This window comes from Cricetulus griseus, chromosome 2 (assembly GCF_003668045.3).
Source record: "Cricetulus griseus strain 17A/GY chromosome 2, alternate assembly CriGri-PICRH-1.0, whole genome shotgun sequence".
Classification (NCBI taxonomy): domain Eukaryota; kingdom Metazoa; phylum Chordata; class Mammalia; order Rodentia; family Cricetidae; genus Cricetulus; species Cricetulus griseus.
This window is the reverse complement of record NC_048595.1, coordinates 28,077,139-28,179,476: the sequence shown is the minus strand read 5'-3', so window position 1 is coordinate 28,179,476 and position 102,338 is coordinate 28,077,139. Positions and strand designations below refer to the sequence as shown.

The 102,338-nt window shown below is 49.1% G+C and overlaps 3 protein-coding genes across 6 annotated transcripts; 2 read left to right on the top strand and 1 right to left on the bottom strand.

Moving 5' to 3' along the window:
* Window positions 1–1,649: 1,649 nt before the first annotated feature.
* Window positions 1,650–37,029, top strand: Epha10 (EPH receptor A10). The gene is made up of 17 exons (XM_035438916.1): window positions 1,650–1,755; window positions 3,616–3,680; window positions 5,375–6,053; window positions 14,132–14,287; window positions 14,699–15,049; window positions 20,929–21,062; window positions 23,924–24,095; window positions 26,630–26,738; window positions 33,096–33,154; window positions 33,268–33,393; window positions 34,285–34,470; window positions 34,915–34,976; window positions 35,167–35,370; window positions 35,645–35,794; window positions 35,973–36,166; window positions 36,568–36,723; window positions 36,915–37,029. The coding sequence occupies exons 1-17, from the start codon at window positions 1,650–1,652 to the stop codon at window positions 37,027–37,029; spliced, it is 3,024 nt and encodes a 1,007-aa protein (XP_035294807.1).
* A 6,043-nt stretch (window positions 37,030–43,072) lies between these two features.
* On the bottom strand, window positions 43,073–59,494 carry Cdca8 (cell division cycle associated 8). The gene is made up of 10 exons (XM_027399231.2): window positions 59,174–59,494; window positions 58,936–59,064; window positions 56,589–56,629; window positions 51,677–51,749; window positions 48,897–48,979; window positions 47,256–47,320; window positions 46,501–46,593; window positions 45,242–45,368; window positions 44,551–44,637; window positions 43,073–43,694 (listed from the first exon to the last, which is right to left on the bottom strand). Exons 1-10 carry the CDS (start codon window positions 59,265–59,267, stop codon window positions 43,650–43,652), a joined length of 837 nt encoding a protein of 278 aa, XP_027255032.1. The 5' UTR covers window positions 59,268–59,494; the 3' UTR covers window positions 43,073–43,649.
* Window positions 59,495–59,625: 131 nt separating this feature from the next.
* On the top strand, window positions 59,626–67,182 carry CUNH1orf109 (chromosome unknown C1orf109 homolog). Of its 4 annotated transcripts, none has more exons than XM_027399234.2 (5): window positions 59,626–59,937; window positions 61,419–61,693; window positions 63,357–63,536; window positions 65,461–65,579; window positions 65,714–67,182. In XM_027399234.2, exons 2-5 carry the CDS (start codon window positions 61,419–61,421, stop codon window positions 65,791–65,793), a joined length of 654 nt encoding a protein of 217 aa, XP_027255035.1. In that variant the 5' UTR covers window positions 59,626–59,937; the 3' UTR covers window positions 65,794–67,182. The 4 variants fall into 4 exon arrangements, with proteins under 4 accessions (XP_027255035.1, XP_027255034.1, XP_027255036.1 ...); XM_027399233.2 differs by having other exon boundaries at window positions 61,416–61,693; XM_027399235.2 differs by having other exon boundaries at window positions 59,626–59,971.
* The last annotated feature ends 35,156 nt before the right edge of the window (window positions 67,183–102,338 follow it).

Here is a 102,338-nt window from a genome sequence, read left to right as displayed (position 1 = left end):
CCTCAGAGGGCTTCAGTATCCCACAGTGTCTCAGCCCTTCCTAATAGCATTTTTCCCCAAGAGCATAGGAAACCAATCCCCCTATCCACTTCCTTATTACTACTGTCCAACAGTTATATCTGTAGTAAGCAAGATCTTTTACACACACACACACACACACACACAGAGAGAGAGAGAGAGAGAGAGAGAGAGAGAGAGAGCGAGAGAGAGAGAGAGCATGAATGTGGCTTGTGAATGACCAGTGATCTATGTACATTCGTGCCCAGAGGTATGGGATGTGACAGAGAGGAGTGACTCATCCAGGTATCCTCAGCAGAGAGTATGGTGCCCAGGAAGTGGTAGCTAGAGGGCTGAAGAGTACGAGTCTAAGCAGAAATGTACAGGCACTGGGACACCACAGCCAAGTGTATAGGTGGCTCACACTCACACTCCAGGCTTCTCTGACGGTGGCACCTAAAAGGAGAGGGGCTCCAGCCCCCCATAAAAGCCACAAGGTGGGTAGAGCTTCCTCCCCTCAAGTTCAGTTCAAATGATGAAGCTCAATAGCTGCTTCCTTCAATCTAGGGCTCCCAGCCCTCCCCACACCACCAAATGGTTAAACCTTCAGCTCGCACATAAGTGACCTTCATTAAATAGAGGTCGTGTCCCACGTTTCCTTGTGGCTTCTTCAGCTCTGGCCGAACTCTTCGAGGACTGCTCCGCCCCTTTCACCGGGACCTCAGATTCCCGGTGCTGCATTTCTCAACATTCTCTTGGGGTGCTCATAGGGGAACCCCAGATTGAACAAATTGTGTACAGAGGTCGTGGGGCGTGCTGCTATATGTAAGGACGGCAGAAGCGAGAACCCGGGTGGCGGATTGTTCGTGCAAAATCGGCCACTGTCCCCATCTCAGCATCCACATGGTTTCCCAGCCTCGGAAGCGGTGCTGGTAGGGTGGGCCCCTCTCTCCGGCTTGACTCTCTTTTCCCAAGCAGCTCTCAGGATTGGGTTCTGCGTGTGTGTGTGTGTGTGTGTGTGTGTGTGTGTGTGTGTGTGTGTGTGTGATGAGGGCGGGAGAAAAAGGAGGAAGCATCGAACCATGTAACACCGGGAGCCGCAGACACAGGAAGAGGTCAAGGGCTGGGAGATACCGGAGCTCCCTAGAGCTTGAGGTCAGGATATCAGAGTCGGAAACCCCATGCAAGTCCTGGAAACAAGGGTGCTCCCAAGAATAGCTAAGAGGCTGCAAGTGTCGCCCGCTTCCCCGCGGACCGCCCCTCCGTAAGCCACGCCTACAGCGCCTACTTCTCAGGATGCAGAGAGCTAAGGTTTAAGGGTCTCTGGTCCACCGACGCCAGCTTGTCTCGCTCTCCAGCAGCCTGCTAGCTCTCAGGGCTGCCCTACCCCCACGGTTTGGAGGTCTGCGGGACCCCTTGGTTTCCCCCTCCAGCTGGGCGTTCCGCCCCTGGCCTATGAAACTCCACCTCCTCATTCTTTGCTAGCCGGGATTGGTGGACCTCCCGCGGCGATGCCTAGCGATTGGTTCCCATGGATGATGGTGACCAGCGAGACTCCGCCCCCAGCCGGCGCTGGGGTCTGGGGGCACTGCTCAGCGGTGCTGGGCTGGCGAGGCTTGAGCCAGCCGCACTGACAGCTCCGTCTGTGGACCATGGAGACTGGCGCCGGTCCACACCCGCTGCGCCGGTTCGTCTGCCTGATGCCACTCTGCCTTGCTCTGCTTCTGGGACCTGGGCGGCCCGGGACCGCCGAGGAAGGTAAGGTGGGTTGTTCCTGGGAGCCTGAAATGCCCAAAAATAGGGAGTTGGGGGTCTAGGGCACTGGGGGAAGGAGTCGTTGGAGAGACTACTCCGTTTTGGAGCTTGAAGCAAGCAGGCAGCAGGGCGGGAAGAACTAGGGAAAGAGGGGAGGTTGGCTAAGCGATAGAGAAGAGAGGGGTATTGAGGAGCTTAGGTCTGGAGACCTAGGAGGCTAGGGAAGAAAGAAGCTGGGGACCACAGGAGCCGGAGGCAGCAGTTCAGGGGCCGTTGAGATGGGCAGGCTGAATGGTGGGAGGTGGGAGGTGGGAGGTGTGGGGGCGGGGAGATGATGGGAGCAGGGAAGCCGAGGGGATGCGGCGAGACCTGAGCATGAGGTGTGTGTGTGTGTGTGTGTGTTTTGGGGGGGAGGCCAAGAGAATATTGGTGTGAACAGCCGGAGTCTGGCTGCTAATCATCAGGGTTGAGTCCGGGCGCTGCCCGAAGTGCTGATCGTGGAACTGTCCGCAGTGCTGAATTGGGATCGAGTCACCACTCGAGGTCCGCGTTGCGGAGGATTTGGGGCGACATTAGAGCCGGGGTCTTGCCTCTGCTCCCACACCTCTGGGAGCTGTACACTCAGTTGAATCCGGAAGCGACACAACCAGGTGCAGAATCCTGAGATGCTGGAGCAGACTCTGCCCTCAGGGTCCGTCCTGGCGCGGGATGGCAGATGCCTGCCTGTATGCAATTCCCAAGCACTGTCGGCGGCCCTGCCCACCATAGCAGCTGCCTCTAGAGCCAGTCCCTCTTGGAGGCCCTCACCTTGGGAAGCCCACCGCTTCCTTACCACTCTAGGGAAGTCATTTTCTGAGGTTTGGGGATGGCCTAGCTTCCTGTAAGCAGAAGGCTCTGCTATCCAGACCCGGGCTTCTCTGAGCCCAAATGATGAAAGGCTGCCAACCTGTCACATCCTGAGGGAATAAAGTGACTCCAAGCTTTTCTGGTGGGGAGAGGCTGGAGAGGGTCATGGATGATTCGTGAAAGGGCCCACGGCATTCTTTCAAAGGCAATAGAGGTGGCAGCCTCTGGGAAAGGGGCTGGGTAAAGGGCCAGAAAAATTCTGATGTTTCCTCTTGCTAAGTAGTCTTTCTACTCCCTTTTCACCAGAGGCCCCAGGAGGCAAATGCAAAAGGTTTCTGTCTCCTCCATGACTGGTGAACTGACCTCAGATCTGAGTGGATTTTGGGTGCACCCAAGAGTTAGTTCCCAGATCCACTACTAGTTGACAGTTAAATATAATTCGGGGGAATTTGGGGAGGGTGAAGAGGGTCACTGCCTTCTATCCCTAATGTGAAAGCTGACCTTGGAGTATTTGCCATGGCTCTGTGGGGGAGGCAGAAATAACACTTCAACAACAGCCAGGTCCTAACCCCACCCCCAAACTTAATGTTACCTTAAGTGGTAAAAAAGGACAGGCAGTGTGAGTGGGGATTTGACATGAAGAGATTAATCTGGACTGGATGAATGGTTCTAGTGCAACCACAATGGGCCTCATATGAGGGCAGCAAGACTCCGAGCTAGAGGAGAAGGCAACATGGTCATAGAAACGGAGGTTGAAGTCAGGCACTGAAGATGGGAGAGAGGGCCATTAAGCCATTAAGTTTGTGGTCTTTTGTCACAAGGGTCAGGGAATGGATACAGGTGATCTTCATTAATCACCCTGGCTGCCCCTCTCTAGACTTGAGCTACTCTGGTCTCCTTGAGTTTGGCTTTGTTCTCCATCACCTCCTGTAGCTATCTGTGGCAAACCCAGCAAAGGCTCCCACCCTTTTCATCTGAGTGTGCCTTTCTGATATCTGTGTTTTCCCCTTTCCTTAGTTATCCTCCTGGACTCCAAAGCCTCCCAGGCTGAATTGGGCTGGACGGCACTGCCAAGTAACGGGGTAGGTGTTAAAGTGTCGCTCCATCCCAAGGGTCTTCTAGTAGACCAAGACTCAGTCCCTTTAGCACCCTGTGATCGCCTAGGATCAAAATGTACCACAGAAACTCCCCACCCACGCTCATGTAGGCAACATTAGTTAAATGCAGTGGGCCATACACACAAAGATATGTGAGCAGGAGGGGCACTTGCTGGGAAGAAGGTTTGGAGGGGAGGATATAGAGAGAATAATAAGGAGATATGGCTAAAGCACATTATGCATTATGAAACTGTGAAGGGATTTAAATTTTTCAATCTACATTTATTTATTCATTTTTGTGTTTATGTATGTGTGTATATATGTTGGTGCCATGATGTGTGCATGTGGAGGTCAGCACCATCAGTGGGAGTCCATTCTCTCCACACACCATGTGGGTCCCGGGGATCAAACTTAGGTCAGGCTTGACGGCAAGTGCCCTTACCCACCGAGGCGTCTCAGCTGCCCCAGGAAAGAATTTTTGTTTTGTTTTGTCTTTCCACACAGGGTTTCTCTGTGTAGCCCTGGCTGTCCTGGAACATCCTCTGCAGACCAGGCTGGCCTCAAAATTCTAGAGTTCCATTTGACTCTGCCTTTTGACTGCCTGGCCCCATGAGAGATTTTCTAAAGATATGCCACAGAGTTTGTATCTTCCAGAACCCTTGGTGTCAAGCCAGAGTGGCTCTACTAGAAAACACCAAAGCTTCGGTTAGTCAGTCAAATACATAAATGAGAGAACTGGCTGTATCTAAGAACAGAAATGTGAGTTGGATGCTGGGCATTACTTCACACACAATAGACCTCCAAGTAGCTATCAATTATTGACAGAGTAAGCAAGGTGGGGTGGGATGAGGTGGAAGGGTCACGAACAGAGAGTTGAGTGACCCTAGGTACCACCCCCATCTCTGTCATTAACTCACTGTGCCAGTCAAATGGCTCTCCCTCTGCAACCTCAGTTTCCTCAGCCACAAAAATAAAGATTGGGGCCAGGTGGTAGTGGCAGGCGGATCTTTGTGAGTTTGAGGCCATCCTGGTCTACAGAGCAAGTTCCAAGACAGGCTCCAAAGCTATACAGAGAAAGCCTGTTTCGAAAAACCAAAGTAAATAAACAAATAAATAATAAGAAAAGAGAAAGCCAGGTGTGATAGCTCATGTTTGTAATCCTAGCATTCTGGGCCTGAGGGAGGAAAACTGATGTGGGTTCGAGGCCAGCCCAGGATATACAGTGAGATCAAGGCCAGCCTAGGCTATGGAATGAGATACTGTCTCAAAAAATTGTCAGATTGGCACCAGCCTCGTGCCACAGGCCTGTAAGCCTAGCTACTCGGGAAGTTGAGTCAGGAGGACTGACTGTAAGTTCAGCTTGTCTGATCCACAGAGTAAGTTCAAATCCAACTTGGACAACTTAGTTGATGCAATATCAAAATAAAAAGGGGAAAGAGGTCTGTGGTAAAAGTGCTTGCCCAGCAAGGCCAGGGATCAAGGTTTAATCCCCAATACCGGGAAGAAAATGGATTTGACTCGTTCATTTCCAAAGTGCCTCTTCTTCTCTTCCTGTGTTTTGTCATATTTTGGGGCTTTATGGTAGGGGGCGGGAAGGCGGGAGATGTGGGAAAAGGTGGAGAAGGGCTAGTGCTTAAGCTCCGGACTCTAAGGTGTCCACCTCTGTACTGTTGCCTCAGTGGGAGGAGATTAGTGGCGTGGACGAACATGACCGTCCCATCCGCACCTACCAAGTATGCAACGTGCTCGAGCCCAACCAGGACAACTGGCTACAGACTGGCTGGATCAGCCGTGGCCGTGGGCAGCGCATCTTCGTGGAACTGCAGTTCACGCTGCGCGACTGCAGCAGCATCCCTGGCGCTGCGGGCACCTGCAAAGAGACCTTCAACGCTTACTACTTGGAAACCGAGGCGGACCTGGGGCGTGGGCGTCCCCGCCTAGGAGGCAACAGACCCCGCAAGATTGACACAATCGCAGCTGATGAGAGCTTCACGCAGGGTGACCTAGGGGAACGCAAGATGAAGCTGAACACAGAGGTGCGTGAGATTGGCCCCCTCAGCCGTCAAGGCTTCCACCTGGCGTTCCAGGATGTGGGTGCATGCGTGGCACTGGTCTCGGTTCGTGTCTACTACAAGCAGTGCCGCGCCACAGTGCGGGGCCTGGCGGCCTTCCCCGCCACAGCAGCCGAGAGTGCCTTCTCCACACTAGTAGAAGTGACTGGAACGTGTGTGTCCCACTCAGAAGGGGAGCCTGGCAGCCCTCCCCGCATGCACTGCGGCGCCGATGGCGAGTGGCTGGTGCCCGTGGGCCGCTGCAGCTGCAGTGCAGGATTCCAGGAACGTGGTGACATCTGTGAAGGTATCCAGGGCGCCTGGAGGGGTGGGATGGGGACATAGCATGCAGGTGGCAGGAGAGAGTGTGCCCTCGATGAAGAAGCAGGAGCGGAAGTGGAGAAGCCATACATAGGAGGAGTTGGGAGTCAAGAACATTTGTGAAGTTCTAGTGGGCTTAGCCAAGACCAACTCAAAGAGGTGATTTGATCCCATATAAGGATATACTAGGAACCAGGAGTAGTGGCATATGCCTGCAAAATCCAGCCCTCAGATGCTGAGTCAGGAAGATTGTGAATTCAAGGCCATACTGGGCTACACAGTAAGATGCTGTCTTAAGCAAACAAGCAAAAACAAAACAAACAAAAAGCAAACGTAGAAACCTGTATTTCAGGCAACATGATAGGTTCCCATTACCAAAGAGATGAGTACCTACCTCACTTGCAAAGTTAGGAAATGGTAGTCAGGATTGAAATTCAGGTTTGCCTGGATCTGGGAGCCTATTGCTCCACCATGCCTCCTTCATGCATAAAGAAAAAACTCCACAGCAGTTCAAACCTCAAACCTCAGGCTAGCGTTACAGAGACTTCACCTTTGACCATATTCAAGTCAGGCTGTCAGGGGCATCTCAGAGCTCAAGAGTGGTAGCTTGTACTAGATGGCCCCTAGGAGAGCCCACTCAGCTTTCTGAAGTAGAATCACTGTGTCACTAGGGGTGTTTTCTGGGTCTGTGGCTTTGAAGCATCAGAATAGGGTAGGATCTAGAATGTGTGCATTTAGTCAGAAAGTTCAAAGAATGTGTTTCTGAGCGATCACGAGCACATGCATGAGAGATAGAGATAGAGATAGAGATAGAGAGAGAGAGAGAGAGAGAGAGAGAGAGAGAGAGAGAGAGAGAGTAGCCCTTGGGAAATGGGAATCAGTTCTATCCTCCCACACGGGTTCTGGTATTGGACCCAGATTGTCAAGCTAAGCAGCAGTTGCCCTTTCACACTGAGCCTTCATTACCAAAGGATGCACCTTATAAGGCAGGTCTTTTTCTGGTTAATGAATCAGACACAGCCCCAGCTCTTGAAAGGCTCACATCTACATGGAAAGGGGCAAAACTTTATTCTCCAATTCATAAGAAAGAGATTTGTAGGGCTGGAGAGGTGGCTCGGGGTTAAGAGCACTGACTGCTTTTCCAGAGGACCTGGGTTCAATTCCAATCACCCACATGATGGCTCACAATGACCTGAAACTCCAGTGCCAAGGGATCTGACACCTGCTTCTGCCAGGCTCACATGTGATATGCAGACAAAAACCCCATGCATATAAATTAAAATAAACATTAAAAAAGAAAGTAATATGTGCTATAACAGGGCTATAGGATGGTAGGAGACAGAGGAAGTGACTAAGATTGATGTTTGTTATGAGCATTCTTTCCCTCCAGCCTGGTCTCACAGCCGTGTCAGTCCCAAATGAACACACAAACGCTATATTAATTATGAAACTGTTGGCCAATGTCTAGGGCTTCTTATTGGCTAGCTCTAACTTAATTTCTAACCCATCTCTTCATATCGAAGTGTTTCCACGTAGTCTTATCTTACTGGAGAAAGGGTCTGGACCTGTTATTCTTCTCACATCCTACATGGTGACTGACTGTGCCGATGTTTCCCAGAATCCTCCACTTCTCTTAGTCTCACCTACTTTGCTTCCCTAATGGCCAACTGTGCTTTATTCATTAACCAATAAGAGAAACATATTTACAGAATGACATCCCCTGTCAGTTGTCATTTCACTATGCTATGACAAAACATGACCAAAAACAACCCAAGGGAAGAAAGGGTTTATTTCAGTTTACAGGTCACAGTCCATCACTGAGAAAAGTCAGAGAAGGAGCTCAAAGCAAAAACCATGAAGGAAGACTGCTTTCTGGTTCAAATGTTTAACTAGCTTTTTATACAGCCTAGAGCAGTCTGACCAGGGAATGGTGCCTCCCACAGTGGGCTGGGTCCTCCTACATTAAGACAGACATCCCACAGTCAATCTGAGCCGCTGATTCAATCATCCATTCATATGAGCTGAGGATACCAACCGTGTTGCATATTTCTTGATATCTGTGTGGATGCATGAGACCTTCTCTTCTCTGGGAAACTGTGGCTAACATGAAAGAAGCAAGAACCTGAGCTCTCCCAAGCATCCAGTTCTCACCAAGTCCTCTATGCCTGTGCTACAGTGGTATACTGACATAGATGTGTATAGGGGTGTGTTTCTGAGCTCAGGCATTAATCTCAGCAGCCCCAGGGTCCACTGCCGGCCGTGGGATGTGGTAGATGCTCAGTGGAAATGCATTGACCATGTGTCTTAGTTTCCTTTCTGCTGCCATGACAACATAGCCTGACAAAAACAACTTAGGGGAGAAAGGGTTTATTTGTCTCATAATTCTGTTACATATGGTCTATCGTGGAAAGGAAGCCACAGAGGCAGGATCCTGAGAGAACCTGTCACATCATATACAGTCAAGAACAGAGAACAATGAACTGATGTGTGCCTACTAGTGCTCTGCTGGCTTCCTCCATCCTGTACATTCCAGGACACTTGCTCAGGAAATGCCACCATCCAGTTACAATGGGCCTTTAATACTGGAGAGGCGGAGACAGGCAGATCTCTATGAGTTCAAGGCCAGCCTGTTCTACATAGGGAGTTCCAGGATAGCCCAGATAGGGCTTTGTAAACAGACACTGTGTCAAAACAGAGATAGGTTTTTCTACCTCAAATAACTCAGTCAAGACAACCCCTCACGGACATTCTCAGAGGCTAACCTTATTCTACACAGTCCCTTACAGATGTGCCTAGATGTCAAGCTGACAGTCAATGCTAAACCATAACACCGTGGGTGTGTCACATCCCCAGAGAGCCCAGTTCTGAGGACAGGGAGAGTTTTCCAAAGGAAGGGAGGTTTTTCTTCCTGGCGGCTGAGACATTCTGCAGAGGCATGGTGACAGAAAGGAACAGAGTAGTTGGTACTAAATAAGTCATCCAGAGTAGTTACTGCAGAGGGTGTGTGTGGGGTGTGAGAAGTGATGAGCTGGGAGAGGGCGGGGCCATGAGAGAATGATGAAATACAGACTCTATGCTTTAGGCCAAAGAGGAGGCAAGCCAGCACTTTCAGATTTATATTTTCAAAAGACCACTCAAGCCACCAATAGCAAAGACAGGATCAGGTTGGGAAGCCTTGGAGGACAGCAGGGAGGAAGGAAGGCGACACAATAGTCCAGGAGACAGACTGTGAGCTGTGAACTGAAGTGGTGGCAGCTGTCCTTAAGTGATGAGGATGGATGTGATGGGGGGTGGGGTACAATGCTGAATGCCTGTTATCTCAGCACCCAGGAGGTGGAGGCGAGAAGAACAGGGTTCAAGGCTATTCTCTGCTACATAATGAATTTGATGCTAGCCTAGGCTACGTGAGACCCAATCTCAAAAAGAAACAAAGGAAAAAACTCAAAGAGGCAAGGTGACTCAGCAGGCAAAAACACTTGCTGTGCAACTTATACACAGCAAAAATAATTTTCTCAAAGTGTTCGGCGCATGTCTTTAATCCAGTGATTCTCAGCGTTCCTAGTGCTGCAACCCCTTATGTTGTGGTGACCCCGACCATACAATTATTTTCATTGCTGTTTCACAAGTGTAATTTTGAAACTGTTATGAATCATAATGTAAATATTTTTGGAGACAGAGGCTTACCAAGGGAATTGTGAGCCACGGGTTGAGAACCACTGCTTTAATCCTAGCACTTGGGCAGCAAAGGAAGAAGGCAGATAATTGTGAGTTCCAGGATAGCCTGTTTGAGTTCTAGGATAGTCAGGGCTCCATAATAGACCCTGTCTAAAAATAAAGAGATCGGAGGAGGCATGCTGAGAGGGTAAAGGGCAGAAAGGAGAAGGTGATGACATGATGGCTCGTGGAGATGAGTATTCAAGAGACAGCAACCTATAACATTGCGAGCACTCAGGCATGTCAAGGGCTGGATAGTGTCCACTTGGTCTTGACAAAAATAATTTTAATGTAGCAATGGAGAGAACAGGCTGCAGTCAGCTGAACAACAAAGAGCCCGGAGGAGCCAGAGTCAAAGAATCTAGAAGTCTAGTACCTCAGATAGCTCAGTTGGTAGAGCATCAAACCTAGGGATGTGGCTCAGTTGGAAGAGTACTATTCAGTTAGCATCCACAAAGCCCTGGGTTCTATCCCAGTACCACAGAAACCAGGCATGGTCATGGCAGTACATGCCTAGAATTCCAACACTCAGGAGGTGGAGGCAAGAGGGTCAGATGTTCACAGTTATCCTTAGCAGCACGGTGAGCATGTGAGGCTAGTCTGAGCTATGTGAGACACCTGCCCCCTCACACACACACACACACACACAAGCATGCACAATTGCTAGGAAAGACTCTAGAAGCCTGAATTTGGAGGGAAAAGAGACAGCATCTTCAGCAGGATGTTGGGTTGACAGGATCTTTGTGTATGAGCATGTTGTTTGAACAGAGAGAGGGCTTTTATTGCAGACCAGAGACACTTGCGTACATGCTGGGAATCGGGGAAAAGCCAGTGGCATACCAAATGTATGTGGGGAGCAATCTGTTCAAAAGGAAGGAGTGTTTTATTACTGACGCAGGTTAAAATTGCTGACGCATGTTGCTAATAAAAAAGCAGGACAACTTTTAGTCAGTTTTAGGATTGTTTTAAATAGTCTATAGTCAGAGAGCCCTTATGCCTGCATGGAAATGGACTGCTTTTCTGTTCCACCCACTAGTGACATCACTGGAAAGAGGCAGTAAAGAGGGGGTTGCAAAGACCCATAGGGGAGGTGACAGATGGAATGTCGACTTTGGGGGAAGAGAGGGTGAAAGGCAGGGGTCCAGAGAGGAGATGGTAAGTTACCCTTAAACAGGGGGTGGCTTGTCCCCACCTTTCAGACTGTAGGAGAGGAGATGTGGGTCAGATGGAGATGTTTGTGGTTTCCATAGCCAGATGTTGGGAAGAATTACCAACTCATGGCCTCTCTGTGTGCTCTGCCAGGTGTGGAGGCGTGTGTGATGAGGCAGAGACTGTCAAATTCCTGTCTACTTTATGGTGTATCTTTAGAGCCTAGAAGAACACCTGGCTTCTAACAGATGATAAAACCGTGGGTGCTTAAGAACTTGAGATCTCTGGCTTGTGCCATGCTCCCTTCCTTGGGCTGAGACCAGATAAAAGTCACCTGTAATGGTGTCACCTCTGCCCAGGGCAATGAGGGAGCTGGGGAGAATCTAGGGCAAACTTCCCAAGGGAGATGCTGTTGGAAGAGAACTTTGGAGAACTCAGCGGCCAAGGGGCAGAGTGTGTGGGACATCACCGCCAGGAGCCAGAAGCTCTCTGTGATGTTCAGAGTGGGCCTAGTGGGGGCTGCTGGAGAGGGTTAGGAAGGGAACAGAAGTATTTAGGCTTATTGTGGTACGTTCGGGCAGTCCAATTGTCTCTTGCAGCCAGGTGGACCCGTTCTCAAAGCTGGAGGAGGAGAGAGAGTTCCGATCCCCCAACTCTTTCCTTTCTTTAGTGACCTTCATTTTGGTCCTGTTGTAGCCAACATAGGGATCAATGAAATCATCTTCCCTTCGGGGACACGTCATGCCTGGCAACTTATTATCAAGTCTCCTGTGGGTCTGTCTGCTCGCTGAGACTGTACAGATTACTGGGGCCCCTGGTGGGATGCCAGGGGTGACTCTACACAGAACACCCAACTTAGGCTCTTCCTATGAATAGCTTTCTATATGGTAGCAAAGGGGAAAGAAGGGGAAGATGTCCCCATCATGAGGTATATGAGCAAAGCTGGTGAGAAGTCTCTGCAGAGCAAGGCCAATGGGAGCTGAACTAGATGACCTCCTAAAATCTGACTTTGACATTGAAGAGAGGAAGGTATTAGCTGTCAGGGAGTCCCTTTCTGAGTCTGTCTTTCAACACACCACTCTTCTAGACAGTGCCTCTCCAAGTAGGGAGGGCCACAATTGCCTGTGATGAGCCATGATGGCCACAGCTAGGAGAACAACCCTCTTCCACTCAGAGCTAGGCACCGCTACATTCCTCCTAATACCCCAAGAATTATACTTAGGGTACTTGTCCAGGCCCACACCCCTCTATTTCAGCCCTCAGTCAACGGCCTGTGATCACAATTCCCATCTGGATGATGATTTCCTCAACCCAGAGTGGCAAAGCCAATATTGCACCAGGCTTTCAAGTCTTGGCTTTGACCACCACCACACCCATAGACCCACAGGGGCCTTTGTGCTAAAGCAGTGGTTCTCAACCTTTCTAATGCTGTGACCCTTTAATACAGCTCTTCATGTTGTGGTGACCCCCGACCATAAAATTGTTTTTGTTGCTACTTCATAACTGTAATCTTGCTATGACTATGAATCATAATGTAAATATGTGTTTTCCAATAGTCTTCGGCTATCCCTGTGAAAGGGTAGTTTGACCCCCAAAGGGGTCACAACCCACAGGTTGAGAACCACTGTGCTAAAGGAAAGGGGCTGCTGGGCCCCTTCTCCCAGGGATGCCACAGCAGGCTCTGGGCAAGATGGGACCCTCCCAAGTCCAAGCCTTTCAAACAGTACAATGGTTCAGTTCTTCTCAAAAGAGTGCTCCCCAAGGGTTAGTCTTCCTCCCTGCTGTTGTTCTGTCTTCTTGGGTGCGGCCTGCCACCCTATGCTAGACTGAAGGGAAGGGCCACAGAGTCAGGTGAGGGTCAAGCAGAGAGCAGGAGCCGGGAGCCACTGCCCCAACCCGACTGAGACCCTTTTAAATGGGCACTTAGGACAGGGAGATGGCTCAGTGGGTAAAAGTGCTTGCTGTAGAGTCTGAAGACCGGAGTTGAGATGCCACATAAAAGTTAGGCACGGCAGAGCTTGTCTGTAACCCCAGCACAGGAAAGGGGAAGCAAATCCCAGGGGCTTTCTGTCCAGCTCAAATAGCTGATTCCGATAGAGACACCAGCTCAAAAAGGAAACTGCACAATGACAGAGAAAAACACTTGACATGGACCTCTGGTTTCCACATGTTCACAAATAGCCATGTATACCCACCCCCCCTACACACACAAAATAAACAAAATAGGTGTTCAGAGTATGGTCATGTCTGTAATCCCAGCTTTCGGGACAGGCAGGACCGACAAAACTTCAAGGTCAGTCATCAGCTACACTGTCAGTCGGAGGCTGGCTTGGGTTGCATGAGATTCCCACCTCAATCAATCAGCGTGTGCTTACTTGTCCCCTCTTGGGGCCTGAGAGGAGAAATAGTATCGTTACTATCACTGTAACAGCAGCCCACACAGAAGTAGATCATATCAGTGTTTCATCTCAGTCAGTTCTCCAACAATCTTGCTGAGGAAGCTAGTCTATACAAGGTGCAGAAAGATTAACCAACATCCCAAGACCACACAGCAAATAAGTGGGTGATGCAACTCTGCTACAAACCAGTTTGAGTTTCAGTCTGTTCTTAGGCACTGTGATCTGGGTTAGGTGAGTGGAGGCAAGGGTCGCAAGGTTCCTGAGTAGTGTAGGATTAGAACTAGCCTAGGAAGCCACATGTTCGGCTTTGCTTCCAAACTGGAGTCCACCGTGTGAGTTGAAAACGGTTTAGGATATTAAACGGTTTAGGACAGTGGTAGGAGAATGAACTTTGCCACACATGTGTCTGTCTGTGGGAGTGTGTATCTGTCCCAGAGTAACAGGGACCAGCCCTTGGTGGCCTTACCCTTCTTTTCTCTTGTCCACATCGTCTGCATCTCAGAGCAGTGTTGTCATGGCTCTGAAAGGGCTCAGGCTGGGGTGGGAAACCCACTAACTGTGGGGCACTGAGCAGCTTAGCCTCTCCCAGCCTCACTTTCCTCTTTTTAACCCTGGAGACGAAGCCAGGGTGACAGAAGTGAATTATGTCAGCGTCCCCTGCACACAAGCATTTGTCAAGGGCAGGGTGAGACTGGGCTAAGAGCTGTCACCCCACTTCCCCTACCCTAGGCCAGAAAAAACAGGAACGCAGGGTGGTGCATGGTCAGGGAGGAGACTCCTCCTCACCAGCCCCTTCCCACAGCCTGTCCCCCAGGGTTTTTCAAGGTGTCCCCAAGGCGGCCCCTCTGCTCACCATGCCCGGAGCATAGCCTGGCTCTGGAGAACGCCTCTACCTTCTGCGTGTGCCAGGACACCTACGCTCGCTCGCCCACGGACCCGCCCTCAGCCTCCTGCACTCGTGAGTGCCCCTCCTGGCGGGCGGTGGGGAATTGGACTGACAGGGCAAAAAGGGAAGCCTTGTGTGGGTCTGGGCACCCGGGTCTGGGACTGGGGGAACCCAGAAGGATGGAGATGGGGTCAAGATTCTCTGTGGGTGGCCATCTCCCCACTCCCCTCAGCTCTCCCTGGGCCTGCCTGGGACGTCCCTCCTCTCTTTCAAGTCCTCTGTTCCAGGTGACCATGTCCCCATCCCAGTCCCCTCCATGGTCCCCTTGCCCTCGTCTCAGTTCCTGGCTGCTCGCCCACGTCCCCATCAAGGGCTGCCTGCTCCCATACTGCTATCCATGCACGGTGCCCACGCCCACGCCCCCGCACCCCCCGCGCGCTCCCGCCCCCTCCCGGCCCCACTCTGAGCTGCCCCATGTCGCAGGGCCGCCGTCCGCGCCACGGGACCTGCAGTACAGCTTGAGCCGCTCCCCCCTGGCGCTGCGACTGCGGTGGCTGCCGCCTGCGGACTCCGGCGGTCGTTCAGACGTCACCTACTCGCTGCTGTGCCTGCTCTGCGGCCGCGACGGTCCGGCGGGCGCATGCCAACCCTGCGGGCCACGCGTGGCCTTCGTCCCGCGCCAGGCAGGGCTGCGGGAACGCGCCGCCACGCTGCTGCACCTGCGGCCCGGCGCGCGCTACACCGTGCGCGTGGCCGCGCTCAATGGTGTCTCAGGCCCGGCGGCTGCCGCGGAAGCCACCTATGCACAGGTCACCGTGTCCACCGGACCCGGGGGTAAGGCCACGTGCCCCAGTGGAGACCGTCCCCCACCCCAACCGCAGCTCCCGGTATGCATCCTAAGCCATTCAGGAACCCATGTGACCACACCCCCCTGACCCAAGTGGCGCCTGTGTGTCCCCTTCTCCCCACCACCCCTTTGCTGACTTGGCCACCCACATACCCGGCCCTTGAAGGAGCAGGGACGCAGGCCAGTTAAGAACGCAGGCGACAGAGTGGTTGCCTTACCCGTTTCTGAGTCTCGAGTGGGATGAAAACCACCTTTGAAACGATACCCTCCGCATCCTTGACATTTACTTCTGATTTGTCTCTCCTCTGGTGCACACTTTCAAGTAATCCCTCGAGTGCCCTTTTGCAAGATGGGTAAGCTCGCGCTGTGGCTTCTGAGTCTTTCCTGTCTGATTGGCGTGTGACCCTTCTTCCCTGTCTTCTGTGACCCTACCCTATCATTTGGGTTTCCAGCAAGGCTTGGGATGATTTTCATTCTTTTGTAAGTACCTAGGGGATATAGATGTGCACACCACAGGGGTGTTTGAATAATTTCTTAGCCTGCTGATGGAAATGAAAACGTAACCAATACGGATTTCCTGTCACTCAGTCTGTCTGGAGCACAGTAGGCCCTTAGATCCGCACTTCTTTTTTCATTTTTGGGAAAGTTTTCTTTGGCAGCTGCTTTGAGTAGAGCTCCCACTGTATCTCTTAAAGTGATCTCTAAGCCTTAGGTTGTACATCTATTTTCTGATTCTCACAACTAGTCACTTCCTTTATCATTTTTAGCTCTTAATCCCTTTCCTAGGACTTTTGAGAGATTTTCCAATCTACCTGGTTTTCTGGGACACTTCTGGTCTTTATTATCTCTATTGAGATTTAACCCTTGCTGCTGCATTCACATTTTTAACAATTCAAGGCTTGGGAATGTAGCTTGATGTTGCAGTATTTCCCTAGTACGCTTGAGGCATTGGGTTTGATCACCACTACAAAAGAAGAAAGAAAGGGAGGGAAGGAAGAAAAGGTAGGAGGGAGAGACAGAAGGAAGGAAAAAAGAAAGAAAGAAAGAAAGAAAGAAAGAAAGAAAGAAAGAAAGAAAGAAAGAAAGAAAAAAGGCAAGCCTGTAACCCCAGCACTTGGGAAGTGGAGGCAGGAGTGTAAGCATTTGGGCTGATCGGATGGGACAGGTATTCTGGCACTCGGGAGTCACAGAATACTGAGTATTGCACAGCTCAGATGGAACGATATCCTGGAGCTCGGGAGCCAGGGAATACCACAGGTCACAGTAAGCGCAGCAGCTTACAGCCCTGTTTCAGGGGAGGCTTCCCCGGTTTATCAGCTCTGCTCTAGCAGGAAAGGGGTTCCTCAGCGAAGTTGTTACAGTTCAGCTCTAGTTCCCCGGAGAGCGAAGTGTAACAACTCCGCTCTGTCAGGGGAAGTTTTCCTCTAACAGAAGTGTTACAGCAGTGCTTACTATTCTCTGCCACTCTGCTCTGCCCAGGGTCGTCTCTGCTCTGCAGCAAAAGAAGGTCTTCATCCAAAGTTTGTCCAAGGGGTTTATTGGGAGGGAAGAATCCGGAAGGACCATGCACAAGCTGAACAGACATGGGGTTTATATAGAGATTCTTAGGCAGTGGAGTTTTTCCAGGGGGGTGGGGGATGGGGATTGGTCAGATTTCAATCCCTGAACTCAGATTGGCTAGATCTCATGTTCAGGGATTGGCTAGTTTTCTGCACAGGCTTGGGGTCAGACTTGGCTCTGGTTTCAGGGCCAAAGTGTGTTTCTTTCACTGGTCCTTTATAGCCTTTTGGCTCTAGTTTCAGGGCCAGGGTGTATTTCTTTCACTGACTCTGATTCCAGGGACAAAGTGTGTTTCTTTGGCACTGGTTTCAGGGTTTTGGTTCTGGTTGCAGCGCCAAAGTGTGTTTCTTTGGCTCTGCTCAGGGTGTGTTTCTTTGGCTGGCCCTTTTTCCCTACAAGGAGGATCAGGAGTTCAAGGTCATTCTCAGCTATATAGTGAATCTGAGCTCAGCCTGAGCTACATGAAATTTTGTCTCAAAGACTTAAAGTATGGTCAGGTATCAGGGGAGGGTGGTGGTGGTGGTGGTGGTGGTGGTGGCACATGCCTTTAATTCCGGCACTCAGGAGGCAGAGGCAGGCAGATTTCTGTGAGTTTGAGGCCAGCCTGGTCTACAAAGCTACACAGAGAAACCCTGTCTCGAAAAAACAAAAACAAAAAAAAAAAAAAAAACAAGGTATGGTCAGGCATGATAGTACATGCCTTTAATCCTAGCATGTGAGAGACAGACAGATCTCTGTGTATTGTCATATTTTTTTCTTCTCATGACTATTTCTATAAAACCCCTTTAATGTGTATTATGTATATGCAGGGCCTTTATTTTTCATTATTTTGTGTTTATGGGTGTTTTGTCTGCATGCATGTCTGTATACCATGTTCATGTCTAGTAGCAGCAGAGGCCAGAAGAGGGCACTGGATCCCCAGGAACTGGAGTTAAAGACAGTTGTGAGCTGCCATATGGATGCTGGGAATGGAAGCCAGGACCTCTGGAAGAGCAGCCAGTTCTCTTAACCACTGAGCCATCTCTCCAGCCCCAGGCAGGGACTGGCCTCACATTCACTGTATAGTTAAGGATGATCTTGAGTTGTTACTGTCTCTACCTCCCAAGTATTGGAATTTCAGAGGTGGCTCAGTTTAAGTGGTGTTAGGAAGCAAATTAGGGTTTTTTTTTTTTTTTTCTTGCATGCTAGACAAATATCCTACCAATTGAGACACATCCAGCCCTCACGTCTCCTTTTGTGAGTCAGGGTCTCATTATGCAGTCCTGGCTAGCCTGGAATTTGCTATGTAGATCAGGCTGGCCTCAGACTCACAGAAATCCTCTTGCCTCTGCCTCTTGAGTGCTGGAACAAGTTTTGTGCCATTATGCCTTAAAAAATACTTATTTAATTTTAAATGTGTGTGTATGTGTGTGCCTGAATGAATTTATGTGCATCATATGCATATGCATGAAGAGGCCGCAGAGGCTAGAGCGTGTCTGATTCCTGAGAACCGCAGCATACGTGGCTGTGAGACACCTGATGTGAGTACTGTAAGCACTCTTAACCACTGTGCCCTGTTCCAGCCACCATGCCCCCCTTTTAGAAATGAAACAAGGCCATACATACTCTTTACTTTTTAGCCCAGGCTAGTCATTTTTTTCCCTCAAGACAGGGTTTCTCTGTGTAGCTTTGGAGCCTGTCATAGGACTCACTTTGTAGTGTGGCCTCAAACTCAGAAATCTGCCTGCCTCTCTGCCTCAAGAGTGCTGGGACTAAAGGCATGTGCCACCGTCACCAGCCTTTTTTTTTTTTTAAGATTTACTTATTATGTATAAAGTATTCTGCCTCCAGGTATGCCTGCTTTCCAGAAGAGGGCACCAGATCTCATTATAGATGGTTGTGAGCCACCATGTGGTTACTGGGAATTGAACTCAGGACCTCTGGAAGAGCAGCCAGTGCTCTTAACCTCTGAGCCATTCCAGGCTTGTCTTAAATTCATAGCAATTCTCCTGCTTCAGGTGCTAGGAGACTACAGGGGTGATTGCCAGTCAATTTGCCATGACTCTGATACTTTTTTCTTTTTTCTTTTTCTTTTTCTTTTTCTTTTTCTTTTTTCTTTTTTGAGACTGAGTTTTCCTGTGTAGCCCTGACTGTCCTGGAACTTGCTCTGTAGACTAGGCTGGTCCCAAATGCAAAGATCCACCTGCCTGGGATCAAAGGTGTGCACCACTACACTCAACCACAGGTATCTCTTTAAAGGCAAGAAACCTCTCTTAGAACCTTTTCTCTTAGCTAACATTTTTTTATGGGCTACAACAGAAGTAAACCCAACCCTAAACCAACAGTACAGGGAACAAATGCACACTAATGTATTAGAGTAGCCATAGTTGACCTGCGTATCCCCCAATCGAAATCAGAGCTCAGTCGATAGGGCAGGCAACAGGTTGCTGATAAGATTTCCTAGACGCTGCTCTGTGGCCTGATGGGCCCGGTCAGCCACAATCTACAGCTGGACCTTGGGGCTCAGGCTGAGGTTTTACTTTGATTCCTAGGATTTTTTTTTTAGTGTGTGTATATATGATTGTGTGTGTGTGTGTGTGTGTGTGTGTGTGTGTGTGTGTGTGTGTATGTGTGTGTGTGTGTGATGTGAAGATCAGAGGATACCATCTAATGTCTGTCCTCACCTCCTTTGTTTGAGAAAGGGTATCTTTGTAAGCCAGGCTAACTGTCCAGAGAGCTTCTTGTACCAAAGTGTTACATGTTTTCTAGGGATTTGAACTCATATTCTCATATTCTTGTATGTCAAGCACTTTACCCACTGAGCCATCTTACCAGTCCTTCATTCTCAGGGTCTGTCAACCTTTCATCCAATATATCTCTGAGGGGCCAATATGGAACCATGTCCTACTGTGGATCCCCTGGCCATCTGATGCTCTTGACTAAGAAAGTTCAAACATGACATTTCTCGACTCTCCCTGTCTCTGCCCCAATCTGGGTCTACAAAGGGCCTTTTTCCACCTCCTAGGAAGCTTCATCACTTCTTTCACTTTTATGCCAGGTCCAAGTGAATTCAGCCTGAGGCGCTGCTGGGGGCAGGGGACAGTACTGGCCTTAGAAGCAGCTGTGCAATGGAGTGACAGGCTGCTATTGTCCAGCTCACAAAGACATTACTTTTTTCAAAGGGTCAGGCACTGGGGAAAGACTAAAGGATTTTTCAAGTTATTTTTAGGACAGGAGGCAGTACTGCACTATGGGTAGTGTAGCCCGGGGTTCACTACAGACACGTGGGTCCATTCATTCCCACTGGCTTTACAGAGGTTAAAAATATGATTCCCTGTTCCCTATTTTAGCAATCAGCTGTCAACTGTGGGTTTTCAGCTCCTTCTGTATCCATAGTCATCACTGGAATTTAAGAGAGCAGAGAAGGCCAGCTGGACACGAGTACCGAATGAGACCGGAAGCCATATTCAAGTCCTTGTCAAAGGGCAGGCCGTGTGTGCTGGCTCTACTTCTGTCCCTTGCTATCTGATATCTATTTTCCCCAACTCCCTGGTATCCCAGAATCATGCTACTTTTTACACCATTTCACGGACCTCTTGCCAGCCTCTCTGACTGGTGAACTTGACCAAGCTCTTGACTATGTCAAGTTTCAACCCAAGCCCTTCATATACAATTCATCCTGTCGTGAGGTCGGCCCACTGAGAGTCCTTTGTGAACTCTTTATAAGGTTTTCCACGTTAAGATCTTGTCACCCCAGAGCAAAGGTACCTTTGCCTTGTCCAGGCCGGGGATCTTTTGTTTGTTTTTCTTGCCTGGTTGCTCTGGTAGTGTTAGGCACTATCATGGCTGGAAGTGAAGCAAGTGGTCACCCTGCTTTCTCCAGACAGGAGAGAGAAAGTTTCCAGTCTTCCTCTTGAATGTGATATTCTCTGTGGGCTTCACACAGTTTTTCTTTATCATGTTGGAGTGATTTTTTTGTAATATTTGCTTGCCTGCGACCAAACCATGGTGAACAAGTCAATCTTGGCTACACACTCTATTATGTCTTCAAACCACAGAAAGGCTGAAGGATTAGAACCAAGCAGGATGAGGGAGACTGGGTTTAGACAACGACAGTGGGAGAAGCCTTGATCAGAGATTCTTTCTCCTTAAGCTTCTGCCCCCACAAAGACTCTGCCCTTCAGGCCTGGTCAACAGTCCCCATTGCCACCCACAGGCCACGCCCATATCTACAATGAGCCCAAGTGCATGTCCCGCCCCTCCTGCCTTCACCCTGATCTTGTGGGCAGTGGGTCCTGGAGGAGCGTCCTACTCTTCTTACTTTCAGCACCCTGGGAAGAGGATGAGATCCGAAGGGACCGCGTGGAGCCCCAGAGTGTGTCTCTGTCATGGCGGGAGCCTGTCCCTGCTGGAACTCCGGGAGCCAATGGCACAGAGTATGAGATCCGCTACTATGAGAAGGTGAGTCTCGGCTGGAAGCCATCTGGATCCTGGCCTGCCTGACTCCTGCAGTCTTGTTCCTCTGTCATTCCAAACACAGCTGCGGCCTCCTGAGTTCTTCCTTCCTCCGTCCCTTCCTTTCTCTTCTCTCCCCTTCCTCACCCATGGAGATACAGCTCTGTTTCACCTCCTTGGTTTAGGGTTTAGAGGAGAAGAAGAGCTTGCTGTGGGGCAGGTCTGTTTTGTCTGGCTGAATTTCCAGATACCATCTGCAGACCCCTTTGGAAAGGAAAGCCTCACAGAGATAGCCATGTGACCACAGGAGCACATTGCCAGGCTGGAGGGGTATGTTCCAGAATGGTCACCTGCATTCCTGTGGCTTACTATAAAAGGGTGAGAGTGGTGAATCACTTATGAAACTCATGCACATTTATGTATGTTAAAATACATACATACTCGGCCGGGCATGGTGGTGCACGTCTTTGATCCCAGTCCTTGGGAGGCAGAGGGAGGTGGATCTCTGAGTTTGAGGCCAGTATGGTCTACAGAGCAAGTTCCAGGCCAGCCAGGGATGGACAGAAAGACCCTGTCTCAAAAAAACCAAACAAATAGAACACACTCATCATGAACTCCATAGAGCTATTTTTACTTTTGAGGTAGGGTCTTGCTATGTAGCCCTCCCTGGCTGTCCTTGAATTCATAGCAGTTCTCCTGCCTCAACCTGTTGAGTAGTAGGGTTGGACCTCTATCCCCAGCTTTTCATATAGCAAACAGTCCCTTTCTGTTTGCTTTGGGTCAGTTCTGTCTGCTGAGCCTTAGTTGATCTGGGATTCACTATGTAGCCGAGACCGGCCTTGAATTTACCTTGACCTCCAACCTTTGTGACCCCAGAGCTGGGGTTGAATGTGTGCATCACACTGTCTGATTTTGATATTCAGATGATACTTTTGTTGATTCTTTTCTTTCTTTTTGTTTTTGAGACAGAGTCTCCCTCTGTAGCCTTGGCTGGCCTCCAACTCTGTGGCTCCTCCTGCTTCTGCCTCCTGAGTGCTGGGATAGAAGGTGTGTGCCTCTACTCCCAGCCCTTTGCCGAGTTTCTTGGCTTTTCTCCCCATCCCCCACCTCCCCCAGGCTGGCTCAAGTGCCTTCCTGACAAATAGCTTTATAGTCTCCTCATCTACCCCCTCTTTCATTGGTGGTTCATTTGCTTATTTTTATTTTGAGATACATAGCTAGCCCCCTGCCTCTACCTCCCAAGTGCTGGGATTACAGGCTTGTGCCTCCCACCTTTCTCCTCTTGTATGTTTTTTTTTTTTTTTTTTTATCTGTGGTAACAGTTCTGCCACAAAGTGATGAATGGAATTATTTCCCAACCCAAGCTCCTTCCCCATCAATTTGGTGTCTTTAACTCTGAGATGTGATCTTCTGTGAAACAGTGCCTCACTTTTATGCAAATTAATTCATTAAAGAGAAACTTCTTCCTGCTGGTGACAGAATTCCACTCCCTCAGCAGCATGTAGGGCTTTGCTGAATCAGATAATAGCTTTTGATTACTAGAAGTCTGTTAAGAGCTGTGATAGTTGGGGTGTCCAGGAAAAATAGGGTCACTGAGTCACTTTTGAATGCATGGGCCTGGGTGACCAGAGTATGGGGAACTGCTGGCTGAGGTGGAGGAGCACAGAGGAGGGGGAGCTGCTGGCTGAGGTGGAGAAGCACAGAGGAGGGGGAGCTGCTGGCTGAGGTGGAGAAGCACAGAGGAGGGGGAGCAGATGGGGCATGGTCTTGCTCTATATGAGGCCTGTAGGCCATCCAGGTAGACATCCTATATGTCTGAAGCTCTTATCAAAGCTGTGGGCTGGAGAGACGGGGTTGAGTGAGAACTTTGACATAGAAATGGCAGCTGAAGGGGAGGTGTCTGTGAGAAGGGTGGCCAGGACAGAAGGAGCCAACATTTAGGTGACAGTGAGGGCCATTGGGAGAGAGCGGTGTATACAGCAGGTGCTTAGAAGCACACACACACACACACACACACACACACACACACACACACACACACACGTAAATGAACCATCACACCAAAGATTATTTGACTGTTCAGATGTTCAAGGGAGATGGAGATTCTGATGAGTTCTTATTGAGTCAAAGTCTGCCTGGTGTCATGAATGTCATTGTCAAAGAAAAAGAGGACCACAGAACATAGACAGACATTAACTCTCCAGTCTGTGGGTGTGGCAGGAACTCTAGTAAGGTGTGAGCAGAAACAAATGATAAGAGGAGCCTCCTGAGGACTTTTGGGTGTCAGGTGTACTGGGGGTACAGAAAAGGGCAGACCTGAAGGATTTAGAAGTGCCCCTCCCCACCCTCCCTTAATAAGGAGAGAAAAATGTTGACTCTGGGGGGCTGCATAAGGGCTGTAAAGGGTGTGTGGCCCAGCACAGTGGCTGGCAACCAGTAAGCCCTCACCAGTCACAGCCACCATTTTCCCCTGTCTCCAGCTAAGCAAGTCCCAGGGTCCTCATCCATGAAACAAAACAGAGCAAAGCCAACAAGATAATCTTTGCTCTCCTTTGCTTTACAAATCAGATGTTGGGGTGAAAAGTGTCAAGACAAGACAGGTGGCAGTGTGTGGCTTGCTTGGGTTCTGGCCTCCCTCACCCCTGATAGTCACCATCTGGGTACTCCTGCCGAGGAGGCTCTGGCCTATTATGGCATGAGTCTTGAGGAAAGAGGCGATGGATGGGAAACCTAGGGGAGAAATCTCTGCTGTCTCCCAAGATGATCTGGGTCAGGTTACCCTACCCAGCTTACAGGAAGTCCCTTTTCTCCCTGTACCCCTCCTCTCAGCCTCCTGGGTCTGGGCCTCTCTGATCTATCCTCTCCAGGGTCAGAGTGAGCAGACTTACTCCACAGTGAAGACAGGGGCACCGGCTGTCACTGTCACCAACCTGAAGCCTGCCACCAGATACGTTTTTCAGATCCGGGCGGCCTCCCCAGGGCCTTCATGGGAGTCCCAGAGCTTCAACCCAAGTATTGAAGTGCAGACCCCAGGGGAAGGTAAGTGGTGTGCACTGGGAGAGCGCTGGATGCAGGCAGGCTGTAGAGACAAGTGTCTCAGAAAGGGAGCCACAGAAGAGACTGCTACTTAAACAGTTTGAGCACCTTCCCTGGAGCACACTGTGGGGACCTCGGGGCAGCTGGTGCTCTCCTCAGAGAATGTATCTTCAGTGACCCAGCCTCTTTCCTGGGCTTCTCAAGGTCACCTCTTCCTGGACTTTGCCGGATCCTTCCAGCTGTTCTTCTCTCTGCCATGACAAAGATCCTCCTTGGGGCACTGTCTCCCCCCCCCCCCAGGCTTAGCCTGTGAAAGCAAACTTCCCTGAAGGGGAGGGGCACCTGGAAGGGATCAATCAAAATGAACCCTGTACATTTTAAATGGAGCCAATGCAGGCTGGATGAGGTGGCACAAGGCAGTAATCTGGGCATTTGCAAGACTTGAGATCAGAAAATCAAAAGTGTTCAAGGCCAAGTGCCCCTACACAGAGTTCAAAGTCGGCCTGGGTGGCATAAGTAAGTAGATGAGCTGGTGGTGCAGACCTATAGTCCCAGCACTTGGGAGGGAAGGAAAACCAAGAGTTTGAGGCCAGGCTGGGCTATATGAAATCCTGGCTCAAGAAACAAGAAAGAAGGAAGGGAGGGAGGGAGTCAGGAAGAAAAGAATGAGAGAAGGAGGGAGGGGAAGGAAGCTGGAGAGAAGTGAGAGGCAGAGGCGTGTAAATTACATCTCAAAGTTGTAACAACAAAAGAAAAGCTGAACTTGAAATTCCTGGTCTTGAAATGGCCCCCTTCCTGGTGTTGTGCTTGCCTGGCCTTCTCTCCCCTGCCTCTGCCCTTCCCTCCCCTGCCTTCCCTTCCCTCCCCATCCCTTTTCAGAGTGCCAGCATCTCCCTCTTGTTGCTCAGCCTTCTTTGGCCCCAGCCCTGAGGACCTCACGTCTATCTATCCTGCGCAGTTCATGGAAGTATTTTCCCCAACAAAGGCAGCTCCCCCTAAGAGGCATTCTGGCACCAGCTGTCAAGATAAGAATTCTTCCCAACCTGCTACATGACTCTAATCCAAGATAGGAAATTCTGGGAGCCCCCCAAAGGAGGTGAAGGTGAAGATAACACGTGAAGGGAGACCAGGTCTGGGAAGGTAGACAGCATGTCTTGCCGGAAGAGCCATCTGTGCTTGGCCTTAGGGCAGGTGCTGCCAAGACTAGATTAGAGCTGTGGCTTAAGGCTGCGGTCTATTTGAACCAGTGGAAGTGAGCAGAAAAGGCTTGAGCCGTTCTCCTCCTCCTTCCTCACCCTGAAGCTGCTACGGCCAGCCGTCTTTCTACTCCTTTAGTGTCCAGTCCTTCCCCTCCCTAATAGTTATTCTGAACCTTTTCTTCCTCAGTCACTTCCTCTCCATCCTCACTCCAGCTCCACCGGCTGCCTGTGCCCTTTCCTCTCGGGTCAGGCAGGAATCTGTCGCCACTCCTAGTGAGTCTCCGGGAATTCTTTCTCCTTACCCTGCAGCCAAGGTTCTCTAGTTATGCCTCTCCAAGGTCCCCCCGAACCCCGCCTCAGTTTCCACCTGTTAGGCTCTGCCTCTGGACAGCGTAACCTCCGGTTTTGTGGGCTGCTTGCTGTTTCCCAGGCCCTGCTTGTGCATCAGGGCCTAGTCTTTCAGAGTTCCAGCCCCCAGCTTCCTCAGGGATATCAGGAAGGAAGTGTCGGCTTCTGTTCTGCTCCCCCCCCCTTAAGTATTGTTTATTAACGAACTTAGTTTTGTCTCTCAGTCTGAGCCTGTGCACTTCTTTAGTCAGATTGGGATTCTATGGGCGTCTGTCCAGGCTCAGAGCTGCTTTGGCATCAGGCAGAGTGTTTGGGGGACAGGTTCCATTCCAATCTTGGGTTCACCTGGCTATCGTGGCATGTGACTGTAATCTCAGCACTTGGAAGGTGGAGTCAGAGGGTCAAGAGGTCAAAGTCATCTTTGGTTACATGAGTTGGAGGCCAACCAATGCTACATGATACTCCATTTCAAAAACAAAGCAAAACCCCACAAAATCCTGTGTTTGTCAACTTAGGTAGCTTTCTTCAATCCATCTCCTCTTCTTGAACTGGACACAGTAACCCTTGCAGGAGTGTTGTGTGAGACAGGACAATATAGTTCAGCACAAGCAGCCTGTCTCAGACACTGCTGTGCTCAAAGTTAATGTACTGCTGCTGGCAGACACTCTATGTTGGGAAAGGAACTCCGAACAGAGGCTGTGACCCCGCAGAGCTTCTGGAATTCTCTGCCCCCGTGAAAGGCATAACGGGAGGCCAGCCCCAGCTGCTTGGACTCTTGCCTCCTCTCAGAGCAGGCCTGAAGCAGAGAGGCCCTGCCTGTAGACAGAGGTGTTTGGCACTCCAGTTGTCACTATGGGCATTGGTGCTACTGTGTGCCCAGAGGCTGAGGGATCTTCCTAATGGCTGAGACAAAAGTCTCTCTTAGTGTTTGCCCAGGGGCCTAGTCTTCTGCCTGCCTCAGCCCCCTGCTTTGTTTTGTTTTTCCCCTAGTTGCCTCAGGGTCCAGAGACCAGAGCCCCGCAGTGGTTGTCACTGTTGTGACCATCTCAGCCCTCCTGGTCCTGGGCTCTGTGATGAGTGTGCTGGCCATCTGGAGGAGGTAGGTAGTTGGTTTCATCCTGGTGACCTCTGGTGGGTTCTGTCCCCATGCTTATCAATGCACCTGCCACCCCCACCCCCAATACACACATACACACATAGGCAAGTTTACAGACTCAAGCACATTGCTACATAGATCCCAATGCCACCTGGGAACACGAGTGCCCACAACCCCCAGCACTTAGGAGATGGAGGCAGGAGGGTCAGGGGTTCAAGCCCTACTTCAGCTACATAACATACAGAATTTGAAGCCAGCCTGTGCTACAGGAGACCCTTGTCTTACTTCCCCTCCCTTCAAAAAAGATACTAGTGTGGTGAGTACGGCCCCTCCCCCACGGCTGCTCATGCACCAGCTGCAGGCACCGCAGCTAGCTCAACCGTGCTGGGATGAAGGGGATTTAGCTCCTTAACTCATTAAATGTCAGAAGGCATCACTGAGGATGGAATCAAGCTCCAGCTGCTCGAGTGTGATTAGGATTCTCCCTGAGGCACTCTGAGGCCCCCAGCTCTGGCCCCCAGGGGATCTGGAGCCCCTTGAACACAAGCAAAGAGGAAAAAGTCAGTACTTGGGTGGGAGAAAGAGGGGAGGGGAGGGAAAAGAAACTCATCAGTCTGAGCCATGTCCCTCCCCACACAGAAGCTTGCAGGCAGAGAAAGAGTGTGGGGGAGACAGGGCTGCCTGGTTGGGTCTGGATGAAAGAAAATTCCATTTCCTTTGGACAAAGCAGAGGCTTTGTGTGCACTCCCACCCCTCCCAAGAGCATCCTGCTATACCCAGAGGTCCCAGCAGTCGCAGTCTGGAGCTTCGGTAGAGCTAATGGGTTGGAGTTGTGTATAGAGGAAAAGTGGGCTGGCTGGGGACCCACAACTCAACAGTCTGAGATCCAGAGGGACAGTGAGGGTTTCTTTGACACCAGCTATTTGTATGGCCTTGACCAAAGCACTGGTAGTGAAGGAAGAGAGTGACTGTCCTGCAGATCTAGGAGCCATTTGTGCTTAGGTAAGGTAGATCAAGAAGACAGTACAGGTTGGGCTTAATGACATACGCCTTTAATCCCAGCGTTCAAGAGGCAGAGGCAGGTGGATCTCTGTGAGTTCAAGGCCAGTATGGGTCTACATAGACAGTTCCAGGACAGCCATTGCAGGGCACAATAGAGAGACCCTGTCTCAAAAACAGGACAAGAGTAGGGAGCTCCTTCCTTTAGGTCCATCCACGTTCTGGGCCTGTTGGAAAAGCAGGGACGGGCAGCTGCAGGGAGTATCTCATCCGGGCTTTAACTATCAGGGCTGTGGAGGCAGGAGCAGACAGGTGTACTGGAGCAGGCGGGGGAGACAGCTGTAGACTTCAAGTCATACTGCCCTTCAGTGGGGAGGACCAGGGAGCAAATTACCATACTAAGTAATGGATTTAATTTCTAAGTAATGGGTTTAATTACAAGATTTTCTTTTTAAAGACTTATTTTTGTTTATGTGTATGTATGAGATTGATGGCCCGTGTGTGCACGTGTGCCCTCTCAGGAGCACATGTCCTTGGAGACCAGTAGAAGACATCAGATCCTTTGAAGCTAGAGTTACAGCAGTTGGGAGTCACCTAATGTGGGTGCTGGGAACTGAACACCGGTCCTCAGGAAGTGGACTAAGACATCTCCCCAGCCCTCACTGTAACATTTTCATGTAGACTTTGTTTCATGGTTAAAATGATTACTTGTATTGTTCTATTACTAAATAAAACTTAGGAGTCAGATATTGGGGTAAAAACCTCATAGACCCAAGGAGCAACAAAGGAAAGATCAGCTGCCCCTCCTCCCCACTTCCAGATAGAGAAGACCTCACATCTTTCTAAGTCCCTCTCTACTACTTCCTGTGCCCCCCAATCTCAGTGCTCCAAAACCTCTATGGCTAAATCTTGGTCAGCCAAATGTCGACTCCACCCTTTGCTTCAAGGTTTAACTTTATTGCCCGTCTTGAAGTGACAGTGAGAACAAATCTCTTGCAACACATAGTTTTTAGTTCTGGTTCCCCTGTCACTCTTGCGTCTGCTCAGCCTTCCTCATCTCTCCTCCTCTCCTCTGGATGCCTCCTGTCATGAGTCTCATAAGAATCCCATCAGTCATCACTCTAGGTGACTTGAGCAGCCACTAGGTGGCCAGCCTGGCCTCTTGGTTTCTCAAGGTTTTATCCCTAAATCCCTGTCTTGTGTGGTAGCCCTCTGCTTATTCCTTTGGGAATGCTCTACCATCAGGTACATAACACAGTTCTACTTATGCCTGCCAAGGCCCGGTCCTTGTCACTTGCTCTGTCAGCCATGCCTGTGGCCCTACTCTCCAGCATCATCAATGGCCCCTCAATGTCTCATGCTCAAGGCTGCAAACCCTGCCTGCCTCACAACAAGCATTCTCATTTCTTTGCTCTAGAGAAGGAACCTTCCTCTTAGGCAGGATGAGCCCAGCTACTCAGAATGGAGCCCCAGCCCCTCCTACTGCTTCAGGACACATCACTACTCATAATGCCCCTCTCGTCCCCCCACACAAGAGCACTGTGTCTCAGTTACTTCTCTATCCCATGACCAAGGGGTCTTAGTTAGGGTTTTATTACTGTGAAGAGGCACCATGACCACAACAACTCTTATAAAGGAAAAACATTTAATTGAAGCTGGCTTGCCATTCAGAGATTAAGTTCATTGTCATTGTGGTGGGAGGCATGGCCACATGCAATGGTGGGAGGCACGGCCACATGCAATGGTGGGAGGCACGGCTACATGCAATGGTGGGAGGCACGGCCACATGCAATGGTGGGAGGCATGACCACATGCAATGGTGGGAGGCACGGCCACATGCAATGGTGGAAAGCACAGCCACATGCAATGGTGGGAGGCATGGCCACATGCAATGGTGGGAGGCACGGCCACACGCAGGCAGACATGGTGCTGCAGAGGTAACTGAGAGTTCCACATCTGGGTCTGCAGGCAACAGGAAGTGACTATGAGCCCCTAGGCAGGCTTGAGATTCTGAGACCTCAAAGTCCACCCCCCTAGTGGCACACTTCTTCCAACAAAGCCACACCTACTACAGCAAGGCCAAAGCTCCCAAAAGTGTTGCTTTCTGTGAGCCTATGGGGGCATTTTCTTTTTCTATTTTATGTGCATTGGTGTTTTGCCTGCATGTACATTTGTGTGAGGGTATCAGATCTTGGAGTTACAGACAGTTATGAGCTGCCAGGTGGGTGCTGGGAATTGAACCTGGGTCCTCTGGAAAAACAGTGCTCTTAACTGCTGAGCCATCTCTCCAGCCCTGGTCATTTTCTTTCAAAATGCCACACAAGGCAACTTAAAAGAAAGAGTCCATGACCATCATAGAGAGGAGCACGGCAGCAGGCAGGCGTGCCATGGAGCAGATACTGAGAGCTTATATCTGATCCACAAGCACACACACACACACACAGAGAGAGAGAGAGAGAGACAAAGAGAGAGAGAGAGAGAGAGAGAGAGAGAGAGAGAGAGAGAGAAACTGAGAATGGTATAGGCTTTTGAAATCTCAAAGCCCCTCCCCCAGTGACACACCACCTGCAACAAGGCCACACCTACTCTAACAAGGCCACACCTACTCTAACAAGGCCACATCTTGATCATTTCCAAACTATTCCACTAATGGGGACAAAGCCTTCAAATGTAAGAGAATATGGGGGTCATTCTCATTCAAACATGACACTCTGAGGCTTAGTAAGTGTGCTAGCTCTCTGTTGCTGTGACAAAATGTACAAGGTAGTCAACTTACAAGAAAAAAGTTTTTTGAGGCTCACAATTTCAAATGTTTGGTCCATGACCACTTGGCCTTGGTCCTAAGGGTGGCAAGTCATCATGGTGGGATGTAGCAGAAACAGCTGCTCACCTCATCGGCAGCCAGGAAGCAGTGAATCAGGAAGGTACTGGGGTCACAATATTCTCCTAAAGGGCATGCTGCTAGTGACCCAACTTCTTTCTCCAAGACCACACTCCCAAAGGTTCCATCCCTCCTTTTATCACCCCAGGCTGTGGACCAAGTCATTTATCACTTAAGCCTTTGAGAGATAGTCCAGATCCACACTATAGGCAGGATGTGGTGGCACACATCTTTGAGGTCAGCCTGGTCTACAGAGTGAGATGCAAGGCTGCCAGGACTACATAGTGGAACCCTGTCTCAAAACAACAAAGCCGGGTGGTGGTGGCACACGCCTTTAATCCCAGCACTTGGGAGGCAGAGGCAGGAGGGTCTCTGTGAGTTTGAGACCAGCCTGGTCTACAAGAGTTAGTTCCAGGACAGCCTTCAAAGCCACAGAGAAACCCTGTCTCAAAAAAACAAACAAACAAACAAAAAAACAAAACAACAACAAAAAACCAAACAAACAAAAACCAAACAAGAAAACAAAAAGAACAACAACAAAAAAGAACAGAAGTAGGAAAAATCCACATTATAACAATAAGATCCTTATTACCATGATGCTGTTAAGCAGGGCTGTCTTTATCATGATTTTATTACAGAGAAAAGCTGAGTCACCCATTCCCACTGCCACAGGGTGGGGGAATGCTTGGACGCAAGAGCACACAGTCAAATTGTAAAGGGCGTGAATCAGAATCCTTTCATGCCACTATCTCCTGTGACATCTCCCCTTTGCAAACTGTTCCCCAACCCTTCGTCCTGTCTTCATGAGACCCTGTCTCATCTCCATCACTGCTTTCTCCTTCCTTGGTTCCTGTGACATCTCATCTCCTGTTCCCTTCTATTTCTTATCCTCTTCCGAAGCTGCCTCCCCTCAATCCAGCCTAATTATTCCCAGTACCTCCTTTCAGGCTGCCTCATCTCCCTGGGCAAAATTCACAGTCAGTGTGTTTGTATTTTCAGAGCAGACCTACCTTCCAAGAGTGAGAAACATTCACCAGACTGCCTACTCGTAGATTCCCCCTGCATTTCCCACCACCCCAGGAGCCCAGATGTCCAAGCCTGACCTTCCCTTGCTCTGCTTGACAGTGGCTCTCCATGAGCTCTCTGGGCAACTCTTCAGTCTTCCTTGCAGCTTCCTGCAATCGTCAAGCCCTACCATCCTGTCATAGGCTTGTTCCTCCACATTTCTCTCCCCTCTGTTCAGGACTGGCCAACCCATAGCTCGAGCTACTGCCATCTCCTGAGGGAACCCTAGAATGGCAGCCAGGATCTTCTTTCTCAAATGCAAGTTGGAAAAAAAAATCATATAAAATGTAAACTGAATCAGGGCACTTCCCTGCTTCAAGGAAAGCCTGCCTCAGGGTGTCAGATCCAGACTGCTGTGGGCTTTGCTTCTGGCTCAGGATGGATCAGCCTGTTATTCCTCACAGGGTAGCATAGGGCTTTGTGCCAGGAGTGTAGGCTTGCACACCTCTGGAGTTTGTCTTAAAACAGAAACACCGGGAAGGGTGATGGGATTGAAAGGCTAGCGTTCTGGGCTTAGGATTGTCCATGTGCTGAGGGAAGAAGGATGTTGGACTGCAAACCACAAAGAAGCAACCGAGGCAGCAAAAAGTGAAGAGAGAAGGGGAGGGAAAAGAGGGGAGGGAGAGGGAAGAAAAGATAACCTTCAGTGAGGTGGCTCAGTGGGTAAAAGTGTTTGCCATAAAGTCTGTTGACCAAGTTCCATCCCTGAAACCCACATGATGGAAGGAGAGAAGCTATTCTCTCAAGTTGTCCACAGGAGTGCCAATAATAGCATGTACACACACACACACACACACACAGAGAGAGAGAGAGAGAGAGAGAGAGAGAGAGAGAGAGAGAGGGAGAGAGACAGAGACAGAGACAGAGACAGAGACAGAGAGACAGAGAGAGAGATGCAATTTAAAAAAGATTACATCATTTTTAAAAAGAAAAAGGGGGTGGGGTTGTAAGATGGCTTAGTAAGCTGGGCATGGTACTGCATATCTTTAATCTCAGCACTTAGGAAGCAGAGACAGGTGGGTCTCTGTGAGTTCGAGGCCAGCCTGCTCTACAGAACAAGTTCCAGGACAGCAGAAACTGCACATAGAAACCCTGTCTTGAAAAACCAAATCAAAACAAAACCAACCAAAGATGGCTTAGTTAGTGGATAAGGGCACTTGCCATGAAGCTGACGGCAAGAAGCCACAAGGTGGAAGAAGAAAACCAACTTTTGCAACTTGTCCTCTGAATAAATCGGAAAATAAATTGAAATTTAAACCGAAAAGAAGCCTCCCAACCAGCAGGACGAGAAAGTCCCTCTGCAGAAGGGCACAGAGCTTTTCTTTCTGAAGGGACCAGGAGGTGCTGCCCCGGGTGCTGGTGAAATGGGAAGGGCTGGGGTGGCCTGATGAAAGGGTGTCTCTGCGTCCCCACAGGCCCTGCAATGGCAAAGGAAGTGGAGACGCCCACGACGAAGAGGAGCTGTATTTCCACTGTGAGTTGTCTGTGCCACACACACCTCTGTCTTCAACCCCTTCCCAGCTGCCACCTCCTATTACCCCAGCAATGAGACCTCTTCCCTCAGTCTCCCTCTCTGTCTGTTCTCAGTCAAAGTTCCGACACGCCGCACATTTCTGGATCCCCAGAGCTGCGGGGACCCACTGCAGGCTGTGCACCTGTTCGCCAAGGAGCTAGATGCCAAAAGCGTCACCCTGGAGAAGAGCTTGGGAGCAGGCAAGCCCTAGAAGTCTGGATTCGTCAGGGAGCTCCGCCCACTGGATAAACCCCACCCACCAGGCAACACCCACTGGGGAAAGCCCTGAGTCTAGGCTATTCCCATCTCTTTTCAGCCAGCTTCCCCTTCCAGTCCCCACCCCATGGCCGGAAGCCCCGGCTCTGCGCCAAGGGTACCCTTTCCCAGAAAGTCCCGCGCCCACTAGAGGCGATCGTGGTTCTGCCCTCTCTCCTCTGTCCCCTAGCTCACCATGGGACACCTGCATTCAGGACCTTTCCCAGATACCTTCCCGAGAGGCTCCGTTTAGCCCCAGGCTTTTATGGGACGGTGGGAAAGGGTCTTTACAGTAAGGGGCTGGTCAGACACGCCTGAGGTCCGTCCATGGATTAGCTGAGCTAGAGGCTCATCGTGAGCCTCAGTTTCTCACCCCCCAAAGGGGCGTGGCATCGCCACCCTGAGTGCTGCTGTGGGAACTCCGCAGGCAAAGGGCAGGGCTTTGCGGGTTCTGAGCATCATTCTCCTCTTGGCTGTTCACAACTGTCAGTTACCAAGGAGCAGGCCTCGCCCTGGAACCTTCACAAGAGAAGTCAGGAAGGAGCTGTAGGGCAGAGTAGATCTCATCGTCATCTGCCCTTGGCTTTGCTGGGTTCAAGGACCTTTGATGGATAGGCAGGTGCAAAGTTCCTGTCTCTCTGTCACAGAGAAGGGAACTAAGGCCAAGAGGACAGAGATGAAGCCCAAGGTGACACTGCTGCTACTCAGCATGCTAGGATTCGAACTCTGGAGCTTCCCACAGCAAGCTGGAATTGACCCAAATCCCAGAGTCACCTTCTCCTTGGTTCAGCTTACCCCATTTGCTGGCGGGACTCTGAGGTGCTGTTTCTTCACAGGCCGATTTGGGGACCTGTGCTGTGGCTGCCTACAGCTGCCTGGTCGCCAGGAGCTGCCCGTGGCTGTGCACACTCTGAGGGATGGTTGCTCTGATTCCCAGAGGCTCAGCTTCCTGGCTGAGGCCCTCACCCTGGGGCAGTTTGACCACAGCCACATTGTGCGGCTGGAAGGCGTTGTCACCCGAGGTAGGCCTGTCACTGCACATGCCTGTACTTAGCTGGATTCTGGGTGGATTCTCCTTCCAGGCTATGGGGTAGACTCGGGCACAACCTTAGTTCACTGCTCACTTTCTCTTCAGTGACTCAGGGTGGCCCCTCTCTTGGAGAATGGCCTTTCCAATTTGCAGTGACATTTGGGGAGTGGATCACTTTCTCAGCTGACTCTGCAGCTCTGACATGGGCCTCTGTCCCGCTATGGACAGTTGACTTTTTTTGTACCTCAGCACTAGAGTGGTAGATAGGGGTGGGTGTGGTGGAGCTGAGTGGGTGGAATTAATGGGCTGGCTGGCGGGTGGCGAGATCAGAAAAGTTGGCTTTGCTTCTGGCTATCTTGGCTGAGATGGAGCTGGTGTGGGGAAGTGTGTGCATAGGGAGAGCCAGCAACTTAGTGTGTCTCCATCCCTGGCACAGGAAAACCCTTGATGATTGTTACTGAGTACATGAACCTCGGAGCCCTTGATGACTTCCTCAGGGTGAGTGGCAGGAGACCTGGGTGGGGAGTACCCATGTCATACTTTTCTTGTCCCTTCCCTTGGGATTGACGTTGCTCCCACTGGGCAGGCTGACCTGCTGCTTGTGCTACACTGACTCCCAGAGGGACTTAGTGACTTCCCGGGTGATCTGAGTGCAGGGTCGTGGCTTCAGTCCTCACCCATTCCACAGCATCACGAGGGGGAGCTGATGGCTACACAGTTGATGGCTCTGCTGCCTGGGCTGGCATCGGCCATGAAGTATCTGTCAGAGATAGGCTATGTGCATCGGGGCCTGGCTGCCCGCCGGGTGCTGGTCAGCAGCGGCCTCATCTGTAAGATCTCTGGTTTTGGGCGGGGTCCCCGGGACCGAGCTGAAGCTGTCTACACCACCATGGTAAGGAGCTCCCTTCTCTGGTTCCACCTGCTGCTTCTCCTGCTGGCCACACCCAGCAGCCCCCTGGTCTCCATACCTCTGCTCTGCCCCCTTCCCTGCTGCTGCTGGTCCTTCCCTACCTGGTCCCTCCCCTGTGATGGCACCGTCCCCATGTCATCCCTATGTCAGTTGGGCTGCTTCCTCAGATGTGAAGGGGGTGGGGGAAGACGTGGGATTGGCTGTGGGTGCTGCTGGTCTCAGTGCTTTCCTGCCCTGCTTTGCTTACCCGCCATAGAGTGGCCGGAGCCCAGCGCTCTGGGCAGCTCCCGAGACCATTCAGTTTGGCCACTTCAGTTCTGCTAGCGACGTTTGGAGCTTTGGCATTGTCATGTGGGAGGTGATGGCCTTTGGGGAGCGGCCCTACTGGGACATGTCTGGACAAGATGTGAGTGACCTATGGCTCCAGCTTCCTGACCTCTGCCTATCGATCCTTGACCTCTTAGCTCCAGACCTCTCTTCTACCCCCATCCTTTTTAGAGTCCTCCCCCGGAGGGTGGTGGTGATGGTGGTGGTGGTGGTGTGTGTGTGTGTTGGACAATCTGCTCCCCATCTCTGGAGCCCAGGTGATCAAGGCTGTGGAGGATGGCTTCCGGCTGCCACCCCCCAGGAACTGTCCCTCCCCACTGCACCGACTGATGCTTGACTGCTGGCAGAAAGACCCAGGTGAGCGGCCCAGGTTCTCCCAGATCCACAGCATCCTGAGCAAGATGGGGCAGGAGCCAGAACCCTCCAAGTGTGCTGCGAACACCTGTCTCAGGTACATCCTACCAACCCCTGAGCCAGATCAGCCAGCCAAACTCTCACTTGTCTGTCAGTGTTCTCCCAGTGTCCCAAGTGCAGCCAGCCGCCCCGTCCTGTTCAGGTGTGAAGCCCAGCCCATTGTCCAGACAGACCTGACATCCCCACCTGCTTCAGGCACATCTCACCTCATGTCACTCATGTCCTGGCTTTTGCCCTTTACTTGGCTCAGCTCTCCACTTGCTGGAGAGTACTGACCCGCTCCCTTCTTTGGGGCCTTTTGTGTGCCCCATTGGAGCCACAGTAAGCCCTGGGTGTGGTCACCTTACTTTCCCCTTGTCCTTTCTTGCTTCTCAAGAGAGTGACTGGGTCTGGTGCCACACCCTCGTTGTGACTGACTGCGGCCTCTCTGCTCCCCAGGCCTCCCACCCCACTGGCGGATCGTGCCTTCTCTACCTTCCCCTCCTTTGGTTCTGTGGGTGCTTGGCTAGAGGCCCTGGACCTGTGCCGCTACAAGGACAACTTCTCTGCAGCTGGCTATGGGAGCCTAGAGGCTGTGGCTGAGATGACTGCCCAGTGAGTCTAAGGAGCCAAGGTCAAGGCCGGGGTTCAGGGAACCCAAGAGTGTCCCTATCTAGATGGGAAGGCCCTATCTGCTCTGGCTCTAGGCCTTTCCTTGTCCAGAGAAGGGGAAGGAGAGGGTTGGCTTCCATGGGAAGAGCAGGAGAGGGATTGGGTCAGCTGAACATGGCTGCTTCTCCTTGCAGGGACCTGGGGAGCCTGGGAATCTCTTCTGCCGAGCATCGAGAAGCCCTCCTGAGTGGGATCAGTGCCCTGCAGACTCGAGTGCTGCAGCTACAGGGTCAGGGGGTGCAGGTGTGAGCAGCTCAGTCCTGCCCAAGGACCTGCAAGCTACACCCCTGCTTAGGTGGGAGGAGGGAGTGAGTGCTTTCTTACTCTTAGTGGGCCCTGAGCTGGTTGGTGCCATATTGTCCCCCCATTTCATATTTCCTCTCAAAACCTTTCTGACCTAGTGGTCCTAAAAAAGAGGTTCAGATCCCTGGAGAGGACCCTAGAGATAACAGTAGGAAGAAATTTAGGGTGTCAAGGGCAAAGCTGGCTGGGGAAGACAATCACTTTCAGTTGTCCTGCCTCAGGCCCCTTGGTCTTCCATGCTCACTTGGGGTTGGGCCTACTCAATGGGCATCTCCTTTCCCCAGAGAGCTTTTGGCCTGCCAGGCAGTAAGAGTCCCTGAGAGAGACTCATTGGTTGTGGCAGAGGCCACAGCTGCCTGAGCACCTGAGTATGGAACCCTGGGCCAGTGGGTGGTAGCCTTTACTTCCTATGCCTTGGCTAGGTCTGTCTGAACCCTGGTGTCAAGGCCCAAGCAGGAAAGTGGCGCTGAGCTCAGGGACTGGACCCCCAGGCAGGGACTCCAGAGCTGATGGCTTCCTGCCTTGGGTTGGCAGGTTTGGATGAAGGCCAGCCTCCTAGTAGGTCACACCAGGTCCTGCTGCTCCCCCTGGGCCTGGCTGTCTCATTTGCTTTGGAACTGATTCAGAAGGGGTAGGGGTGGGGGTTGCTGTGCATTCTGGAGAGTGGAGAAGAAAAAGAGACTGAGGAGGGAATGGTTTTGTCAGGCTGGTCCAACCCCACTGTATAGATGGGGAAGTCAGAGTCTATAATCTCAGAGCCAGGGCTGAAGCCAGACCAAAATCCGGGGAGCAGGCTGGCTCTGGAGAGAGCTTACCCTTCCCCTTGGCACCCGCACTCTTCCCTGGGCAGCCCAGTGAGTCCTCGCTGGGTGAGTCCCTTCAGGCTGCTCTGCCCCTGCACTCCATGCTTCCTTTGTAGAGTGCCTCCCTGTGTGCTCTACAGAGCCCTTGAAGGAGTGTGGTGCTGAGCAAGGGTCCTGGCAGCTCTGAGAACTTGAGATCAGGGCCATCCTGGGAGGGCAGGAAGGCTGCTGGATGTGGACAAGACCACTACATCACTCTTGATGGATCCTGTCTGTTTTTGCTGTGCTAACGAAGAGGGGTGGCAGGGGCTGGGACAGAGCAGGTGGGAGTGGAGAGAGGCTGGCAGAATAGTGTCCCTTTGGAGGGATCAGACTAGGAGGGGATTCCCCCTGGGGAACAGGGAGAATGGGCAGGTGGATCATTGAGATGTATGTGTTGAGGGATGTCCAGAAGGCTTCTTAGCTGAAGTCAGAATTGAATAAGGCCTTGAGGGGTAGAGTGTTCTCTCCCTAGGGTGGATGGAGTTATCTGCAGGCTCAAAATCCAAGCAGGGGTCTCTAACAGAGAGTCTGGGGGCTGGAAGCCACAGCATCTTTGGGGCGTACCCCATAGTGGGGGCAGTGACTCTCAGCAGTGCCTTTGGCCGTGACCTGTCAACAGCAGCTCTTCCCTCGTCAGAGCCTGCCCCAGAGGCCCCTGGATCTCTGCTCCCTGAGCACCTGCCTGAGCTCAGTGACTACAGGGATGCTGGGGTAGACTGGGTTACTGCAGCCACCTTTGACAGAACTGGGGGAACTGATATGCCCCCACAGGCTCTTCCTTCATTCTTCCTCCAGGGAAAACTGGCCCAACATCCAAGACGCATGGGGACCAGTGCCCTGTCTTGGGTGATCAGAACCTTGTCCCCATCTCCAGCCACATCAGTCATTGTCAAGGTCAAACTCCTCCCAGTTGTCTGCAGAGGGGTCCCTGGTTGTGTTGGCAGGACTTCGGTGTCCAGGGTAGACCTCCTCTCTGATGAGGAGTGAGGTCCTAGAATCCTGAGGAGTCCCAGGCCTCAGCCCTGAACAGGCACCAGCATGATACAGGGTGCTGGGTCACTGGGGGCCCTCCACAGGTCTATTTTTATACATGGAACTTGTTGCTGGACAGAGGAAGGTGTCCTGGAACCCATATTGCCCTGTATGCACCCACCCAGGGAGGAAGGGGCTGGTTGTGGGTGAAGGCTCCTTTGAGGAACTCTGGAGATGTTTTTATATTTCTTGGGTTCTATATGCAGTACAAAGTAATAAAAACTTGTCTGTGCTATGGTCCTTCTGTGTGGCATTGTCAAACCACTGAGCAGTTGTGCGTGGAGATTCTGCACACAGATCCTGGGTGTGTGCGCCTGAGATTTTTCTGATACGAAGAATGCTGCTGTCTAGTGGAGACACAGAAATGGGACTGGACGAGGGCCAGGAGCACATAGGATGCACTGGGTGTCACAAGCCTGCTTTACAAAACCAGGCAAGCAAGGAAGCTGTGTGCTGGAGGAAGCGGTACCCGGGCAGGTGTGGAGCTGGGGGAAGCGGTACCCGGGCAGGTGTGGAGCTGGGGACAGGAAATGACCAGCTGGATTTGGGGTGTGCACATGAGATGCGTGGAGACTGTTTAGGACATGGGTAGATATCTAAGCCTGGACCTTGGAATGCAGATGTGAGCTAGAGACTGACCTCTGGGTTCATTGCCACCCAGAGGAAGGTTGAAGCCACCATGGGAGGGAGGCCACCCAGGGAGCACAGAGAGTAGAGGGGAGTCCTAGGGAAGCTCTAGCGTTACAGGACAACTTGGATGGAGGGGCACAGGAGCCAGACTACAAGGAGAAGTAGAAAGGAGAGGCTGGAGCGGGGGTTAAGAACACTAACACTGGATGATCTTCCAGAGGACCAGGGTTCAATTCCCAGCACCCACATGGCAGCTCACCACTGCCTGTAATCCCAGCTCCAGAGGATCTGCCATCTCACACAGACATACATGCAGGCAAAACACTAATGCACATTAAAAAATAATTAAAAAAAACATCATAGGAAGGAGAGGTCAAAGTGTGAGTGGGTGTCAGATCCAGAGGGTAGGGGCTGTTGGGAGATGACATTGGTGACTACAGGGATCTTCCAGGCCACTGGGTGTTGTACACAACGTGCTTATTATCTCACGGCTCTGGAGCTGGAATGCCAAGGTATTACTTCCTCCTGAAGACTGAGGGGAACATCCCATGGCTATCTTCAGTTTCTCTGCATCTGATCCATACCAGCCCAGCCCAACAGCCTCATTTAAACTTAATTATTTCTTCAAAAATGCCATCTGCAAATAGAGTTATGTTCAGCTATTGGTGTTAGGATTCCCACACAAGAGTGTGAAGGGGAATTACCTAACTCCTAACAATGCCCTTAATTTTAGGGGTGCAGAAGTCATAAGAGAAGGATGGGGGTGGAGCTGAAGAACTTAGACTGTAGCAAAGTGCTCCCACAGTGTAGGCTTACTACTAGCAGGGAGAGACCCCAAGTAGGTACAGCGGATGGCTGGAGTGGAAATGGTCCTCTCTGGGCAGTGAGCCTGACCTGGCTTTATGAAGCAGCCTCCTGTTCAGCCAGTGTGCACTAGACACCAGACACCTACTAGTGGCCAGCACTGGAAGCTAAGATCTAATTGCTTATTGCACAGTCAGATATGGAAAGAATGAGGCATGAGTCTAGCTAGGCACTGTGATCTCAGGAGGTTGTGCCTTGCCTACTCTCTGCTCCCCTGAGGTGTGTGTGTGTGGGGTCCTCCCAGGGGAAACTGAGTAGTGAGTTTACTGCTGTTGCAAAGCAGGGCCTGATCTTGCATTTCTGCATCTCCCCTCCTGACCTCACCCCCATTGCACTGCCTACCACAGTGTGTGCCCCTTTGCCAGTTAAGTGGAAATGCATGAGACAATGGAGAGAAATCAGAAACCATTTGGGGTCATGGATGACCTAAGATGTCTACAGCATGTTAAGTGTGGGCAGGGGAAATATTTTGACCAAGGCCACTTTATGTAAGACAAACCCAGAATCCAGACCAAGCTTGTATCTGAATCGTGACTACCCTCCCCGACCCCCAGGTGGTTGGTTTCCTTGCACTCCTTCACACACTTTTTGAATTGTCTGCAGTCAGGATGAACTTCACCCAAGCAACCTTTGCAGTTCATTTGGGCATCCATTCTGATGGTTCTTGGCATTACTGTATGAGAAATTGCAGGCATTGAGTGTGGGCTGCACACGTTTGATAAGATGATGCAGGGGTGATAGCTGGAGATGGTGGTGGGTCCAATTCTGACTCAACCTCTTCAACTGGGTCTCAGTCCTTCCCCTCTAATGCCACATATATTAGTTTTTGAGACCCAGGCTGGCCTCATATTCACTAGCAGAGGATGACCTTGAACTTCTGATCCCACTTTCAACCCTCACATTCTGCAAAAATGACAGACAGGTACCACCACACCTACTAAATTGTCTTGAGTATGTCACACTGAATTTTGGGTGTAGGCCAACAGCTATCACAGAGTGTAAAAAGTTGGCAGATTTAGAGGGTGGACATTTTAACAGAGATTTGCTTTGCTTTTCAGAGGTCCTGGGAACACCCCGAAGATGGAAGCCCTGTGTTGGCATAGGAGTAGCTTCTGGCATTCAAAGAACAATGCCTTGATGTCCTCTCACTGATGAACTACTTCACAGGTGACCTTGTTTCAAGGCAAGGGGCCTCTCCAAAAACCAGGGCCCCTGGAGGACACCTCAGTGCATCCGCCCTCCCACCCTGAGCAGCTCTGGTACACACTGTCCAGAGGGATCAAGTAGGTCAGATGTCACCTCTGGGACTGCTTTGAACTAGAAAACCATGTCTCAGCTCCGGCTGACTAGGTTAAACTGCCATACCTTATTTCTGGAGGCTACTTCATGGTATCTTCCTGTTTTTTTTTTTTTTTTGTTTTTTTTTTTTTTCATTTTTCAAGACAGGGTTTCTCTGTGGCTTTGGAGGCTGTCCTGGCACTCACTCTGGAGACCAGGCTGGCCTCGAACTCACAGAGATCCGTCTGCCTCTGCCTCCCGAGTGCTAGGATTAAAGGTGTGCACCACCAACGCCCGGTTATCTTCCTGTTTTTAAAATAAGTCATTCAGGGCACTGGGTGGAGTGGACAACTCAGCAATTAAGATCACTGGCTGCTCCCCGAAAGGACCAGGGTTCAATTTCCAGCACCCACATGGCAGCTCACAACTATCCGGTCTCAGGGGATCCGAGGGCATTGCACACATGTGGTGCACAGACATATACTGTGCATAGCCATGTACAGGCAAAGTACTCATATACATAAAATATAATCAGGAAAGCAAGAATTACCACCAAACTAACACAAACACTGAGAGTGCAATTTGTTTGACATTATCCAGCCCATTCTTTGAAACACTGAGATAGGGAACTCAACCTTCCACGCCAGGCCCTTCCTTAGGAGCAAGGACTAGTGTAGCTGAAACACCTAGTGTGTACTGTGCATTTTGTTCAAGTGAGTTTCCCCTGCCAGTGTCAAAGGAGGAGGACATCACTGTAGACCTGGCTCTGGGTAGTGTGGAATCTCACTGGATCCCTGGGGGACAGGCTCAACGCTGAGAGATGGAAGCCTCAGATGTGGTTAATCGTAGGCTGTTACTTCTCTCTTCCAAATTCCACCACTGAACAGAGGCAGCGTTTCTATACAGTGCATACCGAGCAAGCCCAGCAGTGATTCCAGTTCTTTCTCAGAGTCCTCCACCCCAGCATTGAATGCACCCCATCAGTGTGGCCAGCTGGAGGAAGGCAGAGCCCTGCCTGAGCCCCAGAACTGTGAAATGAGCAAGAAGCATGATGGTGGCCCTGTCACTCCTGGCCAAGCCCCACACTGGTTTGCTTGGATATCTTTCAGTTCATCCTCCTTAGCTCCTGGGACAAAGTGTGGAGAACACAGCTGTGAGGGACCACAGTCCTGGAACTTGGGAGTCCCTTTTGGAGATCAGTGCTTTTGCCCATAGGAAAGGTTTCCACACTCCTTTCCTGGGTTGGCAGCTGTCCTGGGTTGCCCACTCCAGGAGCTGAAGCCACCCCCCCACCCCCGACCCATGAATGCAGCACAGCTGGAGACAACAGGTAGGCTGAGTACTGATTTAAAAACCAAAGCAAACCAAGATTTATTGGAAACAACAATCTTTCAGTAGGACAACTCAGCTGAAATGCCACTGTTCAGAAGATAACAGGGATGAAAACCTCAGCAGTAGAAACCCCCTGAAACAGCTGCACCTATAGAAGACTGAAATAACAAGACTAACAGGGAGAGCCGTGCACTCACGCCTGTAGGGAGCACAGGACCTGTGCTCTTTGTATAGCCTCCCTGTGCTCTACTGGTAAGTCCTTCAGGACAATGCTCCAAGCAGTCTACAGATCTGGTGGGACCATGAACCACAGACAGCTCATAGTCACCTGCACCAGGCACACAAAGCCCTCGACTAGGCCTGTGTTCCCTATCCAAATGACTAGAGGTATGCAGCAAGACACCGGAGCTGTCAAACCAACACGAGGTCTTTGATAAACAGAGATAGACAGAAAGCACCACTCCCCGTGTCAACAGCTGAAACTCTACATCCAGCACCCCCAGGGTGAGGGAAGAGGACAGATGTGCGTGTTCTGTGGTCACACTCCACAGTTCCTGCTGCCACCTGTGCTGCTCGGCCATCTTCTCATTTACCAGTCCGTATGCTGCTGCAGATCTGGGCAAGGCGGTTCTAAAGGAAGAGAGAGGTTATTTCAAGACATGCCTGACACTCCAGCCAGTCAGCTCTTGGTCTACTGAAGCACAGGATCACTTTTTTTTTTTTTTTTTTTTTTTTGGTTTTTCGAGACATGGTTTCTCTGTGTAACTTTGGAGGCTGTCCTGGAACTAGCTCTTGTAGACCAGCCTGTCTCGAACTCAAGAGATCCGCCTGCCTCTGCCTCACGAGTGCCGGGATTAAAGGCGTGCGCCACCACCACCCAGCTACAGGATTGCTTTTAAAGGCTGATTTATTTTTATTTTATGTGTGTCAATGTGTCTAGTGTTTAAGGAGGCCAGAAGAGGGCACTGGGTCCCCAGGAACTAGCATTACAAGTGCTGTGACCTGCCATGTGTGCTGACAGCCATACCTAGGTCCTTTGCAAAAGCAAGCAGTCCTGATCACAGAGCCGGCTCTCCAGTTTCCCGGGCTTAGATCTGAGTGACTCTTCCTTCTGTTCTTTATTTGTATTGGAAACTAATCAGAGACTAATTAGAGACTCATCTCTTAAGTGAGACACCGATGCTGGGAGATGAGTGCCAGTGTCTATGAGACCTTAGTGCTTATTTAGGATTCCAGCTCAAGCTTGCCTATTCCTGATGTACATAGAGTGGGCCTCCAGCAGCTATGTCTGTACCCTAAGCTCCTGCTCACACCAAAGCACGGCTGACTGGGCTGTAGGTTGGCTATTCCTCTTGAGAATTTAAACTAAGAAAAGGGAATAGTGTTGACAGTGGAACACTAAAGAGTTGGGCAGCACTCTGCAAAGCCCCACAAAGGCCAGTGTCAAGGGCAAGCTCCTCCACGTGGAGATGAACTCAGGACTCACCGAGAGTTTCTTAATGTTTCCTAGGGTCTCTGGATTCAGCTGAGCAATATCAAACCTCTGCAAGTCACTGGCCAATAGCCGCAAGCTCTGTATGGAAGGAGAAAGGGTTAAATGACATGTTCTTCCAGATTGGAACTGCTACCAGCAGCCAGTGTACCCAGGGTCCCCTTGATATTCTGCATGTGGTGACATAAGACAGCTAGGATGGAGAAATGATAATGTAGGCAGTATGTTAGACCTCAGGAAACAATGCTATCAGTGGACCACTGGTTGGGTTACACAAGTACAATGCCAAACAGACCAAATCTGTGGTCAGTCCCCCTCCCCTCATACAGGCTGGTAACCCGCTCTCTGCATCACTGAGGAGCCAGGCCAGCCTGTTCCAGAATCTCAAGACCCCAACTGTGCCTTCCTCTGTGCTCGTCTAATAGCCACCACTGTAACACCACAGACGGTAGGTAGCATTCCAAACCTGCTGTACCAACTGAGCCGCTCCTCAAGACAGCCGAGGAACAGATGGAACCCAGGGTTGGGCATGGGTTCTCCCAGCTGGGCCTCGACTCTGGCAGTGTGGTGACTAGGGTCCACTCACTGAAGGGACTCTTCAGAGTCTCTGGAGCAGGTGTGGGGACAACTCAGGGGAAAGAACACTGCAGCATTCTGGGGCCTGGCTTCCCAGGGTGCCACTTACCGCACCACCACCCACAGGCACAGTGAGGGAGATCTCTTTGCTGTCAGCAAGGGGGCTGCCATTGATCGAGACGTTGTAAATCTGCTCTCTGGCTGCTGGAGTGCGCAGGCCTGGGGTCTTGAAAACCCTACAAGTTGAAGAACTCTGTGAAGATGGCCTGGCAGACTGAATAATGACACTAACAATGAGCCCTTCCAACCCCATCTGGTCTCAAGCTGCAGTTTTCAAATCACATGTTTCTACGAAGGCAAATTCTAAATTTAGGGAAAACATTTTTCAAGCTGTAATGACTAAACACAGCTGGAGAAAGGAGGCTGCAATTATCAAACATACATCCAGCAAAAGTCAGCTCGTACCCATGTAAACTGAAGGCCAAAGCTCCGTATGGGTGGCTGCCCATCACCCACCCATCCACAGAACCAGAAACACACTGGCTCCTGTGCTTCCAAGTGTTTCTATCCCAAGGAACTCTTCAGGGTCAAAGGATGGTGATTCTGAGACAGGACACTTATCCCTGAGACATCCTTCTCTACACAGAACTCTGCTATGTATTTCTTCCAAAATGGCATTAAGTAGATGTCACTGGAACCAGTGGAATACAAATCAAAACAAAAAGTTGCCAGGCGGTGGTAGCACACACCTTTAATCTCAGCATTCAGGAGGCTGAGGTAGGTGGATCTCTGAGAGTTTGAGGCCAGCCTGGTCTACAGAGCAAGTTCCAGGTCAGCCAGGAATGTTACACAGAGAAACCCTATCTTGAAAAACCAAAAATAAATAAATAATAAAAAAGTGGAAAGTCTCCCTCATCTGAGATAACCACTTCTTGTTCTACTCCTTAGAAGTTACTGGCCTTAATCCCTTGTTTTTCTATATGTACAAAAGCAATAGGAACATATGGTACACCTGGAGGCAGCCTGGGAGAACTGGACACACACCATTCTCTATTGGCTTCTGCTATCAATAGTCTTGTCATGTTGGCTTCAGGAAAGGTGCTATCAATTTTCTTCTTCCCAAGGGTATAGCAATAAGCACCTACTCAGCTTCCAATATCATCTGACTAGAATCAGAGAAGGCTAAAAGCACAGGTCTTCTAGTCATCACAACGCTCTCTCCTTCTTGTCAGGTAAGGAATTGAAAGCCGTGTCAGGGGAGGGCCAATGGTGGGAAGCTCAGCCCAAAGATTCAGGAGCATCACCTATATTCTCAGTGCTGTTCACAGCTAGACTCTACCCAATCCAAGGGCTTCTCTTGGTACTCACCTGGAATCAAACCTAGGTGTCACGCCTGGGGTTGGTTTCACCATAGACGGCTCCAGCCTGCTCACAGCTGGTGTCACAAAATCATGGCTTAACCTGCAGATAAGAAACAGCCATGAGGGGTGTCAAGTCACAGGTGCAAGGATGGCAGCAGCCACAGCAGCAAATGCTGCCCTGCACTCATCTTTTGTGGAACCCTCTGTGTTGCTTGGGACGGGTGCACTATTTGTATCCATTTATAGCTACAGATACTCATCACAGTAAAGAACTTCCCCAGATCACACAGTAGAGAAGAGCAGACAGGCTGAAGAACCTGGCAGCCTGTGGGGCAACATGGGACTTCTCAGCCAGGTGGAAGAGTCTGTGGACCACAAAAGTAACTGGTCCTCTCTAGGCAGCTGGCTAATGTCTTTGTCAGGACATGGCCTGCCCTCCTTTAGAGACAGGCAGTCCCGTGCCCAATCCCTTAAGTTGTTTCCCCTCCTCACAAAGAGTTTACAGTGGAGGCCACATGACCCATTTCAGCCCATGGAGATTCTTAACTAAGCAGGACCAGGACGACATTTAAGAAACTAATTATGGAGCGGGAGAGGTGGCTCTATGGTTAAGAGCACTTCCTGCTGTTCCAGAGGACCCAAATTCCCAGTGCCCACATCAGGTGGCTCCAGCTGCTATTCCTCATTCCCCAGAGCTCTCTCTGCTTCTATTTCTGCCAAGCTGAATGGAGTTCTCCAACAAAAACAACAGGACACCATCACCTTTTGCTCCTGCTTCTTCCTTGTATGGACTGGGTTCTCTTCTTGGATGGAGGGCATCTTTTGACCTAAAGGCACAATCAAACAAACCTGAAGTCACACAGAGCCTAGCAAAAAAAGCTAAAAACAGAGGGGAAGGAGAACTGGCTTTTGAAAAGAAAAGTAAAAACTCAATATAGGAAGGTTCATCGAAGTTAAACACAGTGGCCCATGTTGGTAATCCCAGCATCTGCAAAGCTAAGGCAGAAAGACAGTAAGTTCAAAGCCACCAAAAGCCAGACCAAACTCACAAGGGCCACTGTAGAGAATTTAGTGGTTAAAATATTGCCAAACTTGAGGACTTTGAAATAGAAGATATGGGCCAAGATAAAGGGAAATCCTGTGTGTAAATGTGGATGCTGGGTGTTTCCCTCTAGTGCTCCTCCCCTTAGTGTTTGAGACAGGCTCTCTTGCTGAACTTGGAGCTCCCTGATTGGCTAGTTAGGTTAGCTTGTTTCCACTACTTTCCTTAAAGTACCACTATGGTGGTGGTTTCTCAGGGCATCCCAGGTGCCTGAGCCAGGGACTCCTCTGCAGTCCTCACCTTGCTGAGTCCTGGGAATGCCTGACAAGAATCCCATTCTCTCCTTGTTCTCACTTCTGACCCCACTGTTCTTCTTCTTGGCCATCGGTGGGAGTTTTCCCCAGGACCTCAATTTCTACCTCCCCTCTAGTACACATGGGTAGCTCTCCCCTCTGCTTGCTCTCCAGCACAGGCTTCCCACCTAGCCTAGAATCCTGAAAAGTACTTAACTCAGCAGGGCAAGCAATTAGCAGGTGCTCCCTGGAAACTTAACCAGCGGCTCTGCCTTTTCAGGGGTCCTACAGTCACTGGGATGGCAGCTATCTAGTCTAGGCCAACCAAGCTCCCCTTTTCTTGTTAACACTCAGCCCAAAAATCATCCCTACTTTTTTTTTTTTTTAAATAGGCATTTACTTCAGACTATCAAGACTATGTTCCTTGCCTTCCCTTTTTCCCCTCTTCCATTTATTCTGAATAGTTTGAAATATTGACAGCACTTACTAGTGCCTAGCTGACAGAATGGAAACTCAAGCTTGGTAAGTTGGGATTTCCATTATCTGGTCTCTACTTTTCTCCATTACTCTCACAGCTTCTATTCCAGCTATACCAAACCACTTCCTGCTCCTCACAAAGACTTTCCTTGCCTGTCCCAGTGAAGCTTGATCTGAAAGGATTGGCTGGGTGTATCCTTAAGCTTCCTCCTTTTCCTGATCCACACACTTTACACCTATGTCTACAGTGACATGTTATTTGACACACAAAGTGTTCCGTCTGTGAACTCTGCCAGTAACACTGTATTCCACATTTTAAAAAATCAATTTATTTGTACAGTGCTGTGCCTGCATGTATGAATGTGTGCTACCAGTGTGCCTGGGGGCTGTGGAGGACAGAAGGTGTCAGATCCCTTGAAACTGGGGTTTCACACAGCAGTGAGCCACCACAGGCACTAGGAATTGAACCAGGGTTCTCTGCAAGAGCAGCCAGTACACTAAACTGCCACACCATCTCCCCAGCCTCACCCCACATCTTTCTGTACTTGTTTAACCTGTCAGCATTTATCCTTAACTTGAATTCCTACTTACTCTAGTAGATCGAAGATTCTTAGGATTCTTTTCTTCTTCTTCCTCCTCCATTATCACTTCATCCACCTGGACCACCTTCCGCTCTGTAACAAACAGTTTTAAGGGTTACTTCTGTTGGAACCTGTCTGCCTCAGAGGAGTCCATAGCACTGCCTTAAGAGCCCCTTCATTGCCGTTGGTGGCGCACGCCTTTAATCCCAACCCTCGGGAGGCAGAGGTAGGCGGATCTCTGTGAGTTTGAGACCAGCCTGGTCTGCAAGAGCTAGTTCCAGGACAGTCTCCAAAGCCACAGAGAAACCCTGTCTCGAAGAAAAAAGAAAAAGAGAGCCTCTTCATTATGAGAATTTGTTATTTCTGCTGGAATCATTCATTTAACACATCTTTGTATTCCCTGTTCCTCCTAAAATAATTATAATTGTATTTGCAAATAGCAATGTAATAACTAGTAGTTTTTGTTTCTTTTTTTGGGGTGTGTGTGTGTGTGTGTGTGTGGTGGGTGTCTCCGAGACAGGGTTTCTATGTAGCCTTGGCTGTATTCACTCTGTAGATCAGGCTGGCCTCAAACTGAGATCCCACCTGTCTCTGACTCCCGAGTGCTGGAATTAAAGGCATGTGCCGACACCACCTGGCTATATCTAGTAGTTATTAAAACTTGTGTTTTGCCAGGCACACGCCTTTAATCCCAGCACTCAGGAGGCAGAGGCAGTCGGATCTATGTGAGTTCAAGGCCAGCCTAGTCTACAGAGCTAGTGCCAGGACAGCTCCAAAGCTACAGAGAAACCCTGTCAAAAAAAAAAAAAAAAAAAAAAAAAAACAATAACAACAACAAAAAACAGAACAAAACAAATTATCACCAATAAAAATTTTGCTAAGTAAATACAAGCTAGGCGCTAGAAAATCCTGAGCAGGGGTTACATAGAGAAAATTCAGGTATTTAGTCATGGTGGTGGGGAAAACCAGACTAAACCACTGTAGCCTTTTTTACTGGCCATGACCTTGACACATAAAATATTTGTGTGTGTGTGTTTTCTGAGACAGGGTCTCAGGCAGCCTAGGCTGGCCTCATACTCATTCTGTAGCTGAGGCTGAGCTTGAGCTACTGATACTCCTGCCTCCACTTCCCAAGTACTGGGATGATAGGTGTGTGCCACCACCAGTGCTTCTCTTCTTTGTCTTTTCTTCCCCCCCTCCATCCCCTCCTTCCTCCCTCCCTCCCCCCCCCCTCTCTCTCTCTCCCTCTCTCTCTCTGTGAAGCTGAGAGGTCAAAGGATTAAAGAACACTTGTTAACTGCTGGCTGATGATGGGCCTGGTGTGTTCAGTTCCACCTGCTAAACATCAAGTAAGCCAAACTTAGGGGAAAGAAAAAGTGGTATTATCTAAACACAGAAATGACAGTGAAGGATGGACCATGGTGGTGCACATCTTTAACCCCAGCCCTCAGGAGGCAGGGGCAGGCAGATCTCTGCCAGTTCAAGTCTAGCCTGGTTTACATATAGTTATAGGATAGCCAGGGCTGTGTAGACATGCCCTGTCTTAAAACAAAACAAAATGCCCAAACCAACCAATCAATAAAAGATACAGAGTGACCTAATAGACTGAATGTGGGGCCAGGCACTCTAGGCCAATTTCATCCTGTATGCAGGGGACAAACACCTCATGCTTTCTTTACTCTCCAAGGCAGGTGTGATAGAAGCTGTCACCATTAGCAATGGTTCTGCTTCAGGTGAGTGTCAAATGCCCCGTGGAGAGCAGCCTGCACATCCAGGCCATGGTAAGGTTTGCCCCTCACCAGGATGGGATGCGTCAAGCTGCCACCAAGCCATGACAGTGGCATGTATCCAGTTCTTTTTATAAAAAAAGGTCTATTCCTTAATTCACCCAATCTGATCCCATGTTCATTAGTTATTGCCTGGTTTCCCAAAGAACTGCTTCTGAGTTGGCAAGATGGCTCAGGTCATGAGTCACCAAGCCTAATGACCTGAGTTCAGTCCCTTGGATCCATACCTCTAGTAGAAGAGAAGAGAATCAATTACTTTAAATTGTCCTACAAGTACACACCACCCCATTCCCAGACAGATGGGCTGGTTTTGCTTCCTTCCTTCCTTTCTTTTTTGGTTTGTTTGTTTTTTAAGACAGTGTTTTTCTGTGTAACCCTGACTGTCCTGGAACTCTTTATGTATAGACTTTGAACTCAAGAGATCCACCTGATTCTGCCTCTGCCTCCGGAGTGCTGAGATTAAAAGCATTTGCCACCACCTTCCACAGATCAGGTTTTATACTTGGCAGAGAGAGGCACACTAATGAAGCCTTGTCTAAGTAGTCAGCAAAGCTCCCTGGACCTCAACTCTCTGTTCTACAAGGGGCTTTGAAATGTATTCACACCAGGCATGCTGGCACATGTCTCTAACTCCAGCACTGAGGTAAGAGGATAGCCAGTTCCAGGCTCTCTTGTGTTGCAAACTGAAAGTCCCATTCAAACCACTAAAGGTCTGGGGATATGGATCAGTGGATAACGTGCTTGACATACAAGCAAGCATGAGGAATGGAGTTCAGACACCTAAAACCTAGGGAAAAGCCCCATCTGTAATCCCAACCCTCAGGGGGTGGAGAAAGGGCATGTGGCAAGCTGGCTAGCTAGACTGGCTGAAGAGGCAAGATCTGAGTTCAGCAAGAGACCCTGTGTCAATAAAGTGACATAAACACCCAATGTCAGCCTTTGCCTCCACACATACATACCATAAACATACATATACAAAATTATATAAAAGAAAAGTACTCACTTTTGACAGATTTCAAAGGTGTCTGAATAGCTTCAGCTGTTAACTTGTTTATTTCTGTGATGTCTACATCAGCCTGTGACAAAGCCAGAAAGCAGCAGGCTTAGTCCAGTGTGTACAGGAAACAGTAAATTAAGGTACAAACTAATTATAAACCCACCCTCACAACTCAAGACCTAAGACCTTGCCAATAACTTGCTTCTGGCTGTAAGTTCTTTCCTTGTGCTGTTTGGTTGTCTCTCCTGTCATTCCTCAGAGGCAAGCCATGATTACTTCATTAATTTTTTTTTGTTTTTTGGGGTGGGGGAGTTTTCAAGACAGGGTTTCTCTGTGGCTTTGGAGGCTGTCCTGAAACTAGCTCTTGTAGACCAGGCTAGTTCCAAACTCAGAGAGATTCCCCCTGGCTCTGCCTCCGGAGTGCTGGGATTAAAGGCCTGAGCCACCACTGCCCAGCTTACTTCATTAATTTAAAGGGAGTTTATGGATTTGGTTGTAGCCACATATATATGTATGTGTGTATACATGCACACACACACACACACACACTTTTTCAGTTGTTCTTGCATATTGGTATTGTTGGTTTGTTTGAGACAGGGTCTTCCTACACAGCCAAAAGGAGACTGGATTTGAAGTTAGGCCTTTCTTCATGGGACTTCACGGAAGTCCGACAAAGCATGACTGACACAGGATTGTTAGATGGACTGGTAAAATTCTGAGGCTGTCTACATTCAGCAAGAAACAGTTCTAACAGATTAGTGATGTCTACCAAGCTAATAAAAAGAAAGTGGGGCATTTCTGCCAACTTTGTACCATCTCTAGTAATGACTGGCATGCTGGCAGGCTTTGAACTCACTATTAGTGGCAGGCCATGGACACAGTGCAAGAGTTAACACTGCAGCCTGACTGTGAAGTTGGACCTTGGGTGGCTTCTGAGAATGAGGATTTCAGGATTCCTTACCCAGCTAACAATAGCTCTCTGTTCTTTCCTTAAACTTAGTGCAAATAAACATAGTTTAGGCAGCAGATGCCCAAGTGACTAGTCCTCATAAAAATCAATATGGAGTCTTGAGTGAGCTTTTCTGCTAAGGAAACAGTACACATATATTGAATTAAACTTGCCTTGCAACTCCACTGGAAGGGGACTCCTGGAAGTTTATACCTGGCTTCCTCTGGTTTGGTTTTGTTAAGACAGGGTCACTCTTATGTAGCCCTGACTGTCCTAGAATTCACTATGTAGACAGGCTGGCCCCACAGGAATCTACCCACCAATGCTTGGATTAAAAGCATGTACCACTATGCCTAGCTGCTTGGCTTCCTCTGAACTTGAGCTCATTCTGCTTTGTATTCTGTGATAAGTCATTGCCACTGTATAACTATATGCTGAGTCCTGTGCATCTTCTTAGGGAATCACCAAACCTATACCTGCAGTGTTTGAGAGGCTGAGGCAGGAGGATCAACATGTTTAAGTAAGTCTGGCCGCACAGTGGTCTTGAGAGCCCCAATAAACCTAGTTAGGATCTTTGGGGCCAAAGTATCATTTCATCCTCGGATTTCAAATCAAAGCTAAATTGGAACTCTTTCAATTTGGTGTATAATACTGGATCTCCCACATTGCATCAGAAGGTTTATTTGCAGTTCCAAATATATGACTAATTAAAAATGAGAGAGACATATTAGCTAATGAGCAAGATTCAGCTAGAATGTTTTGAAACATTAATCTGGGTCTCTGCAGGGGGATGAGTCATGCGAACGTATTTTAATGAGAGAGCATGGACTAAGACTGCTGTACTGGCTTCTGGTTTGCTTTGTGTGTTTCCACCCTTCTACAGCACATATCCCTGAATACTTCAACAGCTGGCTCCTAATTAACTTCTGAAGCTGATGGAAACCTGCTACTCAGTGAGGCTGTGAACCCTCAAGTCACTGTATCCTTTCAATCCAAGACTCCAATTTTGATGAACTCACACAGACTATGGTACACTTTCCCCCCAAGAAAATAGGCATGTGTACACACTGCTTCTGCATGGTTTTATCATGCCTAGACTCTGTGAAGGCCAGTGCTGCACCAGTTCCCAATTCTGTTCAATAGTTCTTTCTGAAAGGACACAAACAAATCTCCCTCTGTGCTGTCCAACATGGTGGCTGCTGGCCATCACAGATATGGCTGGTGTCTGAAGAAATAAATCCTTCCTTTTTTGCCTCACACCTTGCTGCCTTCAGTCTTGGGGGTGATGCTAGGAAATGTACGGAAAGGGTTACAGTGTGCTAAGTCTATGAGTTTTCAACAATGTGGCATGATAAGAACAATCTCTGTTTCTCAGTCTCCTAGGCTAGGTCACAGCATAATAAAACTTCATTTTTTTTTCCCCCATGGGACAGGGTTTCTCTGTGTAGCCTAGCCCTGGCTGTCCTGGAACTCACTCTGTCAACCAGGCTAACCTCAAACTGCCACATCTGCCTGCCTCTGCCTCCCAAATCCTTGGATTGAGGGTGTGCACCACCATGCTCGGCTGAGCCTAAAAGAGCTAAAGAAACTTAGGTTCTAAGGCTCTCCACTTCTACAAACTTCAGGATGAAGGACTACAAAGAAGCTGTCAAAATGGATCAGATTCCCTCTGATGATTTAGGATCGAAAATCCACCCTCTGCTATGATACTCTGCACAATATGGAATGTGTCTGTGATCAACTGTGTGGGCCTTCCCCTAAACCAAGCCAGGATTCTAGGATGGACACTATTAATTCAACCCTGATACTGTCTATCTGAGAATATCATCAGAACCGGGGAAACTTCCCCTACTACCCACCTAACAGCCCTAAATTACCCTACCTATGACTACAGATGGGGGTCCCTACAACTGTGCACACCTGGAGCTGCTCTCTCAAACACAGAAACAGTTCACTATGTGTACTTATGTGTATGTGCATGTGCTCTTATCCCACCAGAGGACAACTTGGATCTACTCTCTCCTACCATGTGGGCTTTGGGTGTCTAACCCAGGCTGTCATTGTGCCAGCCCTACATTTGGCAGTTTATGATAAAAATTATTACAAAGGGTACAGAGAAAGAGATTGTGGGGGAGTAAAAAGTCCCCTCCCACATATACTTCTCTGGCACATTTTGAGTTGGTTACTCAGAACTGCAGACTTCTATGGGTGGACACAGGCTGCCTCTGAGAAGCCCTTATTTATTTATTTATTTATTTATTTATTTATTTATTTATTATTTTAGTTTTTCGAAACAGGGTTTCTCTGTGTAGCTTTGGAGCCTATCCTGGAGATACTCGCTCTGGAGACCAGGCTGGCCTCGAACCCAGAGAACCGCCTGCCTCTGCCTCCCGAGTGCTGGGATTAAAGGCGTGCCCCACCAACGCCCGGCGAGAAGCCCTTCTTTGGTGACAAACTCTATACCCTGCATTAGCAAACAGCAGAGGCAGGCGGAGCCTTTCCACCAGAGGTTCCCATTGCCTAAGAAACTCTTTGCAAGACTAACAATGCCTGGCCTGGCAAGAGGTTAGACACATGGTCTCCGTGGGATGTTTCCTTAACCTCTCAGAGTTTGCACTCCCTCTTTCCACCCAATGGTCTCAAGTCCCTGTTTTTAAGCCTCTACTTTAAACTGCGCCCCCCACCTGAACTTCACCTTGTTAGTTTGAGGATGTATGGAGGTACATAGGCATGACTGACTCATCATTATCATTGGCGATCAGTTTACATTTAGCTCTTCCTTCCACAGGAGGAGGTGCTCTGAGCCCCAATCCTCTGAGGGTATAGTTGAGTCTCCTGGTAAACAGGACCCCATCCAGTGTTGTCTCAGGACTTTCCATATGTCACTTCATTAACATAAACCCAGGCATGCGTCAAAGGTGCTTGTTATGCCTAGCAAAGGTCTCTCACCACTGTAACCATGGAGTTGCACAGGTTAAAAAGCCAAATATTCTGATATAAGATGGTGTTCTTTCTCTTGTCTTATGAAATTTGAAGGGGGCATGGAGAAGGGACTGGAGAGGTCGGCAGGAAGACCACAGTTCTAGGCCCGCTTGGGTGAGACTGTGTCAGGAAATCAAAAAGTAAATAAAATGGAATAGTGTTTGCATATAACATAAACATGTGCCATAATATATTTTCAACTCTCTCTAAACAAGTCAAGACACTTAACACCAGCTAAATACTATGTAAACAGTTGCTATCCTGTGGTGCTTAGAGAGTAAGTATGTATATATCCAGTGTGGATGTAATCTATTTTTTTCTGAATATTTTTGACCATGATTGGTTGCAAGATGAGGAACTCACAGATGAAGGGGACGGGGTGTCACATAGCACACTCCTTTTTAAGGGCTGAGATCTACTTGGATCATTTATGCTGTGTCCTGACACAATTATATTTTTTCATTTGACACAGATAATGCCCCCTGACAAATCATTTTTTAAAAGAGATATATTTATTTATTCATTTATTTATTATGTATACAGTATCTGTTGGCATGTATCCCTGCAGGTCAGAAGAGGGCACCAGATCTCATTATGGATGGTTGTGAGCCATCATGTGGTTGCTCGGAATTGAACTCAGGACCTTGGGAAGAGTAGTCTGCGCTCTTAACCTTTGAGCTATCTCTCCAGCCCAGCAAAACCTTTTCTACACACCCAATAGTTGGATTTTTTTTTTTTTAAAGATTTTATTTATTACGTATACAACATTCTGCTTCCATGTATATCTGCACACCAGAAGAGGGCACCAGATCTCATAATGGATGGTTATGAGTCACCATGTGGTTCTGGGAATTGAACTCAGGACCTCTGGAAGAGCAGTCAGTACTCTTAACCTCTGAGCCATCTCTCCAACTCCCCAATAGTTGGATTTTATGACAGAATTAGACTTACAAACTAACCAACTCAAAAGCAAGGTGGTTCACTTACCGTTGCTGCCTCTTCCAGGGCCTGTTTGTTCCCTCCAAGGGCTTTAAAAAGAAAACCATATTTAGTAACTATCAGGTCTGAATGAGGAATTGTCTTTCCCAGTACTATCAATTACCTTTCTCAAACTAGATCAATGAAACCTTGGGTCTAGCACTGCTTTTTACATTCTTCCAGTTTGACCCCTTCCTGTTGTAGCTAGTTATTCTACCTTCTATGTCCTCAAAGTTCTTGTTCCCCAAAAATGCAACTGTCCCATGACTCAGTGCTTTGATATTAAGTATTTCTCCTGCTTAGTACAATTCTCTGCACCCTACAAATTTCTACTCATTCTTTAAAATTCAGCTCAAACGCCACACTTTAACTGTTAATCTTTCTATTATAATAGACTGCTTCAAACTGTAAATACATATATACATAGTATAGCAAATTACTCAAAATCTACTAAAGCTATTTAGGTGTCTACTCCTGCTTGAACTGAATTCTAGAGGTAATATCCCTTGGTCCTGGTAAAAACCTAGCATAGTAAATGTGCAAACTAAGAAAAAGGACTTTGTTAGATCTAGATGTAGAATGAGAACTTAGGTTCCCTCCTTTTGTTAGAAATCCTCATGGAATCCTGTGTACACAGTTAAGATCTTGGGCCTTATAAACAGAATGCCTGGGGCTCAAATATGAGATCCCGAGTAATGTATCTCTCTCTGTCATAATCTTATCATTCTAAAATTGGTCCACTGTCTGGCATGGAAGCACAAACCTTTAATCCCAGAACTCGGGAGGCAGAGGCAGGTGGATCTCAAGACACTTTATCTAAGTAGAGGTCCAGGACAGCCAGGGCCACAAAGGAACCCTGTCTCAAGAACAAAAACAAAACTGGCCTACTATTATGATTAAGTTGTACTTACTGGCTATTACTTCCATCTTTTTTGTAGTATTTAAAATTCTAATTCTGCCAGGTTGTGGTGGTGCTTGCCTTTAATCCCAGCATTCGGGAGGCAGAGGCAAGCAGATCTCTTTGTGTTCAAGGCCAGCCTGGTCTACAGAGTGAGTTCTGTAGTTCTGGGACAGGCTTCAAATCTACACAGAGAAACTCTGTTCTCAAAGACCAAGAAAAAAAATTCTACTGCTATATGATTTTTTTCCCAAGACAGGGTTTCTCTGTGTAGACTTGGCTGTCCTGGAGCTTAATTTAGACCAGGTGTGTGCCACTATCACTCAGCTTCTATGTGAATTTTTAAACGACCCTTCTCCAATAACCTATAAGCTTCTAGTGTGGGAACAATATATGTTTTATCCCTTACTGCATCTTTAGTACCTAGCATAGGGACTGACACTCAACTTTGTAGAAATGAACACATGGATTAATGAGGCATGTCAGAAGAATCACAGCTCTTGTGAGCAAAACATGTACTTCCACCCAGGAAGACACACACCCTGGTAGCTATCAATGATGAGGAAAATGGAGAAAGCACCAGCCACCTAGTGGATGGGAGAGGAAGAAGCCCCCATGTTGTACCGGATGTCTAACAAGTGGTGGGAAATGGGTTGGGATTTTCCTCTGGTCAGAAAAATACTCCTGTCTTTGCAGTTCACATGTGACTTGCTTGCTTTTAAATTGGCAATTTCCATAAGAAAGAGCTATTTGAGGATACTGTTCTACTTGAGCTATGACAAAGCCCAATCATTTTATTCTTAATTTATTCATTTTCAAAAGTTTGAGTATACACAAGTATTTCCTGATGTGTGAAAACTGTGTGAAATTGACATTTCAGTGTGCCCAGAAATAAATTTCATCAGTTCCAGAAATCTAAAACATTTGTTACCTAAGCGTTTGCCTACCCCATGGGCTGGATGACAGTCCCAGGTAAGACTGGGCAGTAGGGTGGATTCAGACCACAGACCCCTCTCTTCCTCCTCTAAATAGGGATATACCTCCCCAACTCTCTCCTTGGACAGAGACATGACAAGAAAGAGAGAGTGATGTGCTGTGGCCTTGCAATTCTGTCCCTCCTCTGTAAAGCTGCAGGACAACTTTATATTCATTCCTAGCTCCTGTGTCCTTGCTTATTAGCACATAGGCTAGCATAACTCACCTCTCTCTCTCTCTCTCTCTCTCTCTCTCTCTCTCTCTCTCTCTCTCTCTCTCTCTCTCTCTCTGTCCTACTAACGCTCATCTGAGGGGTAATTCATGCCAGCTTCCTTTCTACGGGCCTGTCATTCTTCCACAAGTTACGACAAGCGGCAATTCCCCACGAGTGGTTATGCTAGTCCTCATTAAGATCGAGTCCCTACAAAAGCTTTTAAGATAAGCACTAGTCGGCTACCAGGAAAAACCGCTAGCGGCTCTTACCAAAGTAGTCAAGCCAATTCATCTCGCGCAGCGCCTTGGGGAGCCGAAGGATCTCGATGTTGTATAGGTTCTCCACCTCCTTGAGGAGGTTCTGTCTGTCGGACTCGATTTGATTGATTCGAATTTGCACTGCGGAGAGATCAAAGCCGACGGATCCAGTGTCAACAAGAGGGCGAAGCCATCGCACCCGCGCCCCAACCCGCCCGAAATTCTCGAAGGCCGCGGATCCGCCCCTTACCCTCGCGGTCGAAGTCCTTAAGGAAGGAGGCGAGCTTGCGGCTCCGCAGCGCGTTAGCTCTGGCGCCCCGGCTGCTGCCCTTCTTGGGAGCCATGGCGCCGGGGTGAAGGCTGCGTCGAACGAAGGACCGAGCAGCCGGCTCAGCGGCTGAGACGGGGAAAGAGGACGTGAGCGCTCACGGAGCAGCGGGGGTTCAGTCGTTGGAGTCTGGTACCCAGAAGTCTGCGGACGTGTCCCTGCAGGCGCCGAAACACAGACCCAGGAAACCTCGCAGCTCCAGCTGAGGGAGAGGTTGCGCCTCCGCTAACCGCCACCCAATTCAAACTCAACGGATACAGGTTGGCCAATAACAAGTCGCCGTCTTGGGACGGTTCTCTCACCGCCCAATCACAACAAAGCTTCTTCATCCCGCAACCAATCTCTATAGAGGACTTCAATGCCCAGAGGACATTGCGGCCTACGCTTTCTTTTCGCGACTCCAGAGTCGCGCTAAGTGGAACTAGACTGTAGGGTTTGCTTTTGAGCATGTGCAGAGAGTGCCAAGCGCAGTGTGGTTCTTGGTGTCCACTTAGCTTTGGCTACCCAGGATTTGAGTTTTCCTGCGGATTTAGGGACACGGCTGGCAGTCTCAGAGGAGATAAGACCCTGGCTCCAGAAGCAGGAGTTCGAGGAGAGACAGGCCCCAGGGACTCGCAGTCTAAAGCGGAAGGTTGCCCTGTCCTTTGGAAGCCTCTTTTGAAGACTTCTAGGACCCCCTTCCTGAGGTGAGAAGCAAGGGTCCTTCTGCAGAGAGAGCTGGTAAGAGGATCGCCAGAGCCTCCACTCTTGAAAGTCAGCGGTGACAAGACAGAGCCACAGCTTCACCCTGCCACCCTCAGCAGCGTGAGGCGTTCCCCTAAGCTTTTAGAGACTGCAGCCCAGTTGGTGGCTTTGAAGCTGCAAAGAATTCAGGGCTAGCCAGTTTAAGAAGCAGAGTTATGGGTGGGAGGGGGAGCTGTGGTTGGAATGTAAAATGAAATTAAAAAGTTAAAAACATGGAAAAAAGCAAAATCACACACACACACACACACACACACACACACACACACACGAGAGTAGGAATGTAACACTGTCTGGCCTGGAACTCTCTATGTAGACCAGGTTGCCTCTATCTCAGAGACCTGTCTGTCTCTTGACTCCTCAGTGCTGGAATAAAGGTGTATGCTACCACGCCCAGCCTAAAGTTACTATTAATTTTTTGTTTGTATTTTGAGACAAGGTTTCTCTGTATTGTTTTGGAGCCTGTCCTGGAACTCGCTCTGGAGACCAGACTGGCCTCGAACTCACAGAGATCGGCCTGCCTCTGTACCCTGAGTGCTGGGATTAAAGGCGTGTGCCACCAACGCCCTGCTTTTTTTTAAAAGTTATTTTTAATACAGGCTTAAGGACGAGGCTTAAGAGAGAGGCACCTAGACAGAAAATAAAAGACACTTGCAGGCTACTCAAAAAATTAAGTATGAAATAGCGAAGTGGGTGTGGGCTTCTCAGGGAGAGGCTGCAATTGATTGTCTTAACATTAACCATGTATAACTTTGTTGACTTTCAAGATATATCTCAAGAGGGTTTCTTAAAAAAAAAAAAACGTGGGGGCTGGAGAGATGGCTCAGAGGTTAAGCGAACTGACTGTTCTTCCAGAGGTCCTGAGTTCAATTCCCAGCAACCACATGGTGGCTCACAACCATCTATAATGAGATCTGGCACCCTCTTCTAACAAGCAGGCATAAACATAATAAATAAATAAATCTAAAAAAGTCCGAAAAACAAAAAAGCAAACCAACAACTTGTTATTACCTCTCTCTCTTCTTTTTATAAGTGAAGTGGTTTCTGAATTATAATCTAATAAAGTGAAACCAGGAGCTACTTTGGTTGTCAAGGGGTAGTACTCTGCTTTCTCTGTAAATGGGATTTCTGGTGAGATTTCTACAAGATTGAAGGTTTACATCTGGGAAGGGAGGAAGGCCTTCAGCAGTTGGTAATTGGACTGCTGGGAGTATTCTCACTTCTTTGTTGACCAGAGGCATCAACCTGCTTCCAGGATGAGGAGGGCCCGTTCTTTTTCACATCCCCCAAAGTCTTCCTACCTTTCTATATTGCCTTAGGACTATTTTAAGATCAAAAGCTGGCCTCATGAGGTCAGAAATGACTCGCCCTTGAACCAGGCCCTCCCCTTCTGGTACCCTGACTCTTGGTTTTGTCTTCCCAGAAGATGGCTCAAGACCAGCCTTTGCTGGCTGTGCAAGAGGTCCTGAGGAAGTGCTTCCCTGTGGTGCAGGAGCAGCAGGACTTGTGGCAAAGCACTCTTCAGGGCTGCTCGTCCCTCCTCTCCTCTCTCAGCAACCTGGCTGAGCAGCTGCAGGCTTCACAGAATCTGAGGTTTGAGGACGTGCCGGCCCTTCGTCCCTTCCCAGACTTACAGGAGCGGCTGAGGCGCAAGCAACTGGAGGCTGGCGACATTGTCCTGGACAAGCTAGCTGAGAGGCTGTAAGAGACTCTGTGGCCCGCTTTCTTGGTAGAAAGATCTTAAAGCTTCATGACATCCCATCCCCAATCAGGGTGGGCCTACAAAAGTTACAAAAGCAAGCTGGTCATTCGGGGGAGTAAGGTTGAAGGACTGTGAGTTTGAGGCCAGCCTGGGCTATGTTATAAGACCTTGTCTCAAAAACAAACATACAAACAAAATATCAGGTCGAGTGTGGTGGCGCATGTCTTTAAACTGAGGGTAGTCAGGAGGCAGAAGCAGGCAGGACTCAGAGAAACCCTGTCTCATAAAAAAAAAAACGAATGAAAAAAATAACCCCAAACCAACTAAATAAACAAAAGTAATTACAAAAGCAGAAAAGAAGGGGACTGGAGAAAATGTAGTTTTCTGTAGTTGTCTTTAGTATGCTGTAGGGTTGGTAAGTGCTAGAAATAAGGGCTTTGTGTATGTTACCTTATACACCTCTGGCTTAACCCTGTTCATACACCTGGAAGCACAAAAACGGAAAGTCAAATAGATGTCTGATCACATAGCCAGTGAGGGATAGAGTGGGGATTCTGAAGTGTGTTTACCACATTAGCTGTGGCTTTCTACCAGGCTTTGTTCTACACATAGGTGGATACATGTGTAACTGAAACAGCCCACCAAACAGTAACACAGGTGTTGCGCTGATACTTTGTTTACTGTTTGTTTTATTACTGTTCATCACAGTCTTTAAGCTAGACTCAAAACTTGGCAGGTTTTGGATTGTTTCCTGTTTTTACACAGTTGGACATTTTAGAGCCCCAATTCGGGGCTAGGGGATTCTTTGGCCTTTGGAAAGTTACAGCCCTTGTCTTGGTTCCTTAGAGTTATAATACCTAAGCAGCCAGTGGTGCATGCCTTTAATCCCAGCACCCTGACTGAAACCCTCCTCCAAAAAAAAAAAGAAAGAAAGAAAAAGAAGAAGAATACCTAGGCACTACCAAAATCACTTTTCCTTCTTCTTCTTCTTTTTTTTTTTTAACCCCAAGACAGGGTTTCTCTGTGTATCCGTGGCTGTCCTGGAATTCGCTCTGTAGACCAGGGTGGCCTCAAACTCACAGAGATGCACCTGCTTCTGCCTCCTGAGTGCTGGGGTTAAAGGCGTGCGCCGCCACCACCATCACGGGTACAAAAGCACTTTCTACACATCATCATTATTTCTCTTTCTCATTCACTGCTACACTGACTGTGTGTGCTGTGTGTGTGCTCCTGTTCTTGGGAGACACAGTGAGCAAAGGAGCCTTTATATAAGGATTAACTCACTTTCCCCAGCAGTCTGCACCCCATCTACGCTGTCATTCAAGAACTGGATTAAAAAAGGGTAGTCAAGATGGCTCAGTCCCCAGATGGTTCAATCTCCAGAACCCACAGAAAGATGGAAGGACAGAATGGACACCACAAAGTAGCCCCCTGACCTTCACACACAAGTGCTGTGGCATGTGTGCCCCTTCCCACCATATGTAATTAAAAAGAATTTGCAAAGTGGGACTGGGGTGTAGCTCAGTGGTAGACCGCTTCCCAGGAGTGTCTGAGGGTTTGAATGCCCTCTGAAACAAAACCTCCAAATGTCAGTAGTGGTGAAAGGAGCCTTACCTCCTCCCTTTTTTTGAGATACTGTCCAAAATTCCACTTTTCCCACAGAGCCACCCTCCTCAAGGTTCGAGACACCATCAGCAGCCATGTGGAGCGGGTGTTTCAGACCTACGAGCAGCATTCGGCTGCACTTGACATGGATGCTGTCCTGCAGCCCTCAGTTGTGAGCCCCTCTGTGGCTGACATGTTGGAGTGGCTGCAAGACATCGACAGACATTATCGAAGCTCATATCCTTGAGTGCATCCAGACTGCTCAGAGCTGCTCCAGCAGCCTTTGCTGGTTCACATCTCACAAGATCAGCAGGCTGTACAGTTTGCTGCAGTTCTCTTTAGAGCTCAAACTTGGGTTCTTCCTGCATTTGTTTGTGTATTTTAATAGTCACTCCTTACAGTTTAGCTGCTAGGCACTGCTGTGAGTGCTGAGAGGCAGGCATGAGAAGGGGAATGTGTGCTGTCAGATGTGGTGAGTGCTAAGAACAAAGCAGGGAGACAAGGTAGGAAGGGTGGGCTGTGGGTTTTTTTTTCTCGAGACAGGGTTTCTCTGTGTAGTCCTGGCTGTCCTGGCCTCTGTCTCCAGAGTGTCAGGGTTAAAGGTGTATACCACCACCACCCAGCTTGGGGTTGTGATTTTAATAGTGTCAAACAGGCACCCATGAGGCAGCGATGGGTATGACATTTGAGCAAAGTTTTGAAAGAGTGAAGGAATGAGCCATGTGGATATTTGGGAGAAGAATGGTCCAGGCAGAAGGTACATGGAGTGAAAAGGCCTGTGCGGGAGCATGCCTGGTATATTTTGGACATAGCCATGAGGTCTGTGTAATGAGGGCAGGGCATGAGGATAGTGACATGGGACCTTGGTTTTTTGAGAAGGATTTTTTGTTTGTTTGTTTGTTTTGTTTGTTTTGGTTTTTCGAGACAGGGTTTCTGTGTAGCTTTTGAGCCTATCCTGGCACTCGTTCTGGAGACCAGGCTGGCCTCGAACTCAGAGATCCACCTGCCTCTGCCTCCCAAATGCTGGGATTAAAGGCTTGCGCCACCAACGCCCAGCTGGGTTTTGGCTGTTCTTTTGAGATGAATGTTCTCAGAAGATTTTAAGCAGAATAGTGTGGCCAAGGCTTATGCTTAGCATTCATGAGGAGGTCAGAGGATAACTTAACAGAATGGGTTCTCTCCTTCCACCATATGGCTCCCATTTAGTTCATTGGATTTGGCAGCAAGCACCTTCACCCAGTGAACCATCTTGGCAGCCCCTGGCATGGATGCTTAATCCTGTATCCCCTCCTGACTTTCCTCTATCTCCAGATTCTCTCTCTGAGCTGTCTGTGGTTATGTACCACAGTCATCTTCATGAGGTCTAGGTCTAGTTGTGTTCAACCAGGAGTTGTCAGCTCTTCTGTTGCTGGTGGGGTAGGGCTCAGAATCCCTACCTTGTCCTCCACTGCTGCCTTTATACTGGCTGAAGCCACCTTTCAACTACTTTCTACTTTAGCCAACCGTGTCAGGACACTGGGAGGCTTGCAGTGCCAGTCCACTCCATGCTTCCTCTGCCCTGTGCCTTTGTTTCTCTGTTTCTTCCAGTGGTGTGTTCATCTGAACTGCCAGACTTTTGTTTTTGTGTTTGTTACCATTTTGATTTCTCTAAATAGTGCTGGGATTAAAGGCGTGGGCCTCTACAGCTGACTAGAACTGCCACTGAGTTGTTTTGTTTTGTTATTTTTTTAATAATGTATTTACTTTTATTTTATGTGCATTGGTGTTTTGCCTGCATGTATGTCTGTGTATTTTGCCGGCATGTATGTCTTAATAACCATGTATGTCTCAGATCTTGAAGTTACAGATAGCTGTTAGCTGCCATGTGGGTGCTGGGAACTTGTGTTCTCTGTTAGAGCAGTCGATGCTTTTAACCACTGAGCCATCACTCCAGTCCCCTGTCACTGAGTTTTATCTTTCAAGTCACTTTGCTCTTCTGTCTGGTCCACCCTCAGCCTGTGAGATCCGAGTCCCTTTCCTAGTAGCATCAAGTTGTACTGCGGTACTGGTGCTCATCATTCCTCTTGGCACTGGTGAACCCTGCCCACCTGGGAAGGTATATTGATGTCACTTTTAGCTTCCCAGATTTCCTTTTTTTGAACAGTCCTTAACTTCTGGGAAGGTACCTGAAGAGAAAATACCTCCTTTCCTCCATCCACTGGGGAGACTTGGCCAGCATCCAAGCACTGCCTAAGGCCTGGAACCAAATTTCAGAAGATGAGTGCCAAACCCTTGTGCCAGGTACTGGTTTCCATTAGTTCCCCATGCTGCCTCCCTATCCCTGTTGCTGCTTGCCTCTTTGGAGGTGTTAGAGACAACCCTGCTGTGCTTTGGGGCCTTAATAACCCTGTCTTGTACCCCTCTTCCTGTTCTAGATATCCTGGTGAGCGTCTCCTTCTTCCTGGAGGAGCCAGGATGCTGCACAGTGTCTGGAGATCAGGAGTCCCGCAGTTGAGTGCAGCCCTCAGCTTTCTAAGTGAACCTCAGCACCACAGCCTGATGGACTGAGACACCAGTTCCTATGGTAGAGGTCCCTAGCATGACTTCTTGCTAGGCCATGGCCAAGGATCCATGACCACTGCACCTGCGGCTCTGGGAGGTGGATGGGGTGGAGGAAACAGGAAAGGCAGCGCTGATAAGCGGTGTCCATCGCTATCAGTAGGCTTGAAGTGGCAAGGAAGGAAAGGACAGGAGGCAAAGGTCCACAGCTGCCTCCGCCTCTGCGTCAGCTGAAGCACTTTGGTTGACTCAGGTCTTGGTTATGTGTGTATCACTATCTTGAGTCCTTAGTGGTTTAAAGATAGGAGTGGGTCTAGGAGTGAAGGGCAGTAGCAGTGTGTGTGTTGCACACATGAAGCCCGATTCAATCCAAAAAAGGGACGGATTGAAGGAAAGGGAGCATTTAAAATGTTTATCCCTTCCCAGTAGGAATCAAGCCAATTTCCATTTCCAAAGCCAGCCACCAGGGGGAGATGGTGCAGCGTGAGCGGTTCTGAATGCTTTGTCCTGGAGAGGTCCCCTGTTGCTGTTAAAAGTAACTGAGGGGGGCTGGAGAGATGGCTCAGCAATTAAGAACACTGGCTGCTTTTGAGGACCCACATGGCAGCTCACAACTGTCTGTAACACCAGCTCCAGGGGATCTGACACCTTCACACCAATGCACATAAAAGAAATAAGTTAAATAAAGTTAAAAAAAAAAAAGTAACTTAGTGCTGGGAATATCAAACCCACCACTGGTGAGGCAAATACAGGTGAGCTCTGTGATTTTGAGATCATCCTGGTCTACATAGCCTCCAGACTAACCAAGACTACATACTGAGGTGCTGTCTCAAAAAAAAAAAAAAAAAAAAAAAAAAAGGAAAAAAAAAGGAAAAAGAAAAGCGGGAAAGAAAGAAGTTAACTGAGAAGAGTGATACTACTACTCAGATCCAGGGTTGTGACCTCTCATTGGCTATATTCTTCTGGGTTTGGAGTGACTGCTCAGGTAGGCAAATATGCCAGCTGATTAGTTGGCATATGCCATTGATTGTTAGTTGTGATTGATTGTTTGACCTGGGGAGGGAGTCTCAACAAGGAATGTTGTAGATTTGGGTGGCCTGCAGGCAAGCCTGCAGAATTTTCTTAATTGTGGTGAAAAGAGCCATCCTGAATGTGGTGTCATTTCATGGCTGGGCCCTAGATGGAATGAGAGAGCAGGCTGAGCACTAGCAGACATGCATTAATCCATTGTTCTTTACCATGGGTGTCATGTGACCAGCTGCTCCAAGTGCTTGCAGCCTTGATGTTTCTGCAATGATGGACTGTACCCTCAAATTATGAGCCTAATAAACCCTTTCTCCCTTCAGTTGCACTTGTCTGTGTTTTAGGGTTCTCTAAAGGAACAGAACTGATAGAATACATACATATATATGGGGGGGAAGAGAGGGAGGGAGGGGGATATTGGAGTGAGAGGGAGGGCAGGCAAGCCTAATGCAAAAGCTTTCTTCTTCCATGTGCTTTTATGTGGTCCAGACTTGGGATGGGTCTTCCCACCTCAAATGATCCAGATTTAGGGTGGGTCTTCCCACCCCTAATGATCCAGTCAAGAAAATCCCTCACAGACATGCCCAGTTGCGTGGGTTTTGGGTTTTAGTTGATTCCAGCTGTGGTCAAGTTGACAGCCAAGATTGGCCATCATACACAGTAACAGGAAATAAGCTGAGAAGCAGCCTTGAGTCATTGATCAGAGCCATACTCACCCTCTGTGCAGTGGCCACTTGCCTTGGGATCCCAGCTGGTAGAAGTCAAGGCTGCCATGAACAGGACTTAATACAGAGGATGGATACATTTAAAAAGAAAGTGGCTTTGTTTAGTTTTGTTTGAAACAGATACTTAATGGTGTTTGGTAATAACTTACTTAAATAGAATTGTTCTTTTTTTCTTCACTCTTTTGTTTATTTGTTTTTTGTTTTTCCCACAGGGTTTCAGGGTTTCTCTGTAGCTTTGGAATCTGTCCTGGAACTCACTCTGTAGACCAGGCTGGCTTCAAATTCACAGAGATCCACCTGCTTCTGCCTCCTGAGTGCTTAGATTAAAGGCGTGCACCATCACAGCCTGGCTGTTTTCTTCACTCTTAGTTTTTCTACTAAAAATGCTATCTTTTCTCTTTTTTTCTTTTACTAAGAATGCATTTAAGTTCCTGATGCCTGTGGAGGCCAGAGGAGGGCTTTGGATCTCCTAGAACTAAAGCTATAGATGGTTGTAAGCTGCCATGTGGGTGCTGGGAACTGAACCTGAGTCTTCTGCTAGAACAGCAAGTGCCCTAAACCACTGAGACAGCTCTCCAGTCCCTAAAATGACAACCTTTTCATTATTTTGGATAAAATAAATATGATTTACTTGTTGAATAAGGTACACATAACCTAAAGTGTAAAATGTACACAGATATATTTAGTGAAAAATTTTCCCCCATCTGCCCACTTCTCTTCATTGCAGACAGCCATTGCTAAGTGCTCTGGTGTCTCTGGAATGGTGGGTATTCTCTGAAGTGGTCCCTGGTGACCCCACCTCTAATATTCATGGCCTTGTGTACTCCTTGCCTTTTGATGGGGGCCTCTCTGTAGCTCCGCTGCTAATGGGTAGAATAGTGAGAGTCACTTCTGGGAATAGACTATAAAGAGCACACTTCTGTCTTGGCTGCTGCCCCTTGCTCTGTCTTACATCTCCCACTTTTGGGGACGTCAGCCAAAACTTCGTATTTCCACCTAGTAGAGAGACATGGGAGAGTTCTGTGCTGGACAACACCATGTGAAGGAGCTTGGAAATGTCCTCCCTGCACTGGTTGAACCTTTAGACGGGTCCACAGCTCCACATGACAGCCTAGCCTCATAAGGACCTGAGCTAAAAATGCCAGCAGAGCTGTGCTTGGATTCCTGGCACATGCAAGTGGAAAAATTATTTAAATCATGTATGCTTAAGGGAACTTTCCTCCCACAGCAGCATATAGCTGACATAGGAAACAACAGTTTTGAGTTTTGTTTTTTTCATTGTTTTAGTGAATATAGTGACATATACCCACTTTTTTTTTTTTTTTCCCCCCGAGACAGGGTTTCTCTGTGTGTAGCTTTGGAGCCTATCCTGGCACTCGCTCTGGAGACCAGGCTGGCCTCGAACTCACAGAGATCTGCCTGCCTCTGCCTCCTGAGTGCTGGGATTAAAGACGTGTGCCACCAACGCCCGGCTACATATACCCACTTTTATATCTGTTTTTTTCCCACTGTACCTTGGAATTTGTTCTGTGTAAATATATAACTTCCTTAAAATATTTGAAACAGTTACAGAGTCTGGGAGATGGCTCAGTTGGTAAAGAGCCTCTGCTCAAGCATGAGAGCCTGAGATTGGATCCCTGGCATCCACATAAGAGCTAGGCATGGTGGCACACCTCAGTTTAGTGAATTAGTAAGTTCCAGGATCAGAGTGAAACCCTGTCTCAAAAAACAAGATGGAGAACAATAGAGGATGACATCTAACTAGATCTCTGGCCTCCTCAAGCACATGCATGGGCACACATCTAAATATACGTGCAAGAATGCCATTACATAGTTTGGTGTTGTATTCCCACAATTTATTGCTTTCCTCTTACTGATGGACATTCAGCCTGTTTCCAAAGTCAGCTTTCTCTGAGCTTCCATGTTTATTCATTATACTATTTGTTCCCCAATACTTTAGATGGGAAGCAAAGGGGAATTAAAGCCATGGCCTGGAACATGCTAAACAAGCACTCTGCCACTGAGCACCATCCCCAGTCCTGGAGTTTTTATTTAATCTTATGCCTTACGACAACAACAAAAATCTGTTAATGTTTTCCCTGGGATTATCAAATTTAAAGTAATTTGGGGAAAACCAAATTACTTTAGCCCCAGTAAAGCTCTTTGTTTGGGGGCACTACTGGGTGATGGAGTGAGTTCTTTAACATGTCTCTCAGTTGGTGACAACCTTCCCTGCAACTGTGAGCCATAGTCTAGTCCAGGAAAATAAAGAAAGTTGACTTTCCTGTCTCTACTCCATCCACATTCAGAAATTGACCTGAAGATAGTTTCAGGGCTGGAAATGGCTCCACGGGTAAAGTGCTGACCTGAGCTCTCATCCCCCTGGGCAGTCATATCTTTATAACCCCATCACTGGGAGGTGGAAACGAGGACATGAGCTATGGCCGGGCGATCCAGAGCCAATCGCTGAACTCCGGATTCAGTAGAGACTATCTCAAAACTGAAAGTGGAAAGCCCGGAGGTGGTGGTGCACACCTCTTATCCCAAGCACTCGGGAAGCAGAGGCAAGCCTGGTCTACAGCGCTAGTTCTAGAACACAGAGAAACCCCATCTAGAAAAACAAAACAAAATGGAGCCAGGTGTGGTGGTATATGCCTTTAATCTCTAATCCAGCACCCAGTCTGCTCTATGATTGGAGTTCCAGGGCTACATAAAAGAGACCCTGTCTCAAACAAACAAAACAAAATCTTAGTGGAGAGTGACCTGTTTTTCACATATGTATACATGCACCACATATACACATACACAAAGATTCTTACATGGCTGGAGGTGTGGCTCAGTGGCAAAGAGCATCTTAGCATGTTCGAGACTCATCCCCAACACTGAAAAACAAGGAAGACAATTCTGCACTCAGACAAAGTAAGTGTTGTCCCAAGCCTGGGCTCTCAGGAGAAACTCTGCCTGCCTGGGGCAGTACAAGCTTAATGATGCCTGCCGTGTTTGGCTCATCTGAGGAAGGAAGCCAGGTACTTTCCCAACCAGCCCAAGCACTGGGTCCTTCAGAGTTCCTTTTCCTTGTGAGGAGGGGGATTGCCACATAGTCATAGGAACAGCTTTGTGTTGGAAGGTCACAAAGTGTACTGCACAGCCTGTCACCTAGCCCTATGGTCAATTGGCACAATCACTAACTAGCCATGAGGTTTTGTCCAGTAATTTCCCCTCAGTTGCCCCATTTGCATAATAGAGAGGATGCCACGTCCTTGTGGGGTCATAAGGTTCATGTAAAAAAAGGATATGTAATCGGGCAGTAGTGGTGTTCAATTTTAATCCCAGCACTTGGGAAGCAGAGGCAGGCAGATCTCTGAGTTCAGGACCAGCCTGATCTACAAATCGAGTTCCAGGACAGCCAAAGCTACACAGAGAAACCCTGTCTTGAAAAACCAAAAAGAAAAAAGAAAGAAAGCAAAGACTATGTGACAGATTTGGGGACAGTTGTCAACACTTAAGGAATCAGAATGCCCTTGAGATTCCTTAATTACCTGCTCACTGAAAAGTTCCACCATGCTCTTTTTGTTTTTGTTTTGTTTTGAGACAGGATGTCTCTGTGTAGTTCTGACTGTCCTGGCACTAGCTCTGTAGACCAGGCTGGCCTTGAACTCACAAAGATCCTCCCTGCTGCAGACTCACGAGTGCTAGGATGAAAGGTGTGTGCCCCACTGCCTGGCTTGCTATGTTCCTTAGCATCATCACCCAGTTTGAGACAGGGTCTCCTATAGCCCAGTCTGACTTCAATCTCATTGCAATCCCCTTGCTGGAATTTACAGATTGCACTGCCACCTGCGGCTTATTTTACATTTTAAAATATGTTTCAAACTATTGCAAACACTGACAAAGGTACGCTCACATCCATTGGACAGATAAAGAGGCTGAGCTCTGGAAACAGTTTCCTAAGTCCCCGCTGGTGGACAAGGACACCGCAGCATTTACACAGGTTCTTGGCTCTGGCAAAAGGGTCTTTCCTACAGTCCATTGTCCCTTTTCTGTCACAGAGCATACCTAACACCAACAGAATGGGCCTGGCAGCAACAATGGCGTGTCCTGGCCCCTTCCAGGGCCACTCAGACCTTGCCAGCTACCCTCCCTTCTGATTCCATGGCCAAGAGGGTTGGAGTGGGTTCCAAAGCTGTCTGCCAGAGCCTTATATTTTTCCCTTTGTGCCAGAATCTGGGAGGAGAATGCCAGTTCTTCTTAAAGAATGATGGGATGACCCTTCTAGGCACTCACCCTTCCTCTTTATCATTCCTGGAAGGCTCCTTCTGAGTTTCTGCAAAGGGCAGAGGAAAGTAGTTTTCCTGAGCCTGGTGCTGGTGGAGTGAACTAGAGCCTCAAAGCCAGAGGCCTGGATCCACATGGGTGAGGATGGGGGGGCAGTGGCTTGCTCTGTGCATTCCCAACGATAACCTTCATTCTGTTGTATAGCCACCCCATCCCCACCCCCCACCTGAGACATGGTCTTACTATGTAGTAGTTCTGGCTGGCCTGGAACTCAATATGTAGACCCAGTTGGTCTCAAACTCACAGAGATACACCTGCCTCTTCCTTCCAAGTGCTGGGATTAAAGGCGTGTGCTACTGTGCACAGATCTTTTTCTCTCTTTGGTTCCTGTAGGAAAAGTAGCACTGTAGACAGGGATAGTGGAGTAGAGTAGAGCCGAGTAGAGCTTTCTAACGTCCACACTGCCTCCAGGAGGCTTCCAGGCCCCAGCTAGTCCTCACTTTCAACAGACAGCTCACAGAGTTCCTGCATGCAGGCTGTCAGGAGTGGGGGCAGTAATGACAATAGGTCAGCTACATGTGAATGCACTCACTCTGAGACCCCTCCGTGGGCCCAGCCCCAAATGGATCACCACAATACAAAGGTAAATAAGAGAAATCTGTGCAAGTCTGGGGTGAGCAGGGCCAGCATGAAGAATGTGCGGGAGTGCAGAGGGTGGAGATAGCGGCTGATTCTGTGGGAGGTGAGTCCAGGGCATGTAAAATTAGACCCTGAGTGAGAGTGTTACCCTCTGGTCTCCAGTGAGCTGAGTCGTGAGGGTGGGGTGGGGGGGGCAATGTGGTCTCTCTGCCATGCTGTGAGCAGGCAGTGACCCTCCGAGTTCCAGCTCTCCTGATTCAAGCGTGCCGAGTAGTTCTTCATTTTCAGAGAGCCCAGACTAATAAATCCACCACTCAATTGCAATCCCCACTGCGAGTTTATAGGCAGCAGCTGACTTTTATCAGCTAGTTTGTTCTTTCATATAAGCAGAGTTTTATGAGGGTCTCCTGAGCTGGCTCGTAATGTGATGAAATGTCTTCAAAACTCAACCATAAATCCCCAGCACCTGCCAAGCAGGGGATGCCGCTTCCCAGGCACATTTTGTCCAGCTGGAGGCTCTGTCCTCTTGCCCAGTTTGCATTTTTTGCACTTGTCTCTTTAAACTCAGATTTGTTTTTCAGCTCTCTGTGGTGGCCTCTTTAAAAGCAACTGAAAAATTAGGGGCAGGAAAGGAAGAAACTAGAAAGTTACATCTGTGCTAAAAATTTCCTCTGGCTTGTGTCGCACTCGGAGCTGGTTTGGATCTCACTTCTGAAAAAGAGACATCAGGCTTCCCAGCCACACGAAGCCAGGGCGGGGCTGACGGAACCCATCATGATGACTTGGATACTTTTCTGGGCCATCACCCTGTGTACTTGCCAGAGGCCCCTACCCTTGCCTGTCAGTTCTGTGAAAGAAAGGAACTGCTCCAAAGGCCTCTTCTCCAGATGGTCTCCAAGTGTGACATCCTTTCCCAGCAGTTCCCTAAGTGCAAAGATGAAATTCACTTTCCCAAATGGGTAAGACCTGGACTCTCAAAGGAAGCCAGGCATCACTGAAAGTCACCAGTGCCACCCCGAAGCACACCCCCATCTAGAAAATGTGGACTGCGGCTCCAGCCTGTACCTCTGAGTTACTGGCTTTCCTGTTTGTGGGTTCTCTTCCTTTTAGTTTAAAGGCTCCCAGGCCAGAAGGCTGCTACCTCACTCTCAAAGGCCCCCTGTTATCCACTTCTCTGGTCACAGCAATCTCTACACCCACTCGGACCCCATAAACTCTATAGGCCCTAAAGAGGTGCCTGCTGGTCCCAACTCTAATCCATCAACTTCTCTGTCTAACCACCTTCTAGAAAAGTCTTCTAGAAAGTCAGTCAGTGTACTTTGCTTGGAGGAAGCTGCCTATTCCTATGAGGGAGCTGGGGTCTCTGCTTCAGAAAACAATCCTAACCTACTTACAACATTGTTCCCTGCTATGGGAAGGTGACCACCTTCCTATCTGTGCAAGCCCAGCTCCACCTGAACCACGATGACCTTTCTTATTCTCCTGGCCAAAGTAACTCTTGTCAGAGTTACTCTGCCGATTCTCTATCACCTCATTTTTCTCTTATGTATCCTACTTCCTGGCCATCTCACTGAAGGGCTCAGCCCATCTTTGAATTGGACCAAGTGATGGAATGGCAGAGACCTTGTATGGTCTGGTGGTGGTGGTGGTGGTGGTGAGGTCCTTCTCTACTTGGTAAGGATGGTGGTAGACCTTGGCAAAGCTGACTAGCTACTATGGCCTCCAGAAATGCACTAACATCCTGGAAGGATCATGAACTTTGATATTGTCTAAGCTCTTCCACCCATGACTGTGGCCTTGAGCTTTGCCTCTCATCTATAAAATAGGATAGCAACACCTGACTCATTAGGTTACTATGAAAATCAAATGAGCTAATGCATTCAAAGCAGCGACATGAGGCCCAGGGCCTAATAGGTTCTTAAGTAATTAGACATTTCATCCCTTCCATAGAGGAGGACTTGAGGCTGAGACACACCTCTTTTATCAGGAACCTGCTGAGCGTTGGACATAGTCCTGGCTACCTATGACTTAGAGGCTGATGGATGACAGATGTAAAACAGATGGCAGGAGAGGACTGCCCCATTCATCTCAGTAGCCAAGGGCCTCTGGCCAGGCTTTGTAGGACATCCTTCCTACACCAGCCCCACACACCGGCAGACCCAGATCCACCCAGCATTGCTACAGGAAGTGGTGGCTGCTGTCCCAACCAAACCCCAGCACTGTGGCGACAGTCCTGACTGGGCCCGCTACCACATCAAGGACTAGCTCCACCCTCCTCTCATCACCCCTCCTACCTCAGGCTTCCTGGCTCCCTTGGTCCCAGAGAAGTGAGGTAGAACTTGTCTTGAGGCTGGCTAGGCCGTAGCCCTCTGTGGTTGCTGCTGTGTGGCAGAGAAAGTCCTGGGATCCTGACCCAGTTCTGCCAGTCAGCCTTGTGGGAGTTTGAGTCTGGGTCTTGACCTTTCCAGACCTAGGTTCTTCACCAAAAGGCAAGCAAACCCACAGGGGTGGTTGGTAGGCAGAAGTATTGACATCTCGGGCTGCCGTGAAAGAGGGGATCAGCTAACACACTGAAGAACTTCAATCCTGCTAGAACCTTGGTGGTTTTCTTCTGAGGAGTGGAAGGGTCTGCTGGAAGGAAGATCTGGGGCCTGGGAGGAAGACCGCATCTGCCATTCATCATGTTTTCTCTGTTTCATGCTTCATGCCTAGTGCCTTTGTGGCTTACACAGCAACTTTGTGAGCACTATGATTTCTCCCAGCTTATAGATGAGGATGCTGATGAGGAGGGTCATCTGTGCTTCAGTTGTTCCCCCAAGTAAGGGGGCACAGCTTTGAGAACCACAGGGATGAAGTAAGTGCCCACACATTTCTTTGCTCAGAGCCAACAGCCTCCGTTAGGTGGTGCCCAGCCTCAGAAGCAGCTCTGAGCTGGCCAGTGGCTTGCTCTGGCCTTCTCAGTTCCAAACCCTGGCCAGAAGAGTCCTGAAGCAGGCAAAAGCTTGTGGAAACTGTTCATTTTGGAAGCACAGCTCAAGCAAGATCACAGGTGTGTTATTTTCTGGCTCCCTGTCAGAGGTGAGGCTGGCAGTCTAAGCTGTCCCTTTGTCCAGGGCCACCCAGAGATGGCCTAGAGTTTTTCTATACACGGGAGATCATTGTCATTCTTCAGTAGTTGCCAAGGCACCCTAAAAGTGTCCCCAGGGCAGTGAGCCCTGCCAACAAGTCTGTGATAACCATTGCTATTCATGCCAGCTGCCTGTCCTGACCTCTGAACTGCGCCTGGGACTCAGGAGGGTTGTTCCCACCCAGGCCAGCCTGACAGCTTCCTGTGTCCAGCTGCCCTCAAGTCTTGCTGTCTTGTCCAGAAGGAGGCAGGCAAAACTCTACAAAGGCACCATCTGCATCTTGTGGACCTCTGACCCAGTGAGACACAGCAGTCTTTCCATCAGGAAGAATGGAACAACCATGACCACTGGTTTTGGTTCTTGGCTGCACATTGGACTCATCTGGGAGACTTTATAAAACTGACATTGAGTAGACTCAAGTTCACCTTACAGATGTCTGTGCAGTAGACTGGAGCACAGGAATTTAAACCCTCCCCGCAAGTGACTCGAAATGCAGCCGTGGCTGAGAACAGCTGCCTTAATGGTATACACTCACTAACCAGTCTGTCTGAGTGTCTGCTAGGTCAGTCAGGGAATACATGCCCGGCTCCGAGTTTGAGCTCTTGCCTTTAGGGAGCTTGTGTTGTAGTGAAGAAAAATAAAATCAATTGAAAAAAAAGAACCAGTCTTGCCAGAGGGTAGGGAGATACAAAACACAGAAGGAGCTGGACGTGGTGGCACACACTGTGAATCCCAACACTAGGAAAGTGAAAACAGGAGGACCAGAAGTTCAAGGTCATCATCCCCCACATAGTAAGTTTGAGGCCAGCCTGGGTTACAAAAAACAAGACAAACAGCCTGGGCTGGAGAGATGACTCAATGGGTAAGAGCACTGACTGTTCTTCCAGAGGACCCAGTTTCAAATCCCAGCACCCACATGGTAGCTCACAACTGTCTGTAACTACAAGGTCTGACACCCTCACACAGACATACATGCAGGCAAAACACCAATGCACATAAAATTACACACAAACACACACACACACACACACAGACACACACACACACACACACCCTAACTAGAAAAAAAGAAAGGAAGGAAGAAAGAGAGAGAGAGAAAGAAAAGAAGGAAGGAAGGAAGGAAGGAAGGAAGGAACATGGAAGTAGTAAAGGGGTAGAATGATTTGGGGAGGGCATAAGAAGAAGCAAGAGGCTTTCTGAGGGGCTGCCATTTGTACTGAGACCTGAGTAGGATGCACAGCTGTTAGGAGCAGAGGTATCCAAGTATTTCCTGGGCTCTCCAAGATGCTGTCAGGGGACCTGCAAGGGGAAACTTCTGGTAACACAGAGACCACGCTTGCCTTTTCCACTCTCATTGTCTCATGAGTATACAAGAGTTTTCCGATGTCTTGTGGTATGTGATGACATCATTGTGGGATATGCCCTTGTGTATTTTACAAAACTTTGGTAAACAGGAATGGAGATTTCCACAGGAACACACACAAACTCTTTGGAGCGTTCAGCTTTTAAGATAGTAATGGAGTCAAGGTTGAAAAGAGCTTCTCTGAGAGGAGAGCCTTCTAGATGTTTGTCCCATCAGCTTGGTGGGTTCATCAGAGTAGGGAAGGAAGAGATCCAGAGTGAAGAACGCAGAGGTGAGAGTCAGATGAGACAGAGAGCAAGCATCCAGGAACATGAGGCAGGACTGTGTCCAGCACGGGAACAGCTTGTGTTCTAGACAGGGGAGAGAAAATAAGCAAGGGGCAGATGTGGGTGGGAGCTAACTCCAGAGGGCAATAAGTTTGCTAAAGGACACACAAGTAGAAGCTGGTGAGATGGCTCAGTGGTTAAGAGAATTTGTTGTTCTTACAGAGGACCAAAGTTTGGTTCCCAATACCCACATGGTGATTCACAACCATCCATAACTCCAGTTCCAGGGGATCTGACACCTTCTTCTGACCTCCATGGGCACCAGGCACAAAGGTGGTGGTGCACATACATATAGGTAGGCAAAATATTGATGCACATACAATAAATTTTCAAGAAAGAACACAGAAGTGGGCTGGAGAGATGGCTTAGCGTGTGAAAGTGATGGTCATGCCAGCTTGATAAACTGAGTTCAGTTCCCTGGAACCAACAAAAATCTGGATGCAATGGACCACATCTGTCATTGCAGCGTGCCTATGGTAGGATAGGAGGTAGAGACAAATTGCCTAGAAACTTGTGAGCCAACTGGGCGGGAGTAGGAAGCATGGCAGGAACGAGAGATCTTGTCTTAAAGAGGTGGAGAGCAAGAACCAACTCTAGTGAGCATGCACACTACACACACACATTAAAACAACAAAAAACAAAAACAAAAATCCCAATTCAAAAACAACAAACAGGCCGGGCGTTGGTGGCACACGCCTTTAATCCCAGCACTCAGGAAGCAAAGGCAGGCAGATCTCTGTGAGTTCGAGGTCTCCAGAGCAAGTGCCAGGAGAGGCTCCAATGATACACAGAGAAACCCTGTCTCAAAAAACCAAGAAAAAAAAACCAAAAACAAAAAATAAAGAGCAGTTCATGGGTATCACACATCTTTAATCATAGCACTAGAGAGGCTGAGGCAGGAGGATCCAGAGTTCTAGGTTAGCCTGGGCTACATAGGAAGACTATCTCAAACAATAACAAAAGCATACAAGAGTAGCAATGAGATAAAATCACTTAAAGAGGGGATAAGAGGGATGGAGGAGCTCATTTCATAGCTGGACAGCCTGTAAGACGAGACAACCCAGTCTGAGGACAGTAGAGAACCAGTGGAGCTGACTCTTTGGAAGGTCCAATGCACAGGACCCAGTGGTGCAGTAGAGGAAGCATGGGTAGAAAAATAGGGCTCTGGATCTTGGTCTAGGTCAGAAGCACAGGAGATAATGAACCTTAGGGTATGTAGGAAGAGGTGGCTTGAATATGAGTCATGGCTATGTCCCAGGTGGAGGACATCCAGCCGGCTTCTGAATCCATGGGTTTGGAGGTCACAAGAGTAGACAGGGCTAGAGTGAGAGTGAACTTGGAGAGCGATTGTGCAGATAGAAAAGCAGCCATGGAGCTTTCTGATGTGACCCACAGTCGGGGGAAGGGAAAGGGTCCAGGGGAAGCAGAAGGCAGTGGGGGTACAGGGAAGAAGGGTCGTTGCAGGAAGGAGGTGAGTGTCCGGAGCCCACGTGTGATCTCTACAGGGAAATGCAAGCTGGTTTGGAGTGGGCTGAGGGTGGGTGGAGATGAAGAAGTAAAAGTGCTAAGAGTGGAAAGTCATTGAGAGAAAAGGGAAGGTGACCAATGAAGCAGATGCAAGTGGCCTTTCAGGATGGATACGTCAGGGACATGTTCTGGAGACAGAGGGGCCAGATATTTCTGATGGGAGAAATGATGGTTGGTTGCACAGTCACACAGATCACAGGAGGTGAGGTCGGCTCTGGAAGACAGGAAGGCAGGGCAGACACAACTACAGCAAATTCGGGGGAGAACAGGTTGGGGACAAGGCCATTTGCTCGTGGAGACCAGGATAGCATGGAGGCTTGAAGAATGACTACAAGAAACAAAAAGGCCAGCAGGATGCCAGGGGTGCCATCAGGAAGCCTGGGCTTTGGGCTTTTCTCTTCCCTCTCCACTGTGAATTCAGAAACGACCAACTATATCAACTTCAATAGTGTTTCCTCTTAAGAGTCCTCCTCCCCAATCCCCAGTGTTCTTGGCTGTCTTTCTCATAGTGGGAGGATACACATGGAAGAGTGGGTGAGTTGAGCATCCAACCATAGTGTGGGGAAAGATACTGAGAGAAGACTCCCTGGAAATTTCTTAAGGCAGCTAGAACCAAGCCTAGACTGACTGCTGGATGGCCTTTCCTACATAGGCTGTCCCCTTCCTTGCCCACACAGGCTGCCTCCCCCTCACTGTCTACTCAGGCTTATTATCTTTGGTTCTTCGGACTCTCCTGAAGTTTCTTCCCCCAATCACACTTGTTCCCTAGAGGACAGTACTTTGAACCTCTCTGGTGTGTCCTTTTATCCCACACATTGCTATCTGGCAGCAGCTGGCCTCTGGCTCCTGTCTCTGCCTTCTCAACTCACTCTTGGTCAAGAAGATGGCTCTACTCCAAGAGTCCCGCAGTGCTCTTATCTCTGAAGCCTCCCAAAGGTCCCAGGGACTGCAAAAAGTCCTTGGCATGGCATTCCAAGCCCCTCCTAGGCCCCTAATTTCACTTCACCTGACATGTCTCAGGTCCTCTCTGGAAGGGCACAAATCTCTCTCCTCTGCTCCTACACCTTTGTCTCAGGGCACACCTGCCAGGATGCCTGTGGAACATCAATGGAGTTTATGGTTATGATGTATGTGATGCATCTGCGTGTGTGTGTGTGTGTGTGTGTGTGTGTGTGTGTGTGTGTGTGTGCATCTGTATGTGGGTATGAACATGCCTGGGCAAGTAAGAGACCCACTTTGGGTTTTGTTTTTTGGATGCCATTCACCTTGGTTTTTGTTTGTCTGTTTTTTGTTTTGTCTTTTGAGACAGGGTTTCTCACTGGTCTGGACTCCTCCAAACAGGTTACGATGGCTGGCTAGTAGGTCCCAAAGATCCACCTTTGTCTCCCTGTGCTGAATGTATGTCACCATGCCCAGAGTTTTTTATGTGTGTTCTGGGTCCATTACAAGGCAAGCACTTTATAGACTGAAACATCCCCTTGACCCTCTGGTCACCTTTCGTGGATCAGTTTCTATACTGCCTTCCCCACGAAGTCTTCCATGACCACTCAAGCTGAGTCAGCACCCTCATCTGTTTCCCCTGCTACCATGTACTGAAGTATAACAGCCTATCCAGTCTGTGGTAGCTGGCCACCTGTACAACTGTGTCTTTTCCCTGGTATACATGTCTTCAGGACAGGATCCAGGGTTGATTCTTTGTGTATCTCTACCAGGAACAGAGTTTATGGACACTGGAATGGGTTAATTAATGAGTAGAGAGTGGGTAAATGAATGAATCTACCCATTGAGCAATCCAGCCAGCCAGCATCCATACCTTCATCACTGTCCACAAGAGTCCCTTCTTTGTTTTTGTTTTGTTTTTGTTTTGTTTTTATTTTTATTTTATATGTTTTGACTGCACATACATCTGTGTACTGCTTTCATGCCTGGTGTTTGCAGAGGCCAGAAGAGGGTGTGAAATCCCCTGGAACTGGAGCTACAGATGACTGTGAGCCACCATGTGGATTCTCAGAATAGAATTCTGGTCTTTTGGAAGAGCAGCCAGTGCTCTTAACAACTGAGCCATCTCCCCAACCTGGTCCCTTATTTTCAGTGTGTGAACCACTGCTGTAACTGTCTAAAGAGCATGTTGTCTCGCTTTATACGGCCCACAATGTGCCCAGAAAGGAAGACTCTGCCGAGCTCCTGGAGGACTTGGCCCCTGTGTGGCATGTGTCCAGAAGACCACTTACAGCTTGCTTCCTGGTTACCCCTGCAGAAGCCCGTCCTGAGGCCATAAGTCAGAACCCCTGCAGGTTCATTCATCTGTTGACTCCCTGGGCAAGCCAGGCCCAATCACCCTTTGGCCCAGGCTGGCATAGGTCTGTTCTTCCTGGAGCTTTGAAAGAGTGCTGGGTGGAATGAAGCCTTCTCTAAGAGGCCCCTGGCTCCCTAGCCTTCGTGACAGCCCTGCGAGTCACAGTGGTGATGCCTAGTCACATCTGCAGGTAATTTCTTGCTCCGTCTGCACTGGAGTGGATCTTATTCAGATCAGAACAACAGCCTCTGTCTCTGTGCCATCTCTCAGGCGGGAGGAGCCCCTGCACCCCCTGCAGAGCACATTGCTCTAGATCTTTGCTGGAACCTTCTGTCTCCTAGCGAGCTCTGATGGCATTTGGAGTAGCCATGAGGTCAGCGGTCGTGCTTACTATGGAGGCCTGGCCTCCAGCAGCTGGGTGCGTGCGCAAAGAGCTCCGGGCTGTGCTGCCTGACATTTGAAGTCATTTACAGGGAATAAGTTCCATCCTCGCACTCTGCTCAGCCTTTCATAACAGCAGCCAAACTGTCCGCCCTGGACAGGACATAAATCCTGCTGCCGAGTCACTGGGCCAGCTCTCCTCCTGGAACTACTTCCTTCCCAGAGCTTGCCAAGGGGGCAGCTGTCTGAACCCCAGCCCAGGAAAGGTTCCAGGGAATTGGTGGGGTGTTGGGAAGAGAGAGCTCAGTATCAGGAGTTAAAGTGCAGAGGGCCAACTTCCAGGCTAGGCGAGTGCCATCGCTGAGATGTGTGGCACCTGCCTCTGCTTCTGTTGATTGCATGGATAGAAGGCCCCGGCTGTGGTCCACACCCACAGGGACACAGAAGGAGCCTCTTTCCATCACCTGCAGTCAGGCTGTGCATCCTTGGGGGAGGAACACAGCTTCTCTCTGCTTCAATTTCCTGCTAAATGAGATCAGAGCCGGACCAAATGAAGTGGCACATGTTTCGGGAGCCCAGGCCAAACTGCCACGAACTCCTGTTAGTCAAAGATGTCTTCCTTTTCTCTGTTCATGCAACAAAATGCTGAGGTTCTACTGTGTGCTGAGCGATAGGCTAAGAATGTAGAGCTGTTAGGAATACCTATTGCATTCCTGGTCATTCATGTGATCTGCTGGCTTTGTTTTTCTCTTCACTGACCTATCATTGTGTGTGTGTGTGTGTGTGTGTGTGTGTGTGTGTGTGTGTTGCTGGGAATTGAACTAAGGGCATGCTAAACAATTGCTCTGCCACTAAGTTGACCCAGTCGATTAAAAAAAAAAAAAAAAAACCCTCAAAACAAAAATTTGAGACAAGGTCTAACTAAGTTACTCAGGCTGGTCTTGAAATTGCTATCTTCCTTCTGGAGCCCCAGGAGTAGCAGGGATGAGAGGCATGTACCACCATGCCTAGCTGGCCTGCCCTTTTGTTTTAAGAATTTGCCAATGGCCGGGTATTGTGGAATATTAGTTTAAGATGTGTTACATGGGCTGGAGAGATGGCTCAGTGGTTAAGAGCATTAGCTGCTCTTCCAGAGGTCCTGAGTTCAATTCCCAGCAACCACATGGTGGCTCACAACCATCTATAATAGGATATGATGCCCTCTTCTGACATAAAGTCATTCATGCAGAAAAAGCACTCATATATATTAAATAAATAAATAAATAAATAAATCTTTTTTTAAAAAAAAGATGTGTTACATGCCAGGCAGTGGTGGTGCTGCACACATTTAATCCCAGCACTCAGGGAGGCAGAGGCAAGTGGATCTCTATGATTTCAAGGCCATCCTGATCTACAAAGTGAGTTCCAGGACAGCCAGAGAAACCCTGTCTCAAGAAAAAAGAAAGATTTGTTATGTTCATTTATACCATGGAATATTTGTTTAGTGATGCAACAGTATGTTGCATTCTTTTATGTTGCATTTGTTTAAGTCTGTAAAGCTGGGGCTGGAGAGATGGCTCAGCGGTTAAGAGCACTGACTGTTCTTCCAGAGGTCCTGAGTTCAATTCCCAGCAACCACATGGTGACTCACAACCACTTTAAATGAGATCTGGTGTCCTCTGCTGGCATGGGGGTAGAAGACTGTATAAACTGTATACATAATAAATAAATAAAATCTTTAAAAAAAAAGTCTGTAAAGCTGTGTTACTTTGCCTGCCTTAAACACCTGATTGGTCTAATAAAGAGGTGAATGGCCAATAGCAAGGCAGGAGAGAGAAGAAGGCGGGGCTGGTAGACAGAGAAAATAAATAGAAGGAGAAAAAAGAAGAGGGAGGAATGAGTAAAGGAGAAGACAAGGACACCAGGGGCCAACCACCCAGCTACTCAGCCACATAACCAGCCACAGAATGAGAAGGAAAGAAAGATATATAGAATAAAGAAGGGTAAAAAGCCCACAGGTAAAGTGCGGGTAAAGAGAAACAGGATAATTTAAGTCAGAAAAGCCAGCTAGAAACAAACCAAGCTAAGGCTGGCCATTCATAAGAATAACTTTCCATGTATTTACTTGGGAGTTGTGTGGCGGGCTCCCCAAGAGTAAAAAGAACCAACTATAGCGGGGCATGGGAGTGAACACCTTTAATCTTAGTACTTGGAAGGCAGAGGCAGGTGGATTCCCATGGGTTTTAAGGTCAGTCTGGTCTACAAAGCAAGTTCCAAGACAGCCAGAGTAGAGAGCCCTTATCTCAAAAAAAAAAAAAATGTCAATGAAGGCTTGTTGATGCCACCTAGTTGAGCTTCTGGATATATGTAGATGGGACAAGAATCCTGGGTGATACTATCTCCTAGGACCTCGGTGTCACCATTGCCTTGCTTTTTCCAAGCTGACAGGTCTCTTCCTCCAGGAAGTCTTCAACAACTCTCCTCTCGTCTGGGGCAGGTGGCCTGATGGGATTATTCTTATGGCCATGAGGGTTGGTCTTCCTTTTACATAACTGAGAAGGACAGATACTGGGTCTACATGGCTCCCTGTGTCCCTCCCCCAACCCACAGGACACTGAGCACATAGTAGAACCCTATAGATATGTCTCAAATAGGAGGAACATAGACTTTGGACCCATGGCCAGGCTATTAATAGGCCTCTAAGAAACTGTCTCACTCCTCCTTGGAGCTTATCCCCTGGGGAAGAACTTTTTGACCAATGGACCAGACAAGGGAACAGGAGGTTTGTGTTGGGGTGGGTGTGGGGGTAGCCCACTTTGGAGTCAGTTTATGGAAGTTGGGCATGAGGCATGGGGCATGGGGCATAGTCCAAGGAGTGAGGACAGGCTGCATAGAGGCAGACCGACAAACTCCCCAAGGAAAAGGCTGTTTGAAGGACCAGAAGAGGGGAGTGCAGAGGGTGAGGTGGGAATGGAATGGATGAATCTCAGGCTCAAGTTCTTCAGGAAACAGAATGTCATTGTGCTGAATCCAACTTGGCAAGGCAGACCTGCATATGACCCGAATCAGAGTCCTCCAGCCACAGGAAGCCAGGCTTCCCCAGCGTGGCAGCTGCCAGGTGCCAGCCACCCAGAATCCTGGTATATCTGCTAGGTATGGTAGAAGAAGCAGTCGGGGGTTGGTCTTCCAATCACCACTTCCCTGGCTTTGAGAGGAGACACTGGCCAGCTTAGACAGATTAGATCCTGGAATGTGGGCTAGGACTGGCCCCTGGACAGGGCAGAAAGCAGGGCTGTCACAAGGCAAAGGTAGACCCAACTGCAGATAGGCAACTGCTGTCCCCACCCCAATCCAGTGCCATTTACCTCTTCCACGTGGGTCTCATACTGGTCTCCAGAAGACAAAACACTTCCCAAGTGACCAGAAGACATCAGTCCAAACCCTCCTTTTCACCTCCTGACCCCTTAGAGAGCCATTGTGGCCCCTCTGGTTGCTTTGGAGGTGCCAGAAGACTGGAGTGAAGCTCCAGCTTCATGTGACTGTGGAAAAGTTCCTCTGAGTCCTGAGTTATGTCATCTTTATAGAGGAAGGGAGAGCCAGGAATTTTATTGCTTATTATTATTATTATTATTATTATTATTATTATTATTATTATTATTGTTTGAGGCATCATCTCATGGCCCCCAGGCTGGCCTCCAACTTCAGTGCAGCCATAATTATGTAGATAAGGTTGACCTTGAACTTCTGATCTTCCTGCCTCCACCTCCTGAGTACTGGGATTACAAGCATGCACCATCATGCTCAGTTTAGGTGGTACTGGGTATGGTAGTGCTTTCTGCTAGGCAAGCACTCTATCAATGGAGTTACACCCAGTCCTCACTATTGATTATTATTGTCATTGTTATTATTTATTAGCTTGTAACTTATTTTATATTTTGGATAGAAGCTTGAGGTTAAAGGTCAATATGTAAGCCAAAAAAAAAAAAAAAAAAAAAAAGCCAAGCTATTCTGTTTGTAGGGAGGGACCTGGGGTCCCACCTGCTCTGCCTCCCCTATGCCTCTGAGTAGCCCCTACACACACACACACACACACACACACACACACACACACACACACACACACACACACACACACACACGGGGAGAGAGACAGAGAGACAGAGAGACAGAGAGCCTGGAATTCGGTTGCATGGTCTCTAAGGAACTTCTTGACCTTGATCAACAAGGGCTCCCAAGTGGTGATGAACTGGGAAATCTAAAAGCATTTCTGTCAGCTGATTAGAATACTGGGGACATGTTCAGTAGCAGAGATCACAGTGGGCAGACCCAGGACAGCTTGCTCAGGAAGATGCCACTTCTCACATTGAAGTAGCACCCTAGGAATGGTGTCCTTGGCAGCATACATTGCCTTAGGAGGGAGGTTGCCTGCAGGGCATTGATACCTTGGGCTCGGAGAGCCAGGGGCAAATGTGGAAAGTACTCCAAGAAGGAAGTCCTCTACCTTGAGGTGACTCAAATCTTCAAGCCCAGCTTGGCTTTCTCCATGGGGGGACAAACGGGGGGGGGGGTTGTTCCAGACCAGGCCAGCCTGGCCCTTAGCCTCTGCTCCGGAAACCCCCTCATTCCACTGTGGTGCCTAATCCCTGTTAACAGCAAGCTGACCTCCCGCCTCCCCCAGAGCCTCACAGGCTGCCTTTGAAAAATAAATAAATACTTTCTCCATTATCCCATTAGCAGCTTCACAGGTCTTCTGCTATTAGTGCTCAGCACCGATGAAAGTGGAAACACGTGTCCTGAAGAGCCCCCTCTTGCCACCACAGGGCTGGGCTGCACTCAAGGCAAGAGTGGCGTATCCATTTGCGGCTGCCCAACGGTGGGAGAGGGGCTCACCACCAGCTCAGATCCCAAGGTTTGCCGGCTGTAGCAGGATCTGGGGGTCTCCACCTGCTGCACAAGAAGCTGGGAACTGAGGCTTCTTTGTGCTGCTTCTGCCTGGCTGTGTGTCTTCAGGCAAAGTCTTTTGCTATGCTGAGCTTCGGGTGTTTTGATAATTAACAATAATGATGATGATGATAATGGACATTATCATCCTTTTCTTGAAGAATTTAGAGGATTGAAATAATCTAGGGAACACGAAAGGGTCTTAAATGGCACCAGTGAGGTGTGGAGTGGGTGGCCTCACTTCACTGGTCTCTGTATCCATCCATCCCTGCAGTGCTAGAAAAAGAAGTAGCGCTAGCTCAGCCTTCCTCCACTGTGTCATTCTGCAGCCACAAGTGGCCAGACTTCCTCCCCTCTGGTGACAGTGCCTTCCTCTTTGCATAGTCACTGCTGTCTGAGAGGGTGCTAGATGTCAGCCCATTGGTTCCTGTTGTCTGGCTATGGAGTATGACAGTTTCCAGCGCAGACCCTGGCATCTAGCAGAAATGGTAGGAAGCTGGGAAGGTGTTTGGCTCCTTGTAGCATCTTTTGGTCCCCTCTTTCTTCTTCTCCCTGTAGCTCTAGACAAAGGAGGTGCAAAAGAAGGATGAGTCCACGTATGTAGATTTGGGGGGGGGCATTTCCAACTGCTCACTGGGCAGCACTGACTTGGGTGGGCAGGGACTCGGGGCCTCTGTGTTAGTGAATAGAGCCTGGGCAATGCTGGGGTAGGTCAGCCTGCCTGTGAGGTCACCCTTTGCATTCTCATTTCTCATGAAGGAGTGTTAAGTTCTCTCAGGCCATCGCTGAAATCCTTGGTCCCCAGCTCCCATTTTTCTTCCTGCCCTCTCCCCAAGACCTCAGTCTGCCTTCATTTATCTTGTCTGTGAGCATCTCAGTTATGAGTTATGGGGTCAGTGACACTCTATCCAATTCCACTAAACTGTGCTCTCTACAGATTGTCTGTGAAACCTCAGAAAAGTGGCCCAACTTCTCTGGGCTTCTAGGTTTCATATCTTCTAAAAGTGTAGGAAGCGTATCCTATTGTTCCATGGGCTTAGCAGATAATATATTAGCACAGAATTTGGCACTTAGTAAGCTCTGCAAACAATAAGTTGTTATAATTACTCTTCCTAAATCCCTGGAACTCAGCACCAAGGGCCCAGAGCATGTATGTGCAAGCTTGGTCCTGAACCCAGCTCTCACTCCCTCCTTCTGCTCTTCAGCAGGTGGGAGACCTATGGCCTCTGCCAGAGGCTTTCCAGACAGCTTGGAGTAATGGATGACTGTACCCAGCCTGCCTTGGGGCCCACAGCCTCCCTGGGCAGACAGTTGCCCAGGGCACATTCCTGGGCTGGGAGCTGGTCTTGACTACCTACACAGTAGGTAGACTTGGCCTTGAGGTTCTGTCTGATGAGATGGAGGTATCTTTCCCAACCTGCTGCTTCTGGTCTGTCCACACCAGCTGTCCTATAGCAGCTGGATTTCCTTGCCCTGACCTTGGGGGAGCCCCTATCTTTTACTGGCTCTCTTCTTGGTTCCCCCAAAAGTCCCCTGAGGGGGTTGGACCAGAGTGGCCTTCTCTGAGTGAGCCTCCTTTGGAAGCTGAAACTGGAGACTATCAAGAGAGGCTGGTAACTTATAGTCTCCATCTTGCCAATGCTGGCCTTCAAGGGCCAGCATCGGAACCGGTCAAGCTCTGTGTATGATCTGGGGTTCTCTCTTCTAGGGACCAATGGAGTACCTCAGCAACAGGTGCTTTGAGGGCCAGGATGGGGGTGGTCAGAGCTTATCCTTCTCTATGAATGGCCTCCTGGGGACTGGCTTGGACACAGCTAGGCAGGGGGCAGTGCTGCCTGACCTCTTGAGAGTCCTGAGGCTGCAGTCCTGTGATTGATTCTCCCCTAGGAGTTGCTCTCCTGGGAAAGCCTCAGGTCTGGGTAAGGGGAGGGGTTTGCAGGGCCCATATTCAGGGGCGGATTAGCCAGGGGAATTGCTCCCACCAGCAGGGAGGGGAGAGATAAAGGCTGGAAGCTGGAGAAGGGGGGCCCAACACGGAGACATTCCCTCCCCTGACCTTAGGCCCACACAGAGCCCTGTCTGTGGTGGGGGAGGGGGCCGCCCCCTTTCCCAGGGTACTGGCCGGCCTTGGAGCCCAGCACTTTCTCAGGCCCTTTATTAAATTTCTCAGGAGCTAGAGGGGAGGTTATCCCTCCCCCCCTTGTCCCTGAGCTCCCCTCCTTTTGTCTCCCTCCCCAGGAGGGTCTGGAAGGAGCTTTTCTCATTATTGTGGTTATTAAAAATAAATGAGAGAGACAGAGACACACAGGGAGAGAGACCAAGGGAGAGAGACAGGCAAGCAAGGATACAAAGGAAGACAGAAGAGGGAGCTGGGAAGAAGGGGGCAGAGGAGGCAGATACAGAGACATGAAGGCAAAAGAGGGCCTCGGGGTAGTGCTGGGGCTTTGAAACTTGCCTTGAAAGCCATACCTGGTGAGGAATATGGCCTTGGGCATCCTACATCATCAATGTGTTCATCGGTTACCTACAAAACAGAATTACCTCGAACTCTCCCATAGCACTGTTGTGAAACACGGTAGTTAGTAATATCATACTGATGCTGGACAAAGTTGAAACCGAATGGACGCTGACGGCTTGGCTTTGTTTATGTTACATGCAAAGTACCTCCACATTAATCACATGAGAGTCAGGCAGGCACACACAGAGAGAGAGAGACGGGAAACATGGTGGGCAAGAGAACTTGGGGTCCCTGGTGATGCCCACTTGCTTGGAAGCAGGGGCAGGACAAAGTATTAGGGCCCTGTCTCATGGAGTAACTATTTCTAAGGTCCACCTCACTTTTGTGGACCAGTTCTTAACAACAGAGTAGGGAAAAGCAAACAACAAAACCCAACAAGCCACAGAGAGAGCACTTCTGTGGATGTCTCTGCACTGTAGTTTCTTAACTTTAAAGTGGGGGTAGGCTGGCCATGATGGTGGCCTATGTCTATAATCTCAGCACTTGAGATGCTGAGACAGGAAGACCACTTGGAGTTCTAGGCCAACTTGGGTTACAGAGCGAGACTATCTCAGAGAGAGAGAGAGAGAGAGAGAGAGAGAGATAGGAGGAAGGAAGGAGAGAGAGAGAAACAGGGATGAAGAAAACTAGGCTACCCTCTCATTGCTCTGAGGCCATGGGTGTATACATCTTGGGTTTTATTGTTTGTTTGTTTGGTTGGTTGGTTGGTTTTTTGAGACAGGGTTTTTCTGTGTAACAGCCTGACTATCCAGGAACTCCCTCTGTAGACCAGGCTCACCTTGAACTCACAGAGATCTTCGCGCCTTTGCCTCCCAAGAGCTAGGACTAAAGGTGTGTGTCACCACTGCTCAGCCTCCCATGGACCCGTTTTTTATATTTCACTTTGAAGAACTTGAGCATGAATTTTAGAGGCAAACCAACCTGGCATGGAAATTGTTGTGAGTTTTTCCAAGACAAAAGGGACAATACAGTTTGTCTTAGTTTGTGTTTTGTTTTGTTGTTTTATCTTAAATAGCTTTTTAAAAAAGATTTATTTTTATTTTCTGTGTCTGAGTGTTTGACCTTCATGTATGTCGGTGCACATGTTGTGCATAGACATATGCACACATAGGCCAAAAGAGGGCATCAGATCATCTAGAGCTGGAGTTACGGATGGTTGTGAGACACCACGTGACTGATGAGAGTCAAACCCGGGTCCTTAGGGAAAGCAACAAGTACTCTTTTTTTTTTTTTTAAGAATAATTCTTTTTTTAGAAAATGGAATGGTTAAAATATGTCAGTGCCTTTTAAACTTTATTTTTATTTTGTGTGCATTGATGTTTTACCTGCATGGGTGAGTGAGGATGCCAGATCCCCTGGAACTAGAGTTACAGACAGTTATGAGCTGCCATGTTAGTGCTGGGAATTGAACCCAGCTCCGACATGGAAGAGCAGTCAGTGCTTTTAACTGCCAAGCCATTTCCCCAGCACCCACCCCTACACACACACACACACACACACACACACACACACACACACACACACACACACACACGCACACTTTTTGAGTCTGGATCTCACTATTTAGTCCTAGCTTGCCTGAAACACTATGTAGACGAGGATGCATCAAATTCCCTGAGATCCACCTGTCTCTGCGTCCGTAGTGCTGAGCTTAAAGGTGTGTACCATCATGCCTGGCTTGAGTGGCCTTTTTAAGAAATAAAATTCACTCATGAAACCTCTCAATGTGTGTGTCAGTGGTATTTAGTGAATTCACAGAGGTATGCAACCATTATCATGGTATGATTTGAAACATTCCCATTAATGCCCAAATATGTCCTTCATCCATTGGCTATCAGTCCCTATTCCTACCGTGATCCCAGGTAGCTACCATTCATTCTGGGTCTGGTTCCTCTCCCCACGCATGGAGGGTCAGCAAACCTCAGCCCTTGGCACCGTAGTCTTCCTCCACTTGACAGGTGCTCCATGTGATGCTCTTCACCAACTGGTGGATCTTGGGCTGTTCTCAGGTTGCTTAAGTGTTTAAATAAGGGGCGGGTGCGTAGCTCAGTGGTGGAGCTCTTGCCTAGCATGCACAAGGCCCTGAGTTCGATTCCTCGAGCTGAGGAAGACAATAAAAGGGTTAAATATGATACAAAGTGAAAGTGATAAGAATAGTGAGTATCAGATCATCTTAAACAGATTTAGGAGAATTTCTTTGTGGGCATACACATGCCTGGCATAGCGGGAAGTACTTCGCGGCCATAGGCTGTTCACACCACAAAACTGGAGTGGTTAATATCATTACCTCCTGGGAGGATCCTGCAAAGTGGGTGAGAAGGGCATTCAGGAGGACTGACTTGTGGAGCTCACACCCAGTGAACATGGACCAGGAGGGAAGCCCAGAACTTGGCCTCAGCCCTGTAGCTTCTCCACTCAGAGGAGGGGAGAAGGATGTGATTTTACAACAGCCTGCCCTGAGTTTTAGGGAGCATGAGGGGAGAACTGGGGGGTCTCATAGACTTCTTTCTCCCAGTGCCAGCTCTGGCTAGGCCTATAGCACAATGCTGCATCTGCTGTCCTGCCTTGACATCAGCACAGAAGTTCCAGTGGTTTTTTTTTGTTTTTGTTTTTGTTTTTTTCCTTTCATGACATCCCACAGAATCGCCTCATGTGGAGTATTTACTATGTACAGGGTTGGTATGAGTGCCCTACTAGACTTGAAGGTCCAGAAAGGTTCAGTAACTTGCCCAAAATCATAAGGTTTGAATGCAAATGGCAGAGCCCACATTCCTGTCTCTCCATCTGTTGGATTCTGAAGGCCACTCTTCCTCTTTCTCGCTCAGCTCCCCTCCCTTCCAGAGGCTGGAGTTCCACATCTGGCTCCCAAATGACCTCCCCCCAGGAGGGAAGGCAAAGCCTGAGGACCCCCGTTGTAGGGAAGGGAGCCGGGAGGCTGGGGGCGGGGAGGGCAGAGGGGGCCGCTGGCCCTTCCCCAGGCTCCAATGGGCTCAGAGGCCCTCCCTAGGGAGGCGTGGTGCCCTCTGCTCCCCTCCAGCTTCTCCTGGGAGACAATATGCTTCTCATTAAGCTGGCGTTGGCCTTTGCAAACCACAAGTCTAATTGTGAAGTTGGGATGGGGGGGTGTGAGTAACTGCACATCTCACGCTGGTGGGGGGAGATCTACCAGCCCCTCCCCAGAGTGGCTCTTGGCACCCTGCAGGCAGCTGTGCCCCCAGGCCTCACCCACTGCCAGGTTGGAGTAGAACTTCAGGGAACAGGCTTTCAGAGACAATTCAGCAGAGAAAAGGGCAGAGCAGTGTGCCACAGGCTCTGCTGTCTTTATCTGCTTCCCGGGACAGACCAACTACCTATTCTTAGACTCCCTTAGGTGCCTCTCTCTGACCAGGGCTCCCTGAAGGCAGGGTGAGTCTTTGCTCACCATGAGGCTCCTGGGGATTGGAGAACCTTGGGACAGGATACACCCAACAGGAGAAAACCACAGGCACTGAGGGCCTGGGGTTGAGGGGCACATGCTGCACCGCGCCCAACCCAGCAGCCACAGCAGAGAAACTGCGTAATGAGCATGTAACTGAGTTAGGTCCACAGGAGCCTCTGAAAGCTCCAGTTTCCTCCCCACCCAGTGGGTCTGTCTGGGTGACTGCAAAGGGTCGGGATGCCGGGTGCTGCCTTCTCAGATCCTCTCTGAGAGTCTCAGCCAGGCTCCCAGGAGACAGAGGCAGCAGCCCAGGATGGTCAGGGTGTGAGTGTCAGGTCCTCATCACTTCCTACCTCCCACAAGTATGCCTGCCACAGCCCTGTGGGCACACAGAGACCGACGTGAGCCCCTTGTATCAGTTACACACACACACACATACACACACACACACACACACACACACACACACACACACACACACACAAATGTACTTCCCAAAGCTGGGTGCAGTGGTGCAAGCCTGTAACTCTGCCCCCAGGATATGGAGGAAAGAGGGTCAGTAGTGCAAGGCCAGCCTGGGTTTCATGACACCTTGTCTCTAAACAAACAAACTCCCCCAGACGTGCAGATGTCTGCATTCCTGAATGAGCACACATATGCAAAGTCCAGGTACAGTCATCCCCTGCAAGTCAATATGTGCTCTCATACACACTCATACCTGTCTGTGTGGCCAGTCACAATGCTGGAGACAGTCTTCTCATTCCAGAGCAGTGTCACATGTGGAGAACCTTGGAGTTTACTACCCAAAAGGGACTTAAAAGGTTCTGTCCCCTCCCATCCTGATGTCGCCCCCTGCCATGCCAGCTGCTGTGAACATTGCTGATCACCCAGGACTGATGGAATGTGGACCTGTACTCTAGTCTATGAACTCCCATGACATCTGGCTCCATCAGGTAAACCTTGTGGCTCTGATCTTTGGGCGTCACCACTGGTACTCCAAACCACAAGCACTGGAGCCTGAGGCTGTCAATGAGCTGTGGAGAGAGTCAGGAGATCCACTGGGGGTTCTTGCCAAAGAGACACATTGGTTTGGATTAGGGAGGACACCTCATCCCGTCCAAGCTGGGAACATTTGGTCTATTTGTTTGCTTAAACAAAAGAAGGCGGTGCAAGGGGCCCAAGTGCTTTTGTCCCCAAGACACCCTCTGCAGAAAGAGGGGTTCAAAGAAACCCCAAAAAGGCTGATCCAAGCCTCTAGTCTAGAATGACATCTGCATGGAGCCTGTCCTGGGATTTGAAGAATAGAAGAGAGAGGGATCAAGGGACTGGAGGCAAGAGCGAGGCTCAGTCCTGAAGCTCCAATCTGGAACCTGTGACCCAGAGCAGTCAACTGAAAATGAACAGAACAGGCCCCGCCTTTACAGGAGTCTGAGGCCTGGCTGTAAGTTTCAAGGGCCCCATTAACCTGTCCTTTATTCCTTCCAAGGCAGAACTTTCTCCAGGCTCCTGAGGCAGCTGAGGAGCAGCATGTCTCTATAGTAACAAGGACCTGTCATCACCTTCACTAGGCAGCGAGATTCGTTCATCCATCCATTCATTCAGCCACTATTTATCTCTTTCTTCAAATATGGCTGACAGGCTCTTCCTTGAATGTGGTTAGGGCTGATTGAGTTGTGAAGTGTAAATCTCACAGAACACACCTTGCACAAACAAATGCCATATGTGAGCTTAAAAGAGTAAGAGGCCCTCACCAGACACAGGTGTGGCAGCCATAGCTAGAGAAGATGCGTCTGCCCTCAATGAGTTCAAAGTCTTGGAAGCCTTCAAGTGAGTGGGTGTTATTCATGACGGGGTGGTCACCAAAGTATGTGATGACCTTTGTAAGGGGAAAAGGTAGGGTTTGGGGATGCTTAGGGAGCACAAGTAGAGGATCCTAGCCTGGGCAGTGGCTTAGGGCAGGACCTCAGAAGATAGGAACAGCCAGGTGAAGATAAGGAAGGGAACATTCCAGACAGAGGGACAGCAGCAAGTACAGAGGCCTGGGGCCCCTGTGATGGACTCAGGGTCAAGCCCAAATGTGGCCTACTGAGGTTCCGGTTACATTTGTAGAATTCAGTGGTGGTTACTTGCTAGCCTCTGTGGTTCAACTTGAATTCTCTCCCAGTCACAGCATCACTGTGTGTGCATGTAAGTGAACGTGCAAGTGGAGGCTGACATTGGTTTGGTAATCTTCCTCAGTTGGTGCTCTCTCTCTCTCTCTCTCTCTCTCTCTCTCTCTCTCTCTCTCTCTCTGTCTTGCACCAGGGTCTCTCATTGAATCTGGAGCTAACTGCCATTTCGGCCAGACTAGCTGGCCATCAACTCCCAAGAATCCTCCATCTCTACTCTCCCAGACTGGGGTTATAGACCTGGGCTACTGCCCCTAGCTATATGTGGGTTCTGGGAATACTAACCTAGCTCTTCATGCTTGCACAGCAGGCACTTTACTGACAGCTGTGCAACACACACGCACACACACACACACACACACACACACACACACACACACACACTCACACATCTTTGTCGAAATGTTGTGAGGTAGGAGTAACCTACACCCATTTCTCAGAGGTGCTGAGCCACAGAAGCTTACTTAGGTGACCCAGGTCACACAGATATTGGTCAGTGGGAAACAGGAATCTGTCCCTTCTCAGGCTTCAGGGGCTAGCAGGGGACTGTGTCTTTGCTGCACCAAACGAAGACCCAGGCAAAGCCAGCAGGCTGGAGCAGACCCTCAAACTCCAACCCTTTGAGGTACAGCTCCTGCTGTCTGGGAGACAAAAATCTCTGCACCCCAAATTTATGAAAGGCCCTTGGCCCTCCTGAGCCTTGCAGGGGTAGGGCTGACTGCCTCTCACATCCAGCCTAGGGAGAGCCTGGCATGGAAGCCCCAGCCCACTGGGTTCTCTGATCCACATCCCCTCCTTTCTGGGGCTCCTGGGTGCTGTACCAGACTACTCCCCAGGGAGTCCTTTGGTTTGTGTGTTGGCAGCTGCTGTGGCTCTGGGATAAGCAACGATGAAGGGTGCGGCAAGGCTCCCAGCACATCCGTGTTCACACTGATCACCTCTAGCCTCCAGGTCTCTGCCAGCTCCTATCTACCCAGCATCCTAGCTGCAAAGACAGTGTGCCTGTCTTCGGAAAACTTGATTCATGTAAACTCCAGGGGCTAAGACCTCTGGAGACCATTACATGGAGTGCTGAGGCCTAGCCCAGGAAGAGGCCTGCCTGAGAGGCAGGGGCATAGTTTGTTCTGAGTCCCGTGGTTTGGCAAACCACCAGCCTATGTCAGGTGAAAAACTGCCTCTTTCTTGGGTGTTCAATCTCAGACCTCGGATAAATGCCCAGCCCACTGCACAGACAGGAAAACTGAGGCCTATGTCTGCTGGGAGAAGCCGGGAACTGCTCTGTCTTCCTAACTTTGGAGGCCAGTCTGTCTGTCCTTCTACTCACCCATCCTCGGGCCACTATCCACCGCCAAACCCTTTCAGTGCTCCCCTGAGCCTGTCCCCAGCGACCCCCTTACAGGGAATGTGATGAAAGGCCTATTTATTACACTTCAGCTCGGACAGTTGTTACAGATGTTTCCAATTCCTCAGCCCCCTCGCACATCTGTTCCTGGTTGAAGTCAGAAGAGAAAGAAACAAGGAAAAAGTCTCTGCACTTCACACAGCCTCTCTCCCATGCACCGGCTCCTACACCCCCTCCCCCTCTTTCCCATGGACTGCAGGGGCCTGTGCCCTCAGGTTCCAGTCCCCATATTCACCTTTCCTGTTCCTTCTGAGCCCACCGTCCCTGGGCATCTCACCTGCATCCAACTTGCCCACACCCACGGTCCATTTGTCCCTACACCTGTCCCCCTCCCTGAGCCTCATGCAACTCCCCCACCCCACGCCCCAGGTCACAGTGTGGGGTTACAGTGCCTGAGGGTGTTGCGTGGAGTTTGAGGTCCAGCTCAGACGCTACAACCTGGGTCATCACCTCTCCAACTGCACCGAGTTGTTGGACCATTTAAGACCTTGTGTGTTGGTGCCTGGCCTGGTAATGAGCCGGTCTCTGGGTAGACTAGCCCTAGTTCTCGTGGTTTGTCCATCTTCACCTTTGCACAGAGGTACACCATCACACAAATTTGCCCCTGTGGAGGGGACTGGGATGGCTCCAGGGTCCCTGGAGACATTGATCTCCTGTGATTCTTCGCCCTCACGCACAGCACGTGGACACAGCTGCACGCCACCATGCGCTCAGAAGCACACTCTCACACAGAGAGGCAAGCCAACAATGCACACTCGCACTCTGGTGCGCACACACCTCATGCCCACACCTGCAAACATTGCCACGGTGCACACTTGTGCTAACCACCTCTGCTTATCCACATCTGAGAGGAGCAGGATGCCTGGAGGGCAGGCTCCACAGCCTGCCGTAGGGAGCCAATGATCCACAGCTTCTAGGCAAGCTGGTGCTTTGCCGCAGGTGGGAAAGTACCTGTCTGTCTATTATTGTCACCCTATATCTGAAGGAACTTACAGTGGCTCTAAATAAAAGCTCTGGGAGAAAGGGGAGGCTTCCAGAGGAGTAGAGGGATGACTCCTCTGTTTGGAGAGTTTATTGATTGGCACCTCTTGTCCACCAATCTCAGCCTTCAGATCTGGACATGGCCTGGAAGGAAGAGCATTGATTTCATGGCCTCCTACCTCCCTGGATCCCACCAAGTACAGGTGGTTTCTACAGTGGCTCAGCCAACCCACCTTAAGACTTCGGCAGCATCGGGTGCTCTGGATGGGCTCAGCTAACTCCTCCACTCGGTCGCCTGGGTCACAAAAGGATGGTCATCAAAGTGATGGCTGTGATGCCAAATTCTGAGAACTGGAGAGCAAGGAGAGGATATCCCTGCCTTTCTGTTCTCCTCACCTGTCTGGGAGTCTCTGCTTCCCAACCCAGAATCTAAAGCAGTGGGGAGAGGAGGAGATCTATCCCGTTGCCAGGGCGGGTTGGACCTGGAGAATCTTGATGTTATACAGCTGCAAGTATTCACAGCTAGGCACCCACCCTGCTTCCTGCCAAGCCCAGAAGGATGTATCTGAGAGTTCTGTAAGGTACTGAGGCTACAGTGGAGATGTTCGAAGGGAAGAAAGGGAAGGGATACCTTCCTGGTTTCTCACCTGGGAAGGGACTATCAGGAAAGAAGGGTAGGCCGTAAGCTTTTTCTGAGTTCCCCGAGTGTGTGCGTGTTAGACAGCTCAGAGAGGTAAGTGATTTGTGCAAGGGCACAAAGCCAGAGTCAGACCTGTCCTCTGTAGAGCTCTTTATCCACCGTGCTTCTGAGAAGGTCTAGATGACCATGGTGTGTGTGTGTGTGTGTGTGTGTGTGTGTGTGTGTGTGTGTGTGGGAGACACACACACACACACACACACACACACACACACACACACAGAGAGAGAGAGAGAGAGAGAGAGAGAGAGAGAGAGAGATGTATGTTTAGTGCCTTGTCATGGAAGTGTCTCATAACGCTTCAAGGTCACACATAGACAGTCTGCTGTGTTCTTGTGCCTCAGTGTGCAACCTCCATAGGAAAACCTGCCATCAGACCCAGAATTTACTTATCCTGACAGTCCCAAAGATGGACTAGGTATGGGGTACATGGTCTAGGTCACAGGACAAGCACAGGTGTTTGGGGGCTACACAGTGCCTTAGTTAGATCTTGTTGGATCTCTCTGGCCAGTGCTCAGGAGCACTGCTGTGTGTGTGCGCGCGTGTTTACATTCATGCCTGGCATGCATATGTATGAACACATCTTAGCTAGTGCACATGTTGAGTTCATGTGTGTTTGTGTATGAATGTCAGTTGCTGCTGCTTCTGCGACCCTGGTCTACCTCTTCCCAGACAAGCCAGAGCCCTGGGAACGCAGCTAGAAGAGATCAGCGTTCAGCATGGCATAGAGGGGCAGCTGGAGGTGGGGATAAGCCGGTGAGCCCAGGGGTGGATTGGAGTTAAGTGTGCCTTAGAGGTCAGCCAGAAATCCTAATCCAAGAGGGATACAGCACACTTAAGAGTTAAATGAGAAGACAGACTCCTTCAGAAAATGTGCATGCATACACACTGATGAGGCAGGCACACACACACACACACACACACACACACACACACACACACACACACAAGCATGCACAAGTGTACATACCAACACAGACTCTCTAATGGATATCAGTAAACACAGACACACGCGTGAGGATAGACTATTGATCCTCCTTCTAGGAGCCCCATCTGACTCCTACCTCTGCAGTCCGCCCTAGCCCTCCCCCCACACTCCCATCTTTGAACCTGAGCTCCCTTCCTGAACTGCACTAGAGAAGACTGACCTCAACAACCCGAGGTTTGCACCACCGGGTGGGGGTGGGGATCATCCTTGCTGGTCCCTTCCCTGGAGTCAAAGGCTCAGAGCACCTGAACCTCATTAACTGTCCAGCCAGTCCCTGTGTAACTCTCATCTGGCACCGGCTGGCAGGAGGAGGGGCTGGGGTGAAAGCGCAGGGACTCTGACTCAGCCACCCCAGGTCAGACCAGCTCTTAGCTGCTGTCTCTAGAAGACTCAGGACCAAGCCTGTCTCTTGGCCCTCATGGCACTTGTCCCCTGGCCTGCATGCTGGCCCATGCCTTCCACAGTGAGGGTAGAAGAAACCCATCCATGCAGCACTCCCACCGCTGGACTAGAACTGAGCCCCTAAGGCTACTCCAGGTCCCCGTGACCACCCTGCTTTTCTGGCATCATCTATTGTTGCCTCCCTCACCTCAGTACATAACCCCACCAACTCCTCCTCCTCTTCTCCTGGTCCTTTTTCTCCTCTTCTTCCCCTACTTTCTCCCCCTCCACCATGCCTCTTCACGTTCTTGCTCTGCCCCTCCCCCCTGCCTTCTTTTCCTCCTTCTCCTCTTTCTCAAGGTCTCCAATGATGACTTACTGTAGCCCCAGGACTTGTGCTGCTTCTGCCCCTCACTTGCCCTGGTCCCTTGTGCTGTCTTGTCCCAACTGGCAGTCACTTCCCTGGAAATGTTGATAACCGGCCCACCTCAGCTCAGGCTCTTACACATTCCAGTTCTTCCAAAGGGAGCATCCTCTTGCCTCAGTTCCATCTGACAGGTGCTTGCCTCTCCTTCCTGGGAGCTACCAGGGCAGAGGCAAATTCTGCCATTAATTTGGTTTTCGTGTGTCTCTCTCTCTCTCTCTCTGTGTGTGTGTGTGTGTGTGTGTGTGTGTGTGTGTGTGTGTGTGTGTACACCAGAGGAAGATGACTGCGTTGGGTGTATTGCTCTCCACCTTATTTTTTAAAGACATTGTCTCTCACTGAAGCTGAAGGTAGCCTTTCGTCTAGGCTGGTTGGCCAGCCAGCTCCTGGCATCCACCTGTCTCTGTCTGCCGCTGCTGAGATTACAGGGATATGTGCCGTTCTGCCCAGCTTTTATGTGGGTGCTGAGGTTTGAACTCAAGTCCTACTCAGCCAGCTCCCTAGTCCCTAGCCTTCAATCTGACACACAGTTTTGTACCTATGGGGACTGGTTCCAGGACACCACACCCCAAAATCTGTAGATACAGCAGCCCCTTACAAAGCAAGACGTAAGATTGCGTATGTAAGCACCGATGTCCTCTAGCTTGCTCCCCTCCCTCTTTCTCTCCTCTCTCACTCTGCATCTCAGGCTGGCCAGCAGTCCTTCTTTCTGTCTCAGCCTCTCAAGTACTGGAGTTACTGGTGAAGCCACTCCACACAGCTCTTCCGTGACCTTTTTTTTAAAAAGACAAGGTCTCATCTGGCTTTGAACTCAGTATGTCGCTGACAATGACCCTGGACTCCTGATCCTCCTGCCTCACCACACCCAGTTTACGTGATGCTGGGGAGGAATCCAGGGCCTGTTTCAGGCTAGGTAGGCATTTTGTCTTCTCTGGCAACAGAACTCTATCCCCAACCCAGTTCCACCTATTTCAAATCTGTAAATTGAGTATAGTTGCTCAAGCCCGTAACCCCACACTGTGCAGGCTGGTGCAGAAGAATTTTGAGTTTGATGCTAGCTTGGAGTACATAGCTAGACTGTCTCAAAAAATAAAATTAATTTGTCGGTTGCCAGGTAAGCATAGTGGCATATGCTTATCATCCCAGCACTTAGGAGGTGGAGGCAGGAAAGTCAGCAGTTTGAGACCATCCTCTGATACACAACAGATATAAAGCAGCCTGGAACACCTAAGGCTTTGAATCAAAAAATAATTAAAAATTAAGTAGAGGAGGAGGGGAAGGGTGAGGAAGAAGTAGCTTCCACCCTTCAGATTATGTATAATGCTTAAATGATGTATATTCTGGTTTCTAGGCACTAGAAGAAGAAAAAGCACATACAGAATTGCTACAGATACAGACTTCTAGTATTTTCAATCTATGTTTTTTTTTTAAATCCATGGATGGACAGAATCCATGGCTACAGAGGGCCAGCAGTGTGCCAATCATTGAATAAGCATGAACTGGACAAATGAGTGAATGAAACACAATTATAGAAATGAATAAATGAATGAGTGACTAAATGAATGACAGCTTTAGCCCAGGCTCCTTATAGTCAGACTAGGTCATGAGGATGGGGGCTGCAGCTGAGACCTAGACACAAGCTTGGATTTTTACATATATATTTTTATATATAAATATATATTTATTATGTATAATATATTTGATATAATATAATGCATTTTATATAATACACAATCTATTTTAATGTATTATATTTTATCATATATATATATATATATATATATTTTTTTTTTTTTTTTGAGACCAGGTCTCCATGTAGCCCAGGCTAGTTTCCAACCTTGCTAAGTAGTTGAGGATGACCTTGAACTCCTGATTCTCCTGCCTCGCTCTACCTCTCAAATGCTGGGATTTTAAGTGCAAGTAAGAGAGGACCAACTCCACAGAGTTATTTTCTGACTCTGTGGCACCTGCACGCAGATACATACACGGTAATAATAAATGAAATAAACTTATTTTAAGACGGAAGAAGAGAATGTACATATGAAGCACATTACCTGTTGTGTGACCCTAAAGAAATCAGCTGGGAAGCTGTGTGAGCACGGTTCCCTATCAGGGATCTGAAAGACAGCAAAAATCTGATTTGCCTGCTCTGAGGCTCATGGTTATCCAGGGCCGTGAGTAGGCACATAATGTGATCTGAGGTACACAGAAAGTAACAGGTGGGGGGAGCCAGGACAAATGAATATGCTCAACAAATAATTAACATTCTTTCCCCGTAACACTGGTACACCACTTAAGCCTGGAGGATCTCACAGAGCCCAGGAGGTTAATTACAAAATCCACAGGAAAGAAAAGATGACTGGGTAGCATCAGACATTTATAAAACCGTGCATCTGCTCCATAGTTAGAGACATGCAAATTAAAGTCAGGACCACGGCTCTGCCAATCTAGTAAGCAAAGCATTTTTCTTTTCTCTAATGAGGACTGAAGCAGGCCCTGGATAACCATGAGCCTCAGAGCAGGCAGCACCCAAATCAGATTTTTGCTGTCTTTCAGATCCCTGATAGGGAACTGAGCTCACACAGCTTCCCAGCTGATTTCTTTAGGGTCACAAACAGGTAATGTGCTTCATATGTACATTCTCTTCTTTCCCTGTGTGGGAAATACAGAGAAAAAAGCAAGGCTGTCCCTCTTCTTTCTCCATGCAGATATCCTGACCAGGCCACTGTTGCACACCCTTACGTTCTCAAGTCTGAGATAATCCAGGAGCCCTAAAAAATGTAGCTGCAATGCAAGAAGTCCCCAAAGCCTGTAATTGGTGACCATGCCACCGCCGGGGAACTGCTGGACTGATAGTCTGGGTCTCCTTTTCTGCATAAGGAGAATAATAACCAGGCCACGATGTCAGCATGAACAGAAGG

Coding starts and splice junctions, on each gene's coding strand:
- Epha10 (XM_035438916.1), top strand. CDS start 1,650: ATGGAGACTGGCGCCGGTCCACACCCGCTGCGCCGGTTCGTCTGCCTG. Junction 34,977..35,166: donor CCCTTGATGACTTCCTCAGG/GTGAGTGGCAGG, acceptor CCCATTCCACAG/CATCACGAGGGGGAGCTGAT. Junction 35,795..35,972: donor GGGACATGTCTGGACAAGAT/GTGAGTGACCTA, acceptor TCTGGAGCCCAG/GTGATCAAGGCTGTGGAGGA.
- Cdca8 (XM_027399231.2), bottom strand. CDS start 59,267: ATGGCTCCCAAGAAGGGCAGCAGCCGGGGCGCCAGAGCTAACGCGCTG. Junction 56,630..58,935: donor GAATTGGCTTGACTACTTTG/GTAAGAGCCGCT, acceptor TTCTTTTTAAAG/CCCTTGGAGGGAACAAACAG. Junction 46,594..47,255: donor GGAAGAAGCAGGAGCAAAAG/GTGATGGTGTCC, acceptor TCTTATCTGCAG/GTTAAGCCATGATTTTGTGA.
- CUNH1orf109 (XM_027399234.2), top strand. CDS start 61,419: ATGGCTCAAGACCAGCCTTTGCTGGCTGTGCAAGAGGTCCTGAGGAAG. Junction 61,694..63,356: donor GACAAGCTAGCTGAGAGGCT/GTAAGAGACTCT, acceptor CTTTTCCCACAG/AGCCACCCTCCTCAAGGTTC. Junction 63,537..65,460: donor GACAGACATTATCGAAGCTC/ATATCCTTGAGT, acceptor ACTTCTGGGAAG/GTACCTGAAGAGAAAATACC.